The sequence below is a fragment of the Phragmites australis genome, chromosome 14 (assembly GCF_958298935.1).
Source record: "Phragmites australis chromosome 14, lpPhrAust1.1, whole genome shotgun sequence".
NCBI classification, from domain to species: Eukaryota; Viridiplantae; Streptophyta; class Magnoliopsida; order Poales; family Poaceae; genus Phragmites; species Phragmites australis.
Window position 1 is genome coordinate 30,163,172 of NC_084934.1, and position 121,896 is coordinate 30,285,067.

Consider the following 121,896-nt stretch of genomic DNA (forward strand, 5'->3'; position numbering starts at 1 on the left):
ACCCAACCCAAGCTCCCATGCAACTCCCAAGCGGCGACGATTAGACTTAGATACTCCATGGAAGCCAAACCGTGGGGCACATGTGTTCCCCCTCTTCCTTGTACCAGCACATGTGAATTGGACGCGCCCCTGCCGACTCTTCTTCTTCTTCTACCTGCACTCGACCACTGAAGGGGATAGTTAAGCAAGGAGGAAGGATGTCAGGAGGAGAACGAAAGACGATTCTTCACAGCACTCGACATGCGCAGCCACGACCCATTTATCGAGCAGAGAACGCACGGAGTATATTTCATCACCGTAGTGTGTTCTTATTTGCTCAACTGTACTGTCTCTGTGACCGACCTTTGATGTCCTTAATTACTTGTGGATGGACGCAACGCTGTGTTTGTTTTCCTTTTTCGAGAATGTACAGCACTATATATGTTTGATCGATGAGCAACCTAATCTTCCATGCGCATTAATTCAGATCAACAGTCATGTAGTATTCCAATACCAAACTGACAAAATGGCACCTGGAATCAGCACCTAACAGGCCTGTTTCAAAGTACGTAGGACTGAAAATGGAATTTCAACAAGTACCGGGTATATGTGCACTATGATAAGGACATACATGCCCTTAAAAGGCAAAATTAAGGGTTGTGCTATCCTTTAGGCGTCTCCAAAAATAGTTTGATTCGGTCGACACTCCCTACCTACCAGATTTCAATTGAATGGACACGGTTATTTCTTCCTCCTCTCGCGTGTGCACCGTTCTTCTCCCCATCGACAACACCTCTCGCTCCCCCACCTCCACTTGTCTCCGTCTCCACTCACCCCCCGCCTCGGCACTGCTCACTGGTCGTCTTCTGCCATCACGGTTGGCAGTGTCCCTGTTGCCTCGTTGCTCTGCCCCTGCACCCGCTTCCTCCGCCAGGCTGGTCTCCCATCGTCTAAGCGTAGCTCATAAATTTTAGAAATCTGAAGCTCTTGCCTGAAATTTAGAAGGCGTGGAAAAATAATTTTAACGTGTCTGAGCAAGTTGAACTATTTTGTTGAAGCGCATAGGAGCAAGTGCTGAAATGCAGGACACTCCATGCCAAGTAATAACCGCCATGCTACTGTTCTTTCATAAAAGGAAAAAAAACATGCATGCTACTTAGATTTGAACAAGCAAGTGCCCCGCGCATTTGCGCGGCTAGACTTTATATTTTCTTTACGACTATTTATCTTTGTATATATTATTTTATCCCTCACGCGGTCATTTGAAATGAATAAATATGTTCAATGTTCATCATAGCTTTCTTATTACGAACTTAAGTATAATGTAGGTATATCTATTTAATAATCTCAATCAATATGTTGATAATATGTGCGATAAATTTTCTAATTAGTTTATATGGAAATTAGAGGATCTTATGTCATTGGTGAGCTATCGCACTCACCAAATTCCTTCTATATCTTGTCTCTGCTAAACTATTTTCTAATTTAATCTCCAATACCATGTCCGGTTTTGTTTTAGTCCCTCCTAATCGCTGCGCATTTTGATGCAATTGTACCACTTAGTTATCTTGTATTTTTTCCCCAATCATAGCTCAATTGCACCGCGACACCAAACTCTGGTTAAACACTGTATTGTGAAGGGTAAAGTGTCTTGTCTTTTCTTTGGACAAAACCACAACAATCTATATGTAACACCCTCATCCATGAAGTCTTTTGCTACAAGGTACAACCAAGGTTTTTTGGATTGGGATCTTAGGTACGATTGTTTTTTTTGCTGGGCAAGATCGGATCTAGGATCATGATCCTATGAGATTTTTATTTTTTAAGTTTAATTTATTTTTTATATTAAAAATATATTTAACAAGCATCAAATATTATTAAACATAGATTTTGAAGATACAAACTACGGAGTTCCACTAGGAATGAAACACAATTACACACATATCCATATGGTTCTGAATTCAAATTTTGTCTAGATTGTAACATTAATTGAAGTCACAAACTAACAATGCAACAAGGGAACAGCTAAATAACTATAACCACTACATCACCAAAAATTATCTGCATCTATAGCTGCATCCATATTTATCATCTCACTTGGCCTAGATGACGGCAGGGTCTTCATGACGACTGGGAGCATTGTCATCCTCTTCATATGAAGGTTGGTCATTGTCATCCTCATTACCTTCATCATCTTCATGGTGATCTTCATTCAAATCCTCACCACCACCTCCAACTAAGAAAAATAAAAGTCAGTACAAGATAAGTTGTAAACAACAATAAACTAGGGAAAAATAAAAAACAATAAGCAGTAGCTCAAGAAGAGCTAAATCAGCTAAGAACTTACATTCTTCATCTATGTCCATGACAATACTATCCACTTCATTTTCAGAGCCATTGTCTTCTAACGTCAAATTTGCACTTTCCCGAGCAATCCTATCAAGATATCTGAGCCAATGCTTATATTGAGGAAGAGCAGGGTCCTCCTTTTCTGTTATACATTCGTCATCAGAAGGCACGTCATCCAGATCATAATTTATCTTAGAGTCCCTTTTTAGTTGCCTCTCTTTCAATTTTATGTTGTACATCACAAAAACAAGATCATTCATCCTTTCTTGGTGTAGGCGATTTCTTCTCTTTGAGTGAACCTACAAGATAGCAATTTGAAAGTTAAATTCTGTATGCAGTCTGTACTATTGAATGTTCAATAATTCATTATGAACTATGAAGTATAAAGTTTGTACTATCTCAAATGCACTCCAGTTGCGCTCACATCCAGAAGAGCTACATGTCAAACTTATAACTCTAATTGCAAACCTTTGTAACTCAGGGCATTCATCTCCGTAAGAATCCCACCAGTCAGCTAACACAAAAAGAAACTAGTTTATATTGAATTAGAGAAAAATAATTTGCAAATATGGACGCATCGATTACCTGGAGCCTTCTTTGGTCTAGTTAATACTACAGATTCAATTCCAAAAAGTCCCTTTCCACTTTTAAATCTGTCTAGCTGCAGGTGGACCTTCACTAATTCAGATTTGTTGGTATCATCTTGTCAAGACAAGCATACAAGCCGAGCTTAATATTAGGCAATAGTTTGAACCCAGAATTGTAATGAATGGCAGGATTCAAATAGTATGCAGCAACATGTAAAGGCCTTGAAAGCTGTGATTCCCATCTTTTATCAATGATTTTTAGTATAGGCATGTAGTTTTTCTTCACATTATTGAAAATTTCTTTATCCTATTCTTTGCATGGTCCATCTGCTCAAAAATATATGGCATAGCAGGCTTGTCATCTGAATCAACTAAACGTAAAACTTTGACCAAAGGTAATGCAGCTTTCAGGCATGTTACAAGGTTAGGCCAGAATCCACTACTATCCAGAGCAATTTCTGCAACTATCTTACCCTCTCTGGTTTTAGCAAATCTGTGTGAATAGAAGAAAAACAAAAAGCTTGAGTTTAATGAGAATACTAAAACAAGGTGGATAAAGAGTAAATGCTAAACATTATTACCCGCTGCCCCTCCATTTTGCAGAACTGAACATGTTTATCAAATCTCCTTGATGTTCATGAAGAGACTTCAATGTTAAATATGATGAGGCAAATCTTGTAACTACTAGACGAATTAAGTTCCTTCCTCCTGTGAAGTCCCTCAGCCATGACAGAAGCATAGTTCTTGTGTATATATAAGTTGTTATTTTCCAACCACTTTGAATTGTTGTCTTGTGAAGATCAATTTGCTTCTCAAAGTCCTCAGGCATCAAATCTATACAGTGAGCAGCACATGGGGTCCAATACAACCTTTTCTTTTAGCCATCAAGAGATCACCGACAGCTTTATAGTTTTAACCATTATTGTGACAACCTGTACAACGTTTTCCTCTTCAACTCTTTCCACAATCTCATCTAGCATCTCAAAAACCGTATCAGCTGTCTTGGATATGCTAGATGTATCAACATGTCAAGAAAACAATTCCTTTTGGACTACTAACCAAGAAATTGCATATTCATCTTTGCTTCTTGTCAGTACAACCATCGGACATTACTGTGTATCCAGTTTTCTTCCATTCTTCTTTGAACTCATCAATCATCTTCAGTGTAGACTCTACCTCTGCCTTGAGAAACTTCACTCTCACATCATTATAAGACGGAAGCTTCAGTCCCATGCCATACTTTCCAATCAAATCAACCATCTTTCTGAACTCAGGATTCTTGATAGCATAGAAGGAGATAGCACTAGTTTAGAAAAAATGACAGATTTGTGCACAAACCTTTTCCCTTAATTGCTCGTTGTAATACCGATTCATGGTTCCTTGGCTCTTGTGCTTTGTTACCCAGTTCTCCATTGGGCCTTTGTTAGTATCTTCCCTCTGGTCAGTTTCATCTTGTGCTAATAGCCTCCTTTGTTTTGCATCATATTTTTTTCAGCTTGCTCTCCAAGAAGCTTCAAAAAATTTCTTGCATATCAAGTGGTACTTTTGGACAGGTTCTGTATTTTTACGAGTACCAGCTAGATGGTGTTTCGGTCTAGATATTGCACCACCTCTTATTTTCTCACAGTACCTACACTTGACAGTTTTTGCCTTGCTATCAATTTCAAAACCATGTTCCCAACTAGGATCAGATTTATTTCCAGCTGTATTTGTCCTTTTTAACTATGCCCGTGCTAGCACTAGCGGTAGCAGCAGCATTACTAATACTGTTTCCTCCGGTTGACATTTCCTCCTTATCCGGATATCCCCATATCCTAAATGAGCACAAAGTCACAAACCCAATTACACCCCTAAAGATTAAAAAAAGTAAGATTGTTCATCTAGAAGGTTAAAGAGTACAAGCATACTGCAGCAGGCGGCCGCTGCCGGCGGCCGGGCCACAGAGGTCTTTATGAATTCACAAATGCCTTTGCTGCTATGCAGATTCGAGTTGGTAGACTGTTAGGAATAAGAAGCAAGATGGAGATCGGACTATCGGAGAGATTGAAGAGAAGGGGACAGGAAGAGAGCCAGGCAGCCAGCGACCTCTTCGGGGATAATGCAGACGATCGGACTATCGCGCGTTTCACAATTTTCTCTCTCCCGTCGAGGGTTTCTAACTGGTGCATCGATTTCTGGCCGACCGATCTAATCCAACGGCTATTTTTGTCTTGTGCCTAGGATCATAAAATCGCATCTGTGTCACGATTCTAACGATTCTACCATCCGTATCATGATCCGAGTGCGATTCCCAAAAAAAAGATCCATGTTGCGACTCGTATCATCCAACTCAAGTAGGATAGTATCGTGCAACTCTACGATACGGACCACGATCCTAAAAACCTTGGGTACGACGCCGCATGACAATCAAGCATAATTAGTTCTTAGTTCTACATTAGAATAATTACTATAAATTTAAGCCTTGCGAAATACCATATATATATATATATATAAAAGAAAAATATATAAGAAAGTAATAGTGCAAGAATACTCATGATATACATTAAGAACCATCCAAATAATGTTCTAATTAATCATTAAATCGATTATTTTCATAATCACGACTGTAATAATTAATCAGAATATCATCCCGGTAGTATGGACACAAACTACATATCGAAATATCATTATCCCGGTAAGCATCTATACTTAACCATACACATAAAAGATAGTTTCGACATATCATTTCGATCTTGGACACAAATTACATGTCGAAATATCATTCCGGTAGTTTTGACACCAAGATCGGAACCCATACTTTTCTAACATACACCATCACAACAAAGTTTAATAAAAAACGAGTAATTGAAAATATATTACAAGTCTGTGGGTATTAATAATTTCTAATAATTTATAATAAAAGAAAGCTACAAAGGGAAATAAAACAGATCGTCATCTAGTAAAAAGAGAAACTACACAACGAAAAAAAACATCTATAAAAAATAAAAGATAAGTGAAGTCAAATACCTTTAACCTCCGTTCATAATGAGTACATATAAATAACCTGACTCCAAGGATCATGCATTTAAGTGTTAGCAAAGAGACGGCCACATGGTTAATTAAATTTATAAGTGAGAGCAAATTTTGATACAGTAATGTGAGCATCTATACTTAACCATACACATATATATACATCCTATCATGTAAGCATCAACATCATAAATATCTGTAACGGAAACATCATAAATATATCTGTGAATAGAACTATCTCAATCACATCCCAACATATCATACCATATCATTCCACATTCGTGACTTTACGACCGATGTGTATGAACAGAAGTATGCTCATAGCCGAGAGCGCGGCAATTTGAATTGTTTTTACACCCTGTAGGGGTACTTTTTTACCCACACGACATAAGAACCATTCAGCTTATGCGACCAGCTAAAGTCCACACAAGGGGTACTTGTGACAACCTTTCCCAAATAAACCTTAATCGTTTGAACATACGCATCTTGGTGCATGAGTCATCTAGAACTACTCCTAGAGTAAATTAGATACCCCTATAAGCCTATTATACCTATGACACACGAGACATGCAGGCCAAAAGGTCAAAGCTATATAAGGTTTTCGGTTCATCCTTCCCATAAATGGATATGTGGTTAGTACGAAAAGTGCTAAAACTAATAGCACCGGTGGATGGTACTTAATCGATACAAGCGGTCTATATCATTCGAACTCCTCTCCTGACTTATCCCTAGCACCGCCCATATCTTGCATCATCCTCACAACTCATACATCCCAACATCATTATCAATTCTATTGTGAACAAGTAAATAAGCCCTAAGCTCACGAATAGTGGTTAAATACGTCGCTCGACTTTTACCGATGACCTATTGTCGGAGGGTTAACTCCTGTCGCAGGGATCCTAAGGGACCCCTTTTTAGAGATTCGGCCGAGGGGATGATTCTGAATATGTTCGCCGGAGAAATAAATGGGTATAAATGCGATGGCCGGCGGGGTGAATGATCTAGTGTGGAACGAAGTAAATGCACTGGTGTTTAGACAGGTTCGGGCCGCACGGAGGCGTAACACCCTACTCCTGTATGGATACTATAAATACCCTGAGAATGTCCCTCAAGGATGTTGCTGGTTACAAGAATATTTTTCTATCCTAGAGCCTAGGGCTCATTGTTCTTCAGTCTGCGTGTATCTGTTGGCTTTGGGTGTTTTCGATCTTCCCTTCTCTTCGCTACTTACTTCCTCTGGGATTCTTAGCGCCTTTCAAAGCTTTTGCGTCTGTTCCGATATTGAACCTATCAGAGCTTGTCTACTTGTGAGTGATTGGTTCACCTCAAAGCTTTCCTTTGTCTGTGCTGCCGGCTGCTTTAAATACCCGCCGGCAGTAGCGTGCCCCGAACAGGAGGGCACGAGCTCCGAGGCACCATAAATGGAAAGGGCGTCATCATAGCCTCTGTGCGAAGTGACCGGGGGTGGAAAATGTGCCCCGCGCCCGGTCATCCGTCACCATAAATGCACTGGCAACGGGCGCCCTGGAGAGGGCCCACCGGGCAGCCGAAGAGCGGCCCGGGGTGCCCGCCCTGTCTTGTTCTCCTGCCACAGCAGTGCGGCAGACGGAACACCTCGGCCCTCACGACGTTATCCCGAGACGGGCCGGATGGCACGGGATGGGACCCATGCATTTAATGACCCCACGCCCTTCTGCCAGAATATGGCAGGAACTGACACCGAGTGTGGCGGGAGCAGTTGGAGGTGACAGGCCATGCGTGCTCTTAAATGCGGCTTTGGGCCTTTGACTGGCTGACACCTCATCAGTGGGCCCCTGTGGGGGCCACTGTCAGGGGGCTTTCTGAGTCGTCGGGGAACCGAGTGCTCAGGGGTCACTGTTCACCTCCCCGAGTACTCTCTCCCGAGAATGCCCTTCCTTGGTCCTCGGGGAACCGAGTGCTCGGGGGCTACTGTTCACCCCCCCGAGCACTCTCTCCCGGGCACGCTTGTACGGATCCTCAGGGGACCGAGTGCTCGAGGGCCGCTGCACGCGGCCCCGAGCACTCTCTCCCGGAACTTCCTTCAGTGGGTTCTCGAGATACTTAGGCACCCACGGGGCTACCGCTCGCGGCCCCGGGCACACTTCTCCCGGTACTTAGCTTTCTTGGTCGTCGGGGGACTCGGGTGCTCGGGGGTCACTGCACGCAGCCTCGAGCACTTCCTTCCCGGCACTTAGACTTCGCAGATCATCGGGGAACTTGGGTACTCGGGGACCACTGACTGTGGCCCCGAGCGCCCTCTCCCGGGACTTAATCTTTTTTACCTTGTGGAGGAGACTCCGCGGAATGACGCCACGTGGCGGATTGCTGGCCTGGCCTCGAAGTTCGGGGACCCCCGGTTCCTGATTCACCGACACCTATGCATTCCTAAGCATTCAATTAACCTTGAAAGTTAGGCAACTACATAGTTAAACTTTGATTACAAGGATAAAAAACTTCAATAACCAAGGTAAGATCAATACAACAACATAGGTTCTACCTACAATTCCCAACATCGACTTGTTATTCATGCACAATATACATATAGCATAACATATCAAATAGACACAAATGATCTTAAGTAGTGGGTAAAATATGCTTAGATGCTTACCTTACTGCTCCGACACCTGCCTGATGCTACCTGCGCAACACTCACAAAATTCCGGATCGCCCTCGATCACAGCCGTGTCACACTCTAGTTCTTCATTCACTAAAGAAGAACGCATGCAATGTGATGAGTATGAATGAGGTACAAAGATGTATGCTAAAAGATGCATAACAACAAGTTAAAAGTACAAGACACGTGAAAGATTAACGAAGTATGCGATCTAAACAAGTTTGAAAACTCTGACATAATCCGAAAGTTCCGGGTCCAACTTAGAACTTTCAGGTTATGGAACTTCCGGGTGAACCTTTGGATAGGGTCATCAGTTAGCAACTTTTGAATTAACTCGAAAGTTCTGGGTTGAGGTTGAAACTTCTGGGTTAGGTCGAAAAATCCAGGTTTGCTTCTGAATAGGAGTGCTCGGCTAATCCTAAACCGGATCAATCCGAAACTTTTGGATTATACCTAGAACTTCTGGGTTGATCAGATTCTACGGGTAAGGTTCCAAGTGAGGGTGCTCGGTTAAATTTAACTCAAGATAACCCGGACTTCCAGACTAAGGCCGAAACTTTTGAGTTCTGGCAGACTTGAGTTCACGATGATTTTCCTCAGCCGATTCGACTTGCATGTCAAATCTATCCCACATAAACATGTATATGCACTAGGCCAAGGGTTCTAGACTCAATTTACACATTAAACCCACACGATTGTCGATTACAATTCAACGGGGATTTCCCGGTGCTACCCGGAACTTCCAGGTTACACCTGGAACCCCTGGGTTGTTGTAGAGAGAGTTCTTCACGGGGAAACTTTGGCCGATTTGATTTGTGCACCTCACCAATATAAGGAGTGAAGGATTTGCACTAACTCATGGGCTTTAGACTTCATCCAAAAATAAAGAAACATAATTTCCTAGCTCAAACTCATCTGAATCCTCTTTTTTTCTCCAAAGCCTCAAGAACTTGAGGCGTTTTGCAACTTCACTAGAAGCTCCAAAACTCAGATTTAATCAACCAAAAAACGGATTCTCTTCATGGAATCCTAGGAGACTTACCCAAGGTCCTTTGTCGAGGCTGGTGACCATCGGGTGAAGGAGGAAAAGCTCGGGGAAGAGGAAGAATGTTGTTGCTCCTCGTTGCTTAAACCAAGAACACCAAAAGAGGTCAAGAACGGCTCAAATCATTCAGGCACACACAAAAGAATTGGATGGATAGGAAGCTTAGAAGCTAAGGATTACGTGGGTACCACATACATACCTCGATTTTGCTTCTCGGAGGAGAAATTCGAGGAAGAAAGAGAGAGCGCTTGAGAGAAAGGAGGGGGAGCAACAGCTTGGCTGCCCAGGTGGGAGAGGTAGAGAGTGTGGGAGTAAAGGGGAGTGAGGGAGAGCTGCCCATTAAGGAGAGTGGGTGGTTAGCTAACTCATGTGGGCCCCATTTTCTAGAGAAACAAGCCCATTTCAACTGCAAAAATATTTCCATCTCTCCCGATTTTATTTTCCTCTACCTATTGACCCAAAATAAGGTGCTCTAGTATAAAAAATAAAATTGCTTAAAAATAAACATGATGTTTATGATGTATGATTATTCTTAAGGCATGATTATGAGTTCGGGACGTGACAATATATTAATTAGATTGCTCATTCATGTGCACGTTAAGATTTACCTTTGAGTCAATGGCTAGTGATAAACTTCAGTTTTTCAGTAAATCTTCTTATTCCTTTCTCGGGGTGCAGTCAGCTAAAGGCTGTTAAATCCAGTCAACAGTGAGCATGAGGTCTTCGCGACATGCAAGTGTTTTAACTTCCTTCGCTTTGACACCTGGATTTCAACACCGTTGGATCTTTCCTCTCCTCTTAGTCGTTCTATCCCTTTTCCTGCTACTTCGGTTATTTGTACGAAATTGATCTCAACCTATAATCTAGGCCCTCTATAACTAATGGTGCAAACATTTTCTTTTTTCTATAATTAACAAAGGTTCAGTCTGTCTAGAGGTTTATTGTTTCATTTTTATTTTTTCCCTAATCAATTCAACCAAAAACAGTTGCATAAGACATTAAAATGTTGCTACTCCCAGCCATTTCTACAGGTCACCGCTCTGCCATTTGTTGTCTGGCACGTTGCGCTTTGCCCCTTGTCCGCCTTGTACAACGACCTCGAGCCTCGTCTACGTGCAAGTGGGACCTAGAGGTGAGGGGACATCGGTGTTTCTCGGTCTGGATGAATGGGAGAAACCGAGATCGAATCGAGGCGAGGGAGATCCAGAGCCAAGACGGAGGCTATAGGGTCATTGCTGTCTCATCTCTCTCTCTCTCTCACACACACACATCAAGGGGATCACCTCTACCTGCGGCTCACGTGCCGTGCCACGTTGCTTCGAGTCCATGCAGGTTGCACAAACCATATCATAACTTGCACCACAACTTCAACATGTGCCAGAACGCACGACCAACTGCTGCTTGAATAACCTTGAAATTCAAGCGCGCATCCATGTGTCTCGCTTGGTATGCCATCACACGCTTAGGAATGGTGGCTGAATCGCCTTCATCAGCTCGTTTAGATTAGTTTCCAAAAGGACTCTTAGTTTTTAATAATGGCATATGTGGGTAATAGAGTAGCAGGTGTATGGGTATTTTGGGTTTTATTTTTCGTAATGGCAGTGCTGGTTTTCATAATGATATTGATGGATAATTTATAAACATATATAGTGACACTTTGTTTTTCTCAATCCGATTAACATTGCAATTTCTATGCCTTGAGAGCTAAAGATGAAGCTTCTTTTATTAGCCAATTACTAATATAATAGATAGAATTCATATTAGTTTCCTTCTAGCAAAAAGATTGCTCTTCAAATAGGACTCTAGAGTCCTAATTTTAGTTTGTTGCACGACATCTCAACTTCAATATAGATTTCTCTAGATTAAATCTACATCGTTATAACTTGGTCCCAAGAAAATCAATATCTTTTTCTCTCCATATTTTTTAATTCTAAATTTAGCTATTTATTAATCGTATTTGATCTGGACTCTTTTCATAAATCTAGACCGTTAGATGTTCATAACAATAAATGATCTAGATCATTATTTTTTCGATGAACATGGTAATTTTGTGACCATAAAAACAAATGTGGCTCCTTTTGTACATTAAATATTAAGATAATGATATAATTTCTCACATGCCATGGCTAAAACTTAAATATCTGATACGACCATTATGCCCCCATACGTCACTGACTAAGATGATCCCACACGTTAAAGATACACAATAGTATATTAGAGATTTGTAAGTTTTGCCTAAAATAATAGATAGCCAGGATAATTCCTCTCAAGAACATTCCGTTGCACCCCTAAGCTAGAGCTTCTCCTATAAGTACGACCCTCCACCCACTCCCAGCAGCAGCAGCAGCAGCAGCAATCACATTATTTAGTGTGGAAGCAGCACGCAGCGCTGTCTCCTCTCCTAGCATCACATCATCCGATTCCAACCTGCAGTGCGATCGATGGAAGGCGGCCTGAGCCCGGAGCGGCACGCGGCGGCGGAGCCGGTGCGGTCGCGGTGGACGCCCAAGCCGGAGCAGATACTCATCCTCGAGTCCATCTTCAACAGCGGGATGGTCAACCCGCCCAAGGACGAGACCGTCCGCATCCGCAAGCTGCTCGAGCGCTTCGGCGCCGTCGGCGATGCCAACGTCTTCTACTGGTTCCAGAACCGCCGCTCCCGGTCCCGCCGGCGCCAGCGCCAGCTGCAGGCGCAGGCGCAGGCGGCAGCATCCGCCGCCTCCTCGTCCTCGTCGGGCTCGCACCCGGCTAGCGGAGCCGGCCTCGCGACAGGCCACGACGGCTCCGTTGCCTTGTCGCTAGGACAGTTCGCGCACGGCTCCTCCGCGTCCGCGGGGATGATGGGGGACCTGGACTGCAGGGGCGGCGACGACCTGTTCGCCATCTCGCGGCAGATGGGTTACGTGGACGGCGGTGGCTCTGGCGGCTCGTCGTCCTCGGCGGCCATCGCGCAGCAGCAGCAGCAGCTCTACAACTCGTGCCAACCAGGTGAGCGGCATCATGCATGTTTTGCCGCTCTCCATCGATGCATGGTTTTGCGTTTGCCTATTTCTTCAACCATGGATTGGTTAATTCATCCATGCATCACACATCCACACATCGGTAGCTTGTGCTTTCAGTGCATACATGCATAATCTAGCTCAGAGATCTAATGGAATCGGTATCATGCTTGATGGTATTAATCCTTGATCTTTAATTTCCTTCAGAAATGTTCTTGTTCTTTAATTACAGGTTCAGAAGAAGAAAAAACTTATTCACTTATTAGCCCTTCACTGCTCTTTCGGATCTACTCTCAAGACATAAGATCGTATTGCATAGTAGCCTGATTCTTTGCTGTGCATGCATGCAGAGCTCATATCTTCTTGACTGAGTCTGTTCTTTTTGGTACCAATGGGAACAATGGTAGTTCAATCACGCCTCGATCAGAAAATAGGAGCCAGGAGAGGGGCATGAGTTCATGTACTCATTTTTCTTTGACGGAAAGCTCGTCTGCTAACTAAGACAAGACTGCTTGTGCTAGCTACATATTATGCAGTATACTAGCTTAACGCATGCGTGCATGCAATACACTAGTACTGCACATGCCAACAGATAACATGCTTCTCTCATGCATGTGCAGAAAACTAACGAAACAATAAGTACATGTATAGGATATCATCAGTTGCGAAACAGAATTTCTAACCACCAATATTCTAGTTCAGTACATGCATGCAGGATCAAACTGCCTATCGAACTGATATGTACACTGTCCCAAAAAGACCGATCCGCCATCCAATTCAACCCCTTTCACATGGTTAAAACAATTTTCCTGCGATAAACTAACTGGGGGCGTCATCACTTGATTTTGTTGTAGCGAGCATCACGGTGTTCATCAATGGCGTGGCGACAGAGGTGCCTCAGGGCCCAATCGACCTGCGGTCCATGTTCGGGCAGGACGTGATGCTCGCCCACTCCACCGGCGGCCTCCTCCCTGTCAACGAGTACGGCATCCTCATGCAAAGCCTGCAGATGGGCGAGAGCTACTTCTTGGTCAGTGAACTCCAGTTAATTTCTAGCTAGTTTCCTCTCACATTTCAAGCATCTTCAGTACACATTAGCCAGTGGAATCAAGCACATTTGATGCATGCATCCACACTGCTCAATTATATGGAGTATATGAGATGCGCATTCGATATGCCATTCATTAATTTGTTGCTTTGTGTCCTAATCGACAGGTCATGAGGGGCTAGCTGCGGATTGATCACCCGTATCACCTTAGACGTTATTCGCCGGAGATGCATGCATGCAAGTGTCAGTTAACCATGAATTCAGCAAACAGAGGCTTGCTAGCTAGGATAGATGCATGCAGGCTGCAGCTAGCTGGTCTCTGGCATCGATCGAAACGTGTGTGATTGAGATGCAACGAAACATGCATAGTAAGAGCAGTATATAAATAGCAGCAATACATTACAGATAAGATTGTGCGCTATGCATCCATATCATATATCCATCGATCTATTTGTAATCAATCATATAAGTCACATCATTAATGATAGATTTACGTACGTTGATGCGTCTCTGTGGCCATCATATCGATCGGGGTCATTCTTTGATAGATCTCGCTCCATGTGCCTGGACTGTTAATTGTACTGCTGCTTCTGAATCGAAGTGTAGTGCTGGTCAGATCATCTATAGACGTCGATCGGATCGTCAGGCAGGCAGGGGCTTGCAATGGCAGAGGCGGACGTGTGGAAAGGAAAGCAAGTGGCGAGCTCACCGCCCACGCCGACCAAAAGGAGGGCACCGCGTGTCCTGCTCCTGCGCGTGTTTTCTCCGTGCGTCGGTCGTGTTTCGACGCGCGCGTGGTGTTTGGAACCTTGGATCTGGCGACCGGTTAACCAATCAGCGCAGAGTAGCTGGGCTCTCTTTTTCCGATTGGGATTACTACGTGTGATACACTGATATACTCAAACTAAAATAGGAGTACTTTTTGTAGTCTCTCTCAGCTTTCATTGCGTTAGAACGGGGTTCACGCTCTGCCTCTGCATCCCTCCCTGCTTCTGCTCTCTGCCTAACGCAGGATCACATCAAAACTGGCTACGGTGAATGCATGCATGAGTCGCCCCTGCCTAAGTGGTGTAATTTTAAAAATGGAGTGCTGACAATGGCAAGCTCTGGAATCAGATGCAGAGTGATTCGGTGATCAGCCCTTTTGATTAAAGACAAACACTGGCTTTACCGGAGGATCGTACATGGAGCGTACTATAACTACGTTGCAGAAGAAACATTTTTCTATACATGTGCCTGAGGTGCTCTGGACTCGAGGACAAATGTTCCATTTCGACCGGTGGCAGAGCAGCTCATGTAGGTCCCCCTCTATAGGCGCTTCTCCCTTGCTTCTCAAGTTGGGAATAATTACCCGCAAATGCTACAGAGTTACCCTTCCATCCGTTACCCTCGTGATTCACCCCTTCAACCAGTCGACGCCCGAGACTCACATGAGAATAGATGGGGGAGAGGAGAGGTGATTAGGGTTTGAACCTTCGGTAGCGGTGGCTCACCGGCAAATTGAACCTTCGGTCCTTGCTTGCCCCCCTACTTCCTCACTCGGTCCTCTCCTTCCTTGCTCAGCCAACGCCACACTGGCGCCCTTGCTCCCGTTTTGGTGAGAAGGACCCCATCAGGCGTCGGCTCCCCTGCTCCTATGTTGTCTCCACTAACGACCTTGGCCCAGGACCCTCACCCAAAGGTACTCCTCCATCCCACATTTCCCCCTTCGTTAGGTGATAAAAATTGGTAGATTTGTGTATGGGAATGCGAATTAGCTGATGTTATATGATGGATAGATGGATTGCAACAATTTGCTGCCATGTATATGTGTTAATTAGATGCCTATTGGTATGACTGAATGGCTAATTTTTGCTTAGCTTTGGTGTGAACTACCTGCTATGCACATGTCATTTATTCTTACTATTGTTGTGAATTAGCTGTTGTTTACATGCCAATTTTGCTAATTTTAGCTGGTATTCCGATGCAGATGACAATTTTTGTAGTAATGTTGTGATGTGTTTACCACTTTAAAGACACTAAATGGAAGATTTGCTTAGCTTAAGAGGGCATAGAACGACAGGAGGAAGCATTAGACAGTGGAGGAAGACATGTCACTTATTTTCATCATGTTGTCTTGTTATGAAATGGATACATTGTCACTATTTAATAATTATTTGTATTGCACATCCATGGATGGTCTTATTTTCATATGTGTGACCTGTATGGTTTTTTTGTCGTATATGTGTATCATACAGTAGTATGTTCTCCTTTTTATCTAGTGTGCAAATGAGCTCTTCAAGTGTTTCAAGTGAGACTGAAGAATCAAGTGATGTCATTCTAGAGCGTGTTAGTGATGGTGATGATGATTATGATGATTTCATAGTTGCATATGCTACTTTAGAATTTAGAATGTATAGACTACCATGGTGGCTCAGGTATATAAAAAAAGGCTAGGACAATATATACCTATCATGATTGGAATTAGATAAGCTGAGAGTCAATTCCTAGATAGTAATAAGTGTTACGACAAGTTCAAAATGAGAATGTTAGTTTTTTGACGGCTCCATGAAACAGTGGTAAATGATTATGGCTTGAAATCAACTAGAAAACTTTGTAGTAATGAAGTATTAGCAATGTTTTTTGGACATGTGATGCATCTCAATCTAATAGCCAAGTGAAGAATTAGTTTGGCCATTCAGTAGAAACTGTTATTAGAAAGTTTATTGAGGTATTAGATAGTATCAATTGCTTTGTTGTTGATATCATAAAACCTAAAGTTCCTCAATTTTTTACTGTGCATTTTAGGCTTTGAGAAGCTAGGTTTTGACATCATTTCAAGGATTGCATTAGTGCAATTGATGGAACACAAATACCTGTAATTGTGCCATTAAGTAAACAACATAAATACTTTAACTGACATGGATATGATTATAAATGTCATATTAGTTTGTGATTTTGATATGAGGTTCACATTTGTTATCACTGGTTGATGGTTGGCCGGGATCTGTTCATGACAGTTGCATACTGTTGGATACTTTGGTAACATACAAAAATCAATTTCCACTTTCTCCATAAGGTATCTTACTTATATGTGGACATTTTATTACGATGTAGGGAAGTATTATTGCATCAAGCACTACACTAACACTTATGTTATGTAGGGAAGTATTATCTCGTTTATTTATGATATCCTAAACAAAACAAAGTTTCATAAGCACCATACAAGGGTCAAAGGTATCATATGTCTGAATTTCAACATGGTCACCAACCAATGTAATTGAAGGAGGTGTTCAATTATGCACATTCATCCCTCCGAGCGTTGCTTCAGAATTCTAAATACAAAGTGGTGTATTCTCTTAAACTTGACTAGCTGTTTAACAGAGAAGCAATCTAAAATTGTAATTGTTCTAATGACTTTTCATATTTTTTTAGATATAGTGCCACAGATTATGCAGATTCTGAAAACTATGTTGATGAGGATGGGGGCGTCCAAGCTACCCAAGATGCTGTAGATGATGGTAGTGTGAGAGATGAAAATGACATGGGCAAACTGCATAATTATATTGCCGTTGCTTTGGTATCATGATCATTGGGGCTACACTTGACTACTATTTTGTAGGACTCAATGGTATCAATGGTTTAGTTAGTTTAGTTATTTTGGAGGGAGAGAATGTAATCAACTTTTTTTTGTCATGCTTTATCTTTATAATGAAATTACTAATACTCGAATATTTCTATCTTTAAATGCAAAAAATTAATGAAAATAATGATATATACTAAGGATGGCAGTGGACTGAGTCGGGTTAGGGCTCCGCGAGTTTCAGACTCGGCAGGAGCGGGTGTATAAATTGTCCTACGAGGCCTTCGAGTTAGGTTCAAGACTGGGGCTTAATTTGTACTCGTGGGTGCCCCACAGGCCTCGATCCGGGTCAGGTTCAAGGTGGCCACTCCCCCCTCTCCTGCGCCGCTCTTGTGTGGTGCCTCCCCCTCCCTGGCCCCTCTCGCTCGCGGCCGGCAGCCTGCACCACTATCGGGTTTCGGGTCTACGATCAGGTCTCAGGTTCCCGTCGATCCGACTTGTTGCCACCCTTAGCATATACACTTATTCAGAAGCTAAACAAGTTCATACGATTCAGAGTATAATAGTCATTACACACTAGATATATAATATTCCAAAAATAATAGGATTGAATCAGACAGCAGCTTCTCGGCACAGCTAGCTTCTTTAAAAAAAAACTCCTCAGAAAAAATATCTTAAATGGGGTCGTAACCCAAAGGGTGGTGAAGCATGATCGAGCACGAATACAAGGAGCACGCGATTCGCTGCACCGAGCCACTTGTCACATCCACAAAAGAGCGTACTGAATCACAAAGGGAGCTTTACGACTTCAGACTTCAGTACAGAGATGTTGATATATCACAAAGACAGCACAATGGAGCAAAAAGGATAGGGGCATCCCAACTAATCACAGCGCGAGTCTTGTAGGCAAGCAAGCGTTAGTAGTTCTAGACCCAAATCAGCATCTTCTTAATCTTATAGAGTACCGCTTCTCACTGATCATCATTCATCATGGGAGAAAACTCAGAGCCTTCAGTATACATCAAGTGCAGAACCGCTAACCATTTCTTCAGAGTGAAACCTCTTGTCAGGGAGAGCTTGCTTCTGAATCCTGTCGTGTAAATAGGGAAATACTATAGCCTCTTAACAGCACTGCTGAAGGGTCAGCAGAATACAATTCTTTAAGGAAGCTATTAACAATTATTCTTGTACAACCAAACACATGCTGGAAACCTGATCATGAACCCAATAGGTTGGTGCATGCTCTACAAGCAAATCACAGAAAATGTGAGAATACTCTTCCAATAGTACAGGTGTGCTGCCTTGGACATTAGCAGCACTTACATTGCCAATTATTGTTCAGACTATAGCATTTTCTTAATTTAACTTCTTTGAGAAATATCAGACAAGTACAATATTATCATGCAGTCTCCTGAAAAGATTGCGAGCGCGACATTGCCGCTGGATTTGCTTGCAAGACTCGAGCAGCACCGTATATCTGCTCTCTACTTTCAGGTTTGGACTGAAATGGTCTAAACATGCCTCGCTCACCAGGTTCAATCCCAAGGGTGGTCCAGATTGAACTCTTTGCAGCTTCATCGGGATCATCGATCCGAAGTGTTTTTGGAATCCACAGGCATCTTTCTACCTTCTCATCACCTTGAGGTTTGGAATCCCTCGAGTGTTTTCCCAGGACAGGAGAGCCACTATCTGAACATGCGCTATTGCTTCTGGGAGATGCTGCAGACACACAAGAGCTAGGTCCAAGCCATGGCGCACTCCATGCTCCGTTAGGCCAAGGAGTAATGAATGGCCAAACAGCAGGTGGCATTACTGGAAACGGAATCGGCGGACCACAGAAGCCTGGTGGCATTAATGGCACCATTGTTGGCATATTCCATTGAACATTACTTGTGTTGCCATTTTCTAAAGAATTTGCTGCTTCAGCTGGGGCTGGGCACACCGGTGCTGCCATGGCAGGAAGGCCATTCCATGCTGAATTCCATGGGTACACAAAAGGAGGACCAGGGAGGCATGGTATGGGATGCATGGTGACTCCATTACAATGCCCAATAATTCCATTTTGATGTCCGCTAACTGTTCCTTTAAGTGGTTCACTCCGAGGACTATCTGATGTTGTAGTCGAAGGCACACAGGTCTGGTTTTCTCCATTTCTGGGTTGCGCTGTTGAGGCAGGGTTGGCATTCTTACTCTGCTCTCCAATCTTCAGCACAGACACCGTGGAGTGGCAGAGAGGGGAATCAGGCCTCAAACTAACTGCTGTTTGGCTTCCTTTGATAGATAATGGAAAGAGGGAAGCATCTGCAACAGGAGTGGCTAAACTGCTGCCTGGAATCAATATGCTGCGGCAATTCGTACTGGAGCTCTTACTCTTGCGTCTACCAGCACCGACCGGGATGTTCCTCATGCTTCCACCTGCAGTCCAGTATCTCTGACAACTCTTGCAAAAATGTCTTGGCTGCTTAATGTTGTAGTTGTTGTAGTAACAAAACTTTGTATCCATGCTGTTGCAACGAGGACACGGCAGGATCTTGTCTGGCTTCTTCAGAACCCTCTCCCCGCTCAATCCATCGCCATCAGTTTTAGCTGTTTCCAATTTGGACTCTGATCGAATCATCTCATCATTGCTGGGGATCGGATTCTCACACTCACTAGAACTATTCGTTTGACCAAGTTCTAACTCCTGATCTGTGCATGGCTTTTCCTCCGTGATCACCATGTCTCCTGTATCTTTGCATGAATCCTGACAGTTACATAAATACTAAGTGATACAAGATGTATCGCAACAGCAGCAAATATGTTCTTTCAGAAAAATAACTCAAGTCAGAGAATTTATAAATCCAAGTACTAAAGCAAGTGCACATTGCTTATATCTAAGCTATTTATTAATTAGTATTTTCTTAAACAGCACACAATTACAATACCCTCTACACTACAATCAGTGAGTATCTTTAACAACTACGTTGCATATGCTCAAATTCTTGGCAGCTAAGCATTCCTTCTTTTGTGTAGCACCTTAATTGGTGAAAAACGACCAGCTTAACAGGCTTCCTAAAGTTCAAATGTTCTCAAATAACATATTAGATTGCTCCAAAGGTCAAAGTAGGAGGATTTTCAGTGTCATATGTATTATATTCCACAAAGATCTGGTTGGTGATGACGATGGCATTATCTTCATTGCAGCTAACTAATCTTTGTTGTATGGCATTATTAACAGATTTTCCCCTCAGGTACAATATAGTTGCTGGTACTTTAAACAGTGCCACCATATGGTTCTCACTTCTCAGGTTGGCATTGTGAACTCCAGCAACTGCATTGTGGGTGGAAGTTTCAGACATAATTTTGGGAAATATAAGCTCAACTGCTCAAGTCAGCACACTGCAACAACTGAATCCAACCCCATAAGAGGCACTATAATTTCTGCTTTGGACCTATCTACGATTTCACAACAGTTGAGCTCTGTGGCATCAATTTTTCTGACTTAAAAATGCAATCTTACACAGAGCCAGTGGAGAAGTAGGGGCAAAATCAAGTAGAATCAAGGTAGGAAACTTCCAAGGATGGAAATCTACCTAATCCAAGACTACCTACCAGCATCCTTGCAGGCCAAAGAGCAGTTTGCACCAAAGGAGTAAGCTTTTTCTATCTTCTTCTAAGGATACCAAAAGAGCAAAGTTGACGAGGGATTTCCATTCAGACAGAATTAAGTCCCACCAAATCGAAGCTGCTTTGCACTACTCTCGTGCAGAAGAACTGTTAATGAGATAGAATCATCCACAACTAACAAATGGTCTTTTCTCTGTATTCTTACGAACTGAGGCATAGCACGGCTATTAGCAACCACAAAATACAACCGAAAATCGAAAAAACCTGACAAGGGGTCTATCAAATCTAACCTAATCACCGTAGGATATGCAAACCAATAAAGGAGTCGACAATAGTTATCCATCCATATGATCATCTACACGGAATAATCAGACCTTGTCTTTCTGTACTAATCGGACTATCCATAAAGAGAATTTTGGTTATTTAGCATCAAAAGCCATGAAGCCGTCCAGCGTCCCGCCGAGATCGCCGCGCACGACAACGCAGGACAGCTCCCACCTTTGTGCGTCCAGGTCATCCTCGTGCTAAAGAGCATCCATCTCGCCGACGCCCTCGCGCGCGTTGCTCGATTCCGGCGCTGATACGAGGGGCTCCCGGCCGCGATGGTGGGCTAGGACGCCGCTTCCTCCAGCCTCTACTCGTCGAGGACAGGCGACCATAGCAACCGAGCAAGGGCGTCGTGCTCACGCACCGCAGCCTCGTCTCCATGTTGGATTCTTTGGTTCAGGCGTCGAGCAGGTCAGGGAGAACAATTACAGCAGTCGCAAGTACGGGAGAAGAAAATCGCGCAAATATGCTCGGATTATAAAAACCACACATTTTTTCTCAAATCAAATCGCAGACAGGCAGAGGACGGAACAGTTCATGAACTGAAAGGGGAAAACAGAGTATACTTTGACGAGAAATCAAGAGAAAAGAGTATGAACTCGCGCGAGCTAACCTTCTCCGGTGGCTGTGGAGGCGGACGGGGCAGCGCCACGTGGGATTCCGGCGACCTCGGGGACGCGGCTCCGGCGACCTCCATACCATACGGGCAAGATCCGACAAGTAGAGTTGGTGCAGCCAGAAAAGGGGAAAAGATTCACCAATTTGGTCACGCGCTCGTGCAGCCACACCCCTACACTATTCCTGGAATTGCATAGTGATCCTGTTTCTAACGGGTCTATGTATAAGGATTATCTCGAGTAATATAGATCTGAAAGATTAAAATGAGTTGAGTGGCATATATTATGTGTTTTCATGGTTCTTCCTATTCGACGGGTACCAGGGTGTTGAACCTTTTTCCTTACTGAAAGAAACTACTTATTTTTACTTAAAGAAACTAGCTGCTTGAACTTGTACGGGATATTTTACGCATTTAACACCACAATATATCCTCTCTTGATTCAAATTTGTCACTTTGAATTTGATTTTTCATTCTCTCAACTTGAATTATAGGTTTCCACTGTGAGTTTCAGCGGTTGATAGTTGGCACTGGGAGTAGATGTGGAGGCAAATGATAGGGCATGATTCGATACGGCAAGAGGAGTAGACGCCGAGGAAAATGATAGCAGCTGCAGCACCATTTTGCGAGGACACTACCATCTAGTAGCAAGCCTACGACCGTAAACATGGTGTAAGATGAGTTTTAAGGGAAGGAAGCAAATGAGATGAGGGGTGAAAGATGTGTGCGCATGTAAGGGGTGTCAATCTTAAAAGCTTTTTTGTGATGTGCGGATGGAATATAATGTAGTGGTATACATTGAGGATCAAATGACAACAAATAATTCCTAGTTCATTTAAGGGGTTCCATTTTAGAGAATTTATTTCCTTCTTACAACGGTATACTATACTGGTAGCGAATCTAAGGTGAAAAATGAGTTGCAAAATGCAAAAGATATTAAATCTGTTTTAGTTTTTCACTAGTATAATCTATTTATATATATTTATAATCCAGGTTGCAGGAGTATTATTATGATATGTAATGTGACATCCACTTGGTTTTGCACCGAATCTATTGTTGGATGGAATATTTTGTCACTTAAGGTTTTCAGAATTAAATTTTACAATAATATTAAACTTCACATGGGAGGAGATTAGGTTGAATGGATACTAGTATCCAACATGATGTGCTGGTGCACGCCGTAAAAGATTTTGTAGTTATGAACTAGTGAGGGGGTGCTTTAACAAAGAGACGCCTGTGGTTTACTTTACCGGGTGAAACCGGTGCGCGGCAACCGGCTTGCCCGGTTGGAGTCCTAGTCAGCGCGCGGGGAGTGATCCTGGGCCACGAGTTCACCCAGCTGCACGATCCCATGGGCCCACGCGCGCCCGGTAGTTGCCGCCCGTTACCAGGTAAGTGGTGTACGAACGCCGGGGCACGTACCCGACCCCGCGGCTGGAATTTTTAGAATTTAGCCTTTTAAAAAAAAATTCTACGTATGGATCTATTGAAAAACAATATTGCAAAATGCACCATTTTTACTATGCTATAACATTTGTCATTATGATTAAATAGTACGGTGTATTGATAATCATGGTAGCTATGGTAGCTACTTATATACTCCATCCGATTGTAAATATAGATTAATTTAGATTTATATATAAGAATTAAGAAAGTAGATCAAATGATCTTATTACCTTTCATTTATTTTGTATTGAAAAAAATAACTCATTCATTTATGAGAGTGGTAGTATTTATTAAATAAGGGTAAAACGGGAACAAAAGAGAAAACAATGCATAGAAATTTGAGAATAACTTATATTTATAGAATAATTGAGAAGACTAAAACAAGCTATATTTACAACCAGAGGGAGTATGATCTATTCATACCATGATAGCAAATGTTATATTATTGTGTAAAAGTATCTAATTTTAGAAATTGTTTCGCAGAAGGCTGTTGATAGAATATGTTTTTAAAAAAAATCAAAATGTAAAATTCTACGGCGAAAATTCTCCGTCTGCTTCCCGGGAAAAGCGTTCGTCAATGTCACGTAGGTCCGGTGATATATTGGGCCCGCATGTCTGCGAGTGAGGTGGACTGGTGCCTTGGTGGGATGACCCGGTTTGGGAAAGAAAAGTATTGGAGGCCGGCAAAAGGAGCTTTCCGCCTTTACTAGTGCTTTTGGTTCACTCTTGCCATCAGGTTCTCTTTGGAATTTTAGCATTTCTTTTTGGAAAATTAAAAAAACCCATATGTAAATATAGGGGTTTGACAGAAACCTCCTGCAATTATTTTTTGTGCAAGTTTTTTATGCCAAATACCCACTAGTATTGTAGACTGACTGAATAATATGGTGCTTTTCGTGGCTTCCGTCGTGGTGTGCCGACTTCTAGCGTAGCTTCCAATGGCTACCATACAATGCAGTATATCTCTATGTTTTATTGCACGTTTGAAGGATAAATCCACATAAGTACGTGAGTAAGAAGTGTAAATTATAGTGTTATATATATATATATATATATATATATATATATATATATATATATATATATTCTAGACTAATATTAAATGGTCATGGAGACATTAGAAACCTAGATGGAAGTCATCATGTCACGTTAGAAAATATGCAAGCGTCATGTTGTACACGGTCAACGGCTCTAGGGGTATTTGACATCAAAGAAAACTTGCAGGCCTGAGACTGGCAAAAAAATACATGTAGGAGGTTTATGACAAACTCACATAGTTGCAGATCTATTTTTTTTTTTGGCAAACTTTCCTTTTTTATGACCTTTTTTATTTGTTATCCAAACCTTGCCTACTAAGAAAAAGGCAAAACAAAGACCCCCACCAGAATGTCATGGCAAAATTCCAATTTCTCATAACCCATGTTGGAAAGTTTTTTCCTCTAAAATATTGATTTGGGTGTTGTTAGAAAAAACATGTCGAGCTTTTTGAGCCACCCCATCTTGCGATTAAGGAGGTGACCCAGCTGCACCACTGCCAAGCTTCCCTCCTCAGCATCATCCCCCCAGCATCGTCGTAGCCGACTCTGGCTGTGGCTTCGGCGATAGCGGGTCTCAAGCCACAGCAGCACCCCTCTCACTCCCTTCCCCCTCTTCATCCACCTGTTTTTGGTGCTCCTGTCCCCAAGTTCCAATTTTTTGCATAGTGCCTGCTCAGTGTTGCTGCCAGTCACCGGATCTAGTTGCATGGTGCCTAATCTGGCCGCCTAGTGTCGAATCCTCCACCTTCCCCACTAGTCCCCTCAACCAAATCCGTGCGTCTATGATGGCACGACTGTCATGTGGTCGATGGGGGACCAGTCTGATTTTTTGTGTGGCACCACTATCAAACTTCCACTATGCTCGTTGGCATCTACGCTTGCGACAGATGGCTTACACCCCGGTCATCTATCTCTCTGGTGTGGTGACAGTTCCTCATCTCCTAGCCCTCATCCTTCCCACCTAGTTCTACTCATCCTGACCAACTATGCTCGTCTCTAGGCATGGTGATGCTTTGGTCGTTGGTGGGAGGATCGGTTGCAGCTTGTGGTGCCCGTGACAATGTTGGTCTTATCTTAGTCATCTTTGATGGGGAGGGGTCGTTCGAGCTCACCGCTGTCGAGTACACCATGAGATCTAAGCCCGAAAGTGGCCATGCAACGAGAACGCCGCACTTGGTGCGTGAGGAGGTACTCTACATCCGCACGACCCAAGTGCAGATCTGGCTCCTTTATGTTTGTGGTGAGCGATGTGTTGGCCTGGCGACGAGGTGCCATATGGACTTCGACTGAGCATTATGCAGTGAGAGCATCGCGCCCTGTGTGCCGGGGGGTGCTTCACCTCCGCACGGCTTGGCGAACAAGTCCTCATCAACCTCATGTTCGGCGTGCAATAGTTTTGCGGTCATTAGTGCTTGGATGTTCTTTGTTCTCCTTTGACAGTTGTCATCGTGGCTCGGCAAGTATCTACTGGTGGCTCCTACTTTGTCCTCGTCCTCCTTGCTTGGTTGTCCGTGGCCGCTAATTTTAGTGGTCCTTCCCCCTCTGGGGCTTTCTTCCCTTGGAGGCGTGTCGGAGGGTGCTGAACCGAGTGGCAACCTGAGAAGCCTGACTCTCGATGGTTTGATGCGGGAAGTTAGGGCCAACCATGTGCACTGAGCAATGCTTTGTGAGCCAGTTGTGTGGTAGAGGGACATGATCAGGTTTGCCTTAGTGTTTGGTATCCGTTTGTGAAGAGGATGTCTTTGTGTCCGATGAGCATGGGCAAGAGTGGCTTCCTCGCTTGTCGGAAGCCAGGTTAGAGAGATCTTATATCATATCTTGGATCTTCTTGTTCTCTTTAGTTGACAAAAGTGGCAACCAAATGACTGATCCTGTGGAGATGTTACACACTTCGGGTAGATGATGACCAACATTGATTCTCATTGTTGTTTAGTTCAAAAACGGCACGATGATTGGCTAGATGCTTCCTTTGGAGAGCAAGACTTGGCTTGTTTGCTTTGACCGTTGTTCTTTGTGTTGTGTTGTCTAGTGTTGTATTTGTTGGGGAACGGGTAGGCTACGCTAGCACAAAATAAATTTTCTCTACCGCATTCAACCAGGAAGCCATGCGAGTAGGGGATCATGAATCGTTACCACTTGACGAGCAGTGCAGCGGAAGAAGAGTTGGAGCAGACCAATCCAACGTCGTGCGCGTCAAGTAGTCGATCGTCAACCTCATCCCGAGCACCTTCCGAGTACTCGCGAGTACCCCCGAGCACGACCCGAGCACCCCCGAGCACGTCCCGAGTACCCCGAGCACATCCCGAGTACCCCGAGCACGACCCGAGCACCCCCGAGCACGACCTGAGCACCCCCGAGCACGTCCCGAGCACCCCCGAGCACGTCCCGAGTACCCCCGAGCACGACCCGAGCACCCCCGAGCACGTCCCGAGTACCCCGAGCACGTCCCGAGTACTCCCGAGCAGATCAGCACCGCAATAGTAGCAACGCCTCTACGATATCCACACGTACAAGGATGAAATCGCCGTGCACCGGTGTGCTAGCACCGCGCGCCTGGCTAGGGTTTCGAAGGGAGTTCGGGAATATGAAGCGGTCAGGATTTTTGGTGGCAAGATCTGTTTTTTTTTTAGGAAAAACTCAATGCGCATTGGCCCCCTGCCTATTCTTATATAGAGCACGCTAATGGGCCTTTAATCAACATTAAAGTCCATTATGACTCTAAACCCTAATGGTCCTTTAATCAACATTAAAACCCATTAACAGATCCAATCCGCAAACTCGATCGCCTCTAGGGCATATCACCAACAGTATTGTGTTGTGCATTTGTATGTTGCGATTGCATTCCTTCGTAGCCCCCTTCCTCTTCTGCTATGTTTTTTGTTGTACCCTTATCGCTGTCCCCTGGTAATGGGGGTCGGTTGTCTAATCTTGTAATCTCGCTTCGGAGAAATGAAAATATTCATGTTGACTCTTCGAAAAAATTATTGATTTTAAGAGTATACCAGGGCAAATCCAGTGTAGTCACAATATCTACCCATGAGAACCATATTACCCTGGATTTTTCTTCTACAATGGGTATATGATGACGATGGGAACTAACTTCAAACAAAGCAACACACATGTTCAAGGATGTTGTGGCAAAAAATGTTCCTTGTTAGGCAAAGCACGGACATTATGGCCCTTCATTTAGATAACGCTATGACTGAACGACAAAGCTCCAAACTGGATGAAAAGGCAGCACATTTCCAGCCTGACTCCGTGACCCAAACCCAACATGCAGCCGACATGGGCACGCCTGTCTCAGTATTAAAAGACGGCCTTTTCTTGCTCCATGCAAAATCATTTTAGACCTTTTTGGCAGAATTCGTTGCGTCTATCCATCCACACATCCATCCTGGCTCCCCTGCAGCCACACAATAAAGATCTTTTTGCTCTACTGCCATTTGTTGGGTGATATAAAAACCATACAAATTGCATCTTGCAACTTGCAACTTTACTGATCACACATTCACATGGACCATGGTGGCCCATCTTTACACTTTCGGTATCAAAAAAATCTGAGGCAATATAGTGCATGCCCACTTGAAGTCAAGGATCCATTGCATCCCACGGCAAACTGCAGATGGTTATATAAACCTTTTTTTTTTATAGGACTTGGGTTATGCTTTAGCTGTTGATCGAATATATTTCCCATGTCGATATTTGCTTATGGTGGAATATGCTTTAACTGTTGTCGTAGTCCAATGTCGCAAACGATGAGAATATTTTGATGGTCGCTCTTTAATTAATTTATGATGTGGAAGTGTCTATAGAACAACGGGTTTGTTTTCTGATTTTAAGCCTGTGGAAAATCGACTGTTTTCTTTGCAGAAAAATAACTGGCTGCTGTGTAGTAGCAATCTTGGTATGATTTTTGCACAAAACAAGTGACAATACGTATCACTTACACATGAGGACTGACCTCGCCTTTGGCCATAATTGCCTTGACGCTTTGGGCCATATTTATTTTATTACAGAGCAGTTATGGAGTAATTGTCAAAGAAACAATTCCCAAAAATGAAAGAAAAAGGAATGGTAGGAAAGAGATTAGTGGAGGGGAAATATGGCCATGGAGAAAACAATTCCGCCACAAACAGCAGCGGCAGTGTCAGCGTTGGATATTTTTCTCTGACCGAGGAAGGAGCCACTCCAAACTGCCAATCCGCCCCATATTTTACTACTCCTATCATTTCTCCTTCTGGTGGGAATAGCACACTGACCAACACGGAGCACCCAGCAGCTTCGCTTGCAGCACGGAATTGGAAAATGCAAGTTGCAGTGAAGTTGTCCTTCCCCGGAAAGGATCTAGACCATTCCAAAGAAAGGGGAAAAAGAGTGATCGAGTGCAGTGTACTTGCTGGTATTTCCATGTTTGCAAAGAGGCGATGATTCATGCTGCAACTTTCAAGGACTTCCTTATCTGATAAACTAGGTTGATTTTTAACCCACCCGAGCCAAGATGAATCCATTTCAGTATATAGAAGCTGAAGTTAGCGGCACAGGTAGCTCACAATTAACGCTCACAGCAAGTTTTTTAGGGCCATTAACACTCACTGTATTTGGTGTGCATCACCTCTCTGCTTATCTAAACAAGGTGGCACTGTATTTGGAAGCGCATCAGACTGTGTGCATGTGCTGTACTACGTAGTACCCAGAAATCCAGCAAGAAGTCAAATGACCAGTTACCCTTATACGTTAGTTTGTACAGTTCCTAGACCCAATGGAGTGTGGGCAGACAATTCAACTTTTTTCCCTTTTAGATAATGAAAAGTTCATTCCGGTCTTTTATAGGGACCTTGACCTTGACGCCAGTGATGGCTTCGACGGCGCCGGTCGGCGAGGCCGCCCGGAGAGGGCCCATGCAGCACGGCACGAGATCTGTTGAAAGAGTCTCGCTGCCTTGCGATTGCCCGCATTGATCGTGGCAGTGGAGGACGGATCCAGGGTGGTCGTTTAGTACAAACAATGGACCTGGAATCCTGAAATCATCTCTTGTAAAAAAAAAGATATGCAACATACGCTACAGCATCCATTCCACGATGTATCCTGACCTTGTCAATCTTACATGGCTCAAGCCAGTAACCTCTGTAAGAGGCAGAACTGACAGCGATACTAGGCCAGCTAGAATGTGCTAGCGATGCAGAGCTTCCGTTGCAGCTAGTAGCATCTCACTACTCTGAAAGACATCCAATCCGTAGCACTCGTTGCCTTGTTGTATTCAGGCTGATGGTTAAAGCCTGGTCTGTAGTCTGTACAAGCAACTTGAGAGTTGACACTAGAAACGGGATCGCAGCAAAATAGCAAAAGGGATCTGGTTTTTAGTTGCAATTAGTTGCAGAATCAAATGGAAGGTGCAGATGATTGCTCCACTTGTTGAAAAATATTCAAACGGTGTCTCTGAATTTGCACCACGTAAAGACCCACTCAGCCTTCCATTCTCACGCGTGAAACTAGCCACAGCAGGGTGGTCGGTGTTTCGTTCACCGACCAGACCACCCCAGGGGCGGAGGGGGCCGCCGGGCCGGGCGTTTCTCGTCACTAGGCACCTGACCAGGGTCGTCGACCTGGCCTCCATCGCGAGCGAGCTCCCAGCGCGTCCTCGGCATCGTCTCATGCCCTCTGAGAATGTGCAGGCGCTCGTCGCCCGCGGACAACGGAGGCCGGAGGGTGCGACGTGCAGCGCAAAAGCAGGAGGCCGTCGAGGTGCCACACACAGACCAACCCCATGCTCTACACTACACTCGTGCGCGTCGGCAACAATCGTTGCCGCCAGCCCACCCCGCGTCGTGCTCCTGAACGACCTGCAGTTATACAACGTCACTGGGCAGAATCTCGTGATGGCCATGGAGCTTCAGGCCTACAGTTAAGCAAGTGTCAGGGGAGAACACCTGCGGTTCTCAAATGCCCTCATCGAGAGAGCACCGTGTTGTTATTTGCTGCACCAGTACCATGATAGCCTACAACACAGGTGGTCCATGGTAGCTCTACCCAGACCTCACCTCGCTACAAATTAATGGTGGACATGTCAGTTTTACAGTACATCGTTCCTGCTTTTGTCACTCGTAGGAAGAACTGTCCGTTGCCCTTGCTGCTACGTGGAAGAAGACCTTCCTGACTGATGATCAGTTCCAGCTCGATCCATTGAGGTCAATCTTGTCGCAGTTGCCTGGCCGACTAGTGTTGGTGTCGTTGATGTTCAGGTCCAGCTGTGCTGTCTGGAGCGCCGTTCTGTCAAACCCGTCCCTTATGATCTCGCGGTGCTCATCTGAAGAGGTTCCTCTGCTCGGCTCTTGAAGAAACAAGTACTCCTCGCAGCTCGTGCTTGCTCCTCCTCTATCGTTGCCTGACCTCGTCCTTTCAAACGGCAAGCCTCTCGGAGCCGGAGCAGACAAGCCGATGGACAGCATGTCATGGTTCCTCTGGTAGCCCTCGCACACGGTCAGGCAGCTGTCCACCGATCCGTCGCCGACGCCGAGCTGCTGCTGGTGGCGGAGGTGCTCGTGTCGAAGGCGTTTCGTGGCCGAGGCTTTCGATATCAGCTCTGACAGTTGCCGCGTCTCGGCAGCAGCTTCTGCTTCTAGGCCGAGGACGTCGCCGTCAACTTCAACGCTCTGCTTGGCGAGCGCCTCCTGCGCCTTCTCCAGCACCGACTGCAGGTACCTACCCTGCGCCTCGATCCGAAGCTGCAGATGTCTCTGCACCTGTTCGATCGCAATCCATCATGCAATGCACCACTTCACTTGAAAATTGTAAAAACTTGTAAATCGTAAAAAGCGGCACAAGTGTAAATACGGCAAAAAGAAAAAGTAAAACAGGTGAATGGGCCGGTGGCAAGTCCAGGGTAGAGCAGACCAGGCGGCGGCGAGTGGAGAACTGAAAAGGGAATTGGGCTCGGCTCGGCTGACCGGATAAGAGCTATTTAGGTCCTTCGATTCTTTCTTTGGTTTGTGAGTATTTGATAACTACCCATGGCCTTTACATACTTTTGGAAGTAGAAATTTCAAGATTGCGCCTTTATTAATTATGATTTGGTTTAAGATTTTGACAATTTAAAAATAGCTCAGAGCTTCTCATTTTTGCTCCTTCAGTTTAAATTTGCATGATGGGAAGCTGCAGGTGTAAGCGAAATTATAGTGTTGAATCATCAACATGGTAATTGACTCTTAATGAGGTTGTAATCGGTGCTCTTAATGCTATAGTAGTACTTCTGCATTGCTTTTATTTAGATTACAGTGTTAGGCAGAGGTACGCAGTAGATTTAATTGCTTGTGTACCTCTAGTTGCTCATGCAGCCGTCTCTGAACTTCGATTTGCATTTGGAAGACTTCGCTTTTGTGCATTGACCTGATAAAATTTCTAAAATGTTACATTGTGAAAATATGAGAAGAATGCTATCAGTTAACAAACTTTACTTGCTTCTTACCTGTTTATCTGGGGCTCTAGGTTTAAGTGACTAGCCAGTGATCCATTTCCTTCGCATGGTTTATCTGTTGCTGTCCTGCAGCCTTGTACTGAGACATGAAGGCAAGTTTACTACTATGTCGCTCATTGGCCAGTAGGTACTTTAGTTACTTCAGATGTAAGAATCCTGTACTTACCATTCTTTGCATTGACAGCATTAGCTTGTGCTTGGGGATTCTTGCTAAGTCTGTATTTCTATGAGAAAGGCAACCAGCTTAGTTTGAGGCCGCAAGACATGTATCATGCAACACATAAATAGTTAATGAACTCCATACGTACCTGAAGATGACTCTTAAGATGGTACAGGGTTAGTCCAGGGATCCCCATGCGCATCATGATTGTTTTCGGCGTAGCTTCTGCAAGATTTTCGCATGTTGCCTTTAGAAGGTAACCTACCATCATCGTGTTTCTGCTATGTAAGACAGACAGATATATTTTTTGGATCATATACTCACTGTCAGGCCCTCCGAGCTGATTTACTGCCTCCACAAAACGGTCATGCAGCTCGGGTGTCCATTTCAACCGAGGTTTAGCGTCAGTGGAGAGGAGGAGCCCTGAATCTCCACCTCCTTGCAGGAGAAACTGCTTCTCAGGAGGTAAGCTAGGTCTTGAAGACAGGTGTTGGTTATGGATGTGGAGTTGTTGCTGCTGTTGCCGATGATACATCTGGCACCAAGGATTTTATGTTAGTATACATCATAGGCGAACAAAAAGGCTTATCTTCCTTCGTTGAAAGAAACCAAACGTAAATGCACATCTCACCTGTTCAGTTCCTGTTATGTACTGAAATGTCTGCTTGCAGGCTGCACATTCCTGACTGCTGGGATCCTTTGCAGCTTTATCAGTGTTCAGTGCCTCTATTTCTGGTAACCCGAGTTGGGCTGTGGTCTTCCGGTAGTGAGACAACCTTTGGCTTCTCAAACAAAACTATCTACCTCTTGTCCTCTCCTCTTGTCGAGGTCTTACGCAGAGTCTCGTCTTATACGGCAGAGGGAGAATGTCGAATCATCTGAACTAGCACTCAAACCTGACTACCCAATCTTGCAGCAACTGAAAAGAGATATTATCCTTATTCTCTTGGGGTACCCGTGGACCCTATACTCACCAGTCTTTTTGTTTGTCCATTCCAGCAGCTCTCTTCTGTTCTGATTATACACTGGTACCAACTTTTGGTTGAAATTACTTGCCACATGAGAAGGGCGAAAGCGAAGCACAATCTTTTCTCCTCTTTTCTTTCTTTTGAAAAACTAGAGGAATGGAGCACCTTATTCTCATGAGAACTTTTGGGCTGTGGTCTGCAATCTGTTGCCTTATAATTTGCCAGCTTCTTTTCTCAGATTCCTGAATGATATGTCAGTGTTCACAACCAATTATAAGAAACTAAGTTGAACTGTGACTTCATTTATATGTGACGAGTGATTGGTAAGGTTGTCGATTTAGTTTGTCGTGTTTCGGGTTGCTTGAGATTGGTTTGCATGAAATTCAGTTCAGTCCAGAATCTGAAAGTTCAGTCCAAAATCCGGAACATCTGGCCCAATTAGAATCCGGAACTTCCGGTTCTAATCCGGAACTTCCGGATTTAATTTGGAACTTCTGGATTGATGTGAAAACAAGACACGGAGGGGTCACCCGGAGGTCCATCCGGAACTTCCGGGTTCCATGATTTTCAGAGATTCGGTTTTAATTTAGAATGTGCTTTGAATTGTTTTGAGGTTTCTTTTGAGCTTTTTTATTATGGACTAACTAGAGTTGGAGTTAGAGATATGTGTTTATTTGTCTCTTGGTGTGCAGGTGATGGATGCGACTTGACGGTCGACGGTGGGATGATCGGGACCAAGCAGGGTGCCTAGTACCGGACAATTAAGGAGGCCGAACAGAGTCAAGAGTGATCCTAATTATACATGTGGAGGTCAAGCGAAACATGGAAGATGGATAGAGACGGCGTGTTGACAAAGTCAAGTGAAGGGGATGTTGATGCAAGTGACAAGGTGACACGAGAGATCGGGAGCAAGAGAGACTTGCCGGCAGTCAGGATCGCAAGACGGAGTACACGTGTCGATATCAGAACGCATGCTTAAAGTGTAAGTAAGTGGCAAATCAGGCTTTGAAAAGCATGCTAGGGTTTTACGATTTGGCCTCAAAACTATGGGAATGATGTAAGTGCACGTGGTATCATCATAAAACTTGCATCGAGGAGAAGCTAAGTCATGAAGGTGCCACGGCCATTCAATTGATGGAGGAGAAAATGATACAAAATAACCTCGGTGGTAGGTAGGAGTGTGCTACAAGAGAGGAATATTTTGGGAACAAGCTAGAAAATTTAAGGGTCAAAGAACCTAGACTATAGATAGAGGGGTATGACTATGTGGGAGAGTGGAACCTGCCACTTGAGCTCATTGAGACATTCATATAAGAGCCTTGCGCTAGGGTTTTAGAGGAGAGAATATGAGTGTTTAGCCTATGTATTAGGTTAGAGTTTTGTAAGGAAATTTTTTTGTAATTTGCTTAAAATAGGGCTGACCTCTACAAAGAGTGAATTTTTGTTTACACTTATGCTTGAATTCACCTCCTTCTAGTTTTTCTCTACTGGTTCCCTTACGAGTTTGCAAGTTTTTTGTCATTTGATTGCGATTTTTGTTTTCATGCTTAAGCTAAAATTTCTCACCTTGTTGAAGTGGTTCTTCTCATTGCTAGAGGCATAAAATTCATGTACAAACGTATATAGTTGGGTATTAAATTCTTTTGCCTCCTATCTATCAACATAGAGACTATCTTTACCTGGTGTTCATCTTTTGATCTTTGAGTGATTATTCTCAAGTTCCATGTTTTGTGTGGGAATAAGTCATGGATTGGTTTACTGTCGAACCTAGCATTCGATTCCAATCATGAGACCCACCTTTAGTTAGATTTATAAGTGTGGATTTTGAATTTCGAGCTGCTATTCTATCCAACCCGGAATTTCCAGTACAAACTTGGAACTTCCGGATTGAAGTGTCACTTCATGACAGAGAACCCCAAACTAGAGTCCATCCAGAGTTTCCAGGTACCTAAAACTTCCGGATTCAATCCGAAACTTCCGAGTTGAACAATGAGTTTTCCTCTACGTTTTGGTGTTTTGTGTTGCTTTTATTGTGATCCATTTTTTAGGTGCGTTTTGGTGATATAATAGAAGAATGTCATCTGTTTCGAAAGAAATTTGTAAGGTGGCTATTCATCCCCCCTCTAGTCGTCGTTCTCAGTCCTACAAATTCCAATCTCCACTACGTTTGAAGCCTCTGTTTGCTGAAATGAAAGGGTAACATTTGTGGTCAATCAGTACTTGTTAGGATTCCTTAGTCTTTTCACCGGCCCAGCCCATCTTCCCAGCGCAACGTAGCCTGCTCCTCCTCCCTCTCTCTCTCTAACAGCCCAGGCCCACCTGTCAACGTTTTCCTCCCGCTTCTTCCGCGCCGTGCTCGCTCCTGTGCTTGCGCTGCGCTGCAACCGCTCACTGAAACCACTGGCACACACCTCCACCCTCGCGCCCCACATCCCTGCAACGAACTGCTCCCTCTCCGTGCTTTAAAATGGCCTCTGCAGCACTCCGTCACCCTCCCTTTCTCTCTCACCCCATCGTCATCTGCGCCGAGCACCACTACCGCCGTGCAAAGCACTACCGTGCACCGTCTACCGCACCTGAGCCTTACCCGTCGCGTTTAAGGTCGCCGCAGGCAACACAGGAGCACATGAAGCCTTCTCCGCCGCTTCTCGACGCCGCTCCGCTACCGCAAGCCAGCCCGCGCCGAGGTCCGGTGAGCATCTCCGCCCCTCATCGTCGCTAGCTCTCCCTGTTGCACCTTGGGACCGACTGACCAACTCTTCGGCACCGCAGGACCTTGAGGAAGCTTCCCCGACCCCCAATTTTGCACCTCCGTCCTAGCAGTCGAGCCCCATCAAGCTCCGACCCCACCGTCGCCTTCTCGCCATCGCCAGCTGCCCCAAGCCCTCTCCGACCATCATGAAGCTCTCGGTGAGACTCCCCGTCACCATCTCGTCCTGTTGCGCCTTTTCCCGTCGAGTTTGGCAGCCCGTAGCTCAATATCGCGCGTCGCTGGTGAAGTTCTGGCCATGTTCGAGGCGACGCCGCTATCTTCTTGTAGCCACCGGCTGCCGACTTCCCCCAATCGTCCTGGGCCATCGAATCTCAGATTTACGGCTGAGATCGCATACCCCTTTGGGTGTGTAACTGGTCCACCATGGATCAGTGGACCCAGTCCACGGTGCCAGTCCACAAACCCAGATAGCGGCCCCGTAGGCGCCACATCAGTTGTTTTCACCCAGTCAGCATCCTCGCAAGCCGCCACCTCAGCCATTCGAGTCCAATCAGTGTGATGATGCAATAATTAGGCTTTTGAATTCAAAAATAAATCCTTAAATCTCTAAAATTAGGTAATTTTACATATAGGCTCCCAAACTTTCCAGTTTTCACAAAAAGACCCTTTTCACCCCTTGTAATTTTACTTCTAGCCCCCTGTAGTTTTATTTATTTGTATATAGGTCTCTGAAATTTTACAAATAAGTCTCTAGAGCTTTCTGTTTCTACAATCTAGCCCTTCTTCTTTTTCAAATAGGCCCGTATAGCTTAAAACATTTGTAACTTTTATGTTATAGCTCAGATTTAGACAATTATTATGCTCCCGCGATCGTAGCAGCGAGTACTATCCGTTAGTGATTTTTTTATAGTGCATTGCTACTGTTTGGTGTACTATTCTTAGATGTTTGTGCTTATTTGTTTCTGGTGTGCGCGATTAAAATAGAAGTCGAGCAGTTCGTGAACCTGTAGGACCATACTTTCAAGGAGTTTGAGCAACCCGTGGTTGAAGCCAAGTGTCCTTGATCACATCAATCCTATTGTAGGAAAGTGTATCTTTTTATTTTTCTAGATGCATGCTTGTCAATATGAATCCCATGCTTAGAGTTTATTAGTATTTTCCGTGATTATCCTTGTTGCTTGTGTTGTAATCTATGTATCAAGGGTAGCTTAGTTGTGCTATCAAGTTGTGTGGGTTAAATGTTAATCTGAATAATGGTCTACGCAATATGAACCGATTTGGGTAACCTTTTTGTAGCAACATGGATCATAGGGATCCAGGCAGGTTGGTTTGGTTGGTATGGCTGTTGTGTGCGCATTGGGAATGTGCGAGCACCTGCCTTGGATCCAAAGGACCGGTTTGTAAAATCTGTAACCCAACATAACCACAAGGCTTATATGGGTATAGCCTGACCAATTAATTAGATGTCCTCCTTATTCTGTACGCACCAATTGGCTGTTGAGTGGCACAAGAGGGGGCCTCTGCAATGGATGGAATTTCTGTTAGCAGTGAAATATTAGTGGGTGCATATAGATTTGGAGGCGCTTTGTAAAGGCCTTTTAGTGAGACCCCAGCTCTACACCCTGAAAGTGTGAAGCAAAACGGGAATCACGACTCATGGGTAAAGTGTGCAAACTCTGCAGAGTGTAAAACTGATCGATCAGTCGTGCTCACGGTCAAGAGCGGGCTTGGACTTCTTCACGATTAGTGAGGGATCTTGAATGGTTGGTTTTGGGTAGTCGGGCGGTATCCCGATGAGTTGTTAGCCGAGTATGGAATATCTGGTGAGTTTGGTAGTCGGATGGAATCCGATAAACTGTTCCTTTAATGTTGGTGTTGAAAGGATCGAATAGCCCAAGAGGGGGGGTGAATTGGGATATTAATTTTTTTTAATTAACTACTGCTTGACCAAATAAAACTTATAAGAAACGCAAGTAAGGAATTTTAACTAGCACAAGATAGCTAACCACGCAAGAATTAACTAAGAAAGACAATTCCTAAGAAGAACTTGCAATAATAACAAAGCTCAAAATAAGATGCAAGAAAGTAAAGAGTTGGAGAAGACAACACCGATTTTTTTCCGAGGTTTCGAGAAGTTGGCACTTCCCCCTAGTCCTCGTTGGAGCATCCACCAAGGATGTCGCTCCCCCTTGAGTCACCAAGGCTCAAGTGCTCCCTCTTGATTACCCCTTCTCCATCTCCGGATTGGCGGGTATCAAACCAAGTACATCCTCTTTTTCCGGGGCTCCCACAATTGCTCCAAGAGCTCACCGAGAAATCCTCCGATCACCAAGACCGTCTAGGTGTTGCCAACCACCAAGAGTAACAAGCCTCAAGCTTCACTTGACAAAGACCAAGCCTAGACAACAGCTAGATGCACACTTGTTACTCTCCAAGCACTCAAAGAAGTCCTTAATCCTCAACTAAGAACTTAAAATGGACACAAGTGCTCCCTCTCTTGCCTCTAAATGACACACCAAGTGTATGAGCTGCTACAGGGTCACAAGAGCCACTGTTGAAACCAACTGAGTGGGTATTTATAGCCTAGAGATCAAAAATTAGCCGTTGGCTAACCACTCTCATTTTACTGTAATCACCGGATAATCCGCTGTCTATATCCTTAAGATCACCGGATAGTCCGGTGGGTTCAAACCCAGAGCCAGCTGTCACTAGCCGTTGCACGGCAACATTTGTCCGGTGATAAACTCCGGTGAACAACAGTCAACACCGGATAATCCGGTGAGTACAACTCACCCGACCCTTCGAATTTCAGAACCTTCTGCAAGAAATACTCCGGTGATATTTTTGCTACCACCGGATAATCCGGTGAGTTCAATTTGTCTGAGTTTCTTCACAACATTTCTCCGGTGGTCTGCCAACTAAGTCACCGGATAATCCTGTGAACGTAATTTTTCACTGTGGCCCGAAGCAATGCTCTCTGCAAGAAATAGTCCGGTGTTCATATTATGCATTCACCGGATAATCCGGTGGGTACAAAATTGTTTTTCTCCGAAAATTTCTCTGCTGGAAAAGCTTCGGTGGTCACCGGACTTCCATCACCGGATATTCCGGTGTAACACTTCTGAAATTTTTCATATAATTCGGATGCCTCAATTAGTGTTTATCCGGTGAGTATTAGACATCCATCAGAGGATAATCCGGTGAATAAATGTTTTGTGAGCTTGTCCAATTCAACTCTCTTTGAGCTCTAATTCCTTGACAGCTTCACCATGGAATTGTATGCTCTACCTAGTGCTAGAATTTAACAAGTGTGCATCATCTACGTCTAGACTCACTAAGTCAAGCTACTACTTTTAGCCCCCCTTTATAGTACGGTCAAAAGACAAAAAGAAAAGGAGACCTATACTACTCTAAGTATCCTCCATCTCCTTTGTGACACTTAGAACTAGAAGATCCTTAGTCTTAAAGCATATGTCCTTTGATTGTCCATATAAGCACTTTAGGGACCAAGATTAACCAAATGTCATTGTATACTGAATTTTTGATTCCCTTCAAAACAAATTGTTAGTCACAGTAATATGGTTGTCATTAATCACCGAAACACTTACCACTTACCTAGGGGTCTAGATGCTACAGGTGTCATCACACATATTAAATAGGATTGCTATGTCTTTTTGAGTCCTAGATTATGATAGCATAGATGCAGTAAACCTGAGTCAAGCCTTTCTTGCCTTAAGCCTTCATGTCATATTTTTTCACACTTACTGAGTACCCCATATACTCACGCTTGCCTTCTCCTAACCTCTTGATGCTGCTCAGAAGGTGAGAACTTCGAGGACATCCCAACCGATGAAGCCGAGTTCTAGGCGAAGGAAGATTTCGACCTGAAGACCATGTTCTAGGCTAGCGCTCCCTCGGACAACGTCTGTGGATGGATGGAAGACCTGCTATTGCTGAAAGTTATCGTAGTGTTTTCTTTAAGACCTACGGACCCTTTTGTAATGAATCTTATCGTTATGTAATGATATTGTTATGTTATCACTTATGAAGTCGTCGTATGTATGAAAACTTGATCCTGGTATATATGTAGAATGTATTTGGTTTGTTCTCTTGAAAACTGGGTGTGACACACTAGGGCTTAAGAATATTGGTTAAGAAGACAAAGCTTGAAACTTCCTTCTTTTGACTGTAGCCATGCAGAAGAAGAATTGCTTAAAGCTTTGCATAGCGATAAAGTGAAGGTGGCCATTCTGTAACTCTTTGATGCCTTCTTGGGACTGCACAAAGGCAACGAATGGAATAACGGAATAAGCATAGAATTCCCCTGACCTTGTCTCCTTTGGCAAGTGTGGCACCTGTTCATCTACCAGGCCCAAGGATGGTAGGGTAAGGCAATCTCATAGGCTGTATCCGTGTGAACTTTTAATCCGGTGCTGTAACTTCACTGTTCTACGTATTGCATTCAAAAGTGAGTTTAAAATGTTAGTTCCCATATTGTGTGCTGTACCCTGCTTTTGCTTTATGCTTGCGCTTGTTCTCCCCATGATTTGTCCTCCATGCAGATGCTTCTTACATGAGTAACTTGCATGCCTTTGCCTTCCAGATGGTCATGTTCCACACTGCTATCTAGTTATGATGCATACGTCGTGAGCAAGCATGATTGCATCAGCATTTCTAGTCCTTCTAAAGACCCGGGTATGTGAAGAAGAAAAAGGAAAAGTTTAGCTGCAGCATCTCTAGGCTCCGATGTTTCTCCTAACTTAGTGAAATGATTTGTATATCGAAAATAGTATAGTCTGCCTTGTGAAATTTTGTTTGTGTGATAATGCTATTAATCTTCTCGTGCTATTGTTTCTCTCAGGATTCAGACCATTTGTATTTGGCCTGGTGTGATAATAACTGAACTTTGTGTTGGACTTGGTGTGATAACCCAGTGTGCTATCGCACGTATTTTTCCACTTACAGCTAGTTTTGCTTCAGGATGTGTTTCAAGGTACTGAAGCGACATCTGCAACAAGAATTGTAACTCACACCAGATTACGTATTGCGTTCAGGTGCTAGCTGAAAAAGCTTGACGAGCTTGCATGTGCAAAGGAGGTATGGCCTGCGCTTTCTTTGAATTATGCTCGTTGCTGCTACGTGGATCGATCAAACTTCTCTAAGTTGGCAAGGGAATCCTTGTCAGTAACTAGGTAAGGGTATCACTTAGATAAGCAAAGAGCCTTCGAGTGATATGGTATCTATACCAGTACTTCACTGTTGAATTCTGGAAGTGGGGCATGTGTGCATATGTTCTATTCCAAATAGCTGCATGATTCCTTCAGCATTGGTTGTGAGCTGTCAATAAAACTGACCGGTCGATGATCATAAGAAGAAACTAAAACCATGCATATATTCCTTTATGTAACGAGTTAATAAAGTTTCTTTTTCCAATATATATATATATTCCTTTGGCATTGGTTCTCGAGCCAAAAAATTGTAGTTTGATGCCAAAGAATACGGAATAAGCTCACCCAAGCCGTAACTTTTCCTCTCCCTTTTTTGTTCTGTTGTATATATTTCGGCAAAGATTACATGAGCACATTTGGTTGTTACTTGTTAAATGTTTGGTATCATATGCTTTTGTTTCTCTCTTTCTCCATCTCTTTGCAAGCTCTTGACATTTTCAACCTGTGCAGGCAGGCAGGCAGTCACGCGACCCGTTCTCGTGAGAAGGAATAAGGGAAAGTGGTATTGACAAAGCTGGAGGAATCGAGCGCCTTTTTCTTTGGAGGAGAAATAAAGATCAGATAGAAGTGTAAGCGTATGCTTCATTGAACGAATGAGCCTGAGCAAGATCTGTAGCCTGGAGAGAAACCGGACGAATCCAAGACCAACCGTGTTGTCAGTGCAAGAGCCTTCATGTATCTGATTTTTGTCGAATCTAACTATAGAGTATATATGTATAAAGAATATATCATATACGGACAAGGTATACTTAACAACTCTGGATATTATAGGACTGAATCTGCGGCATCTGATACATTCGGAATCCAGAAGGTCTATACTAGTAAGATCTTAATTGCTTACCCAACTCGAGAAGACTAGTACTTAAGACAGATATATCTACTTAGACGACAAGGAAAAGGACTCTCTATCGACTACGGCTAGATAGGAGGTGGTACATCATCCCTATATAAGGTGGGGATCTAGACCCCCTGAAGGAGAAGAACTCTCTCTTTCTCTCGACTACTGAAGGCAGGTATCAAGACCTTATGTAGAAAGAACTTAGCGAGTTTAGCCCTAGATTAGACTGAATCCAATCTACTTCTTGTAATAGGTTAGCCGCACTGCCTGTACTCCAGTCAATACAAACACATAATTATCCACACAAGACGGAGGCTCGAACCTGTATACATCACGTGTGTTTTGTTTCATGTTTGATCTTTGATCCACGAAGGTAGACCCGCTATTTTCGGACACATTGTCAGAAACAAATCCTCGACAGTTGGCGCACCAGATAGGGGCTTCTGCTTTTCAGGATCGACTATGTCTCGAGTGCACATCGGCACCAGATTCTTCAACGTCAGCTTCTACGACCACTTCGGGTCAACAACGATCACCCTCAAATCGCCTCTAACTGGATCGAAGATCACATTCGAAACTATGTTCTTCCATTGGGACCATCAAGGTGAATTGATCCGCACCAGTATTATCGAGTCCAGACCATTAGACGCATACCGCGAGGTGGGACATCTCAAGTGGGATCCCAAGGAGCCTAATGTTCTCCAGTGCATGGACACCGACATCGACGAGGATGGCGACGATGACTCTACCAGCAGCTAGAGCAGCCGACTAAATCAATTCATGTTCATGGCCAGAGGAGCTGATGTCCACCTGCTGACCCAATGACAGTAGATCCAAATGCTGAGATAAACAATGGCACGAGAATTCCTGAGGATCCAGCAGCGGTAGCCGCCGCTCATGGTACCAACGTTGCCAACGATATACCGCCAGAGACATCTGCAGCTGGAGCCTTACGTGTCTCTGACACAACTCTCCATTGACGGACCGCAGGAGGTCAGGTACCTCCTGGTCTTCAATGATGACTTCCGATGGGCACACCTCCACCGCCAGCAACTCAAGCATCGAAACGAGCTCCCTCAAAATAGCAACCGTGAAGAAGCATCATCTCAACCATAGCCAAGTCTGGGCAACGATGTTTTCAACACTCAAGATGCTAATATCCAGGGGGGCCATCTGACTCTAAGATCCCTTCCAGAGTTAGATCCAATAAATCCCTTAACCCCTATGGTTAATCAGGTCAGGAGCTTACTCGATGCGGCCCAAATCCAAGATGCTCGAACGAACAATCCTAGCTACTCTAGGCGCCCCAGTTGGTAAGGCACCGGCTCGAGGAGCCATAGATGTGAGCATCCCCAAGTCGAGGGATCCCAGGCAGGAAGCTCAGGTGATCGAGCCCGAGCACCACTTTGCGGGCCAAACTGTAACTGCCCTACCCATAGGCGCAGGAACCAGGAAGACCTGAGCAATTGCATTCCTCACAATCGGTATGATCTACGTACAGTGATAGACAACCACTGCGAGAACGACCGATGTTATTACAATCGCAGATCTCTAGGACAAGATGGTTAATGTGACTCTTCTGCTCGAAGGAACAGGCGTGATAGTCCTCCCCCACCTCCTCTTGAAGAATTCGATGGAGGTACAAATCTTTCGTACATGAGCTTCAATCGATACGATGGCTTGAGAAGTTCAAGGCAGGCACAATCCAGAAGTATGATGGGAAAATCAACCCCAACGAGTGGTTATATATCTATACCATGGTTATTCGAGCAGTAGACGACAATAATAAGGTAATGGTCAATTATATGATGATCATGCTTGATGGACCTGCCAGGTCCTGGTTGTTGAACTTGCATCCTAACTTGATCCGATAGTGAGCTGAGTTGAAGGCTCAGTTAATAGCCAACTTCCAAGGCACATTCGAGGGCCCAGGAACGGAGAACGATCTCCATCAGCTGAACTAGGGTGAGGATGAATCACTTCAAGATTTCATTCATCGATTCAGCGACAGGTATAATACAATCCCAGACATCTTCGACGAGTCAGTCATCATCGCCTTCAAGCGAGGCATCCGGAACACAGATCTGCTCGGGAAGATTGGCTACTCGGCAGATCCACACGGTCAAAGAGCTCTTCGAGTTGGCAAACAAGTGTGCAAAGCGAGCGAAAGCCCAGATACACGCTAAGAACCCTCAATTTGGCAAGGACAAGCCCGAGTCCTCAAAGAACGTGAGGAAGAAGAACAAACCCGATAACAAGAGCAAGGGTCCAAATACGACCATAGTCATCGCAGTTCAACAAGGAACAACTCTTGACAACATTGACACAAATCTTTCAAAGTATGACTCAGAGTATGGAAGGACTACTACAGATCACTAAAGCTCTGAGTGCAGGAGATGAACATAGTCAGCAGGATGACAGGAAGAAGAGGAAGATGTCATTCTAGGAACAGGGAAGCAACGCACGTCTCCGTGTGTCAACTCAAGAACCTTAGCTAGGTCCTATGTTTCGTTCTAACAATCAATACATACCTCAACCACAAGCACTTTTTCAGTATTCAGAGAATCAAACACCCCGTTCTGCTCCGCCTGCCACTCCTCAAGCCAGGAATAGTTCAGTTACTCCCTCCCAGGCAAGGGATGTTACTATTGTGGAGAAAGAGGAGACTTTGTGAGATATTTCCCTAAGAGATATCTAAAATGGGCCAACCTCACCACTCCGAAGCTTACTCAGTCCCAACCCCAAGCACATAATGGAAGTCAGATGCCCGCTCAGAACGACCATGGACAACAGAACTTCATCCATGAGGAGGTCAACCATGTCATGGCAGAAAAAGCTCCCCTCCTATGCCCCAACATTCGGATTTCCCATCTTACAAATCTGGGAAGAAACAAACCACAGGGTACTACAACAAAAAAGGAGTGTGTTTCCACTGTAGAGACCCTACGCACAAGATCAAAAGATGTCCCAAGAAGTTTCCCGCCTAGAGCCAGATCAACCATCAACCCCAGATGAAGATCTCAGTTCAGCATTCAAGCCTTCATGACATTCAAGCAGCAACTCAAGACTGTCAATCTCAACAGGATAATGTCAAGCCCAAAGAAGCTAAGTAGGAATCAAGAAGTTAAGAGTGATATATCACATGCAGCCTTGTAATAATATGGATTCGATGTGCAATTTGTGTTAAGATTTGAATGAAAGTTCGTTTCCCCTCGTTCGACCCAGCAATTGTTAATGTTTCTCCGCTCTACCTCTAGTCTATCTACATCACAAGCGCTAGAAATGCATGTCAAAGAAGTCCGCTCCTTTTTAAAGGGGGGAGGGGGTAGACTTTCTACCTAATCTCTTGATTCTGGAACCCAAAGACCGATATTAGAAACAGCTAGCCAGCAACAGTAATGGAGGAATAAAGTGTGTCAAAGGTAGGATAGTACTTAGAAGCTACACTCCGATCCCAGAAATGACTGTCAAGAACAAGTACCTTTTCCTCGAAAATTAAGATATGCCTCATGTAAATCTCCAAGGATAAAAAGATGCGCCTAGGTCAACTAACAGATGAGAAAGCTAGCAAAAGTGATCAGACCATGTCAGCGCAATGAGGTCACCACCTAGAAGAAAAAACAATTTGGAAAGCAAGAATTTTTTTTTGAAGACCAAGTTCCTTTATCTCTTTTCCAATCTACCCGAATCTCGAGGGTGAGATTCCTTTAAGGGGGTAGATTTATCACACCATGATTTTCATATTTCTAAAAATTTCCAAGATTTGATTATAGTTGAACAATTAGAATAGGAAAAGTCCTAATTTCTAAATTCAAATTTGAATTTGAATTAGGATTATTATTTGTTTGAATGCATTCATGCTGAAAATATGCATGTAGGTGTTATTTGGATTTTGTTGGATTTTATTTGAGCTCCTTTGGACTTATTTAAATTTAATTTTATTAAATCTAATTTTCAAAATACCAAAATGTTTTCATAGCTCAAAACATTTTCTTTGGCTTCTAAAAGTTTTCAAAAGCTTGCTGTAATTAGTCATCTAGGTTTTTCCTTTGCTTTTGCTGGATTTTGGTTTGTGGCCTTTGATTTGAATTTGCTTGCTTTGTTTTGAATTCAAAAGGTTTAGAAAAGAAATTAGCAAAGAAAAGAAAAGGGAAAAGGAAAATAGAAATGGAAAAAACATAAACCTACCTATCCAGCCAGCCTGCTCTCCTTTCCCGAGCCCAACCCGAGCTTCCCCTCCATCCTCCCGCCTGGGCCAGCCTCAGTTCCGGCCCAAGCTAGCCGCACCCCACCTCCCGGGCCGCTCGCGCGTGCCTCGGCCTAGAGTCGCGCTCAGCCGCTCCGTTGGCACCCCACCGGTTGCCGTCTTCGTCGCACGCCGCTGCCATGTGGGGCCCACGTGTTAGATTCATCCCCATCCTGAACTTGTTTCTGCGCCACCGTGTCCGAGTCTGCCGCCGCCCTTCCTTAGCGTATGCGCCATGGACTCCATGGTCATGCCGCCCATATACGGCAACCGATGCACCCCGGTCCCATCTCGCCAAAAGCCACCACCTCCCGTGTCCGTTCTTGCCTCGTCGAATCCCAACGCTTGCCAATCTGCTGCCGTAGCTCTGATCTGCTGCCGTCGATCGATCCTCGAGCCTCGACACTGCCCCTGGAACGCGTCAGCACCCTTGCCTTCGCCTCTCGGCCACCGGAACCCCTCCGCCGACAAGCTCCGAGAGCTCTAGATTCCTCTCGCAGCCACCAAGCCTCTATGGACCGCCTTGTCGCCGACTAGTGCCTTAGGTAAGCTCTCCTTGCCAACCTCTTGCTCCTCTGTCGCTCATCATTGAATTCCAAAGCCGGCAATGAGCTTTTCGCTCTGCGCCGGCGAGCACACCACCGCGGATGCCCAGCCGTCGCCGTCCTCTATCACCAGAGCCAACCAAGAGACCGGATGTGAACCCTAGCCATCCGATCTAAAGACAACAGTCTAGATTAAACCATCCAAATACCCCTTTGTCCACCAATCTTGTGCCGCCATGTGTCCACTTTAAACCCGATCAGCACATTGCACCGTCAGCTTGCCACCTCAACCAAAACAGCCTAGTCATCTTGTACAGTCAATAATAAAACCTTTTCCGGTACAAAAAATAATTCCAAGAATTCCAGGAAATTGACAACTTTGCAATTTAGCCCTTAAACTTTTCTATTTTAATATAAAGGCCCCTATCTTTTTACAGATTATTCCCTAAACTTTTATATATTTACAAATAGATCCCTCTATTTTTACAAAAAAGACCCCTAAACTTTCTGTTTTATTCAAAATTAATCCTTTTCTTTTTAGATTAAACCATAGAATTGTTTTAGCCATAACCTCTTCGTTTTAGCTCTGATTTGAGTGATTCTTGCACTCAAATTTTTCTAAAATCATGATCTATCCAACCATTCTAGTTTCAAATGTCAATTCTCACATCTTGGTAGTAGTTTTCCCTCATTAACATTTAAGTCTCTGCAACGTGAAAATATTATTTTGATTAGTAAATTTATGGTTGTTGCATTGACATATAAGTCCTGGCCAGATCTACATATCATTGTACTACAAACATGAATTTATGATATTAAAATAATATGTTAATTTTGTAGGTCCCATATGTTAATGTTTCAGTTAATCTTTTCTATCATTTCATGTGAAACCCTAGTTCCTATAGCATTACCTTTCTTCGAGAGAAGTCCAATCAATTATGTTCTCCTTATCCAGCTCACTAGAAGATCCCGGTCTATTGTTCTTTTTCTTTTATTTGAAATTTGGGTTTATTTGGTGTTTATTCGATGTTGTTTTTGTTTATCGATAGAATTCACGATTAGTCGATAACGTTTCGGATCTGTTCGAGGGATTTCAAGACCAAGATTTCGACAACACTGAGCAGCATTAGGTGAAAGGCAAGTGTCATTGATCATCTTGAACCTATGTTTTAAATATTTTGTTTTACAAAATTACGTGCAATGTCTGTCAACTTGATGGGTACCTATGTTAGGGTTTACCTAGTTCTTCCTTTACATTCTTTGAAGCCTAAGTGGTAGTTGATATGAGTCTCTTGGGTAGAATTGCTTAGCCATGCTTTTGGAATATTGGGAAGCGTCATATACATGTTTAGTGGACATATGCAATGGTGATGATGAACTTATTTTAGTAACATGGAACCCTAGAACTTAGGCAAGAAGTTGGTTTGATAATGGTGGTTCATGTGGTAGGCTTATGGATACGTTCCAAGCATAGATGTTGGGTTTAGCTAGTTATTTTTCCCTGTTAGATAGTCTTTGCCCTATAGATGTTGGGTTTGGCTGGTTATTTTTTCCTGTTGGATAGTCTTTTTTCAAGTGTCATATATAAGGACCGGTTCGTGGAGCGATAAACCAAGAAATACCATACCAAATATGAGGTCGATATGGGTAAGGCTTAGCATATCAATTAGACATTTGGCTGGCATTCGTTGGTGTACCAAGACCTAATTGATGGACCATACTTCGTAGTTATCTCCTGGCGGCACACCATTGGTGTGTGTTAAGTGTCTTGCAAAAATGGCAACATGGATATCATGACTCGTGGCTAAAAGTTGGACAACCTCTGCAGAGTGTAAAACTGTTATAACAATCATGCCCACAATTATGGGAGACTTGGATCCTCACATGATTAGTTAGTCATGGTAATAGTTTGGCTATATGTTGGTGATATGGGTGATGGTTGGTTTGTAAGGTGGTTAGCCTTGGGTAATGTCTAGTTGTTTAGTTGTTGGGTTGTATTCACTTAAAAACTACTTAATGCTTTTGAATTACATTACTATTTTCTTTACTCGCACCTACGCAAATATACCATGTGTTAGCCTATTGTTATTGTAAGCCTACATATCATTATCTTTCCCACATTTGCTGAGTACTCCATGCGCTCACACTTTTTATTTTCCCTATGTCATGCGATATGAGTGAAGATGTTGAAAACTATCAAGACGAGGCTGTGACGTTCTAGACGCATCTCCCGGTCGGTTGCCTGCGGTGTTGTTGGGCACAAGTGCTTCTGTTCCGCTGCAGATATCTACATAGAAGATAATATATGTCAATTGTTGTAAGAGTTTAACTTTTATTCTATAAAAATATTACTTTTGTTACTTCACCTGTGATGTCCTTATGTATGTTGAACATCCTGAGTACACATAAGTCTCATCTGGTTTTATCTGTTAAAACCGGGTGTGACATCGAGGTGGTAGGAAGTGGTGTCCCGTCCATCGGACCAACCAACACGACTTCGATGAATGCCATATCATCAAAAAGAAGGTCGATGAAAAGCCCAAGGCCATTGTTGTTGAGCATAACAACAAACAGGCCAAGCCGAATGTTAAACAGTGAAAAGCCCAAATTCCATGAGGCCGACCAAAGTCTAGCACACATCTTCAGAGGATCTGCCACATATGAATCTAAGAGACAGTACAAGGCAATTGAACAAGAGGTCAATTTGGCTCTGACTGGGCCTACACGATACCTCAAGTGGTCGAAGGTTCCGATCACCTACAATCAAGTTGATCATCCGACTGCAGTTTCACACCCTGGTCAATACTCGGCCGTGGTCCAGCCGACTATCCTCAACATCAAAGTTTCCTGGACCTTGGTCGATGAGGGTAGTTCGCTTAACCTCATCTTTGCCAAGACCCTAGACAAAATGGGAGTTCAGAGGTCGGAGCTTAAGGCGGGAGTCGAGTCTTTCCATGGCATAACTCCTAACTCACCGACCATGCCCCTGTGCCAGATCGAGTTGTCAGTTACATTTGGCATGCCTGACAACTTCCATACATAGAAGCTTACCTTCGGTGTCACGGACTTTAAGACGGTGTACAATGTGATCTTAGGCTGCCCAATGTTAGCTCTTAGTCAATTCATCTCTAAGATGGGAGAGGGAAGGATGCCTTTCTTCAAGCTGCTGAAGAAACATGATCGGTTCGAGTGGACGGAAGAAGCGTAGCGTGCCTTCTATGATTTAAAAAGATATTTATTGTCTCCGTTAATTCATACACCGCCTAGCAAAAAAGAAGAGCTCTTTTTGGACATTGCAGCTACCCCACAAGTTCTAAGCACATTCCTAGTGGTCAAACGGGAAAGCCCCGAGAGAAAGGCCAAGTCTTGATATCTTCCCAGAAGCTATGACACTATTTTCAAGCACACAAGATCACCATCATGATGACGTATCCGCTAAAGGATGTCATATGTAATAGGGAGGCTACTGAACGAATCGTGCAATGGGCGATCGAGCTCAATGAGTTCGATGTCAGATATGTGCCACATACAAGTGTGAAGTCGGGAGTACTAGCAGAATTCATCGTCGAATGGACAAGCGTTGAAGAAACAAGGCCAAGTGTGACCAAAGACCACTGGACCCTCTTCTTCGATGGATCGCTCACGCTTCAAGGCTCAGGGGCTGGCATTATACTTAAATCTTCAATAGGTGACAAACTCAGGTACGTTGTTAAAATTGATTTTAAAGCTTTTAACAATGTAGCAGAATACGAGAGACTGGTAAACAGGCTCCGCATAGCTAAATCACTTGGAATCAGACAACTTCTCATGAAAGGGGACTCACAGCTAGTCATAAACCAAGTACAAAAGAAGTACCAGTGCTCAGATGACAACATGGGAGCTTACCTGATCAAGGTGCAAAAGCTCGAGCAGAAGTTTGAAGACTTACAAGTAACACACATCAGGAGGAGTGACAACTCCAGTGCGGATGAACTTGATAGACTCGCTTCTTTTCAAGCTCTGATACCCATAGGAGTCTTTGTTGAGAAACTCCTCAAACCATATGTCCCGACAGTTCGACGAATGGATGCTACCCAACCCGACCAGCAGTCTGGTCCAATCAGCGAGGCAGAACCCGCAGACACAGATGCTGCACTACTCGAACATGAATCGACTTGGATGACTTTGTACCAAGCCTATCTCGAAGGCTGAGACATCCCTGATGATGATGCGCCCGCAGAGAAAATTACCCATAAGTCCAAGCTCTACACTTTGGTAAACGACAAGCTCTACCGAAATGGGAGTAACGAAATTTTGATGAAGTGCATCACACAGAAAGAGAGTAATAAAATATTGCTTGATATCCATGGAGGTATGTGTGCTAATCATGTGTCTTACCGCACCTTGGTTGGAAAAGCTTTTTCGCCAAGGATTCTATTGCCCGACTATCCTCCAAGATGCTTCCGATCTGATCAAAAAGTGCGAGAGCTACCAATTTTTGGAAGACGGACCACTCGACCATCTCAAGCTCTGCAAACAATTCCTCTTTCTTGGCCTTTCTCCATCTAGGGCTTGGATATCCTGGGACCGTTCCCAAGGACACAAGGTGGTTATAAGCTCCTATTCGTGGGTATCGACACGTTCACTAAGTGGATCGAGGTCGAACCTGTGGGAAAGATAACTGCAGAAGCGAGTAAGAAGTTCATGAGGAGTATAATTACTCGATTTGGTATTCCACATCGGATAATTACAGATAATGGTAGCCAGTTCAGAACTGGGACCATCACTGCATGATGTGAAGAGTTTGGCATCAAAACCTGTTTCGCCTCAGTAGCTCACACACAAAGTAACAACCAAGTTGAACATGCTAATGATATAGTTTCGCATGGCATCAAAACTCAGGTCTTTGACATTCTAAAGGCTTACTCAAAATGTTGGGTGAAAGAACTTCCCTCAGTACTATGGGTTGTTCATACTTCGACTAACAAGGCCATCGGTGAAACTTCGTTCTTCTTAGTCTATGGAGCAGAGGCAGTGCTCCCGCCTGAGTTGTAGTTCAAATCATCACGAGTGGAAAGTTACTCGGAGGAAGGGCAAGAGCAGTTACAAGTGGATGGCATCAATTTACTCGAGGAGTATCACGATCGAGCATCTATTTAAGCGTCTAAGTATCAACAAGCATTGCATAGGTATCATAGTCAAAAGATTCAGCTCAGGAAACTCACTACTAGGGATATTGTTCTACGAAAGGTGCAGAAATAGGCTAGACGCCATAAGTTATCACCTAAGTGGGAATGACCCTATATAGTGGTCGAAGTTACCTGACCTGGACCAGTGCAGTTATCTACTCCAAACGGTGAGATACTCGAGTACTCATGGAATATCGACCAACTCCGAAAGTTTCATTCATAGAAAAGGTAAATTATAGGTAAGTCAATTACATTTGATTCGATTAACTGCTAGATTACATAATTTTTCTTTTCCGTCTAACCTGCGTGGCTAGTCCAAAGTTGATAGAAAGTATTCTCCTAGCTCTTGCAAACAGTGCATGTCCTACTCCCCCTTGAACGAGTCGAGGCACCTTCTATACTCATCCCTACGATGGCATCTGATCGCGCCGGGGACTGGACGCTGGCTAGCGTAAGGGACAGGGAGAGTGGCCGAGGCAAAGACCCTACTGGAGCTGCTGACCGGCGCTGACGATGACGTGTGGCCCTCCAAAGGGCACGACGGCGATCTAGCGGTTGTCGACAGGGAAGATGACCACACTTTTTCTACCACCAGAGGTTTGGGAGCTCCATCACTGAAGACCTCATCGGTGACCTGGTCGATGATCTCATCAAGATCACCACCATCTTCATCTCCCTCCTGCGCGGCTCGTGTCGCCGACTCCTATGTCGCTCATTCTGCAGTGTCAAGGAAATGTCAGAGGTAGAGGGTGAAGGGTCGGTGACCTCCAACAGACATTCTGTTATTTCTCCTTTTAGGCCGTTAGATTGATTCCTCCTTGTCGAAAGAAACAATGATGACTCCCGGAGGAACAAGGGCGAGGGGCCTTGGGGTGAGAAATCCTATCTCTTCACTTTCTGGACTAGGCTTAGGAGACAACGGTGGAGTGGAGGCCATGGCTTCAAGCTCTACGAGTTTTACTGGGCGTGTAGGGAAAAAGGAAGGAGACAGGGTGAAAAACCAATGGCCGCAGTTTTCTCTCTATTTATAGTCATGAAAACAGGTCGCATGGTATATGTAAAGTTGTCAAGATCCGTATCACTGGGTGTGAGAGCGAAACCACCTCGGTTGCGTGGCACATTTGGCGGAAGTCGAGGCATCGCTGAGATGTTGTGATTTTTCCAATCCCTGCAAAGAAAGGTCCGCGGTCATTATTGCACGTCAAATCAAAGGTTGGGGTGAAAACGAGCATGGGCGGGAGTGGTTTTTTAATGCTTACCTACCCAGTTGTTCGAATACACTCGATGATCATAACATAATCTCAAACACCCACTCAGGAGCTGGAGTCATCGAGTACGTGGTCGAGAAACAGAAGTCGATGCATATGCTCTACTCTCCACTCGATCTGGCTATCGAGTGGAGAGTCAAGGGCTACATCATACTTTTTTGGTGTTTCTTGCTTCACTTTCTGTTTTTTTTTTGTTATCATACCAACCTGAGAGCCAGAAGCTACATCATATAATGTCCGCCTATGCTCCACTTTCTACTCGAATTCAGTCATGGAGCGAAGGGATAGGAGCCACGTCAAGTATATTTTGGTGCATATTCTCTACTCTCTTCCTTGATTATCACATCGAACAGAGAGTCGGGGGTTACATCGTATACTTTCGATGCTATAGCTTTACTCTTTACTCGATCCAGTCATTGATTAGATAGTCGAGGGCTGCAACACCATACACTTTCAATAACACAGGTATGTTCCTTTCTACTCTTAGATCGAGTAATCTTCTCCTTGACCATAGAGTGAGGTGCTATATAATAACACCATACTTTTCGTAAATTTTATATATGTCTTTTGCAAAAGTTTATTTGGCTTTGCATCGACTACTTTGGATAAGAGCCAGTAGAGGCATATGTTAGGTTGATAACGGATAACTACACCTAATAAAGCTTAACGGCATAAGAATTGTCAGACATCTCATACCTAACGGCTAAAAAAGGTTCTGAAGTTCTAGTCGATCGCATGTGTGTCCTGTCAAGTTCGTGTTCGTACACTGGTTAAGCACGCAAGTAAGTGAAAGTTTGCAAAATGCCATCATTTTTTTTGTTTCTAGTTTTACATTAAGTCTTTTCATTATTCTTATGATTGTCTCGAGTAATTACTCGAAGGCCAATATTTCTAATCATTCATCTAGTTGAGTTTTCATATATCAATGGATATTCAATCAATAAGTCTTGAAGGTGGTCTACACGCCTATGGAACAAGATTGCATCCACTTATGCTAACTCTATTTCATCGATAAGGAAATAGTGACAATAGCATGTTAGATAAGCAAAATATCAGCAATGTCTCATTGCAACCATCAGAAAAAAGCATACCAAAAAGCCTACTGCTCGACTAAGGAGAAAGCTTCGGTGATATCCACTTACAAGAATGCCACTTAAAATTCCCCTCAAGGGATTTTATGGTTCTGAAAACCTCATCATGATAGGAAACTTCAAGCACGTCATAATCGTCCCGGTGGTAAGCTGAGTTCACTCGGCGGAAGCTAGGAATTCGACCAGGGTTGGTAACTCTAGGTACTGATGGTACGGCTTCGAAGGTCATGCCCGGTAGAATTGATCTTTCTTTTGCCGAACAGCCTTCTATTCTAATGGCTCCCAAATGACATCACAGAATGTGTGAAGGGAAACCGGCGTCAATGCATTGTGCTCGGTTGGATCATCAATTTGCTCATCAACCTTCAGGAAAAACGTGCGAGACTTGGCTAGGAGTAGTTGAGAACCACTCAGACCAAGTTGCCAGATCTCAAACTCAAACATCGATTGTTCCAATGTCGCCATAGCTCCTGATGGATCTCCCGAGGCCACTTCATCCAAAAAATCTGAAATACGCCACTAAAACTTGCCACTAGATATCTGAAACCACCGTGGTGGTCCATTGATAAGATAAACGTGCACTCCCTTTGTCATCTGAAGATGAAAGCATGACATCCTCAGAATAATAATGATGAATAATTTCCCATCCTTTCGCACTGCAAACCCCTCCAAGTTCACCCAGAACTCATCATAGGAAAGCGATGAGAGATTGTAGAACCATCCGGTCACCGGGTTAATTACCCTACCTTTGATCTGACACCATCACTCGATAACGATCAAGAGTCCATTCGAAGCCCCAATCATGTCCCAGTTTTCACTGAATAAACCTCAAAAACGAAGATTGAAAACTGCTTCACTTTCAAGGCGATGGACCTCCACCAAGCCATCCTCATGCACGAACGGTCCTTTCAGGATCCAAGGAGCAAATTCCGTCATCCTACGTACTTCATGACATGAGGTGCAGACATAAGAAGGTGAAATCTTCTAGATGTCGTGGTTTATTGGAGATAGTGTCGATCACCCCTAAAGGCAAAGTTGCCCAATTGGGAGTTTCTGCCTAAGTAGAGTGCAAACAATGGTGGATGAATTCGAAGGGTGAGACTGCAGAGGAGGCAACGAGGCTAAGACAATGACGGTAAAGTTCTCCCCTCAGATAATTAAATAGGTCTTGCCTCAAGATGAGACTCGAAAATTGTTTCCGCTTCGGATAAAAATTGTGGCGCTTCGGTCGACGTGAAAGCTGGGTGATGATGTCGAGAAAATCTCTACACGCTCGTATAATCGCATTTAATACGCCTATACCCATTGTTTTAAATTTTGAAAGGTTTTTTAACTCTACTCAGAGACGGATGTCAAGAAGTCGACATTACTGACCCTTATTGAGTCTTGAGTGCGGATAACAACAGGGTGCTCGACCCAAAAGTGCTTCCCCTCAATACTCAGAACAGAGTCTCTTCTTATTCGATTCTTTCGACTGTGAGTTCGATCTACCTTACTCGACCAAGTTTGGACTTGGTGGTACTCGAGTAGACGCTTGCAGAAATCCTCCCTGCTGAGTAGAGTTAGGGAGCTATTGTTGAATATCTAACTATGAAGTATAACGTATAAGAAGCATACTATATACGGACAGGATATGCTGTATACATACTTAACAACTCCGAATATTATGAAACTAAATCTGCGGTACTTGATACGCTCGGAATCCAGAAGGTGTATACTAAGAAGTCCTTAATTGCTTACCCAACTCGAGAAAACTAGTATCCAAGACAAAGCTATCTACTTGGATGATAAGGAAAAAGACTTTCTATCGACTACGGTTGGATAAGATACGCTACATCACCCCTATATAAGGCGGAAACCTAGATCCCCCGAAGGAGAAGAACTCTCTCTTTCTCTCAACTATAGGAGGCAAGCATCAAGACCTTAGCGCTGGAGGAACTCAATAACTTTAGCCCTAGATTAGACTATATCCGATCTACTCCTCGTAATAGGTTAGCCACATTACATGTACTCGAGTGAATATATATACATAATCATCCACACATGACATAAGATATTACTCCAACTAAATATCCAAACTTGTATACATAATGTGTGCCTCGCTTCATATTCGATCTTTGATCCATAAAAATAACCCCGTTATTTTTGGACATATTATCCGAAACAAATCCTAAACAGTTTTCATGTATCTTGTAGTGTTGAGATGCTAAATACGGATCCACCAATAATTTAGTTGGCATTTTTTTTTTACTTCACCGCCTTATATGAGGAAGCATAACTCATATAAAGGTAAATTGTACTAACTATGGAGTATAACGTATAAGAAGTATACTATATGCAGACAGGATATACCGTATACATACTTAACAACTCCGAATATTATGAAACCAAATCTGCGGTACTTGATACGCTCGAAATCCAGAAGGTGTATACTAAGAAGTCCTTAATTGCTTACCAAACTTGAGAAAACTAGTATTCAGGACAAAACTATCTACTTGATGACAAGGAAAAAAACTCTCTATCGACTACGGCTGGACAAGATGCGCTACATCACCCCTATATAAGGTGGAAACCTAGATCCTCCGAAGGAGAAGAACTCTCTTTCTCTCAGCTACGGGAGGCGGTCATCAAGACCTTAACGCAGGAGGAACTCGATAACTTCAATCCTAGATTAGACTAAATCCGATATACTCCTCGTAATAGGTTAGCCACATTACATGTACTCGAGTGAATATATATACATAATCATCCACATATGACATAAGATATTACTCCAACTAAAAATTCAAACTTGTATATATCATATGTACCTCACCTTATATTCAATCTTTGATTCATGAAAATAATCCCGTTATTTCTGGACATATTATCCGAAACAAATCCTCAACAGTTTTCATATATCCTGTAGTGCTGAGATGCTAAATACGGATCCACCAATAATTAAGTTGGCATTTTTTTTACTTCACCGCCTTATATGAGGAAGCATAACTCATATAAAGGTAAATTGTACTAATACTTGCTACTAACTACGCATGTTCAAATGAGCTTGTGCGCCTCTCGAAAAAGAACCAATACAGACCTGCAGCACAACCGTGCTCATTACATGTTTGCTCCAGAACCAACACTACCATGTCAAAGCGTGATGGCCAGCTTCTCCGGTCTCCACCACCATCAAGCATCAGGAAATACTATATAGCTTGCGTTACAACAAATGGTGCATGCTAGCATCCTCCAAAACCAGAACCCGTATTACCATGTCAATGAATTTCAGGTAGCCAGATTAATTCCAAGATGAGCCTGACGAACACACTGATTACTGAACAAATATTCAAGATTCTCTTGATGCTCAAATGCCTATGAGCCGGTCAAAATCAAGCAAGCGCATGCCAAACAAAGCAGCGATAAGATGAATAAAGAAAATAATTTGGCACCCTCTTGTAGTTACAGTAGCTTAACAGATGCAGATTAGGAGTCCGCATAAAGAAAAAGCCACAGATTGGCCTTTGCTACACTATTGTTGCTAGAACGCTGCTACTACTGTGCAGCAGGAAACGAACTAAGGTGCCGAATCAAGACATGGTCCCAAATCGAAGCGATGGAGCGAAGAGATGCTACCCTGAAACATATAGCAGACTTTGTCGAGAGCCTCATCCAGCGCCTTAGGCGTCTGGTTCAGTTACGTTCGGATGATGCAAGTTTTCCACACTGATGAGTCAAGGCATTGCGGCTCCATGGCTGTTCCTGCTGCTGACTACTGTGCCGACAAAATGCTTCAGGGATACACGAGAAGGCCTCAGCCCTCAGGGAGTCGCTAAACAGTATATATAGGTGAATAGTGGAACATACAATAGTAATTTTCGGATATCACAGTTGAACTTATCTCCGAGGCCTTTTGCATCTAGCCCCAGCTGATGCATAAACTTGTCATCCAGCATACCCCCAAAAAAAGATTCGAAATATACACATGGACCACAAATCGTTTGAATCTTCTGCGGAAGACATGAGGAACTCAGGGGTTGCCCGAAACCTACTTTCTCATCTGTGTCAAAAAATCAGCTGGTGGTCTTCCAGGTCCACTCGCTCCAAATGCCGAGAACCCAGCCCCTTGATTACCACCAAAAGCTCCGAATCCACCTTCCAATCAACCAAATTGTGTTAGTTGCCAAAAATATGCAGCTGACAGAATCAGGCTCCAAGAGAGAGAGAAAAGGAACGTGTGCAAGTGAAAGAACTTTAAGTGGATGCAGAGCAAATTGAAATATCATCAAGAAAGGTAAAGTTTGAAAATATCACCAATAAAGATAAAATTTGTCATTTAAAGTGATTCTTACAGAGGCACAAACTCCTTATTAGTCGGTAAACGTATAAAGACTATATCACCAGCATTTTGGCTGTCAAGAATTGTAAGACAATACTCTTTCAGAGCACCAAGACTTCATCCAAAGTGTACAGATGACAAAGCTAATATTTGAGTTATAACAGATTTGAAAAGATGGTCATGCAGATTGATCAATAATTAGCTCATCACACAATGAAGACTACAAACAGATTGAAATAGGTTTACTGAGTAATCATCACTATCACAACTTACGAATTACTGCTTAAAAATTGCCAGGGGCGACTTAAATCAGCACAGTATTCATAAAGCTAAAGACCAAACATCTTTGGGATTTCTTAAAGACAGCCGAACTGAGCAACCTTATCGAAAACTGAATATTTCTAACATGGGAGAACATCCACATTTGTTGAGTAAATTTCAAAAACCTACCACTATTTTGACACATGTTGCAAAAAACTACAACTTCTAGTGCTCATTTCAAAAACCTAAAATTATTTTGACACGTGTTGCAAAAAAACTACAACTTTCTCACCGTGGGCCCACCTGTCATCCTGGCAATAGGTGTGCTCACAGTTAATCCTCCTATTATATGTCATAGAGGATGGCAATAGGTGAGAAAGTTAGTTTTTTACAACATGTGTCAAAATAGTTACAAATTTTTTAAATGGGCATAGTTTTATGCAACATATGTCAAAATGGTTGTAGATTTTTAAAATTTAGTCACATTTGTTTGTAAGCTGAATGGAATATAAGCATTATATGTTAGCGTTTTCTTTCGAGAAGAAACAAGCAATTCAAATCCAAATAACAGTAGTTCACAGAACCGTAAAATTCAGTGCATTACATGAAAAAACAATCTAGAGCTATTTAACTGCCACCCATTCACAAGTTCAAATTGATGACCGCAGGTTGGATTATTACTTTGTGTCTTAGTGACATGTCTCAACACAATGCGTACGCAAAATTCAAAACATACAGATATATCCAAAACTACCCTAAAAAGTATTTATCCAAAACTTCCCTAAAAAGTATTTATCCAAAACTTCCCTAAAAAGTATTTATCCAAAACAGAGCAAAAGTTTAGAGATCTCACCACTGCCAAAGCCACCACCCTGGGTGGCACCTCCAAAACCACCACCAGATGGAGTTGCAGCAGCAAAACCACCACCAGATGGAGCTGCTGCAGCAAAACCACCACCAGATGGAGCTGCTGCAGCAAAGCCACCACCAGATGAAGCTGCAGCAGCAAAACCACCACTTTTGGAGGCAAGAGCAGCAAAACCTCCACCAGTAGCAGTAGCAGCAGCAGCAAAACCCCCACCTGCAGAAGTAGCGGGTGCGGCAAAGCCCCCACCTGCTGCAGCGCCAGCAAATCCAGCATTACTGGTAGATAAAGAAGCAAAGCCCCCAGATGTAGGAGCACTAGCAAATCCACCAAATCCTCCAGCACCTACACTTCCTAACTGCCGTGATTGTCCAAAAGAACCCAGCACTGATCCAAGCACCTGTTGAGCACCAAACTGTGCAGGCTGCCCAAAGCCTGACTGCTGGCCACCCCCAATTTGTGCAGGCTGCCCAAATCCTGACGGTTGCCCAGATCCAATTTGTGCTGGCTGACCAAAACCGGACTGAATTTGTGCTGGCTGCCCAAATCCTGCCTGCTGACCAGCCCCAATTTGTGCAGGCTTCCCAAATCCTGAATGCTGGCCAGAACCAATTTGTGCAGGCTGTCCAAATCCAGTAAGCCCACTTGATAACGTACTAGAGAAAGCACTAGAGCTAGTTGACTGAGATGGCTGGGCTGGCTGGGATGAAGGAATGCTTAGTGATGCTGGCCGGAAAAGCTGTCCTGGACTGGTTGTCAAAGTAAATGGTGTGCCTGAACTTTTATTGTCAGATGAACCAAATGAGATCCCAAAAGGATTGGATTTTTTAGGACTTGAAGAAGGCTGAGACCCAAGGCCAAACCCACCAAGTGCTCCCAAGTTGAGATCAGCGCTTGCAGAAGGGGCCTCCTCTTCCATATCATCTTCATCAGTTGAGAGATTGCTTGGTCCTATATCTTTTCCTGTGGAAGTGACAACTGATTCTGCTGTTGTTGGCACCATTTTAGGTGCAGAGACTGGAGTAGAAGGCAAGCTGGCACCAGTCGTTGGAGGCAATGAAGGTTTGCTTTCAGTGGTCGATACGACTGAAGTAATACTTGCAGAAACTATTGTACTAGTTACCTCTGATGTAACCACTTCAGATTTGGACATATTTTTATTCAAGCCAGTTGACGAATCCTTAACAGGTGTTGGGATTGATGGTAAGGAACTAGACACGGTAGCCTCAGGTACTGATGGAGGAACTTTCGGCATTGATTTCTGAGATGGAAGAATCGAAGAAACTGTTGGAGACAAAACATCTGAAGTCTTTGCAGCTGATGCTTGCATAGTTGATGAGGCTGATGTAGATGAAGAGGAAACACCAGGCTTTATGGAGTATGAAGAGGATTGTGTAACAGGCGCTGGTGAGAATGCAGGAGGTTGAGGTGCCACCTCAAGTGCATCTTTCACAGTGTTCTGCACAGCATCACTAACCCCACTAGCTTGACCTGTTTTCTCTTGTAATACAGCAGGCTTGAACTGTTCAGAAGTAAAAGATGATTTGCTAAGATCTCTGAATATGTCACCCTTGTTCTGTGGAGAAACACCCAATCCTTTCATGTTTCCCAAAGATGGCATTGCCTGATCATCCTGTCTGCTCTTCACAGTTAAGGTAGATGCATCTCCAGACTCCCCAGGTGGAGTTTTCACAGACAGTGGACTCTGGGAAGTTTTTGCATTTGCCATGTAAGGAAATATATTTGGCTCTGTGTTCGCATTACTTTTAGGTGTTATAGTGGTTTTGAAGGTTAACGTGTTTGACTTAGGCCCAGTATGTGTTGTTCCCAAGGATGCAACATTGGATGGACTGATATTATCCCGTGCACCCTTATGTGTGTAACTGAACGATGCTGGTGAAGATGGTGCCAATTTTGAAGATTGAGCGGCATTTTTCATTTGCCCTGGTAACTCAAAATGCTTTTGCTCTGAGCCCTGAGATGGCCTGGTTGATTCCTTTACCCATTTGAACAAAGAGTTCTGTTGGGGTCCCGATGGTTTCACTTTTACATCTAGAACTGAAAAAAAAAATCCAAGCAAAAAGTTGTAACCAAGACTATAATGATATAATCAGGGTCTCCTTAATATTAAAACCCCTATAGAATCTGAAGTATAAGGCTGGCAAAAACTTGCCTTCGCTCGGAGAATGCAGTCTGCTTACATATGATTCTACTATAGAGGACTTGGGGCTACCACTGGACTTTTCCTGCGATATAGCTGCCATTTGAGAATCAAATATTTTCTTGTTTGACCTGAACGGCAGATCACTGCTGATCTTGAGGCGTTGTTGTTGTGCTATTCTTTTAACGGTTGTTTTCTGAGGTTCCAAACTTGCCAGGCTCTAAAAAAAGATAAATATTTTGTAGTTAGATTAGCTGTCAATCCACAGCATGGAGAGCAACAAGAAAATAAGATGAGCAGACACAAAAAGGTAAAAAAGAAATTTGCAGGAAGGAGGGTGCAATTGAAAACAAAGACCCGCATCTTCTTTCCAAGACATGTGCATGTTACATAAAAATGCAAGTTTTTTTTTTGGTCTAGGTTCGATAATTTACCATATCCAGTGACTCTCTCCTCCTTCGTGCAGTCTCAGGCTCAGCACTCTTGGAAGGCCCTAATATGCCCTTTGCATGCTCATTCACTGATGAAAAACTTTTAATTGACTTAGGAGTGCCGCCTAAAAATTTGGTTGCATCGGTTGTGTGGGCTAGACCAATAGATTCAAACAACTCTTTGGTCACAGCCCCTCGCTTCGTAGAAGGAGGACCTATATTTAGCGCAGATATCTGTTTTGAGAGGCATTCAGATAGTTGCTCAGCTGCTGCCAATTGTGAGTTCAGTGCATTGTACACACTGGATAATTGTGTCTGGCTGGAAAAGAAAAAACTAGAGATCAGGTAAAAGAAGAGCATACCCATGGATTGAAAAAGACCCAAAAAAAGTGAAACAAAGCATATAATCTATAAGGTAAGAGGACAAACCGACAAATAACTTTCTGAAACAATAAACTTTAATATTAGTAAGAAACAGTCATCTAAAAATAGTAAAGCATACTATACAACTATATATCAATATGAATGATGCTAACACTACAATCCGCAGAGAATATGAGGTATGTTACAACCAGAAGACTACAAAGCCAAAAAGTTTTTCTCCCTCCAAGATAATCCAATGACAAACATTCAAGCAAAAGGACACTCATTTCAACCAAGGGAAATAATTGGATCGCAGCATAAAAGGGCTAGCAAAGTGAATGGGTTTGCTTTGAATGAGATTCATAAATGTGGTCACTTTTGATCCACTTTGTTTGTCATTGACTAAATGTATATGAAATTTATAGTGAGATGGTCTAATAGTTGAATACCTAGACCTTGATGTATTAGAATAAACAGCTCTACGACTAGAAGCCACTCTTCCTGTTTCACCGAATTTGTTCATCTCTAGATTATTGAAGTGCCTCTCCAGCTCAACCAGCTGATTTGTCAAATTCTGTAGGATAAAAGAACCTATTATTAGTGCACTGATGTGACAAAAAAAAAAGAATGAAGTCAGTTAGTTATTGATACCTGGTTAGCTTTGAGAATATTTTGCCTCTTAACTTCGAATTCTGGGCTCAATTTCTGACGGTTCCAAATATCCCAGTACTGAGTATCTGAAGATTGATTGACAATTCCTTTCATGTAAGCTTGCCTAGCAGAAACTGAAGAGAAACAGAAAATAAGGTGATTTAACATTTCAGCCAACTTTTAAAAAATTATTGAAGGCAAACATCTTCTGGTTGAAAGATCCAAAGATAATCAATACATCGACTTTTCTTCCAGAAAAAAAGGTAGCTTATTCACTTAAAAACCAATACATTTAAACCTGGTTAATCAAGAATAATCACTTATCTTTCTTCACAAATATGTCCAAACCATATGCACATGGATTTATTCTAATTATATATTACAAACAACCGCAATAACAATATAAAATGCTTATCGAGCAAAAACATAGTATTATGATCAAATAATCTCTTTCAGGTATAAAGATATTAAAGGAAGCAATAAGTGAAATCATGTACTTTGTTTTACCTACTTACTTAAAATAGTAATAAAAGCACATAAAAGATTCACCTTGAAACATCTTATTTCTCAGATCTTCAATTTTTGAACATTGTCCCTCTACTTTGCTCTGGAGATTGAAATAAGTGCATATCTGTTTAGTAACAATTTTTGAAGCAGAACAATAGACAGCACCGCAAGCAGACAACTGAGGAAGAGTGGGGTGGAGTGCTTGCAATTACGCTACCTTGAATACTTGCAACAACTCCAAAAAAATTTGCAAACCATCCTCAAAAATAGATAGAGGACGCTGCTGGAAGGTAATGCAGGCATCTCTGAAACCACCATCCTTTTCTATGTATGATAGTAGGGTATCTAACTCCTTTGTCATTTCATGTATCTGTTTAATGAAGGTGAATTTTAGTGGCCAAGAAAGATAAGATGACATAAAGTGTGTAAGTAGGTAGGTAGTTGCCGTGAGGCAATAAATTGTAAGTACATCCATTATTTAAATTTTACTTGTGTTGATGATAATATGTTTCCTAAGTTTATCACCCAACAGTTATGAGTTAAGTAAAGAGTAGAATAAAACAAATCCCTGGATTGGTGCAAAAGAGCATTAAATGCTCCAAGTTGTATCCCAAGGTGATACAAGATGTTGAAACAATAAGAGAAGCCTTATAGTAAACATGATATTTAAGAAATTCGAAGATAATGGGTGTTTACATAGATATGCAGAACATGATGGATCAGAAAAGACAGAAGATAATCAGGTCACAGCAAGGCACAATAATAAACATAATTAAACATGTCCACTGATCTTACACTGTAAAACTTTTTAGACAAGTCCTGTTCAGAATCAAGCATTGTGCCCATCTTGGAATTTCTAGAATAGTCCACTGCTGTGTGTGTCCTGCTGTTGTGTGATTTGCCAATAGTTTGCTGTGACAGAGGTGATCCGTGCAGTGATTGAAGTGGTTCAGAATTTCCTGTCCGAAAACCACTGGATGAAGATCCAACTGGGGAAGGTTTAGCTGGAACTATCAACGGTGAAGGTTCAGAACTGTAGCCAACTGAAGGACCAAATACTTTCCTATTGGTAGTGTAGCTGGTTTGCAGCGAGTGACTTCCAAGACCAGCCTCGTTCCTTTCTCCAATCTTAACAGGAACAGATCCACTAGGGGTAAGCAATGATGATTTGGAACTAAGGCCACCATCTTTATTGTAGTTCTGAGATCCACCAAGTGTTCCCACTGATTGGGCTGAATCCAGGCCTCCTTTACCAAGCTGACTGTTTACAGAACTACTGCTGCTGCTTGGTTGCAAGGAAGGAGCTAATGCACTAGATGTCTTGCTTCCTGTTGGATCCGCGCCTGCATTATTGACGGTAGAAAAGCTCAAAGATGTTCCAGGTTTTGTGTTTCCTGTTTGTGCTAAGCTAGGTGCGGGTGTAAGTGGGGGAGTCACATTAACTTGCTTGGTATTCAACGGCGTCTTATCGGAAGAGATAAACAATGAACTGCCAATAGTTTCCTGGTTTTTTGAAACTGAGGAACTGTTTTTCACATCCATAGATCCCTGCTGGTTGCTACCTGCAAGGATATAAACAAAAATAGAAGAGTAGTTTAGTTTCCAAAGCACTTGGGAGAAACAGAAAAGTAGCCCACAGAAGAGCAACCTAGAAGCTCTTGCATAGCAGTCTTTTACCTGTTTGTGCACTAGCAGGTTCAGCACCATGTTCTGTAAGAATACTCTTAGATACCGAGCTTGTACCACTTGGAGTAAACTCCTTTTCGGATACAGTAACAGGTGAAATCTGTTTTTCACCATAGCTATCCTCAGTAGACAGAGTTGTGTGAGGTAAATCAGAGGGGTCCGAAATCCTAACAATACAACAGTGTCAATACACATAAAAAAAAAATTCCTCACAAAAGGTCAGTCTTTAGGAGTTACAGTAGCTAAAGTAACTAAATGTTTTCATAAGTTTGCATTGCCAAGTTTCAATAAACAATACTTACCTGGCGAGATAATATATAACTAGTTTCCCTTCACCAGTCAAACAAAGTAGAATATGTTGAGGGGCAACCTCCTTTTGTTCAGGTCCAACTAATACAGTGATCTTCTGAAGTAATGAAACATTCTCGACACCAAACCCTAGTATGACATTGTCATCGCCATTCTCTGAAATCCGAAAATTAGAGTAGAGGAAAACCAAAACAGTTTAGACTTCATTTGCAAACAGAAGCACAGTGTGTTCTAAGTCGCCGTTTTCTGGTATACGATTTACCTTGCAAATCAATCCTAGGACTGTATTTATCCTCCAACATTTCAAGATATATTATAGTTTTTTCGTCATCAGGTGTGGACGACCACTTCAGAAGGGCAATGTGTTCATCAATGCTCTTTCTATTGGAAGCCACCATGAGATCCCTATAAATTGAAAAGAAAATCCTCACATATATGTTTCAATCAGACAAAAGAAATGCAAACAGCTAGCAAGCAAATAGCCAAATACAATATCACCAGCAGACAAAGGTTAGAAAAGGGGTGGACCTCACCCTACCCCAACCCTTTTTTTTCTGAAGTATTAGTGATACCAAAATCCAAGGGCAGAAGCAAAGCCAGCAGAAGAATGAAACACTAATAGATAGCTTACTTCCTCAGTTTCATATATATAAGGGCCGGGTGCACTTTTCCCACAGATTAAGAAATGGTGAAATCAAGGTAAGAGAAGACAGTACACATGGCTACCCCTATTAATATTTTTTTCTAGAATACGTAGGAGAACTGTATCTTTGTATAAGAAGGTGAAAGTTCAAGAACTTTTACAACTCAATAAATGCTCCCTTGATTTCTGCAAATCAAATGGTAAATGGTACCCTATAGTATGACTAGTAGCTGTGTGCAATGCATGTTTTTAATTAGGTGAGTTGATGGTGATTGGAGCCACATTAGCGGTGTGTGGATATAGAAAAGACAGCCATAGTGCCTTTTATGTTAGTAAACAGCAGAGATAAGTGCATTCTGTAGGATTTGTTCACACAATGTAACTTATATACCCTTTCACTTTGTGTTATGTATTGAGCTGCATGCACCGACCAGTTCACCTAAAAACCTAAGCTGATGGGGAAATATGGGCAATTCACTTATACTTCAATATTCCCCGTCACGTGAAGGCTCCCTCAGGCCTCAGACGTGGAAATAGGAGTCGGCTGCAATTTTTCATTTAATTGCTCCCGCCAGGATTCAAAGTCAAGACCTCTGGCCCTGATACCATATTGAGTTGTATGCACTGACCAATTCATCCAAAAGCCTAAGCTAATGGGAAAGGTGGGCAATTCACTTATACCTCAACATTATGGACAACCAAATCTTTAGCACACACCATTAATTTCACCCATAAAACTCCCATAAAGTGGCCAAGAAACAGATCAGCTTCACCTAAATGAATGTATAGAACAAGGATTTCCTTCCTCGAACTAATCCCCTTTGTGTAGGAATCAGTGTAACAAGATTTATGGTGTAAATATTGTTGAATCACACAACCGATCCACGCAAACAATTCTTTTTCCATATCAGTACGGTAAAATCGTGTCCAAATAATTGCTTACTACCATACATGCCAATCATACTAACATGTATTTCACAAGTTATAAGCAACCATTACTCAATAAAGTTTTTTAAGACTAAAATCATGTCCAAATAATTGCCTACCATCATACATGCCAAGCATACTAACACGTATTTCACAAGTTTATAAGCAACCATTAATCAATAAAGCTTTTTAAGATGGTTCACTTACCAGCGATGCAGATAACCCAATAGTAGATTAGGTCCAACTCCAGATGGTAAAACATCATCCATGATGCCATGGAAAAAATCCACATATGTATAAACAACTGGCTTGCTTGGGCTCTATAAAGGCATTAAAAAAAAGTAAAAGCATTCAGTTCAACCAATTAGTACTGTAAACTTCGTTAAGAAGGCAAAAAAATACAATTTTTAACCGTGCAAGCTCTTTTGCATCATCAGAACCCAATATTTTGTAGCATACATGTGCACTTACATCATTTCATATATTAGATATGCTGCAAAGCCAAATATCAGTTTACTTCATTTGGAATTTTGGATAAACAAATATGAAATATATATACGGCAACTCGGCAAGCAATTGATTGTTTTTCATAAGAATTTCATGGAAGGAGTTTAACATCTGGGATATGAAGAAAAAAGCGTAGACACAACTTTGACTTGAAGAAAACCCAACCAAGTGCATGATCATTTGATGAACAACATGACTACAATATTCAGATAATCTCCTTTGAACATCATTTCCCATTTGCTGCAACATATGTGCAGTTGTGCACTGTCATGGCCTAATTACGCTCAAAGATATATCTCTAGCTATTTGAGGTAGCTTTATAAAAGCATGTTTCTAAAAATAAAATTTGCAAATGGCACTCGTACTAAAATAAACACAGAATGAATATGAATCCAATGAGAGAAGGCAACCAGATCTAGAAGACCAACTAACCTCAAAAAATGTGTTTTCTTCACTCCTTATGACTTGAACAAGATAACCCTCTTCATTGTCTTCTTCATTCAATCGAACACAACCGATAACAATACTATCATCACGTACCCAGCCAATGGAATCCACTGGTAAAAATTAGAAAATATAGCATCAACATGAAACCATAATAATACCTACTTAACACAATTCCATATATTTGATCATGTACCTGCAAGTAAAACAGTAACAAAACGAATTGATGACTCTAATGTCCTACATATACAGCACAATTGTCATGGAGCAAATGTCAAAAACTAGCTTTTCAACATCATTTTCAATTGACATCTCACAGTTTCCTAAGGGGCTTCAAAATTTTATCATTTGGTCCTCAAGATAAAATTGTGCAATATGACTAAGGTACAACAACTAGTTTTTTGTGCATATCATAAATACTTTTTCCACCACTCCCTGGTCATCCAACAAGTGTGCATCATATTTATAGACACTGCTGCTCACATTTTTTATGAATATGAAATCGACATGTTTTAGTCAAAGCCTCAAAGGTTGTGGTACAGACATGCTCGAAATGTATGCTGCTCATGAATTGGGCTGATGAGAACCAAGCTTACCAGCTTCATCTACTACAGACCAAAAGTCAATTTTATACAGCAGTGAACACACATTGCTAGTTTTTGACAGAAGTAGATCAACTCTAATAATGATCACCTCCATTTTAATAGTGTTGCAACTGATCACTAGACGATTTGGTTCAACTGTGCAGTCTTACACAACAATGGAGAATATATGTGCAGAAAATAACAATACAATGAAAAATAGAGCATTTCATTCTATATATGGGGATTACAATATAGACTACACAAGAAAAAGGTGCATTGTTACCTTTGATGGTAGTGCCCTCTGAATCACTTTCATCAGACCACAACTGGAACAATAGGGACATGCAGCATGTTTCCTTAAAATCTGACGACAATATGGTAAGTTTATTCTCTCTTGCAACAGCAATGTGATTTCCTTCCTTGCAACAGTCAACTACATACATTTCAAAAACATAGCTGATTTCAGTTTGAGAACCAAGACAGTGGCGATTAACTTCAGTTACAACATTGCATCAGTGATGGTTCGTAAAGAACTATCTTAGCCAAATTCCTAAAGCATCAAAGGAGAGTGCATAATGACCTCGGAAGTGAAACTGTGACTGGACGTTAGCAATGCACCCGAGATTTGCATCACTATTGATGTACAGACCTCTAACAAATCTAATTTGGTTATTCTTGTTAATAGTAAAGGCTTTGTTGTTATTGTTGTTGTTGTTGATGATGATGATGATGATGATGGTGATGATGATGAATTCTTGTTAAGAGTAACAATTAGTGAAAATAGATCATGGACTTACTCTATTGATTGCGTTTGCAATGCCCAAACAAGATAAACATATATTAGATTTCCTTAATGTAGCATGAAGAAGTAATGGACATGTTTTAGTTAACCCGTATCATCTATAACATTTGGAAACTAATGCATGATTAACAACACAATCATCATAGAACATTCTCTCCAGTCAAAACAGTAGCATCATTCAGATCATTGAATTTCACCTAAGTAAAATTAAATAGTTTCTATAGTGTGAATATTAGTATGTCAGTATATGCCATATTTCAGATCCCGCTTTAAGGATATTCCAATGTAACTCATAGCAGCAATTCAACAGGAATAATAATAGAAAAAGAAACGAACCAGCATCAACATTTTCCATCACATCCTTCAGATCTTCACCCAAAGTCCCATGACACAGCAACCCACCATTCGAGAGTACAATATATGATGTGGAGGCATGATTTAACCACTTAAAATCTTTAACAGTGCCATATCGTCCCAGGCTGCATGACGAGGATGGTTCCACATCCTGTGTAGCATAATTATTAAGAAATGTTATAATCTTGACAAAAAACAAACAAGGGTTAATTAGATGCATGCCATTAAGAATTTGCAAGAATCAAAAAATGCCATTACAATGTAATCACGCCATGACAAATTTGGTTCTACCACACCAATGCCATTTTGTACACCCGGGACACCTTCCAACACCCATGTATTTCCATATGGTCCAATATACCCCTGTCCCCTCTCCTTCTCTCGGTCGGCGTACGCAACAATCAACCATGGCCGCGGAGGCGGAGCAGGGCTTCCGCCCGCTCGACGAGGCGTCCCTGGTTGCCTACATGGGGGCCACGCCCGCCCTTGCCTCCCACCTCGACGGCAGCCTCGACTCCATCACCATCAAGGAGGTCGGCAACAGCAACCTCAATTTCATCTACATCGTGCTCTCCGACATCGGCGCCATCGTCGCCGGCGAGATCCTCCACTCCCCTCCATGGTGGCCGCCTGCGAAAACCTCCACTCCAATTGCCATAAGCTCCTCGACCTCTTCCCGCTGCCCGTTCCCCCTCCTCGGCCGGGAAGACCGAGCTCAGAGTTTGTCTTCCTCTGCTCCGGCCGCCATCGCCAAATCCCTTCTCTCCGGTGAGCCTCCACCCAATTCATCGCTTCTACATCTTCCTAGCACCTTCGCACGTCTCACCAAACTCATCTCGACTTAATTCCCCAGCGAACAGGGCAGTATTCGACAATTTCCCTTCAGTCAACCACTGCCACGAGGAGCTTCATCTGCGCAAAGATGAACCCATCCCTCTCCATGCCGACCGAGCGCATCGTGAGCATCTCCGCAACCCATTGGTACTCAAGCGCCTCCTCCCTTCATCCTTCCTCCTCTGCAGCATGCCGTCGCCGCCCATCCTTGCCGCCGAGCCACCGTCGTCGTCGATATGCCCCTTGGGTAGCTCCCTCGCGTCGCGCTGGTACTGCAGGTGTTGAAGTGAGGGGGGAGAGAGAGAGAGGATCTGAGAACGGCGTGGTGCTCTGCTCCTTGCTCTCTGCGGCTGGAGTGATGAAGTGTGTGTGTGTGTGTGTGTGTGTGTGTGTGTGTGTGTGTGTGTGTGTGAGAGAGAGAGAGAGAGGGGGGGGATGAATGCAAGGATGATGAAGGCAGAACGAGGGCATTTCAGTCCATACGGAAATACGGGATGTTGAAAGTGGGACCAAAAGCATCAGATGCATACATAATGGCATGGATCAAACCCAGGCAAAATTATAATGGCATCACCCCAATTTTGGCCTTTTAGTGGTATTTTTCGATTCCTGCAAATTTGTAATGGCATGGATCTAATTAACCCAAAAAGCAATTACTCCATCTCTAACAGAAGCATGCAAACAAGTTAAAACGCTGAAAACAAATCAGATCGATAAACAGCACAAGACAGTGTCGAGGATTGTTTCTTATCCAGAAATATGAAATCAGCAAGCAGTGACGAACTACCACAAGTCCTAAATACTCAGTGAGAAGCAGATATGAGGATACGCCCTTAGCCCATTACTAACCAGCATGTTCTTACATGAAAAAATAAGTCAAAAATTGTTCTGAAAAAATGCAATTAATCAGTTGCAGCAAAATCCATTCCCCCATTTCATGTATTACAGCGCTAGCCTAGACTGAAATATAGCATACACACACTGTTGAAACCGGAGAAAATCAGATAACCTTATGAGTGAGCAGGGAAACAGACGAGAAGAACTGGATCCCGCTGTCCGTGCAGGCAGCTAGCACGGACTCGTCACGGGAGAGCGCCAGGAGAGAGACGCCTGGGAGGGGCACGTCCGCGACGCAGCAGTCCTGCGTGCAGCGGGTGCTCGCCTTGCCCTTCTCCCGCGCCTCCTTACTGGCTTCGATTAACTCCTTCGTCCTCACGGCCATAAACCCTGGAAACAAAATGAGAAACCCTAGGTGGTGAGATCCAGACGGGAATGCTGAGCAGCCCCTTGTTGGGTGGTTCACTGCGAGATGATACCATTAGGGTGCGCGAGGAAGACGGCGGCGAGGCGGTCGGAGACGACGAGCGGGCGGGCCGGAGGGGACTGGAGGTCGAAAAGCGGGAGCGGGGAGGAGGAGGTCGGGAGGATGGGGATGGGGTCGCCGGCGAGGCGAAAGACGAAGTCGGTGGTGCCGTCCTGCTCGCCCTCGACCTCGTCAGAGAGGTCCAGCTCGTGCGGCGGCGCCATGGCCAGCGCACGCGGAGGCGGAGGCGGAGGCGGTGGCAGTCGGGGCTTAGGGTTTTGGGCGGGAAGTGGGAGGGGAAAGCGAAGGATTTGGTTTCACGGCGGGTGGGTAGCTTGTGGCTTGGCTTGGTGTTTAAGCAGAGTGACCGGCGTGGCGCGGCGGAGGCGGAAGGATGCCGGCGGTGATGGTGGTGGAAGGCACTGGGTGCGGGCCACGAAATAGTGGACCCTGAGCACTGGGCTTTTGAAGTAGGCCATCCTTAGGCTTTTACTTTCTTTCTTTTTAAGTCCCTGGGCTTTTGCTCTCACCAGACCTCTAGCCTGATTTGCAGCAGGCCAGGAGTTGTTTTTCAAAAAGAAATTCATCAGGGGGGTTTATTTCTATATTTTTTAAACCAGATTTTGCAAATATACGTGTCGTTTCGGAAAATTATAAATCTATATGTCTATCGCCTGTTAAAAGGGCGACAAAAGTTGAACATTTATGAAAAGTTAGATGATAACATTCTGTACACCATAAAAAAAAATAGAATTTTTCGTGACTATTTTGATAGTGTTTTGAATTTTAAAGCATTGGAATGTAACATTTTTTTATTTTTAAACCCGGTGAAAAGAACGGGCGACAGACGTATAGATTTGTAATTTTTTTAAATAGATATGTATATTTACAAACTCTTTTTAAAAAAATATAGAAATAAAAAATTCTTCGTCAGGGTATCCCGGATGTGTCACGCTAGAATGTCAAGAAGCTACTCGAGCAAGACAAGTCCGGTAGACAAAAAGAACACGGATTCGAGGCCGAGACAGTGACACGTATGCCGCTCCTGCACATGTGCATTGACCTGGCCAGCATGACCCTTGGTAGCCAACCAGATGTTTTCAAAAAACAGTGTTGGAAGGATTAGTAAAAAAATCATAGAGTATGAGTGAATTAACAAAGAAATAAGTATTAGATGAGAGATATACCATATGTGAAAAGGATATACAGAGTTGTATTTGTATTTCGCTGCTGGAATAGATTCAACGGAGAAAGATGAGCAATTGAGACATACCATATATACGAAGGACATTCGGAGTTGTATTTGTATATCGTTGGTGGAATAGATTCAACGCTAGGTTTGCTGCCTTTTCCCTCCACCGTGCACACACCGACGACGTGGAGCAACGGCCAGCACATCCGCGCACGCCCTTCCAGTCCAGCCCTTACGACCCGCATCGCATCCATTCTGATTTGCTTCTCCCCCTTGCCGGCCACCACGCCTCTCCCTGCCTCCTCTCCCCTCTGTCCTTCTCCAGTGACCAGTCTCCGCACCTGGCCGGCAGGGCACCGCCACTGACCCAGCAACGGCCGGCCATGCCTGCCCTCACGAGCCTCCCGTGCTCCACATGGTCCAGAACGGCCGCCGACGCGGTCTCCTCGGCGCTCGCCGCCGCCGTGTTCGCGTTCCTGGACGTCGCCGACGTGCTCCTCTGCCTCGTGTACGGCGTCCTCGACGGCATCCTCGAGGACAGCCCCGTGGGCTGCTACTGCCACAGGAGCTACGACAGCGCGGCGGTGGCGATGGAGGACGAGGAGGTGTCGGACACATTGTACGTGCGGCGGAGCGCCTTCAGAGACGCGCTGACGGGGCTCTTACGACGACTGGTCGTGAGGAGGCGCGGGGCGCCAGAGAAGTCGGAGCCGTGCAAGGGGCGGAGCCCGAGGTGGTCGGACTGCGGGTGCGCGTCGTGCGGCGCCTGGCGGGGCAACGACGGCGGCCGGCTGCACTTCGTCGTCAAAGAGCCGGCGCCGAAAGGTCTGCCCTTTCTGCAATACCGCAATGTGCACGCAGGATTCTCTTTTCCGTCAGTTCAGGCGACCTATTCGCCGTGTCAGCAACACCAACGTTTTCGAGTTTGCAGATGCAGCAGGAACACAAAGTGGGAGTGACCATGAGCACAGTACTGACGATGCCGCCATCTTCATACACGGCTTCACGTCCTCGTCGTCCTTCTGGGCTGAGACGGTGTTCTCCATGCTCAGCTGTAGGTTGTTCGCCGTGGACCTCCTCGGCTTCGGCAAGAGCCCCAAGCCGGCAAACTGCATGTACAGACTGAAAGACCACGTCGAGGCGATCGAGAGAAGCCTCGTCGAGCTGCTGGACTTGAGTTCCTTTCACCTGGTCAGCCACTCCATGGGCTGCATCATCGCCCTCGCACTGGCCGCGCGGTACCCGACCCGAGTGAAATCGATCACACTGGTTGCACCGGTAAGTATAGTGACTGCAAATGGATCAAATCAGAGCTCTGGACTCTGAAATGTGACGTACTTGTCTCTCAGTCAGTCGACCGCGTTCGTTGCTTGCAGCCGTACTTCCTGCCGTGCGAGCAGAAGGCCAGCCAGGTCGCGCTGAGCAGACTGGCGGAGAAGAAGCTGTGGCCGCCGTTGCTATTTGGCTCGGCAGTGATGTCGTGGTACGAGCACATTGGGAGGACGGTCTGCTTCTTCGTCTGCAAGAATCACCTGGTGTGGGAGTGGCTCTTCAAGCTCCTGACAAGAAAGAGGTGATCACGGTTCAGAGTTCAGACATCAACGAATCTGAAACGCTCTGGAAACTGAAAAGATGGTTACAATTTTTCCGTGCAGGGATGTGGATTTCCGGGTCAGGGACCTGACGAAGCACACCCACCACTCCGCGTGGCACACGATGCACAACGTGATCTGTGGAGGGGCGGGGCTGCAGGACCGGAACCTGGAGGCCGTCGAGGCGGCCGGCATCCCGGTGCAGGTGATCCACGGCGTCAAGGACCAGGTGGTTTCGGTCGAGTGCAGCCACCACTTGAAGGCGAAGCTCCCGCGCGCGGAGGTTCGTCTCATGGGCGGCTGTGACCACACGACAGTGGTTTTAGGCAGGGAGAAGGGCTTCGTTGAGGAGCTCAGGGCGTTCTGGTCACGTTCAGCTTCTCGGTATGATCACGGTGCGCAGGCTAATGGATGTTGATGGGTAACCACAACGAGATTCGTGATGTCCGTCTCCGTTTCCACCATATACAGATAGATACAGCAAAAAAAATTATCACTAATGATACATTGATTGTGTACATTTAGATTTAAATTTGTAAAACAAAATGATAGTGACTGAATATCACGTTGTCTCGACAGCTATGAGAACTTGAGAAGTATGGTTGCAGCAATAGCAATATTCACTCACTTTTATATGGCCACAAAACTTTCATTGGTTAGTCCAGTGTTTAATTCTGATAGAATTTGGCGACGCACCGAAGGAAACAAATCCTTGCTCTGTGATTGTGACAGTTAAACTTTGGATTTCGGAGCAAGGAAGCAAGTTGATTTCATGTGTATCAATAGAGCAATGAATATATCAACTTTACATAGAGCGATTAACTATTTACACCATTCCTCTCGCAGTATAACAAATAAAGTGTTTAACTACTACGAGCTTACTATATCTACTACTTAAAAGTACATAATGTTATTCACACCAAGCAGGACGTCATGTTATTCTCTCTCCAAGCTCTGTTATCCTCTCTCCAAGCTTTGACAGGTGGTCCCTCCGTGAGCACGTATCCCACCCATCCCCCGTTGGCTCCTGCGCCCCCACCCACCCAATCATATCCATACATTCATCAGTACACCCTTCGCCATCGAAGCGGCAGTAGCTAGCCGCCTCGCCTCCCCTCCCTCTCCCGCTCGCGATGGTGGTCACACGCTTCGACGTGGCCGCCGCCCACTCCCTCCCTTGGCTACCCACCCAACCAACCACCCCGACCCAATCTCCCACCCCCAGATCGATCGCCTAGGGTTTCCCACCTCGCCAACGGCGATGTCGGCCTCCTCCGTCTCTAGTGGTAGTGGCCCAGGTGTCGTCTCCCCGGACGCCATCATCGAGTGGTTGCAGGACGAGATGGGGTACCCGTCGGCCCCGCCCACCCCGGAGCAGCTTCGCAAGATCTGTCGGGCAACATGATCCCCGTCTGGTCCTTCCTCCTCTATCGTATCTGCTCCGAGTGCACCGTCGCCACCATGCGGCGCAACATCCTTGTCCATGGCATCGCAGCCAAACGGGCACAGGGGGGCGGACCCGGCGACGGCACGGTTGATGTGGTGGCCAAGGAGGCCGAGGCAAGGGAGCGGGACCTCGCGGTGGCTAGATCTGGTGGCGTCCTCACTCATCTCGGACCCCCACCTCGCCCTGCGCCGCCTCCATGGCCTCCCCTTCTAGCGCCTGCCTCGCAGTTCGACCCGCACCTCTCCATCTTCTCGCCCTTCGAGGTAACCAACCCCTTTGATCGATCTAGAAATGTGAGATTATCAGCGGCGACCTTGATCCCTTCCCATGGATCTATCTACAAATGTGAATTTTGTTCCATGGCTACAGGTGGAGTCCATGGTGGAGGATGAGACCGTCGACATCATCCCAAATATCCACATGGACACCCTCAACATGATATGTGTGCGTCTAATGCCCATGTCTGCTCAACCTTCCATTTTTTCCTCCCCTGCCCCTTCCATTTTTCCTTTGTTGTGGATTTCCTGACATTTTTACATCTCAGATGGTCTCTTTTAGCTCAAACCTATAACCACTGCTGCCATGTAGGGGGGTTTTGGACTCTTCTTCCCACAAATTCCGAGCAAGGTGCCTCTGTGGCTCGCTGTGGCACTCAAGAAACGTGGCAAGTGCACCATCCACACCTCTGAGTGGATGATTGTAGGTGAGGACTCACTTTCATCCGCACCTCGTGGTCAAGCTTTTATAGCCTCAAACATCATTGCCACCTCTGTAGAAGTGGACCTTAGTTTGTTAATTTTTTATGCATACAACATATGAGATTAATTGTTTGATTGTCCATATAATTATATTTTCATGGTATTGAAGCTTGACTGTTTTTGCCCCTTATCTATTGGTTTCTTTTGTATCAAGAACGCTTGACACATGTATTAGACTTAGAAAGAGAGTCACCTAGAGAATTCCAGCCACTGTCATTCCACTATATTGAAATATCTATGCTTTTGTTCGATCAATAAGCATCCATATCAACTGCCTAAATCCATTTCTTCTATAATAAGAAATCGTGAAAACTTAAACCTGATCTCTTCCATTTTCGGTTTGTAGTGCTGGTGATGACATCTCAGATGCATACTTGGTTAGTTCCGAACAATCTCGATAGAAACTTTGTATTGTCTTGCCGTGCCTCATCTTATCGAAAAATTGCTTACTCTTAGCTGTGACACATGTGAGATCTTTGATTGAGGACATCAGAGATAAAAACTATTGCCTGAAATTTGAGATAGATCGCCCAAGCTAAAGAGCTCTGAGCAGAGGTTTTTTTGGGCATATGATGTCATATGGGTGCAAAACTGCTCAGAACAATTTGCACCATATAACAAACTACTCCTAATTTGAAAACACAATCCACTTATGCAAACACAATAATCTTGAAACTGCATTGACAATAGGAAATCTAAATGAATGGACAAAACACAATCAACTTGAAACAAATGTGTTTTCTTCCACTCATTTAGATCATCATATTGCCACAATCTTGAACGCGGATGGCTGCAAGGTTGGCGACGGGATAACACGGGCTCGAGGGATAATGGCAGTTGAAGTGGCGATGGTGACCATCGTACCATTTAGATCGCCACTACCTGTCGGAATCCATATCCCGGAAGCGAGGTCGGCGATGGGAGAACAAGGGCCCAACAGGTTATGGCGGTCGAAGTGGAAGCGGCAGTGACCATCACCCCACCTCGACCATCATTACCCGTCAGGATCCATATTCTAGAGGCAAGGTGAGGTGGGCGAGGGGGCGGCGCGGCGAGGTGGGGCAACGCAACAAGAGTAGTTTGAGAGAGAGGACAAATGGAACCAACCAATGGAGGGGTGAGATATTTATAGGAGAATTACCACTAGCAATTTATAATACGAATTAGTAGTGATAGTGACTATCACTGTCGGTTCATAAGCTTATGCAGTGATAGTGATTATCACTGTCGGTTCAGCTTATGAATCGGTAATTATACTTTATTATTGTCGGTTATTATCGAACCGGTAGTGAAAAGAGAACACGGATAACTTTTTGTGTAACTATGAATGTTTCCATGTCAAACTGCTGGTAGAGGAGAGGTGTTGCTCCGAAGGAAGGAAGCAAATCCTTGGTCTGTTATTGTGATAGATTGAACTTCAAATTTAAGAGCAATGAGGAACAGTAACGTGCTGTCGACTGCGAGATGAAAGTTTGGCCTGCCAAACGTACCACCCACCCACGTGCGGTTGTAGTGTGTGGCTGTTGATATTGCCGGGACATACAGATTCATTTGGACTTCATCACAACACATGCATACTTGCATAGCAGCGTAGGAGCTGCAATCGAGGTCCATGCCGAGCGAGTTCTACTCTCATGAAACAACTTTTCGATCGTTTGCCTTTGCAAACTCTCATCAAGGCCGTCTAACCTGCTTGCCTACAAATACAGCCCATGCAGATCGGATCCATCGGAAGCCCAACACATGCATACATTCCGTGTCACTACTGCAAACCGGTTATACTAGTCAGATTAACGCGTCTATAAGTTGAATAATAATAAATTTTATATAAAAATTATAATTCTTGATAAGATCTATAATTGTATAGTTGATCTTTTTATTTAAAACTATATAGATATATAAATAAATGTCTAATTGATACAGAGGGAGCCATATACTTAACCATAAATTTTTGGCTTAGACATAAAACTAGTAGAAATTATTAAGAAAAACCACACATAAAGTCACAAAGTTGAAAAAAAATGCAAATTCAAAGATTTTTATCGCGAGTTTGGTAACACGGATTGATAGATATCTGCACAACACTGACTTTTAGATGTAACACTATGTCTTTAAAAATTAGAAGGTAAATTGAAGAATGTCAGTTTTCATCCAAAAACTTTAGAGGTCCTATCGAGGATCTTCTGAGTCTGTTTTGAGGTCAATGAAGATATAAATTTAAAGACATGTATTTTTTCGGATGTGTCTCGTTATTAAATTCAAAAGTAGAGGACAAACGTCGAAATCGGACTTTGTATATAAAAGTTATAACTGTTTTACTGAATACTGTAGAGATTGAACACAAACCTTTATATACGAAGTTGGATGGAGACGAACTTTATATAAACATTGTGGCACTTGACGAGATGTATAACTTTATAATTGATAACTTTTTTTATTTAAGATTATTTAGATGTACAAATAGTTGTTCAAATATTCGATGAGAAAATGTTAAAATGATTGATTTTGCTTCTGTACTCAAGAACGAATGAGAGAGATGTGATGGTTGGAGGGGTCACACCAAGTTGCTAAGGTCGTGAGTTTGAATCCTAATCCACACGCGTGTGAAAAATCTATTAGCTTGTGGCTGGTCGAGTGACTGATCGGGTGAGCAATGGCTGGTCAGTGCCTATGCATAAGTAATTTTTTTTCCTTTTTTCAAAACCAAAAATATTAATTCGGAGACTCAGAGAAATAAACTATCACTATTGGTTGAAGATTTCAACCCGCAGCTATCACTGTATATTGCTCGTTACTAGCTCTGAAATCGATAATGAAGGCTAATTTAGAGTTAACAGTGAAAGTATTTTTTTTAAATAGTGTGTTAGCAACACGTTGATCAACGATATCTAGCGATAGCAATGGGCCTCAGGATGCTGCGTCTTCTCGCCGCCGCTTTGCTCGTCACCGGTGAGCTCCCCGTATCGGTGGCCAAGAGCGCGTTCGCGTCCGGATCCCACAACAGTGCGCGGAGGAGAAAGCATCATGCCTGGTGAGTAACTTGGCCTCTTTCTTCTCCTGACTTATCGTCCGTTCGTCTAGTGGTTGGTCAAGTTTTGACAGAAAACGCATCCACGCCAGGTCGACCTGGTGGTTCCGCCGGCGCCGTGGAAGAGGAGATGGCCTGCATCGTCGGACGCCTCTGTTCATGCTAAGACTTGACTGTTAGGCTATTTTCAACTATTTTTTTATTTCATTCTTTTTCTGATTCCACACTTTATTCTCATTTCTTTTACTTTTCCACATATTCAATAACTTCCTTTTAAAGATATTCACGAAAGAAAAAGAGAATCTTAGGATAAAAAGAATAACCTTAAAAAAAATTAAAAAAAACTATTGAAACATCGAAGAAAAAAATCCGTTCGTGAAAAAAATATAACTCCCAAATGAAATAAGTTATAGACAGTATGGATGTATTTGGGCAAGCAAGCAAGCAGAAAGTTTGGCCCAATTTCCTTACTCCGTCAACTCCAGAAACTAAGGCCCACAGCCTACAAGTCGCATACCCAACCCAACCGTTCCACCACTTCGTCTAACCGTCTCTCTGGTTCCCGTCGTCTCCTCCGGAAAAGAAACTAGATTTTTTAAATAATATTATTTTAACAGAAAATTATAAAAATAATATCTATTTTTGAAAAATAAAAAATACTGTATTGGCAGGCGAAATGACAGCAAGAGACCTATCGGTAGCTCATCTGTCAATAGATATTGTCGGCAATTGACCTGTCGACAGATGATGGGCCACAAGTGGTGAGCTTGTTGCAGTGCCACCGTTGTAAAAACATTGGTTGGCAAGTTAATTTTCGATAGGTACTATTTTTATAATTTTTAAATACACATAATATTTTTATAATTTTCTATTAAATTAATATTATTTAAAAAATCCAAAAAACTAAGGGCGCCGCCACCTACATTCTACTCGTCCAAGGAGCTAAGGAGGTCACGGTCACCCTTTGCCGCCATTAGTGTGAGGGAGGGTCACCAGAGTGGCTTGCTGCTGGAGCCCTCCAGGGTTGCATTACAACTTGGACTTGGCGTACCTCAAACAAATCAATGTATTCAAATTTTGCTTATTAGAAACAATCTTCAAGAAATCGGTTGGTACAGAGGCCGTAAGTTATATTTTTATTATTAAAAAAATTGAGATCAGTGTTGGACTCCAGTATTAAACTAGAGTCGCTTGCAGGGACGGGAGCCTCCGACTGAAACCTGAAACATGTGACTGTTCGATCTTCAGTCATCACCATCACTAACTTGTTCAGGACAAGTGCCCAGCCTTTGGTGTCCTGCAAGTTCTTTTCCCTTGAGACAATTAACGAGCTGGTTATGTGTAATGCGTAGTAGTATTTAGATTGCTTAGAAAATTTGCCATTGTGAAACACGTTGAGCGAGAGGTGAGACGGCAGCTCAGGATAAGGTTACCAACCGACAGGTGTTGCTTTCAACCCGTCACTGGTAATGGTTCAAAGAGGGCAAGAACAGAAGGAGCACTATTACTTCGTCACCATGGATTCCTACTGTCTGTGGACACAACGGAATTTCCTGCCGCAATTCCAGTCATTTTCCCACGGGCAATACCAGAAACAAGCTCTAGATCTCGACATGTTTATCTGCATCCAATCCTGAATTCCTGATCTCGAGTCTCGACCAATGAAGTTGCTTCCGATTTACTGTACAATGCAGCAGAGTAAATTATGGCGTGCACTGTCACTGTGGGCCTAAAAAATGCTTCATCTGCTTCAGAGAATGGCGACGTGTTGGCACTTGGAGTGTACCATGAGATGGTCAGACAAGAACAGGGCCCAGCTCTTGTTGCAACGCCTGAACCGACCGACTGCAGAGTGTGAATGCACTGTGAGTAGTCTTCTCTTCTCCAATCACAGCCTCACAGGCAGGAGACGTGTGAGCCTGCCGAGCTGCAAGGACCACCGGTCATGACGCACGGCGGACCAGAGTTCAGAACTCCATGCCGCGCTGCCGTTGCTTTAAGGGAGCAACCCGCCGCTTCCCTCTTTGGGCCCAGCAGTCCTTGCAATGTTCGCGCGTCAAACTGCCGGTAGACGAGACGAGAGGTCACACGAGTTTTTGATGCGCGTCCAGCTTGCTTGCCATCATCATGTCTTCAAAGCGGATATGATTTGAGTTGGCAATATTGTTGGCAGTTTTCACTGGGAAATATCAACCAAGTAATCAAGTATCTCCAACCCCAATACCTGGGAAATATCAACATTTTTCTCTCAGCTTTCCATCGTCTCGGAGTTGCTTTTCTGTTTCTTCTGAGCATCTGCCGAGTCTTTTTTTTAATCCCTAGTCCAATTGAACAATCCAACCAAGGCTTTGTTTCTATTCCAGCGCTCTAATCTGACCAGCGATCAAATCAACAAACCTTGCTCTAAATTAAAATGTAAGCTAATAAGAATTGGTTGCTACATGCAGCTGTTTGGACTTCGGAGAATCAGAGTGGAGCCACCATTAGAGTTAGCAAGTTAGGATTTGTTTGACAGAGCTTTTAGAGTAACTTTTCGGTTGGAATCAGGGGAGCTCTGTCAAACAGCAGCTTTCAGTTTTTAGCTATCTGAGTGAAATCTGTGAGAGTGATTCTCTAAAATAAACTAAAAGTTGAAAAATTAAAAAAAAAATAGCTCCTTCTAATTTATTTTCTGTAAAGAATTTGAATAAGAGAGAGCACTTAGCAGCATCTTCCGGCGCCACTGTATTGTTGGCCTGTCTGTCAGGTAAACGGTCCTCATCACGACTGGATTGCTGCTCCATGATATGGGGAGGCGAGCATGTGAGAGGTCACCAAGCAGTGTGCGACACAGGCACACAGCAAACACACTGAGAAGAACCTTTGTGGTCACTGAAAGGGCAACCTTACTTTTCTCGATCAGGAAAACGTACCTTTCACGAGCTCGAGAAGGAAAGCAAAGAAAAAGAACACTCAAATAATTGAGCTGCTGCACAGGAATTTTTAACTTGAGCTCATGAGAGTCTTGGCGTTTTTCTGGAAATTCATATATGATCAGCTCAACTCCTCTCAATGTGAACTTGCACTCCCTCCGCAGCTCCGCTCACGATTTTATTTTCGTTTTTGGACATATTTAAACTCAGATTTTTAGAACTTTTCACTACGTGATATCTTTTAAAGTTTTAGATTGGCAACGTGAAAATCATGTGTCCAGAATGACAAGTCTGTAAGCCAAACAGCTGGTGGATAAAACTAACCTAATGAATTGAGCAAAATATGGAGGTTTCCATAAAGAGGTTTAATGGCTGAATAAGTTACAGTAGGCTTAAATTAACTAATCCATATAGGACGCCATGCACTGAAAACTCTGAAGCTCGTGAATTCTAAACTAGCTAGCAATTGCATACGTGTTTCACACACGCCTAATCAAATATTAGATGTTTATGTATGAAAAGTGAATATTAGATGTCTAAATATGAAAGTGAAATAATGGAAGATTGAATATATTTTTAAAATAAAAAACGATGTTTAACTCTGCATAGTGACTGTTTGAAACTTAGGTGAACGATAAACATCTATCAGATTTATCATAACTCATAACTCGTACATTTTACAGAAGTATAGGTAAAAAATTTCACCCATATTCTTCAGTACTCAGTACAACCAATTGGATCCTGCGGACTTCTGCTGCTGCGATGCGCCGCCATAATTTGCGGTGCCTCCTGGCACGTTAAAACCTGAACTCCGGCGTGGACGCAACGGCGATGTCGCCTCCGAACGGCGCATCGTCACGGGTGAAGAACGCCGCTCTCTGCTGCTGCTGCATCATGTTGTTGATCACATCGCCAAATAGGAATGGCGTCAGGAAGTTGCCGGGCATCTGCATGCTCGGAGCGACGGTGTCGACGTTGCTTAGGCTCCTGTGCGCGCCCACGTTGGCCTCGTACATGTCCATCAGCTCGGCGAGCGACCTCTGGCCGTCGACGGGCAGGTCGTAGTCCAATCCGCCGAGCACTTGACTGGGCGGATCGTACGTCGTCGGTAGGACGGACGGCGCCACCTTGTTCTCGGCGGCGCTCGGCGGCACGGCGACGCTGTTGGACTCGCAGTTGTACTGATGGGCGTTGCGCGCGTTGCGGTCGAGGAATCCGTTCGCGCTGCTGCTGTGCGGACACTGCGTGTTGCCGCACGTGTACGCGCGGGTGTTGTTGTTCAGCATCAGCTCTGGCTCAACAGCGGCCGGCGCGCTCCTCTTCTGGAGGAACTCGACGTCGGCGGTCTCTTCCTTCATCAGCGCCGCCGGCATGAGGAACCTGTTGCCCGTAGCGTCCATAGTAAGGTCCGCGAACGCTGCTACGTCGCCGGAGGGTTGCTTCTGGTTCCCGGCCTCATAGCCGTCGACTCCGTCGACATCGTACTCGCCGGATCTGGCGTTGAATGAGAGCGCTCCGGCGGCGGAGGATGGCGGGCGCCGGGCGCCGGGGTGCAGTTTGAGGTAGAGCTCCTCCTGCTGCTTGAGTACGGCGAGCCACGTGACAATCTCCCTGGCGGTCATCTTGTCCTGCAGGCACTTGGATTGCCGGACGAAGCGGCGGACCTTGTCGACGACGGGAGACATGCGCTTGATGACGGCGGTGAGCACGGCGACCTTCCACGCCTTCTTGAGGTCGTGCGGCTTCTTGTACGGCGGCGGGCCCAGCTCCCTGGGCACGCCGGCCTCGGGCCACCACGCCTCGGTGCCATTCGGCCACCACGGAGGCGGCACGCCCTTCTCGAGCGGGTACCGGCGTTGTGGCGGGTCGCAGTGCTGCATGAGCGCCGAGAGCAGCGACCCCAGCGTGGTGTCCTGCAGGGAGTGCAGGGAGTGCGGCCCCGTCCCCGGCGCGGCCCCGGCCTCGCCGCCGCCTCCCGGCGCGGCGCTGTCGGCCTGGAACTTGGCGACGGCCGCTGGCCCGTTGCGGTCGAAGCGGACCTTCTCCTTCCACCAGGCGCGGAGGTTGTCGGAGGCGCCGGTCACCGGCTTGCCGTTCTCCGGGATGATGCCGTAGACGAACCCCTGCGCGTTGCACACCTCCATCATCTTGAACATGTACTTGAGGATGCCGTCCTGCGCGCGCGACATCTTCTTGCGCCGCGCCTGCTCCTGCGACTGCCGCTGCTGCTGCTGCCTCGCCGCGTCGCCAGCGTTCTCCTTGGCGGCGCCGCGGCTTAGCTGGAGTTCCTTGAGGCGCCTGAGCCGCGCGCGGTCGCGCCACATGCGGCGCTCCAGCTCCTCGATGCCGTCCACGTCGTCGTCGCTCTCGTCGTCGGGGAAGCTCTCCTCGTGCACCCGCACCGGCGCCGGGTTCACGAGGTTGCCCTCCCCAACGAAGCAGTCTCCTCCGAACCCGAAGAAGCCCTTCTCGCGGATGCCATCATCCGCCACCAGCGCCATGACCGCTCCTCCTCCCATCATCGCCGGGTACAGGCACAGGGGACGGGAACAAGTGACTCGCTAGTATTGGAGTCACAGTATGTATGTCTCTCTCTCTATATATATCATCCACCTGCACGACGCAAGCGAACGGAGTAAGCTAAGGTGTTACAAGTTATAGGAACCGTGCCAAAATAAGTTTTTTTAATAGCGAAAATACGACTTCCGAACTTCCAGTCTCTGCACTATGCAGCAGTAAGATGTCAAAACGTTCAGAATGAAAATAACTATTTTTTTTAAAAAAATATTTAAATTAACGTCAAAAGAACTCAAATGTACCGTGCTAAGACCAACTCTAGCTGATCTCAAAATCGATGGTATTTCTGTTTGGATACTGTGCCGATAGAAAAGATGATCAGTAGTTACTCCGGCAGCTACCGTATCTAATGGTACGGTGATGCTATGTACTCTATATTTAGAGCTGGTACTCTATATTTAAGTATCCTCTCTCCTCTTCTCATCACTATTTATAGAGACTAACATGTGAATTAAGAGGGTATAGAAAAGTAATAGAAGATAATAAATAGAGTAGATATTGAAGATGTAAAAAATAAAAAATACTATAATAGTATTATAGAAAATAAAATTTTAAAGTATCTACTAAATATGGTCTAAACAGTGACGTTCCCAAGTTTGCATTGCCTTTTCCTACCGTAATTGGTGAGGTGTAATTCTACATTTCACCTCATCTTGCAAAGAAATCTATCAACGAATAAGCTTACAATACATGTCGGTTGTTGAATGCAGATCATTTCTCATTCTAAGCGAAAGATATCTTTTCTTCGAGACTAAATCTGGAAAGAGAAATTTGGGCCTGCTCCTAAGACTAAGATTGATTGCTAGTATAAATCTCGGTTTGACGGATACGTATAATTGTATAAAGAAATATATTTAATTATCTGTATATACTGTTTCAGTCTAGTTCGGTGAATATAAATAACGTTCGTAGTCTGAGTCGGTAAATGCAAGCTGCTACAACAGCTTATGCATGCGAACCCACTTATCAGTGTGACAAATATAAACTTTGTGCAAGCGAACAATCAGAATCTCAACTTTTGTATCCACTCATATAATCTTAAATTCAATCACTCAAACAGAAACTCAAGTCAGTCTGTCAAAATAAATACAACCAGTTAAATACTATTTTTTTCCAACAAACATGACTTCACTCAGCCTACATATATAGTCTATACGAACAATAACATATACGGATAACCAATCACATCCTAACTGATCAGGTGATACATGGCACCACTACCACTAAAGATGGCCAAATGGACGGTTTGGTCCAGCATGACACAGCCGGGCTAGGCCCGTTAGCTAAACATATCGTGTTGCGCTGACCCACGTACCGTGGCTCTAGCCCAAGCATACCCACTTAAGATTGGGTTGTGCCGTGTCGGCTCACAGCATAGTAAGCCCGATGACCATTTTTGCTTGTCAGTCCATTAGCTCGTGAAAAATTAGAAAAAATCACAAAAAAATGTACTCATCAAGAATCAAACACACGAACTTTCGCTCGTGAATCAAATACATTACCATTGCACCATATATCCTATATGATATAGATTTAAACAAATTATATAAGATATTAAAAAATAAAAAAACTTAAATAGATTGTGCCGTGTCTTTAACCTAAACACGATATAGACAGTCCCTGAACTAGACCGAAATAACCGTGCCTCGTATCAACCCATTTAACCTGGCCCACTTGGCCACCTCTAACTACTACTCCATGACACGCAAGGACCGCAAAGCATCGCTGCGTTATCCATGTCCTACCCACATGCGTCTCGCTTTAAGCTACCAGCACCAGCAGGGAAGGAACCTGCAGGGTTGGTTGGGGAGGTGATGATCTCCATTCTCCAAGTTTATCTCAAGGTCACGGCTATTATTCCATCGATTTGTCAAAGATAATGAAGCTCGATCACAGGCCCACTATTCCATATGCATCTTCCTTCGAAGATCACCCTTTCGCAATGCTTGTGAAATTTCAGGTCTCGGCAGGTTTGCCAACTCTGTATGTGCAGGAGTAACATCTTCTTCAGAACCAGCAGATTGTACGCGTCGCCTGAAGCGGTTGAAATAACCTTCCTCTTCAGTCTCACGTACTCTCGATTGATGCAGCCGTCAGAGATAGATAGTCTCAGGCCTCAACAATAGACGCATACTCCTCCACAGAATCCAAAAGATCAGATCAGATCAGATAGAAAAACGATTGCACAACGTGTCGACTTATCTTTTATGCAAGCCACTAGCAACTTGCAACCTGTAATCATATATCACAGCAATGATGAGGTCAATGTTATATTAATTAGTCTTTTCTTTGATCGATACTCTACCGTAAGCACGCGTGTCAATAATTTGTTTAATCCAACTTGATTATCTTGAAAGCTTTGCTTCCATATCTTAACAAATGTCAACGAATATATATCTTTATGTTTACCTTGTTTCCGGGGAGGGATCAATGTATTTAGCTTGCCACACCGCACATGCCGATGGAATTCAGTGAACTTGATGTCAGCTCTTGCCAATAATCACCGCCATAACCAAGATAATTTACAAATAACGAATCCTTCTTCCATGGATCGGCGCTCGAAGAACACTTTCACTTATTTTGCCAGGCACATGCCTTCTTCTTCCCCCAAAGCGCACAGGTTCTCTGAACTAACAGGCATGTGTAGGATGGCGCAGACAGCACACGAGCTGCGTATAATTGCCAATGACAAGGATGTGCTCCCTTGGCATCAGACAAACAAGGATCCGTGTGGACCAGATCGGATCTAGGTGGATCCTGTGAGGAAATGGATCCGAGGACCGAGGGGCAGATCTTTGGGTACCCGTTGTTGAGTAACTCGAGCACTTGAGTTCACTGCACAGCACTGCAGGTCTGAAGAACTTGCAATGCATGCAAGCGTTGGAACCCGAGTTTGTTGCTTGGATTGTGTGGCAAATCATCATCTGTCTGTCCATGTTCAGATAACTTGGGGGCAGTCTTTCTGAATGACCCGATATGACACACTTGTGTGTGCTCTTCTGTACATCTTTGCTGAATATTGAAATCTTAATCTTTGGAGGTTCGATTTCCTAGCACAGACTGACTTGTCGGATCTCTAGGACAAGAGAAAAGATGGTGGGCTGTGTTGACCATGTGTCGGATCTCCCGTTGAAAACTCAAAGCAGTCGACGCCAGATTTTTTTTTTATATTTTTAAATAAAAAATTGCAAATAGCTCCACTCATTTTGAAAAATTACAAATTTAGACTCATATCGCATGTTAGAATAAAAAAAATGTATTCCAACACTCTCAAAATTCAAAGCACTATTGAAATTTTTAGAGAGCTACATGATAGCATCCTCTACAACACATATTTTTTTTCAAATTTTTATGAATATTTTGATAGTATTTTGATTTTTGAAAATATTAAAATACAATATTTTTATTTTTAAACATGTCGCAGGTTGGAAGGGCAATATAAGTATAAATTTACAAATTTTCAAAACAAATATATATATTTATATTTTTTATTTAAAAAATATCATCATGCCAAAGCACCCCTCTCCCTTCCTCTCACCACCTACTGGCCCCACCACCAGCTAAATCGACGTTGACGATGGCGGAGAAATGGCACGACCCAACACGCGGGATCCTGCAAGCAAGACCATGAAAAACAATTATTTTATATTGTTTAAATTAAAAATTGGGAATATATGCCTGTGTTTTAAAAAATTACAAAGTAGACTTGCTCGTATTCCAATGAGTGATATGTTTTAAAAATAATAATTATGTTCTAATACTTTTAAAATTCAAAACACTATCAAAATAGTGATGAAATTTTTTGAAAAATATTTTGTGGTGTAGAGACTGCTATTATCTAGCTCTCCAAAACTTTTAAGACAAAAATATGATTTGTGCACAAGTAATTGTTTGAGTTGGAATTTTTGGAGAGCTAGATGATAGCATCATCTACACTATAGAATTCTTTTAGAATTTTTCATAACTATTTTGATAGTGTTTTAAATTTTAAGTACGTTGGGCCACAATTTTTTTTAAAAACTTGTTGCTTGTTAGAAGGCGACTTGTGGCATGTTAAAAAAAATATATAAAATAAAGATATTGAGAGCACGCAGGCGGCACTAGCTGTGCAGAAAAGAAAAAAAGGCTAAGGCCCTCAGGTAATTAGTGCTAGTTTAGGACTGTGTTAGGGTTAAACCCCATGCGGCCGCCACCCCACTCGTCAGCGTATCTCGCAGTGTCCGACCACGCAGAACTCCATTCCTCTTCCCACGACAGCCGACCGATCGATTCCCCGCCGCCGGCCTCACCGGAGCACAGGTTGGAGGCCCCTCCCCCTCTGCTTGATCCGCTGGCCGCTGTAAAGTGGCCCGTCTGTTGATGCTGTAGATGGTACTGAAGAGCTCATGAGTAGAGTCGAGTTTAGTCTAGATCGGTTATAAATCAAGATTTCTATTCCCTTTTTTCAGTCTTGCATGTCTAGGTGCTTTCTCTGATCCAACAAAGAAGTATTTAAGAATACCTATGGCGACACGCGCCAGCTCATGACGACGTACACGCCGGAGTACCTCGGGCTGAGGCAAGGCCCCGGGTTCTGGGGAGACGTCGCCGGGTACGGGAAGGGGGTCGTCGTCGGGCTGCTCGATGTCGGCATCTACGGGGCGTGCATTTACCATGGCGAAGAAGGCAAAGTCGCCGGCAAGATGGTGGTATGCGAGGCCGTCGACAATCTACTCCCCTACAACACGTCGGAGAAGCCCATCGTCTGTGCCATAAAGAGCGCCGGCGAGGCTGGCGTGGTGCTGATCAACACCAAGAGCCGACGGCTGCACCACCGACCTTGATCGGTATCAAAATACCGTCCACCCCCGACCGCCTGCAGTTGATTTCTCTTTTAAATTTCTCCCTCCACCGTTGATGCTAGAGCCTGAAATTTTGTAGGTTCCTTGGATCCTGGGTATGTTCGGTTCTTTTGCTCACCCTCACCCACTAGCCTCGTTAGAAACTTAGGCAAGACAAATCTTACTAGAAGATAAAAGTCAATTTGGCTCTCTCTCAAAAACAAGAAAATCCTTGCACAAATTCAAACGTACCCTAAATCCTTGCACAAAGTCACAGTTACAAATGGATGCTCAAACGGCAAGACACAACACGTAGCAAGACATGCTAATCAAAATTAACATCTACAGAGTCACGACAATCAACTATACAGTGACCATCGCAAAATCTGAATGATCTGGATCCAGCAGCAGGTACCGACCAACACAGGAGAAATTTACACTTTTGCTGACCAATACAGCAAACCTACGTTTTACATGCCATGCCGCTGCTATACACTCTACTCTTTGTTTACTAGTCAGTCATACCATCTTTACTGGTCGGTGATACCATGTTTATCAGCACAGCTGCGCTCGTGCAACTCTCAGAACATGATCTGGAAGCTAAAAATAGAATACCCATGTTTCCTGATTCCCGTGTTAGGGCCATTAACAAGCAGAGAACCTCACCAATTATGAACACAGTTGCCGCGAAAGAACATGTCCCTCCCTGATGATCTAACCAGGTCCTAGCCAACTCCACTCCGGTCTTGAGGTGCAGCCTGGTAACCCAGCATACAATGCGGCATCCGGCATGTACTGCCGGTAAGCAGAATAATGGCTGCTGCACATAGTCTTTGGCAGCTGTGGCAACCCAACCACAGATATTGTCAGATCCGAACGCGTACATTTCACCTTGCCATAGACATCGTTGGTGACATCTTTCATGAAATCTTCTTTCAGAGAGCTAGTGTCAATGTGCATACGTGTTTGAGGGATGAGGCCCCAGTAGTAGACAATGTTAAGCTCGATGACTGTATGATCAACTTCCTCGGAGGGGCACGGGTCACACTCAAAGCCAATCTTTTCCAGCTGCATAATCAAAGGAAAGTTGACAGAACATTCCTAACAATTAAAGAACAATACGATTGTGCTGCAAAGAGCATGAAGAAACAACGAAACAGGTGCATCAAAAGTACCTTCAGAATCAGGTGGCGGAAGCGGGATTTCACCCATCCAGCCCAGTCACGTAGCTCTGCAGACGTTGGGGCACATAAAGCAATGCGAAGAAAATGTTGATACATTGCAGCGTATGGAAAGGGTTCAAAAAGCCAAGCCAACTCAAAATCATGCCTCAATGGATCCTGAAACAAAGACATAAGGGCCTATTAAGTGATCAAATATTAACACCCAAATATTCAAGCAGTGGTAAATACTAGTGTATAACAATGCACAAGGGTGACAATAATGAAAAAGAAAAGGCATCACGGCACAATAACAGATACAATGTTTTAATGTGAGTTGCATTACGTATGTGTTCAAACCAGATAGACAGGGAACAAAATTGTAATCTCACTCCCAAGAAATGATCACGTGCACCAAATTTTGAATGGAGTAGAAAAATGGTTCAAGACTACAGCGAAACCAAGAGAATTGATACTCTACATGAAGTGAATGAGGGAAATGGGATAGGTCTTATGTGCCAAATGTAGTACATGTTAACACAGTAAGTGATAAGATATTAATTATTTGTGCCCAAAAATAATAGCAAAACAGGAATAATATTTTGTCTTATATAAGTACATACAGAAGTTCCCAGCTATGCATCATCATCCTACATTGAGAAGCTACAGATCCAAGTGCTCTTGAATAAATGTCCAGACTATTTGAACAGAGGTTTGATTTAGATCTGATTGGGAGCAAATAATAAAAGTGCCTCCAGTTTGGAAATCAGACTCTGATGAACCTAAAAAATTTGGATGAATGCAACTTTCCTTGACTTTAAATTGAATCTATCCTAGCAATACTGAGAAGCACCAATGAAATGTAAGAATCATCACGGATGATACATCAAGGATTTGTTCGTGGACATCAAGATAAAGAGAAGAAAACCAGACTTCGGACTGACCTTGGTCAAAGCATAACCACGCATAAGCTCCTGTCTTATCTTATTGAAGGTGCTTTTTGTCACATTGGACACACAAAACTCTGGTGGAGTACAAGGCATCACTATGGGCATGAGCTGCCCCTCTGAACGCAGGCAATTAGTTGGCTGATCATGCAGACTTACTGGAACTTGCCAAGGCCAGTGAGCGAAAGTCTGAAAGAACACTGTGAACAAACCATTGCCACTGGCATCCGGATATCTCTGACAAACATAAGCCGCAAGGATGGCTAAATGAATCCCAGCAAAGAAGCCAAGATGCTGAATGGCATGACACAAGTAAGAATCACATTGTTAGCACAAAATGATCATATGATATTCATATAGCTGAACCAGAACTGAACAATCAGCAGAAAAGATTGAACTACGTACATGACAATGAAGTCCTCTCTTTCTAGCCCATAGTTTGACACATCTCAACAAAACTTGAAAGTTCTGTACCATAATTTTGGACAAGTAAATTATTGATAAAATGAAAAGAAATTGAGGAAAATTAAACAAAATTTAAAGCTTCAGGAGGATATAAAATAATGAGCAAGACTACATGGTCATAGATTGAATCTAGACAACAAGAAACATAAATGACAGGTCTTAAAATGGAAAATTATGAGTTCAAGAAAAATAAATCAGAAGAACTGTGGAACATGAGTAACTGAATGTCTGAATGTTGATGCACACTAAATTCAACGGACAAGAACAAAAGGTACCACAGGTAAATTAAATTAGATTAGTTTTCAACCTCAGCTTTTGGTACTATCTGAACAATTTGTTCATTAACACGAACTCCAGATAAACTCCTCCAGCTCCTTGCGTCAATTTTCTGTAGCAATTGAGGGCTAAATGTATTTATAGCCTGCATGATCAAGAACAGTCATGACTATTTGGATTATATATCGGGTAAAGAATATGTCAAGCCAGAAGAGGCACCAATATCATGATATTTACATATAGATCCAAGTCTACATAAGTAAGAGCAATCATAACATGAAACAGTTGGGAAGATCGTACTTTTGTGATGTAGAATATCACGCAAATCACTTAGGTGTAGAATCCAGCAGAAATTCATTAGTACTACAAATGGGTACGACATGATACATTAACTGGAAAAATTGCAGGGGAATACTACATAAGATGGTTGATTAATATGCCTCTTATGTGCAACAAACAAAGGTCTATAGAGATTCAGGGCAAGATGCATGGACAGTGAAAATCATACAGTTAAAAAAGAGTTCGCCAATTCAGTATCACTAACAAACAGAAAAGGTTTACTCATTAGGTCAAGCACGGTAAATGTTTTTTAGAAGAGAATATTTTTATGCCAAATACCATGCGGCATCAGAGCAGAAGCAAACACAGATAACATGGGATGATACATTGTATAAAAAGAATTAATGAAAATCCATGCAACAAGCTGTGGTGTCAGTGTAATCTGCTTGCCTTTGATGCATCAATAGCTGGGAGATGGGCATATGTGAGATCAACTGCAATCCCATCGAATCTAAAGCGCATCAAGGGAACCTTAGCACTTTCAACAGTCTGCACCTCTGATACTTCTGGCCTGCCCTCAAGAATTTGTCTCAGAACAACAAAGAAATGGTACTACAAAATAGACAGAAGTTATTATGTTTGCATCCTGAATCAAAATCAAGTGAGAATAAAGACACAAAATAGAAAGAGAAAGAGCAATACCCACCTGCAACGTTGCGATACAAGGCCCAACACAAAGTGCATCAATGTCAGATTCAGATCCATGAGCCTTGAAAAAGGGTAAAAATGATTAGTCAAATCCAGGGGAGATGTGTCATCCCAGATTCTACTTTTCATAACCATAGAACAATCCCTATGCCCTAACCATGGAGAGCAAGGGTGGCAACCAACTCCTCTATAAACGTTAGAACACAAGTCTAAAAAAGGGCAATGTGGGGGAAAGGTAACGGTTCATGCTTTTTCATTTCTTTGACCACATATTTTTCATGGAACTAATATGTATGCATCATATGCAGCAGCTATGTCAGAAATTCAGAATAGAAGGTAAAATAGAAATGCACGGCAGCCTCAGGTCTTCCACATTTGAGTGTGATTCTTCCCATGGGCCACGAGAAGGTAAAAAGACTCGAAGAGCCTGCTCCGGTGGAGTGCACTGAGCACACTCGACGAATTAGCAGCAAAAAATCATAGACCAATAATTCTGAAGGCTCAGGTAAAGAACAGAATTTCTCATGATATTATGTCTAGTCAATTTGTAACCATGTATCTTAGCGTGCAGGTCTGTTTAACATGTTCTGTAATGATCAGTATGCCCAAAATTTGGAAATCGATTTCAGATCATCTGTGCTCCTGCTCTGAATTCCATTGTTTTCACAGTTGCTGAACTTGTAAAGAGAGCCCAGGAACCAAATAACCGCAGCACGAAATGTACAATGCAATACCCACAACTGAGGCACAGTAAAGCTATTTGGAAATCGATTTCAGATCATCTGTGCTCATGTATTATGTCAGTACTGACTACGGTATGTGCTCCAATTATAATGTAGGCCGGCTTAATTGCCAAAACGTGTGAAGCATGAAACCTAAGGTATAACTGAAATGCAATAATCTCAAAGAATTGAATACATGAAATTAGGATAAACCTCACATCACCACGCAACAATGCAGAAAAATCAAAACTCCAAATTCGCCTATCTCTTGCTTACCCCTAACGTGTAGGATCCATATGTCAAGACAGTAGCGGTCGCTAGCCTCGGGGGCACACTCTGCTCATACGCCAGCACCTTCGCCCAATGCATCACTATCTGAGACAACCGCAAAAACACTACGAGTGAGGAATCCATGTACGGCAGCAAGGCAAGATGCTATATTTAACCCAGAAACCCGAGCCCCATCACCTTCTTGAGCTCTCGGATCACCTGCTCCCTCTTCTTGTCATCCTTGGGCGACGGGACGGCCCCCTCATCCTTCAAGAGCTATTTGCAATGTATCCCGGCAAGCGCGCATGGTAAAGAACTAAAGATTACTCAAAAGAAGTGACAATACCACGGCAACTCTCACAGTATTGAACTTCGGAGGCTCACCTTGACGAGGGAACGGCTGCGGCGGTGGTCCAATTCGGCGAGGAAGGCGGGGTGGGGTCGGAAGATGATCGGGGGCCGGGGAGGAAGGGGAGGGTACCCCGCGGGCGGCGGCGGGGGCTGGGGCAGCAGGACTGGTAGGGTTTGGGCCTCTGGAGCGCCGGAGGCAGGGGTCCCGGCGAGGAGGTCCGCAGGCGCCATTGCCGCGTAAGGCCACCAGGGGACGGGAGTGGCGGTTGCCAGGTACGACATGGAGGGCGGGCGGGCGGGCGGAGGCGAAGAGGATGTGAGGTGGAGGGCAATGATGATGGATTTGTTTTCTTTTTCTTGGGAGATTGTTGGGCTTGCGGGGGCAAGAACGAGAACTGGGGAGGAAGACGAAGGAAGAGAGGAGATGCCTCGCAGAGGACGGCGGTGGTTAACTTTATATAGGAGGAGGACGCCGGCGTGTTATCGGACGAGCAAGTCGGACGGAGGCCGTGCCGTGTCGGCGAGGCGAGTGGCGGCGTTGGTTTTCCTGGGCCTCCGGTGCAACCGGGAGAGAAGTCATGGTCATGGGCTCATGGTAATCTTGTCAGATGTTCTTTTTTCCTTTAGATAGATAGAAACACGGGAAAAATGCAAAACCCCCTAAAAATCATTTGAATTTTGATTTTTCCTCTCAAAATTATTTTGTTGCAAAAACATCTCTAAAAGTTCAAAAAAATTTAACCAAAATAAAAAAATTCTAAAAAAATTAGAGACAATTCTAAGACCTTTTGTGAAATTTATTTTCAAAAATAAAATCATTTGCATCATATTTCATGGAGAGTAAGTTTGAAAAAAAGAAAAACGTGCAGCTCATTTATTAATTCGAGTTAAATACTTAGTTAATTATTTGCTAATCTAAAAATCACGAAACAATTTTTTTTAGTCTTCTTACATGATCCTCTATCTTCTAAAAATATATGAAATTTTGAAATAGTTATTGTAACGTGCAGAATTGAGTAAATATGTTGCAGATAGATTAATTCATAACTAATCCATAACACATCCAAAATTAGTGAAACCACTTTTATTAGTTTACTTAAATAATTATTTGTGTAGGAAAAATAATGGTAGTTATGACAAAGTTAAAATAACATGAGTTAATAAATGAGTTGCATATTTTTCTTTTTTTTCCAAACTTCCTCTCTATGAAATATGATGCAAAGTGTATTATTTTTGAAAACAAATTTCACAGAAGGTCTTAGAATTGTCTCTAGTTTTTTTAATTATTTTATGATTTTTTTTTATTTTTTTGAATTTTTGTTGGGTTTTTTCAACAAAATCAAATTTTTATGGGGGGTTTTTGCAACAAAACAACTTTTGTGAGGGAAATCAAAATCCAAATGACTTTTGAGAAGTTTTTTTTTATATTTTTCCTTAAAAATACAGATGTTGTCATATTTGAGAGCTTCCTCCCTACCCGAGCATATTTGAGAGCTCCTTAAGCTCTCTATAATTTTGGAGATGCAAGAGGGAGAAGACGAGAGAAGAAAGGGTTAAACTCTTTCTAATTTTTTGCTGTAGCAATATTAAAAGTGCAATAAATTGAATTTTGTATGATGATTATTTAATTAATTTGGATGGACGATCAAATCTGATATTTTTATGTATTTTTATAGGAGAATAGATGCAGAAGTATAGAAAAGTAAATAAAAAGAAAGAAAAGAAAGAGAAGCGGCTACCAGTTGTGACCGCACCGCACCACAGGCGACATCTCACTCGGGAACAGAGCCCGCCCACCTCTCTCTCCGGCATGCCGCGCGCCCCGCGGCGGCCGTCCCATGAGGCGCGCCGCGGCGCATACAAGCCGCGCGTGGACTTCATCCTCTCGCGCCAACGCCGCCGCGAGGACGGCCTCCTCGCCCTCCGCCGCCTTGACCGCGACGCCGGCCTCTTCAAGCGCCGCCGCGACGAACCCACTCCTGCGCCGACCTCCGCGCCCGCTCCTACTCCCGCCGAAGCCACCGCACCCGCCGCCAGCTCTCTCCCTCCATCCGGCCCTTCCTCGCCCCCGTCCTCTCCGCCCGACGCGGCGGCTCCCCGGAATGCCGCCGAGTCAGAGGTGCGTGCTTAGGGTTTTCACTCTACTCTGTTCGAGCGAGTGTTTTGGCATGTGTAAATCTAGTCAAAGTCCCATAGCGAAAGAAGTCGTGTTAACACTGAGTGATGCCAAGGCATATCTCCCGTGGAGTCAATCATGTGATGCATACATTTGGTTTAGAAGCTAGCAATTCAAACTCAGGCAACGGATCGTAGTTTGTGCACACAAGTTGAAACATTGGTCATTTTTTGAAGCCCATGACTAATGCGCAAAGGAAAACTCCGAAAATGAATAGATGGCTACCGGGCATTTGTTTTCCCACCAAAAATCATGTTTACACTATCATGTCAGTGGGTGAACACTCAATAGGCTTGTTTTTTAAAGGAAGGTGAACACTCAATAGATAGATGTGGCAAAGTTTTATTACACTACTTTTGAATGTGTCCGTGTTTCTTTAGGCCCCGTCTATATGTCGCTCAGGTGTTATAGGGCTTTATAACACCCAAAATTTTCAACCATGAAATCTTGCTTTTTGTGGCTGAGATTTGACCTCACTTGGTAGGGGACAAAAATTCGGGTGTTCCTGTTCCTGAGGACTCCAACACCTGAATTTTTATTTACACCAACTCTACATGGAAATTTAGCATTTCCCTTCTTTTATGGCTTAGGAAACAGCAAATAGTATGTAATGAATCAGATCTTTGGTATCTGACAGGGTAAGGAGAAGAAAATGCTTCAATTGTTTCATGAGCTTCTTGTATTGTGCTTTTCTTCTGTTTCTTTTCAAGTTTCGTTAGTTTGTCTTTTGTATCCAGTTAGCTTGAAGGCCTGTCAGAATTGCTGGACAAAGTATGGTCAGATGACACCACTAGTCAGCTGGAAGCCACAGTGCAGTTCAGGAAACTTCTTTCAGATGGTACTTGGCATGTTTAATGTGTGATGTGGCTCCTTGCTTTTGGTTACATATTTATCTATGGTGGTTGTGTCTGTAGAGAAGAACTCAACTATGATAAAAATCATCAGAGCAGATGTCCTGCCTAGATTTGCTGAGTTTCTTTCAAGACGTGAGCTTCCTCAGCTCCAAGTATGTGCTTTATTCTTTATTCCCTTTTCCCCTATTCTCCTTGTCTTTGTTTTGTGGTGTTAGCGGTCTTACCCTGTGCATTTTTTTTGCAGATGGAGGCAGCCTGGGTGCTTACCAACATAGCTGCTTCTGGCTATACACTGCTGGTTGCAGAATGTGGTGCTGTTCCAAGGTTGGTAGAGCTCTTAGGATCGCCAAATGCGAATATCAGGCATCAGGTGAAACAATTTACTCAGTCGTAATTTGTTTATGTAATGGTTTGGTCATTTATATTGTTGGTTCTGATATGTTATACAGGCTATCTGGGCTATTGGAAATATAGCAGCAGACGTGCCTAGCTGCAGGGACATTCTTCTTGATCATGGTGCTGTTACACCATTACTTTCTCAGTTTCGAGAAGACATGAGAATTCCAGTTCTGAGAACTGCTACATGGGCACTGTCGAACCTTTGTTTTGGAAAATTGCCAGCCGAAGTGCAGGTACGTTTTGTTACTGCTGTGTGTCTGCTGAAATTTCCTTGTTATGTGAAGCAATGGCTTGCTTTGAATCTGTTTTGGCTGATCATTGCAGGTGAAACCAATACTGGAAATTACCAGCCAGCTTATTCATTCTGCTGACGAGAAGATACTGGCAGATGCATGCTGGACTCTTTGTTATATATGTGGTAGCGTAGATGATTCCATCCAAGATGTATTAGATGCTGGGGTTTTCCCTCAACTTGTAAATCTCTTGATGTAAGTTGCTGGATTCATTTTCCTAGTGCAGTTGTACATATCATAAAGCTACCAGATATTCCTTGTGGACTTGTGGTTAACTAGCTTTTTGTCCTGATTTTAGGCATGCATCAGCTAGTGTTCTTCTACCTGTCATCACGGCACTTGCGAAAATTTCTGCTGGAGATGATGCTCAAGTGAAGGTTGCTTAATAGCTATATTGTGTTTTTGTGTTGCTTTTCTTTGTTTTACTAATATGGATTCGCAGTGATATGCAACAACTGAAAAAACCAAGAATGCAATGACCAGAAAACTGAGTATGGAGTTGCTGGTTGTTTTCAGTAATAAAGTTTTGTTCTTTTTAGGACCTGAAGCTTGTGTATTCTGCGGTCACATTTTGGTCACCACAGCTGTAGCAATTAATCTATTATGACATTACTAAAGTTACATCACTTGATGCCCTCGTTAAGCCTCATCAGCTGTTGCTCATCCTTTAACACTGCCTTTTAATGGTGTAATTGCTTTCTACTTATTAATCGTCCTTGCTCTCTGATGTGAGCTCTTTGTCTTTGAGTGTGCAGGCCTCCACCGCAAAATACTTATCTATCTCCAGTAGTTGTTTCCCCCCTTTCTTTCTTTCTTTTTTTTTGGGGTGGGGGGGGGGGGGAGAAGTTTGCATGTCTGTCAGGAAGATCCTATATTTCTTCTCATATAGTGCTGATTAGTTTTGTGTTCTGCTTTGTTTTTACCCTAACCTTTGCAATTGATGCTGAACCAATGCGGCAATATTTTGAAGGTCTTAGTGGAAAATGGCATTCTCAACTGCTTCGTCCAGTTGCTTGCACGAAATTACCCAAACAACATCAAGAAACAAGCTTGTCTAATTGTTTCTAATATCACCACTGGCAGCAAGGATCAAATTCAGGTTGTATATTCCTGATCTTTGTGCATTTCCTATAAAATATGCACCTGTTGCCATCAATGCGATGTAACCAAATGTGGCCATATATATGTACATATGTTGCTTCATCATCGTTCTCCCATGTCAACTGAATCATGTGCAAATTATTTCGTGAATCTTATTTCATTGTTATCTTTTGACTCATAATTCTTCCAACAGGCAGTAATTGATGCAGGCGTTATAAGCCCCCTCATTGTCCTACTAAAGACATCAGAGACAGATATAAAAAAGGAGGCTGCTTGGGCTATATCAAATGCTGCATCCGGTGGTTCAAGTGATCAAATTCAGTATGCTCTGGCCTGTAGTTGTCTGAATGTATCTTCAGTACTTTTGCGCATGAAACTGAACTTGATCTATTGCAACGACTTCTTACTATCTGGGTGCAGGTATTTGGTGAGTCGGGGATGTTTAGAGCCCCTCTGCAGCGTCCTCACATACCAAGATCCTGACCTAGTATATACGTGTCTGGAAGGTTTTCAAAACATACTCCAGGCAGGTGAGGCGGGGAAGAAGGGCCAGGAATCCGGGACGAACCCATATGCACAGTTCATTCTAGAATGTGGGGGTTTAGATAATCTGGAGGATCTGCAGGACCACGACAGTGATAAAATCCACAAGCTAGTCATGAAGCTGCTACAGAGTTACTGGGAGGAAGAAGTAAGCGACGAAGATCCAGGCATCCCAGGTTCGAATAATTCTGTAGAGACTGTGGAAACAACTTCTGAAGATGCTGCTCAGCCACCAGTACCCTCATCCGGTGCGAATGAAACTGAATGATGCCACACGTTGTAGTGCCATCTATGATACTATAATCAGGTTGATTTAGAGAGAGATGTGTTGAGGTCAGGTAGTGATGTGCAGAATTTTCTCATTACGTTTTCTGTACGCTGTACCTTTAAAGGTCTGTGAATGGGGGCAGACAGCATTGGAACTTTGAAGTACCCATGGGTTTTCAATGGATAATTTAGCCCGTGAGTAGAGAAGTTAAAATTTTGAACGCTCATTTATCTCTAGGGCCAATAGAGCTATTTGGTGCATTCTCAAAGATAGATAAAGCAGTAGCAGCCCGGCCCCTTCAAGGTACAAGATTCGGCTCATATTTCTGCTGATTGGGCTGGTCCTGGGCTACTTCTATACCCTAAATCAGATTTATTTTCTTTTTTCTGGAGATGTCCTTTTCTTCTTCTTTTGCGGATTTTCGAGGGAGGACTTCCACTCGGTTGGGTTGGCACACCGCGTGCGGGAATGGCTGCGGCGGCCGGCGGCGACGGACAAGGAGGAGGAGGAGCGAATAGCACTCGGGAGAATTTGCTGTCAAGAGTTGCCGAAATCTGGTCAGGAGAATGGTATGGTATTGGTATGGGCAACAGATGAGATGTATGCAAATTGCTCTTCTCAACCATTCCATTCCATTCCAGCCGATAACTACTTGTTCCATCCACAGTTAGGCTCCCAGGCTACATATATATGCATATCTTCATTATTTGTTTGCATCTCTGGAGTTTGGATAAGGTATCTGCACGCACTATTCGTGGCTCAACTCGCATGTGTTTTCTCAGGAGAACCGTGATCGAAAATCGAGAGGGAGAAGCATGCACGTACGCTTCTTCCTCTTCATGCATCCATCTCTTCTGAAACTGACAGGTCGTGAAGAGCCATGATGCATTCAGAAGCAACCAGCCACCGATCGGGAGCACAACAGAGACATTCAGAAGCAAGCAAGCCATCGATAGATAGAAAATTCGATACACGCCCATTAGGAAATTTCGAGGATATATCGTTCGTTGTACCATATATATCCTCTTTCGCGAATATTGTCTTGGCACGCAAGAGCCTGGATATGTACACGCAGGAGATAATTGGAATTATCTTGAAGAGACTCTGAGACTGAAGAGAGGAAGACAATTTCAGGTAAGCATGACATGACCGGAACCCGACCTGAATGCATGCGTTGAGCTAGCAAGGAATATTTGTTCCGTGCGTGATCGCGAGAGATGCACACAACTTGCTCGATGCAATTGTCCATGCCGTCGCAGACCTCGCACGCTTTAGCTTGTGTCCTGAGGATGATGCATGCGTTGCACTTGTGCCGGTAGCTCTTTCCTTTTTTGCACTTTTCAAGTCGTCGAGAGCTATTCAGCTGCTTTTCCTTGACTTTGGTAATGCATTTTTGCTGTGGTTTGTGGCCGAGATAATCTAATCTTGATGGGCAGGGGCAGATGAAGATATGACCAAGAAACAGAACTGCAGATACGTGATGGCGAGAGATGTATGGCGCAGAAACACTAGGCTGCCTTGACCTTCAAGAGGGAAAAACAGAGAATCGCACTGTACATGCGTATCTGTGCATGATCGGCTCACACAATTTATCTGCAGATGCATGCATGGCGTGCGTAATATAACAGAATTCCACTAATACTGCCACAGGTGATAAGGATTACATGGCCCAATTGTTCTTGCATTTTTAGTGTCTAGTCTTTAAGCACGTGTCATCCATGGCTCAATTAAGGAAATGCCCGTCAGCCCGTTTCGACTTTTGAATTAAGAAGATTTTTCCTTTTCTTTTTCTTTTTGCAAAAGGCTATAGTTAAATAGTTATCAGACTGTAAAAACACGCCTTGACAGGCAGTGCAGTGTGAAAGGTTGGAGAGTCTTGGAGGCAGAAAAGGTGAGGAATCGGCACGAGCTAGGTGTTCGCAGGGCCCAGGCACGCGGCGCCTTCACTAGTCATGATCGTGTGCTTCGAGTCGCTGTTTCCAAGCAACAAACAGACGGACTTCTGAACGCAGGTATATGCCAAAAACGTCGTAAAACTCTGTTCCCAAAAGGTTCACACGATTTGCCAGCGACCGGGACCTTGAGTGCATAATCGATCCATCAGCATGGTTAATATTATTGCAGTTTCATACCTAGCTCTGTTGGACAATTTGGATCTTCGAAATTGTGTTGGTTGACCGGCGGTGAGGATGGCATCTCCAAGTTGGTCGGCGTCGGCATATGTCCTGTTCCCTAACCCATCTAGGTGATGAGTGAGGCTCGAAATGTTTTGACATCAATGGGATCCTATTAATCTCCTGTAGAATGAAGATATCGGAGGCCGGTTTTTCTCCCATTTGTGGGTAAGGGAAGTAGCAGCCAGCAAGCGTTTGGATGGAGAGGAATATTCGGTGATTCTGAGCTAGAATAAGGAAGTTTTTGTTGGGGCCACGAAACATGCTCCGTATAGAGTGCGGTGAGAGTCTCCTCTAATGTTCGGAGGGGGAGGGGTTAAGCTTAGAGATGACCAATGAGCCTAGAGTAAAGGAAGAGAGAGTTTGTGAAAAAAATGAGTGAATCAACCGCGTATCTTGGAGGGCTTATTTTATAGAGAGAAAGGAAAAAAAATTACCATCACGTCCCTAAGATTATGTTACAATCATATACATATAAGGCTATTTTTTGTTATTTGCTTATTTGACATGGCTATATCAATTTGGGAATTATAGTCGTTATAGTATGCTGTCGTACATCGTTGAGGTATCCATGGCTAGGGCATTTTTTGTAATAGCACCCCGTCATCCGCTAGCTCTGAGGTATCGAGGGGCAAACGAATGCACAGAGAACTAGTTTTAGCCCCGTCTCAAGGCCAGGATATCCCGAAATGCTACCCGTCCTTGCAGACCCTCTCAGCGGTGGCCACAAAGGGAGGGGCAGCGAGGCTTAACGGAGTCGGTGTGGTCCGGAGGTTCGCGGCGATTGCCAGAGGCGGGTTCGACGACGGAGATGAGGGGCGGCATGGCACATCGACCTCCTCAGTGGTTGCTGGAGGCGAAGTAGACGTTAGAGCCAAAGGCGGAGTTGGTGTCAGAACCAAGGGGCGGCGAGGCTCGACAGAGCCAGCGTGGCCTGGAGCCCTGCGGTTCTGGCCAGAGGTGGATTCGACGTTGGAGCCAAAGGGCGGCAACGCTCAACAGAGCCAGTGTGGTCCGGAGCCCCATGGCTTTGGCTGGAGGCAGAGTCGACGTTGAAGCCAAAGGGCAGAGACACTCGACATAGCTAGTGTGGTACAGAGCCCGTGACTTCTGCCGGAGGCGGAGTCGTGGTTGGAACCAAAGGGCGACGATGTTCGATGGAGCTAGTGTGGTCCGGAGCCCTTGACTTTTGCTAAAGGCGGAGTCGTCATCGGAACCGAGGGCGGAGTCGACGTCAGAACCGAGGGGTGGTGAGGTTCAATGGAGCCGATGTGGCCTAGAGTACCATGGCTTTGGTCGGAGGCAGAGTCTACGTTGGAGCCGAAGGGCGGCGGCGCTCAACAGAGCTGGTGTGGTCTAGAGCCCTGCGGCTTTGAGTGAAGGCGAAGTTGACGTCGGTGCCGAAGGGCGGCGACGATCAACAGAGTCGGTGTGGTCCGGAGCCCGCAACTTTTGCCAGAGGCGAAGTAGTCGTTGGAGCCAAAGGGCAGCGACACTCGACAGAGCCGGTGTGGTTCAGAGCCTACGACTTTTGCCAGAGGTGGAGTCTTTGTAGGAATCGAGGGCGGAGTCGATGTGGGAGCCGAAGGTGGAGTCGACGTCGGAATCGTGGAATAGCGAGGCTCAATGGAGCCGGTGTGGCTTGGAGCTCCGCGACTCTAGTGAGAGGCTGAGTTAACATTGTAGCCGAAGGGTGGCGATGCTCGACAGAGCCAGTGTGGTCTGGAGCCCTGCGGCTCTGGTCGGAGGCGGCGATGCTCAATAGTGCTGGTGTCGTCCAGAGCCCGTGGCTTTCGTCGGAGGCGGAGTCATCGTGGAACCGAGGGGCAATGAGGCTGTTAGGTGATTGCTGCCTGAGAAGACATCCAAGTCATCAAAGTACTTAAAATGATCATTCAAGGTGATTAAGCACACCATTAGAGAGTGATTAGTGTTTATAGGCCTAGAGAGAGTGTTGTTAGGTGATTGCTGCCTAGACAGTGGATGAAGAAGTGATCCAACATTGTACCAAGTGGTATGCCTGAACCTTTTAGTCTTGGTGACTCAACGACAAGCTTGTTGACCCTCCGACTAGGTGTGGAGTGGCGGTAAGGTGATTGTGCGGTGACGCGGAGACCTTTGCCTTGGTGGCTCAAGCTCCGAAGTGATCATGGCGGCGAGGAACCGGAAGAGAGACTAGTAGTGAGACCTTGCCTTAAGGGATTGGTGGCTCATCTGGGTGGAGGCTAGGTCTTTGAGACTTGGTAGCTCAAGAGCCGTGACCGAGTACCGATCGGGAGCATATCCTTTCTGGAGCTCCAATATGGACTAAGTGTGGCATTCATGCCATTGATATCACGGGAAAAAATCCCTTGTGCCGAGTTTTCTGTCTCTACCTTATTTACGTTTCCGCATTTACATTCTTGCAATTTAACTTCTTAGATAGGTTGCAAGTGCTTTGATTGGTAGAGTAGATACACTAAATAAATTTAGAGTATATTTAGATAGAAATTGATATAGATTTATCTTGTGTTGTTTTTCGGGCCGGAATAGGTGTCCTAATTCACCCTCCTTTTAGGACGTCACCGATCCATTCACCCGATTAGTAGTCAGAAAAAGTCATGGAACCAGCATCGCGATGACCCAGTTTCCTTCTCAAGGCACATGCCTATGACTGGTAGAGCTTTATAAACAAAGGTTCACCTTGTGAGCTATCTATTGCTGAGCAAGAGAGAGGAATCCTCCCTCGTTGATCATGGCATCTTCTCCTACTCCAAGCGCGAGTGATCTGGTTAAGTCACCCCTGACGCCAGCGCCGGTTCTGCTAGCCGTAGTGCCACCGAGGGCTGGCAATCCAAGAGGGACGCGTCCAGGGCTGGAGCTGGTTCCAATGCTGGAGCCAATTCCAACCGCCGTGCTCTCACCATCATTGAAAGGGTCACCTCATCCCCTACTCTAGCCCGATCGAGCTCCCCCATTGAAGTCATCAAAGTTTCCTCGGATGATGAGGGGGAAATCAACTGGGACCTCCTCGAGAAGGAGATCAAGGAGGAGGAGAAGGAAGAGGTGGAGGAGACCAAGGCGGCGAAAAGGAAGGCCACAGAGTCCCATAGCTCCTTTTCGTCCGATGGCTATGGCAGTTCAGGGTTTGGCTTCTACCTCGGCCTTCGCGGTGGGAGACACCTAAAGTGCAGACATCACCATTAGGGACTTTTAGCATCATTTTTCTTTGTTCTTTCTTCTTCTAAGTTGCTCAAGAAGCTGGGAACTCAGAGAGATGACCAATGCACATAAGCGTTTATTGGATGTAAAAATCATCGGTTTGATGATTTTTATGAATCCTTGGTCATCTCCTTTTGATCATCTTTTTCTATGCTCATGACACTTTCCCTTAATTGAAACGTTGGCAAGTCTCCGGGAAGGACTTCCGTCCAATTGGGGAAAATATCATGAATCCTTAGGATGGGGAAGGTTAGCTCTCTTTGATTCAAGTTTATCGGGATCTCGACCCTTGCATTGGTCCTATAATTGCTTTGAAAATAATGCGTTTTGACAAAGTTAGCGAAATCCTACAACTTGTGCAGGACCAGCCAAACCTTTTGACTCTTATAAGAATTAAAAGGTGGCGAGCTATTTTTGGCTGGCTTAGTGCGGAAATTGATTCAACATTGCACCATGAGAGTCGACGAAGGTGGGTCATCCGGACTCCTTTGGCAAGAGACAATGGCAACAGTAGCGACCCAGTAAGGGACCAGAACACTTGTTTTTCTACCGTGTTCATTTATTGGTTCTATGTTCTGTTGCTGACATCCTACCACCCCTCGTGCCCCTCGCGCTCGGTGCTTGCAAGTGAGCGGCGAGCACATCTAAGGTGGCATACCTCACTGAGCACAAGAGCGTGCAACGCTGTCCCCCAGCCCCCTTGTGGCTAGTGCTTTCGAGCGAGCGACTTGCAGGATCTTTAGACCGAGGCTTATTGCCCTCGAGGCCAAGTCTTGAGCTACCTAGGCTTACGGCCTCCCGTACGACTTTGAATTTTTGCGTCGAGGCTTATAGCCTTCGAGACCAAGTCTTACGCCTACCCGAGATAGCCTTCGAGGCGTGGAGGGGTGGGATCGAGGCCTGGCTGTCAGGGTCTCATCTTGACGCACCCGAGGCTCGTAGCCTTCGAGGCATGGAGGGGTCGGACCGAGGCATGTGGCCCTTGGGGTCTCATCTTGACGCGGCCAAGGCTCATAGCCTTCGAGGTGCGGAGGGGGTGGGACCAAGGCCTGTGGCCCTTGGGGTGGTAGCAATAAACGCATCAATAATTCTAGCTTCCAATGTAGCCATGCTGCACGACCAGTCTATCGGCACAGAGATGAATAGCTCGACAAAACATGACAAGCTGATGACACCGCATTGTGCAGAGCATGGTACGCTAAGGTAATAAATATATCGACGTACCTACCGTGTGCATGCTGCCATAAATACAGTGGACTTCCTTGACCGTGCCCATAGCTCACGGGTCCCCAGAAGTTCAGCCTTGCCTATTAAAAATAAAACTAGCTGGTAGCTAGTACCACGCTCTTAGACCCTTGAAGCGACAAGTGCTACAACTTTTTGCCTCCCGCGCTTGAGCAGTGCTATCCTGTGATGTATGCTACAACCTACTGCGGGCTACGATAGTGATCAACCAATATGTATAGCTATTTTGTTTTAGTTTATTGGCATATGAAAGCATGCTATTTACCTTTGAGTACCTCCTGTGCAGCTTTGCGTGGACCAACGAGCCCGCGAGCAGGCACGACAGCGGGCTCCCTGTGGTGAGGCCTCAGCGGATCGGCCTACCCACGCGTGAGGTAGTGAGCCGGTGGCCTCCCACTCGTGGAGCCACGCAACGGCAGGCAGCCGCAAGTGTGCGTGCACATGGGGCACGACGATGCCCCTTGGGCAACGATGTGGCTGATGGCGAGCCAGCACGCGTAGAGCCACATGACAGCAGCTTCCCATCACGTGACTGGTGGCCCATTTTGAACGAAAACTTCAGATGTTCACGCTCTCCTCTCACGGTGTGCTCTAGCCTCCCTTCCTTATGCGGCTTCTTGTGTCAATGTCCCCACGGACGACGCCATCTCTTGGGGTATGAAATGTGCCTCGGACAGAGCATGACGAGAGCCTACCCCAATGGGGGGCTCAAGCTTGGAGATGACTAGTGAGCCAAGAGGAAAAGAAAAGAGAGAGAAAGTTTGTGGAAAAAATGAGCAAATCAATCGCGCTCATTGGGGCTCATTTTATAGAGAGAAGGGATATAAAAAATTATCATCTTGCTCCTAAAGTTATATTCAATCATATATATGTGATGCTATTTTTAGTCATTTGCTTCTCTGATATGGCCATATTAATTTAGGAATTATTGTCACCATAGTATGCCGTGGTACATCATCAGGGTATCCATGACTAGGGTATTTTCCCCAACAGTTTTGCCTTCGTTTTTTTGCTTTTCTTTATCTCCTAAACCCAATTTATTTCAATATCTTTTTTTTGATGGTTATGTAATGGCTACATGTATCTTAGACGTTTTGACATCTAGTGGGTGCAATTATATTTTCATTATTAAAAAAACTGTACTACTGAAATTTCTTTTCTGAACTTATGTCCCGTCTGGTGAGAAGACAGGAAGAAAACGAGCACAAAATGTAAAAAAACCAAATGAAAAATCAAGAGGAGATATTAATGTGGAGAGATAGATATAGACATACATACGTATGTAGTCGGCTAATGCGCTTCGCCATCAAGCAAACTGCAACTGCACGAAACTTTGGACTCCTTCTCCACCTTTTTCTCGGCGATAAAAAAAAGAGCAAAAAACAATGATTTAGTAGTGTTGGGTCCATGCAACTTCAATCAAAATCGACGGTTGCGGGAGCTCATTTGCATGTCGGCCCAATCACGATCTTTCCTCAGGTGATCCCTGATCTGATCGATCAAATCAATGCACGCCTGATCAATGGACCATCAGTCCATCGCCATCGCCATAGCCGGAGCACCAGCACTAGCAGATCGATCCATCGAGCAGGACAGCAAGGAAGAAAATGGCTGGCTGATGAGAAATCCGATTCCCTGATCTCGAGACAGAAGAAAAGGGTCTTCTTCCTTTTTCTTTCTTTCTTTTCTCGACCCTTTTCCCATGGCGATGCTAGCTAGTAGCATTAAGCGATCCTGCAGGCACCCACAGGTCCGGATCCGCTGCTAATCAACAATCATGCATACGCGTGCCGTGCTGTTAGTGCTGCTGCTGGATTGGATCGATTAAAGCATGCATGCATATTATTTACGCTTACTTTTTCCCCCTTATATTAGAGCTAGATCGCATATGTATTATGCTTAAAGTCCACTTGATGTACTGGAGTATATACTAGAGCTGAAGAGTGTAACTGATCACATGATACCTAGGATAGGAGTAGTAACTTACAACAACACAGACCAGCCATGCATATATTATCTGATCCGGCCATGTCTCATGGTAATCGTTTGTTCGTTCGTTCATGTGCACCAAGTCAGCTGTAAACAATCATGTGACCAGTCACCATCGTCATCGTCGTCAGGACAAGCAAGTTTGCATCACTGGAATGGACTGGACTGGACTGGTGGCCGGCGATGATAATCCATGAGGCGAGCAGACTAATTGCACAGATTATATTATACTAGCTAGTAGTATTAACGAACCAGCAGAGGTTTTTATTATCAACGTTACACCAGTTACAAATTAACCGATCAGAGTCCGATCCGTATTTACCCACAAAAGAATGGAACCAACAAGCGTAGTAATTACCCTCGTTACAAACGACTGCATGCTTGCTAAGCCTGATGAGAGAAGAGATGGGAAAGAACTGGAGAAGAAATTATTGGCGGGCCGGGCTCCAAACCACGATGCAAAGCCCACTGATAATAACCCTCTCCTTGTACCACATCTTGATTTCCGGCCTCTCTGATCGTTCAAGTCTCGCTGCCCGTCCCGCACGTCTGCACCGGGACAGTCCGATCAATCCAAGCGGCGGACTTGCTTTCACAAATCACAACCCCATTATTTGCGTGTACCACAGGTCGTCGGCGCCGGCGCCCCACATGGTCTCGCCGAGGTCCGGCATGCCCAAGTCGGCGTAGACGCCTGTGAGGCCAGGGACCAGCGACTCGTCGGACCAGCACGTCTCGGCGCCCCCCAACTGGCTCGGGTATTCTGTATGTGGTGGTTGGCACAACGTCAAAGTGTTGTTGTTACTGTAGGATGACCCATCGTTGGTCAGCGGCGGCGACGGGGACACGACGAGCTGCTGCCGCGTGCCGTCGGTCGACAAGGACGACGACGACGCGGCGGTGGTGCAGGACAGCTCCACGTCGGCCGGGCCGAGGCTGACCATGTCGTCGACGGGCCACGCCGGGAGCAGCGGCGGCGGCGGCGGCGGCGGACCGCCGTCGTGCGCCGTGACGACGTCGGAGGAGGAGTCCGAGTGGATGCGCTCGAGGAGGCGCGGCATCCAGAAGTAGCGCACGAGGTCCTTGAACTGCTGGCTGTTGACGTCGCAGTTGAGCTGCCTGGCGTGCTTCTGCACCCGCGTGCGCCAGTAGTTCTTGATCTCGTTGTCGGTGCGCCCAGGCAGGCGCTCCGCGATCTTGGACCACCGGTTGCCCCACCGCGAGTGCAGCTCCAGGATCAGCAGCTGCTCCTGCGCCGTGATGTTGCCGCGCCGCAGGTCGGGGCGCAGGTAGTTGAGCCACCGAAGACGGCAGCTCTTCCCCGTCCGCTTCAGCCCTGCAACCATGCATGAGGCCATGCATCCATGAGCAGTTCAGTCAGTCAAGGGAGATCATCGATCACATCAAGTAGTTGTAGTGCATGCTTTCAATCTTGTGTTGGTAAATATATGCTAGTTCGTTGCATGGTACCTGCGCATCGGGCAAGCGCGTTCCATCGTCCCTCGCCGTTTGCGGTGATGTAGTTGACGAGCAGCAGGTCCTCCTCCATCGTCCACGGTCCGCGCCGGAGGTCCCCCGCCGCCGACTCCTCCTCGCTGCTCACCTCTCGCTGATCATGCGCCGCCATCTTCATTAATCTGCCTAGCTTAATTCAGCTAGCTAGCTCTGTCTAGCAGTTGTAGCAGGACGCAATGCAGCGAAGTGGCAGTAAGCAGTTTTCCGAGCTATCTGTCAACTGGGCAAGTAACTAAATACTCCAGGTACTTGCCAAGAATGGGATATGCAAGATGAGGAGGAGGAGGAGGATGGACGATGATGAGATGGTGAAAAGGGCGGGAGAGCCTTATATAGAGAGAGCTAGGCCGATGAGCCTTGGTTGGCCTGTGGACTTGGAAAGACGAATGGAAGGAAGCACTCTGAGAATTGGAGATGGAAGAAGCATATATGCTTTGTGAGGGAGGGGGAGCACGCCGCAGCTGTGGACAAGTTGTTTAAGCTAGCCATGGAATGGATTGATTCCAAAAAGCCAAAAACACAGGGGGGAATGGAATTATGGAAGGGAAGGGCTTTTGGAATTAGTAGTCTTTTGGAATTAGCGCACCAGATTAACAATGCTAATCCGCATACGCCAACTTTGACCGGTGCTTTGCTTTGACCTGAATCCAGTGCTCTGCTACTGCTAGCCAATAGCCATGCCTGTACGTACAATAATACTAGCTGCACTACGACTGTGTTCTACACTTATTCATAAACTTCGTCAGATATTATTGATTCGTACTCTACAAAATACAATTTTTCTGTCATATATCTATGCACTATCTATCTATCAATCAATGGGGTTTCTTGTTTTTTTTTTTCTTTCCAGATTGATTCTCAGTTATTAGCAATCAGTCAACTGCTTGAGCCAATAAGTACTAGCAGGGTCTCTGCACTCCATATTTCTGCTCAATTCGACCGTAACAATTAATCAAACTTCTAACAACACCAACTTGCTGATTCTATAACAGAAGCCAGCCACAGAGTGAGTATAATAATAAAAATAAAATACAGCTGAAGTGTGGTCAGGTTCCACACCGGGAGTTGAAACGTTGGGATGGGGGTGCCCTTTTTGTCAAACGCGCAGACTCCGGTCTCCTCCGTGACGCCGATCCATCTCCGGCCCTGACCTTTAGAAATTTTAGCGGTGGCTCACCTCGCCCTGACCTGCTGGATCCGTCCATGGTATTAGATGATGATCGGTGTGGCCTTCGCTGGCTTGTCCCTGCCATTGTTTATCTCGCTCTTTGTTTCAGCTGCATGCATCGCCAGCTTGCCTAGATCGTCGAGCTAGTGATGAAATGTGTACGTCTGTTTGCTGGATTGCAAAGGTCAAAATATTCCCTGAATTATCGTGTGTACGTACTGAATATATGATTGGTACTACTTCTACTGGAGTATGTATATGGATCCGAGTTGATCACAAGGGTCGCCGGTGTCTGTCTTCATGTGTGTCACCGGGACCGGGGCATGGGAATCTCTCTCAGGCATGTCGGCCATATACGTATACGGCATGGGTCACTCAGCTCGGTTGTATTCTTCATATATTCAACCTAGTAGACGGTGGTTGCTGAGCGGTGACAGATGTAAGGTGACACAACCACGTATGTATTAGCTAGTAGCCTAGTATATACGTCCGTCCGCGCGAAGCACGGCGCCGCTTCTCCTTGTCGCCGGACTTTACTCTCCTGCGCGGACCACGCCGTCGCGTTGCTCGTTGTGGCCGGGCGTCGGTGGCTTTACGGCGCAGCGTGCAGCAGGCATGCAGGTCCGGCGCGGCGAGCCTGTTGTACGTTCCTTTTTACACGAAGAACGCTAGCTAGTTGTGCCTTCTTTGTTCAGGAGTCAACACAGCCGCTAGCAGATCAACTGAACACTAAATCCTTTTCTTTTCAGATCGCTACAGCATGTGTGTTCTAAATTCTAACCCCCCTAACCTGCTTCCGAAAAAAGGGCATGCATGCATGCAACCAGGACCAGACAGACCACTCTCATTGCTAGTTTCTTAGGTATTAATAGGTGTCCACTTAAAAAAAATAATGTAACAAGTAATTTAAAGGTAAAAGAGAAAAAACTTGTTTTTTATAGAAGAAACTAACTCTTTAAACAATTCTAAATAATTGTGAGATAATAAATTGTTCTGGAAGATATGAAAAAACTAACGAAGACATACGTATCGCTTGGAAACTTATTTTTAATAGCAATTTTTTACTATCTCCCTTCTATTAGATATCACTTAATAAACAAAGCATTGGGTGTGACTCGTAGACAAATAAATCATATCACGTCGGTGGTGAGCAAGTAAACTGACGACTAATCAGCGACGATTAAGTGCTCGTCCTAGCTAGCTTCGCTTTCCGTTGCGATCAGCTCAGGCAGCCAATGGCATGCAGGATTTTTTTAGCCATTTTAAAATTAATATTTTAAAAATAATAGGTGTAGCACTAAATTTTTAAAAACTAACTATTTTATCATGCCAAAGTGCATGATGTAACTCACAATATAGATATGTGAGTACATGTGGTGTGACCAAGGTGTGAGTCACGCCATGTGTTTTGGCATGACAAAAAGGGTCACGTGGCAAGACACCAGGACGGGACACCAGCGTGGCTATCTTGGTCATGGTACATACATTGATGTGATTAATTTGTGAGTTACACCATATACTTCAACGTGATAAAAGGGACTAGTTCTTATAAATTTAGTATCCCACGTGTTATTTTTAAAATATTAGTTTTAAAAGGGTTAAAATAAAAAATCTCATGGCATGCACTGTATCGTACTAGCAAGTTGGTCAACATTAATAGCGTGGTTAGTCTCGCTGTAATATTTTATTATGATAACATTTGAATAAAAATTAGTATTTTAGCTTTTTTATGATGTTATTGTCATTTAGTTACAAAACATATAAAATTAGAAAAAAATATAAAAATATTTTAGTAGAAGAGAAAATTATTTATGCTTCAAATTTGTATATGAATCGTATACATGTATTAGTTTAATTTTTATATATTTTGATCATCTGCCCAAATCGTGTGTCAAGTGTAGGCAGCTTAATAAAAATTAGAAAAGGTGTGCCTTACCTGCGTGTTGTGCCTTGCCAGCTGTTTACTTGATGCGATGACCTTGAGCCATACCGTGCTTCTTAATCTATTATCTTAGCAAGAATTTAAAAAAAAATTCATTAATTTTTATTATGAATTTTAGATATTGATTAATTGTATTTTACATGGACTCTTTATTTAGGTATTTGATTTTTATAATAATTTGATTTTTTTCTAAGACTATATTTGATACAGATCTTTTTTCTATTCTAACCCCAATTTAAATTATTATTAATTTATTTTATTTGAACTCTTTATTTAGATATTTTGCTTCTCAAACGTATGGAATTCGAACAGCTAATTTTGCATAATTTTAATTCTAAATTTAGCTATTTATTAATCGTGTTTGATATAGGCTCTTTGATTTAATCTAGACAGTTAGATGTTCATAACAATGACTGATCTAAATTTTTTTCTTTTTTATCAATTAATGTAGTAATTTCATGATATTGATAGTGAACATGATGACTTCTTTTAACACTCAAAAACACTCCCACAAGCCACCCTCATTTTCAAAAACACACTCACAAGTCTATATCCAAAAACACTCCCACATGATGTCTGTTCCATCTGATGCCTATCACCCCTATGAGGCACTTCAGTATTTGGTCATTAGTCAAAATACATATTTCGCAACTAATGTAATACATTAGTATTTGGTCATTAATTAAAATCATCACCAATACACAACTAGTCAAAAGCTACTGGGTGGAGGCGGGGAAACTTGATCGGACAAACGCCAAATGGAAATGAAAAGGAAAAGAGAGAAAGCTGTGTGGAGGTGGGGAAATAAAAGAGTCAACTTCTAGGTGGGTAATTGAAATATATGGATTTGTAGGTGTGTTTTTTAAAATAGGGTTTATATGTGTTGGGTCCGACCACTGGATCACGAGCGCGACCACTCCGGATTCACGACAACGCGAGCGACTAGGCTCCTCGACCACCCGAGCGACCAGAAGAGCTACCAGTCGTACGTGCTATACCATGACTAGTCTGGCTATCCGCCGTGTACGTGTTGCTCTCGATCACGCCGATCGACCAGCAATGCCCAGCAACTCCTGAGTCGCGTACTACTCGACGAGAACGAAGATCAACAGGAACAAAACGTGAGGCTCTCTGGAGGATTTTTCGACTCTATTAACTTATGACTTGCACGACTCCGTGTCTTGCTTAAAAAACTTAGAGATTACAACTCATATTTATAGCGACCTGCTAACTTCGAATCCTAACACGAATAGTGCCATCCCATGATCCGACTCTGGACTCTAACTCCGACTCGAACACTGCACACATATGAACGACGCTATAGCCGTATACGGATCGTATATGAACTCCTTGCTTCCGCACCGGCGTGAAACGAGTCCCCCAGGCCTACGATAAGGATTAAGTCTAACATACTCCCCCTTAATCTTGTCGTGGGTCAAGATCACGAACTCCCAAAAGATGTCGCATGACCGCCAGCTTCACCGCCGGCAATGCCTTCGTTAGAGCATCAACTCGCCGCTCCTTCGTGCAGATGAAATCTACCTCAATCTGGCATTCTTCAACGCACTCACGGTTGAAATGAAACTTAGTGTCAATATGTTTACTGTGGCCATGAAACACTGGATTCTTCATCAAAGCAATCGCTGATTTGTTATCAACAAACAATTTGACTGCTTTAGGCTCTTCTCCTGTCAGCTCCCCCAACAGACTTCTAAGCCACAGTGCTTGGCATGCCACTGCCGTTGCCGCCATGAATTCAGCATCGCACGAAGACAAAGCCACCATTTTCTGCTTCTGCGAGTTTCATGACACCAGGCTATCATTAATATAGAAAGCCATACCTCCAGTACTCTTCCTGTCATTCATGTCACCAGCCAGATCACTATCTGTGTACCCGGTGATCACCTCTATTTCTCCTCCTCTGGTATACACAATACCATAATGCACGGTGCCCTTCAAATACTGAAGAATCTGCTTTACTACCTTATAATGCATCACTGTGGGCTTCTCCATAAATTTGCTTGCCACCCCGACAGCAAAAGAAAGATCAGGTCTTGTATGGAGTAAATACCTCATGCAACCGATGATGCGATGATACTCAGTTGCATCAACCAGTTGTCCATCTGGATCCTTATGCAGCTGCGCCCTTTGTTCCATGGGGAATTTTATGGGATTGCAATCCATCATACTGAATTGACCAAGGACCTTCTTCGCATACGTTGTTTGCTTGATTGTAATTCGCCCATCCTCTTATGTTACCTCAATCCAGATATAGTAATGAGCATTCCGAGATCGGTCATATCGAACTCTCATCATCTGCTGCTTGAATCCCATGATCTCTTCTGGACTTTCTCCTGTCACAATAAGATCATCAACATAAACTCCAACAAATAACTCCATACTAGCCTGTTCCTCTTGTGTATACGGCGTGATCTTGAGCACACTTCACAAATCTAAGTTGCTTTAAGCTTCTATCAAGCCGGATATTCCAGGCCTGTGGCGCCTTTTGGAGTCCATACAACGCCTTGTTGAGTTTGAGCACAAGATGCTCTTTGTTCTTCACTGCAAATCCCTCTGGCTGGGTCACGTATACTTCCTCTTCGAGCTCACCATTTAAGAATGCCAATTTGACATCCAGATGATGAACTTGCTAACCTCAGTTGGCTGCAACAGCAAGGATGACGCGTATAGTGTCCAACCTAGCCACCAGCGCAAACACTTCTTCGAAATCGATTCCTTACCGCTGCACATATCCCTTCACGACCAGCCTTGCCTTGTGCTTGATCACACCTCCATATGAGTTCTTTTTTAGTTTGTAAACCCATTTGAGCCCAATTGGCTTGTGACCAGCTGACAACGCCATGAGAGTCCATGTGTCATTCTTCTCTATGGACTCGATCTCCTTGGCCATGGCATCCTCCCAGACCTGCTGTCCAGCAGCCTCACGATAGGAGGATGGCTCCTCCATTTCCACGAGCATGACCTTTGCTTCCAAGTCTTCATTGAGATTCACCCTTGGAGCATCTCTCATGATGTCGTCAATGTGCCTGTATCGAACAGGCCCTTCATCTGTATTGCTGCTCCCGCTCGATAGCGGTGTGGCCCGATCATCCACCGGCAATTCAGGTACCGATAGCACCACTAGATTGGTGGGGGTTGTTGGAGAGGCAGCTGTCGTGCATGCCGCAGCGTGTGTCCTAGTTGCTGGCCCTTCCGGCGTCACCTCGCTGACCAGCGGAGTCGATGAAGGAGCTAGACCACCATGTGCCGTGGGTACAGGCAGACTTGTCGGACCACCCATGAGTGGCATAGAACCACCCACCACTGGCTCAGTGCTAATCACCTCCTCGACATCAAAATCAGACGGCTCCTTGCCGCCTGTACTTGTAAACCAGCTCCACTCCATGCTTTCATTGAATTTAACATCACGGCTTACATGAATTTTCCTGCGTCTTGGATCAAAGAGACGATGCGCCTTGCAGCTGTCCTCGACACCAAGATACACCATCGGATGGCTTCGACCGTCGAGCTTCTTCAAAAATAGCGTTGTCACCTTCGCATATGCAGTGCATCCGAACACACAAAGGTGCGCAAAATGCGGCTTCCTTTGGTTCCAAGTCTCGAACGGAGTGCGTTCGTCCAGCACCTTTGTCGGCAAGCGATTCAGCAGATACACCACGTGCCGCACCGCCTCCCCTTAAAACCTTCCAGGCACGTTCATGCTCTTGAGGAGGGACCTCGCCATCACCATCACAGTCTTGTTCCTTCGCTCCACCACACCGTTTTGTTGTGGCGTGTATGGCGCAGTGAGATGCCGTTTAATCCCGGCCTCCTTGCATAACTGGGTTAACTCAGCAAAGAGGAACTCCCCACCGTGGTCAGTCCTCAACGTCTTAATGCGCCGCCCGTTCGTGTTCTCGATCTGCAACTTGAATTTTCTGAACACGGAGCAGGCTTAGTCCTTTGACTTGATCACGAACACCCACATCCATCGTGAGTAATCATCAACAATTAACATAAAGTAACTATTACCGACGAGAGTCGAATGTGTGATTGGCCCGCATAGGTCAGCATGTAGCAGCTCCAGTGGCTTCTCTGCCTTGAAATTTGCCGCTGCAGGGAACGGCTGCCTCGCTTGCTTTGCCAGCAAACACCCGTGACATAACTCATTCGGGTGTGAGATCGGCGGCACGCCCGCCGCCATCTCCTTGTCAACAAGTAGCTTCATAGCTGCAAAGTTGATATGTCTGAGTCTTGCATGCCAAAGCCATGCTGGGTCTTGAAGACTGGCTAAGAGACACATCGGCGTCGCTTGATGCAGCTCAATCTTGTAGAGGTGATTTGGAGTTCGCCTCACTTTCATCAGCAACCGTGCAGAACTATTATCATATGCACGTAGATGTTCAGCATCCATGATTACCTTGTGTCCAACTTCGGTAAGTTGTCCAAGGCTGATGATATTGCTGCACAGTCTTGGAATGTAGTAGACCTCCTGCAACAGCCACTAGTTGCCATTTTTGCAGCTGAACAAGACAGACCCTAAGCCCATGATCTGCACCGTGGAGCCATCCCTGAACTTCACCTTGCCAGTGACACCTTCGTCCAGCTCTCTGAACTTCTCTTTATCACCAGTCATGTGATTACTAGTTCATTGTCCAGGTACCAGACCTCAGAGCTGGAGCCTCCTTCCGTTGTGTCGCACAGTTCCGGCTTCAACCTCTCCTCATTCAGCAGCATGGCTCCCCGCTGGTGCTGCTGTTTTTGTGCTGGCTCTTCTGACACCACGAGTAGCAGGGCCGGCTTGGTGTCATCAGCACGAGTGAGATGTGTCTCATCTTCCTTGAGCCTTGCACTCGTTCGTGTAGTGCCCCATCTTGTAGCACTTGTAGCACTTGATGTGGCTCTTGTTACGGCGACTACCGCCCGAGCCGCTCTCCTCGTCATTGTGCGACATCCCGCCGTGACCACCTCTGCCACGGCCTCTGCCGCGTCTATGACCACCCCGGCCGCGGTTGCTGCAATCTGCAGCAAGGTGGGATTTTCCCTTATTGCTTGATGAGGAGTTGCTACCATCCTTCTTCTGCCGCGCTTGCCACTCGGCCTGAGTGAACAGGAGTTGGTTGTCACTGATGCTATTGCCACTGGATGCACGCGGGCGAGTACGTTCTTCAAACACCTTAAGTCGCCCCACGGCTTCCTCGAATGACATCTTGTCGAGGTCATAGAACTGCTCGATCCCAGCGATCACACTCAGGAATCGATCCAGCACGGTGTCGAACAACTTTTTGACCAATGCAGTGTCATCGCGTTTCCCCCATATTTCCGTATCTGACGGACATCACGTTGAGCTTTCCAGCGTACTTGTCCAGCGTCTCTCCCTCCTGCATGCACATAGCATTGAAATCGCTCTTCAACGTCTGCAGCCGCGCATTCTTGACGTGATCCGCACCGACGAACCTTGTCTTGAGACAATCCCAGACCTCCTTCGCAGTTTTTTTTCTTGCCACCTGCATCAGGAGATCCTCTGGGAGCGCTTGGAAGAGATGTGACTTCGCCTTCTTGTCCTTCTTCTTGTCAACGGCCTCACCGACCGCCAGCTCGACTGCCTCCCAGACACCTTGATCTTCCATCATCGCCTGCACGCGAATCACCCATCTCGTGTAGTTTGTCGCCGTCAACTGCGGGTACAGGAACGACTCACCACCGCTCTCCCGCGCCACCTCACCCTGAGGTATGATCGACATCTTCACGAGTTAGTGCTACGCACTACCAGCTCTGATACCAGATGTTGGGTCCGATCACTGGATCACGAGCGCGACCACTCCGGATTCGCGACAACGCGAGCGACCAGGCTCCTCAACCACCCGAGCGACCAGAAGAGCTAACAGTCGTACGTGCTCGACCACGACTAGTATGGCTATCCGTCGTGTATGTGCTGCTCTCGATCACGTCGATCAACCAGCAACTCCTGAGTTGCGTATTACTAGGCGAGAACGAAGATCTACAGGAACAAAACGTGAGGCTCTCTGGAGAAATTTTCGACTCTATTAACTTGTGACTTGTACGACTTTGTATCTTGCTTACAAAAATTAGAGATTATAACTCATATTTATAGCGACCTGCTAACTCTGAATTCTAACACGAATCGTGCCATCCCACGATCCGACTCTGGACTCTAACTCCGACTCGAACTCTGCACACATACAAACGACGCTATAGCCGTATACGAACTCCTTACTTCCGCACCGGCGTGAAACGAGTCCTGGAGGACTACGATAAAGATTAAGTCCAACAATATATGGGAGTGTTTTTAGATTTTTCCATAATAATATAATAGATGGTCACCTGGTATGATCGATGAAGTGGGGGACACATCATGAGATTAGCGAGTGGGAAACCGGGGGTTTGTTCGTGCGACGCGTGCTAATCTCCTGTTCATCCCTTTGTTTTCTATAGTTGTTTGATCGTGGAATGAAGCATCCACGTGTGGGTCAGTGTTTGTAGGCTTCAAAGGGCTCACAGGGGGCGCAAAAGCTAACCTGCATGCGAGTTAACTTGTCTCGGACGAACTCCGGCGCCGCTTTTACGTGTTCCAAATCTGGAGGCTGCTACAAAGATTATTGATGCATGGTGGTCAAATTGGGAAAAAAAGTTGGAGATATATATCGGTTGCTTCATCGTTTGGTTCTTCAGAACTGTGCAAAAATACCAATTGGTTCATGTGTCCCCTTGGGTAAATATCTGTGAACAGAGTAGAGATAAGTTTCATTTTTTTAACGGGAAGTAGGGATTAGTATTGTACTAAGGTGATCCTTTTCGGACACCAGCAATATAATCTGCATTCAGAGGCAGGGAAAGGCGAACATCTGGCACACGAGGAGACTTAAACAACATATATACTTATACTCATCGATGAAAAGAACTTGTGACGTGTTTAAGGACAGGCTCAAGAACACATGTTCCTTAAAGCAGCAGCAACATGTTCGATATATATGATTAGCACTCATCACATAGACAATGTGTTAGATGTGGTTCCTACATTGATCATCATATATACTAGTTGTCATCGCATGCGATCCTCATCCAGTCCTTGTCCTGCGCGGCCGCTACGCCACCTCTCCAACTTCCTGCCCAGTACACCGCCTCAGCACCAGACACAACGATTCTTCAGGCTACGTGAAGCGCTCCTCTCCAGCCGGCTACAACCTACTGCATGCAAGCACTTTACGGTATACTTCACCTCTCCGATATCTGCTATTCTGTTGTACTCATACTCATGTATAAATATGTACCGGCACTCATGAATACAATCATCGGTTGAGCTCATTTAGTCTTTTATAGTGTCAGAGCCTTTCTTCTGAAATCTTCTATGGTGTCATCCACTCATTCCATCTGCCTCAGGCGCTCACCACCACCTGAAACAAGTCCTGCCCCTCCTGCCACTCCCGCCTGTCAATCAATCCTCTGCGCCAGCTTTGGACTCAGCCAACCCGAGCTGAGCTGCGTCCACCACGGCGAGCTCGTCCACGGCACGTGCGTCCACCACGGCGCGGGCGTTCACTGTGCGGGCGTCCACCATGGCGTGCTCATCCACGGCGCGAAAGATCGGTACAGCATGCGTTTTTATGTGGCG

The 121,896-nt window shown here is 44.4% G+C and overlaps 11 protein-coding genes, 1 long non-coding RNA gene and 1 pseudogene across 19 annotated transcripts; 5 read left to right on the top strand and 8 right to left on the bottom strand.

The window, feature by feature from the left end:
* Positions 1 to 2,081: 2,081 nt before the first annotated feature.
* LOC133890421 (uncharacterized) lies at positions 2,082 to 4,328 on the bottom strand (annotated as a pseudogene).
* A 7,636-nt stretch (positions 4,329 to 11,964) lies between these two features.
* On the top strand, positions 11,965 to 14,163 carry LOC133890573 (WUSCHEL-related homeobox 11-like). Its single transcript, XM_062331009.1, has 3 exons — positions 11,965 to 12,592; positions 13,458 to 13,633; positions 13,819 to 14,163. The coding sequence occupies exons 1-3, from the start codon at positions 12,046 to 12,048 to the stop codon at positions 13,831 to 13,833; spliced, it is 738 nt and encodes a 245-aa protein (XP_062186993.1). The 5' UTR covers positions 11,965 to 12,045; the 3' UTR covers positions 13,834 to 14,163.
* A 4,167-nt stretch (positions 14,164 to 18,330) lies between these two features.
* On the bottom strand, positions 18,331 to 21,962 carry LOC133890572 (cyclic dof factor 1-like). The gene is made up of 2 exons (XM_062331008.1): positions 21,760 to 21,962; positions 18,331 to 19,956 (listed from the first exon to the last, which is right to left on the bottom strand). The coding sequence occupies exons 1-2, from the start codon at positions 21,841 to 21,843 to the stop codon at positions 18,613 to 18,615; spliced, it is 1,428 nt and encodes a 475-aa protein (XP_062186992.1). The 5' UTR covers positions 21,844 to 21,962; the 3' UTR covers positions 18,331 to 18,612.
* An 8,216-nt stretch (positions 21,963 to 30,178) lies between these two features.
* Positions 30,179 to 32,847, bottom strand: LOC133890657 (myb-related protein 1-like). Of its 2 annotated transcripts, XM_062331132.1 has the most exons (7): positions 32,508 to 32,835; positions 32,201 to 32,411; positions 32,025 to 32,101; positions 31,883 to 31,940; positions 31,708 to 31,795; positions 31,559 to 31,628; positions 30,179 to 30,985 (listed from the first exon to the last, which is right to left on the bottom strand). In XM_062331132.1, exons 2-7 carry the CDS (start codon positions 32,409 to 32,411, stop codon positions 30,407 to 30,409), a joined length of 1,083 nt encoding a protein of 360 aa, XP_062187116.1. In that variant the 5' UTR covers positions 32,508 to 32,835; the 3' UTR covers positions 30,179 to 30,406. The 2 variants fall into 2 exon arrangements, with proteins under 2 accessions (XP_062187116.1, XP_062187115.1); XM_062331131.1 differs by having other exon boundaries at positions 32,025 to 32,411; positions 32,508 to 32,847.
* A 24,496-nt stretch (positions 32,848 to 57,343) lies between these two features.
* On the bottom strand, positions 57,344 to 72,550 carry LOC133890655 (nuclear pore complex protein NUP214). Of its 4 annotated transcripts, XM_062331127.1 has the most exons (19): positions 71,905 to 72,550; positions 71,598 to 71,815; positions 69,737 to 69,905; positions 68,882 to 69,031; positions 68,003 to 68,127; positions 67,271 to 67,383; positions 65,756 to 65,898; positions 65,487 to 65,649; positions 65,176 to 65,351; positions 64,294 to 65,060; positions 63,716 to 63,868; positions 63,541 to 63,598; positions 62,992 to 63,125; positions 62,790 to 62,914; positions 61,981 to 62,296; positions 61,559 to 61,766; positions 59,463 to 61,443; positions 59,374 to 59,432; positions 57,344 to 58,075 (listed from the first exon to the last, which is right to left on the bottom strand). In XM_062331127.1, exons 1-19 carry the CDS (start codon positions 72,113 to 72,115, stop codon positions 57,969 to 57,971), a joined length of 5,376 nt encoding a protein of 1,791 aa, XP_062187111.1. In that variant the 5' UTR covers positions 72,116 to 72,550; the 3' UTR covers positions 57,344 to 57,968. The 4 variants fall into 4 exon arrangements, with proteins under 4 accessions (XP_062187111.1, XP_062187110.1, XP_062187109.1 ...); XM_062331126.1 differs by having other exon boundaries at positions 59,374 to 61,443; positions 62,796 to 62,914; positions 71,905 to 72,549; XM_062331125.1 differs by having other exon boundaries at positions 59,374 to 61,443; positions 71,905 to 72,547.
* A 644-nt stretch (positions 72,551 to 73,194) lies between these two features.
* LOC133890656 (probable lysophospholipase BODYGUARD 4) lies at positions 73,195 to 75,286 on the top strand. Of its 2 annotated transcripts, none has more exons than XM_062331129.1 (4): positions 73,195 to 73,908; positions 74,015 to 74,361; positions 74,433 to 74,656; positions 74,739 to 75,286. In XM_062331129.1, exons 1-4 carry the CDS (start codon positions 73,467 to 73,469, stop codon positions 75,091 to 75,093), a joined length of 1,368 nt encoding a protein of 455 aa, XP_062187113.1. In that variant the 5' UTR covers positions 73,195 to 73,466; the 3' UTR covers positions 75,094 to 75,286. The 2 variants fall into 2 exon arrangements, with proteins under 2 accessions (XP_062187113.1, XP_062187114.1); XM_062331130.1 differs by having other exon boundaries at positions 73,196 to 73,908; positions 74,460 to 74,656.
* Positions 75,287 to 76,052: 766 nt separating this feature from the next.
* On the top strand, positions 76,053 to 77,281 carry LOC133890422 (DNA replication complex GINS protein PSF2-like). The gene is made up of 5 exons (XM_062330793.1): positions 76,053 to 76,385; positions 76,492 to 76,566; positions 76,711 to 76,825; positions 77,035 to 77,134; positions 77,227 to 77,281. Exons 1-5 carry the CDS (start codon positions 76,077 to 76,079, stop codon positions 77,279 to 77,281), a joined length of 654 nt encoding a protein of 217 aa, XP_062186777.1. The 5' UTR covers positions 76,053 to 76,076.
* A 6,206-nt stretch (positions 77,282 to 83,487) lies between these two features.
* On the bottom strand, positions 83,488 to 85,402 carry LOC133891502 (protein ETHYLENE-INSENSITIVE 3-like 2). Its single transcript, XM_062332231.1, is given in 2 exon segments — positions 83,488 to 83,623; positions 83,625 to 85,402. Coding segments are annotated over 2 exon segments (1,800 nt in total). The 5' UTR covers positions 85,343 to 85,402; the 3' UTR covers positions 83,488 to 83,541.
* Positions 85,403 to 89,593: 4,191 nt separating this feature from the next.
* LOC133891372 (uncharacterized) lies at positions 89,594 to 94,888 on the top strand. The gene is made up of 3 exons (XR_009904193.1): positions 89,594 to 89,768; positions 89,846 to 90,223; positions 94,361 to 94,888. It is a non-coding gene; the product is annotated as an uncharacterized LOC133891372 (long non-coding RNA).
* LOC133891371 (nuclear poly(A) polymerase 3-like) lies at positions 90,518 to 95,973 on the bottom strand. Its single transcript, XM_062332084.1, has 10 exons — positions 95,429 to 95,973; positions 95,243 to 95,320; positions 95,051 to 95,149; positions 94,051 to 94,113; positions 93,795 to 93,956; positions 93,097 to 93,210; positions 92,730 to 92,792; positions 92,322 to 92,618; positions 91,393 to 91,557; positions 90,518 to 91,285 (listed from the first exon to the last, which is right to left on the bottom strand). Exons 1-10 carry the CDS (start codon positions 95,675 to 95,677, stop codon positions 90,932 to 90,934), a joined length of 1,644 nt encoding a protein of 547 aa, XP_062188068.1. The 5' UTR covers positions 95,678 to 95,973; the 3' UTR covers positions 90,518 to 90,931.
* Positions 95,974 to 97,113: 1,140 nt separating this feature from the next.
* On the top strand, positions 97,114 to 101,193 carry LOC133891079 (importin subunit alpha-1b-like). Of its 3 annotated transcripts, none has more exons than XM_062331771.1 (10): positions 97,114 to 97,514; positions 98,313 to 98,409; positions 98,491 to 98,577; positions 98,670 to 98,795; positions 98,875 to 99,057; positions 99,149 to 99,312; positions 99,416 to 99,494; positions 100,088 to 100,216; positions 100,412 to 100,539; positions 100,639 to 101,193. In XM_062331771.1, exons 1-10 carry the CDS (start codon positions 97,234 to 97,236, stop codon positions 101,027 to 101,029), a joined length of 1,665 nt encoding a protein of 554 aa, XP_062187755.1. In that variant the 5' UTR covers positions 97,114 to 97,233; the 3' UTR covers positions 101,030 to 101,193. The 3 variants fall into 3 exon arrangements, with proteins under 3 accessions (XP_062187755.1, XP_062187754.1, XP_062187756.1); XM_062331770.1 differs by having other exon boundaries at positions 97,206 to 97,514; positions 98,486 to 98,577; XM_062331772.1 differs by having other exon boundaries at positions 97,405 to 97,514; positions 98,056 to 98,409.
* Positions 101,194 to 109,887: 8,694 nt separating this feature from the next.
* LOC133890905 (transcription factor MYB2-like) lies at positions 109,888 to 111,625 on the bottom strand. Its single transcript, XM_062331530.1, has 2 exons — positions 111,109 to 111,625; positions 109,888 to 110,974 (listed from the first exon to the last, which is right to left on the bottom strand). Exons 1-2 carry the CDS (start codon positions 111,269 to 111,271, stop codon positions 110,238 to 110,240), a joined length of 900 nt encoding a protein of 299 aa, XP_062187514.1. The 5' UTR covers positions 111,272 to 111,625; the 3' UTR covers positions 109,888 to 110,237.
* A 7,469-nt stretch (positions 111,626 to 119,094) lies between these two features.
* Positions 119,095 to 120,007, bottom strand: LOC133890424 (uncharacterized). Its single transcript, XM_062330794.1, has 2 exons — positions 119,606 to 120,007; positions 119,095 to 119,544 (listed from the first exon to the last, which is right to left on the bottom strand). Exons 1-2 carry the CDS (start codon positions 120,005 to 120,007, stop codon positions 119,095 to 119,097), a joined length of 852 nt encoding a protein of 283 aa, XP_062186778.1.
* Positions 120,008 to 121,896: the final 1,889 nt, after the last annotated feature.

What these genes read in the sequence shown, in the direction of transcription:
- LOC133890573 (XM_062331009.1), top strand. Translation starts at nt 12,046, where the DNA reads ATGGAAGGCGGCCTGAGCCCGGAGCGGCACGCGGCGGCGGAGCCGGTG. An exon ending in CTACAACTCGTGCCAACCAG is followed by an intron (nt 12,593 to 13,457) that starts GTGAGCGGCATC and finishes ATTTTGTTGTAG; the next exon opens with CGAGCATCACGGTGTTCATC.
- LOC133890572 (XM_062331008.1), bottom strand. Translation starts at nt 21,843, where the DNA reads ATGGAGGTCGCCGGAGCCGCGTCCCCGAGGTCGCCGGAATCCCACGTG. An exon ending in CTCCACAGCCACCGGAGAAG is followed by an intron (nt 19,957 to 21,759) that starts GTTAGCTCGCGC and finishes TGTAACTGTCAG; the next exon opens with GATTCATGCAAAGATACAGG.
- LOC133890657 (XM_062331131.1), bottom strand. Translation starts at nt 32,411, where the DNA reads ATGTATCATCGGCAACAGCAGCAACAACTCCACATCCATAACCAACAC. An exon ending in CTAGAGCCCCAGATAAACAG is followed by an intron (nt 31,629 to 31,707) that starts GTAAGAAGCAAG and finishes AAATTTTATCAG; the next exon opens with GTCAATGCACAAAAGCGAAG. An exon ending in GGCTGCATGAGCAACTAGAG is followed by an intron (nt 30,986 to 31,558) that starts GTACACAAGCAA and finishes GCGATCGAACAG; the next exon opens with GTGCAGAGACATCTGCAGCT.
- LOC133890655 (XM_062331125.1), bottom strand. Translation starts at nt 72,115, where the DNA reads ATGGCGCCGCCGCACGAGCTGGACCTCTCTGACGAGGTCGAGGGCGAG. An exon ending in GAGAAATAAGATGTTTCAAG is followed by an intron (nt 63,126 to 63,540) that starts GTGAATCTTTTA and finishes GTTTCTCTTCAG; the next exon opens with TTTCTGCTAGGCAAGCTTAC. An exon ending in ATATTCTCAAAGCTAACCAG is followed by an intron (nt 62,915 to 62,991) that starts GTATCAATAACT and finishes TTTATCCTACAG; the next exon opens with AATTTGACAAATCAGCTGGT.
- LOC133890656 (XM_062331129.1), top strand. Translation starts at nt 73,467, where the DNA reads ATGCCTGCCCTCACGAGCCTCCCGTGCTCCACATGGTCCAGAACGGCC. An exon ending in CGATCACACTGGTTGCACCG is followed by an intron (nt 74,362 to 74,432) that starts GTAAGTATAGTG and finishes CTTGTCTCTCAG; the next exon opens with TCAGTCGACCGCGTTCGTTG. An exon ending in AAGCTCCTGACAAGAAAGAG is followed by an intron (nt 74,657 to 74,738) that starts GTGATCACGGTT and finishes TTTTCCGTGCAG; the next exon opens with GGATGTGGATTTCCGGGTCA.
- LOC133890422 (XM_062330793.1), top strand. Translation starts at nt 76,077, where the DNA reads ATGATCCCCGTCTGGTCCTTCCTCCTCTATCGTATCTGCTCCGAGTGC. An exon ending in ACACCCTCAACATGATATGT is followed by an intron (nt 76,567 to 76,710) that starts GTGCGTCTAATG and finishes GCTGCCATGTAG; the next exon opens with GGGGGTTTTGGACTCTTCTT. An exon ending in CTCTGAGTGGATGATTGTAG is followed by an intron (nt 76,826 to 77,034) that starts GTGAGGACTCAC and finishes TTTTGTATCAAG; the next exon opens with AACGCTTGACACATGTATTA.
- LOC133891371 (XM_062332084.1), bottom strand. Translation starts at nt 95,677, where the DNA reads ATGTCGTACCTGGCAACCGCCACTCCCGTCCCCTGGTGGCCTTACGCG. An exon ending in CAGCTATTGATGCATCAAAG is followed by an intron (nt 93,211 to 93,794) that starts GCAAGCAGATTA and finishes TTGATCATGCAG; the next exon opens with GCTATAAATACATTTAGCCC. An exon ending in AGATAGTACCAAAAGCTGAG is followed by an intron (nt 92,793 to 93,096) that starts GTTGAAAACTAA and finishes ATTATGGTACAG; the next exon opens with AACTTTCAAGTTTTGTTGAG.
- LOC133891079 (XM_062331770.1), top strand. Translation starts at nt 97,206, where the DNA reads ATGCCGCGCGCCCCGCGGCGGCCGTCCCATGAGGCGCGCCGCGGCGCA. An exon ending in GTGAGCTTCCTCAGCTCCAA is followed by an intron (nt 98,578 to 98,669) that starts GTATGTGCTTTA and finishes TTTTTTTTGCAG; the next exon opens with ATGGAGGCAGCCTGGGTGCT. An exon ending in GCAGCAAGGATCAAATTCAG is followed by an intron (nt 100,217 to 100,411) that starts GTTGTATATTCC and finishes TTCTTCCAACAG; the next exon opens with GCAGTAATTGATGCAGGCGT.
- LOC133890905 (XM_062331530.1), bottom strand. Translation starts at nt 111,271, where the DNA reads ATGAAGATGGCGGCGCATGATCAGCGAGAGGTGAGCAGCGAGGAGGAG. An exon ending in CGCGCTTGCCCGATGCGCAG is followed by an intron (nt 110,975 to 111,108) that starts GTACCATGCAAC and finishes GCATGGTTGCAG; the next exon opens with GGCTGAAGCGGACGGGGAAG.
- LOC133890424 (XM_062330794.1), bottom strand. Translation starts at nt 120,007, where the DNA reads ATGTCGATCATACCTCAGGGTGAGGTGGCGCGGGAGAGCGGTGGTGAG. An exon ending in AGTACGCTGGAAAGCTCAAC is followed by an intron (nt 119,545 to 119,605) that starts GTGATGTCCGTC and finishes TTGGTCAAAAAG; the next exon opens with TTGTTCGACACCGTGCTGGA.